The sequence below is a fragment of the Rosa rugosa genome, chromosome 7 (assembly GCF_958449725.1).
Source record: "Rosa rugosa chromosome 7, drRosRugo1.1, whole genome shotgun sequence".
Taxonomy (NCBI): Eukaryota; Viridiplantae; Streptophyta; class Magnoliopsida; order Rosales; family Rosaceae; genus Rosa; species Rosa rugosa.
The window spans coordinates 23,415,375-23,553,593 of record NC_084826.1 but is presented as its reverse complement, the minus strand read 5'-3'; the positions used below and the strand labels follow the sequence as shown (position 1 = coordinate 23,553,593).

Here is a 138,219-nt window from a genome sequence, read left to right as displayed (position 1 = left end):
CCCACATCTTTTTAGCCATAAAACACTCCCACAAACTTTGTATAACTTATTCCTGCGAATCGCGACATCTACCACACCTAGTGTGAGGAGTAATTTTGTGTTTGAACAAACACTCAGCCATAGAACACTCCCACAAACCATATGTCTTGAGTTCATTGTATTCAATTTAATCAGTTTCATGATTTGTATTTTTGGTCTAAAATGTGTTATGATCAGTATATATGTGAAATTACTTGTGTAGGGACTCTTTCCATCACACTTTTGAATAAAGAGTTACTGTAAAACCCTTATAAATGAATAATGTTGGCACTACAAAAAATTATTACTTTAGAGGGGTTATTATATTATCGATGAATGAATAATTTATTCATTTATCGATAAATGATTATTTGTTACTTTAGAGAGAGTTCTATGTTATTCCTAGTTAAAATATATAACATAGTCTAATTCGATTAGGTTGTTTATCAAAGATAGTTAAGATCCATATGACAATTATGCTATACCAAATGTTTCTTCGAATGAGACATTTCAAGCAATGATAGTTTTGAATAACTACTTGCTACAAAATGAAAAATAATATACCAAATATGGTGCATGCATTGCAATGAATTCAAGATGAAGTTCAATTCGGTTAAGACACAAGGAAAAAGCAAAGGACTATAAAATGATATTTTGAGAACTAGTTAAATTGAGAAAATATAAATGGGTCCATGACCCAAAGCACCAAAATTGGCCAAACTTATCCCATTTACCCCAGCAACAAATTTTTATTCCCAGTTACCCCGTTTCAAGCAAAATGACAGTTTTTCCCTTAATATAATTAATAAACTACATTTTATGCCACTCATCTCTCTCTCTCTCTCTCTCTCTCTACAGACGCTGTTGGTGTCGAAAAATTCCGTTGAGGAGTTTGACTCACCAATGAATGCGGACTGGAGCGGGAGCTGCCCGGGAACAATCGAGAAGCTTCCCTCGAGCGTTGACTCGAAGTTTGACCGTCGGCTCGAGGAGGAGGGGGGGTACCTGCAGAAAACTCTCCTATGCCTAAGTCAGTATGTTTCTTAGTAGTGGAGTAGAGTGAATTGGAATTCGATGCATTACCTTGATGTCGAGCAGCTTATTTATAGGCGATGACTTACTTAGGGAGCAAGCCGTCATTATTCCGGCTTTTATGGCTGTATTTATTTACACACTTTATGATGACAATTATTGCTGCACTAATAACAGTTAATCATTGCGTACTTACGACCGTCATTCATTGCGTATTTATGATAGCCATTCATTGCGCACTTATAATCATAATCATTGTGCGTAGTTATTGTCGTAATAATCGCCGCATTCATGACTGAAATTTAACGTCATACTAACTACGGAGTTAATCGCTTTAATTGCGGGCCCAGCAGAATTTGATCACTCCCACAATGCCCCCAAATTTTCTCTTTGGACACTCGTCCTAAGAGGAAATTTCCATTCTCTGGCTGTTTCGAATCTTGCCTCGATTATTTCCTCGAGCCCTGGCCATCCCGATTCTTTCCTCGAGCCCTGGCCGCCCCGAATCTTTCCTCGGGCCTTGGCCGCCCTGAATCTTTCCTCGGGCCCTGGCCGCCTCGATTCTTTCCTCGGGCCCTAGCCGCCTCGATTCTTTCCTCAAGGCGAAGATTCATTTTCAGCATGAGATATGGAATTGCCCCCATTTCCCTTTGAATCTGATCAACAACATTTTATTCTCCTTGGCCACCGGCCTTGGGTATTTACTCTGGCCACCAGTCTTACACATACATTTCAACAACACTAACCACAAATATACTTTGAATGCAAAAAGAAGCGAAAATCAAAAAAATGATTACTAAAGGAAAGAACACTAGACAACGTTACCCAGACTTTTTGTCTCTTTGGGGCTTATATTCCATCACTCCCAGTCCTTAGTGACGGAAATGAAATTTCTTACCCAGACTTTTATCACTTCGTGGCTTGTAGTCCATCACTCCCAGTCCTTAGTGACAGAAATGAGATTTCTAATGGTGCAGCTCCCGCCATCACTTTTTAGGGAAAAGTACTTCCCACAGACTGCGCCACTTGTTGGTGCAGAAAAATTCCGTAGAGGAGTTTGACTCACCAATGAATGCGGACTGGAGCGGGAGCTGACCGGGAACGATCGAGAAGCTTCCCTCGAGCGTTGACTTGAAGTTTGACCGTCGACTCGAGGAGGAGGGGGGGTACCTGCAGAAAACTCTCTGATGCCTAAGTCAGTATGTTTCTTAGTAGTGGAGTAGAGTGAATTGGAATTCGATGCATTACCTTGATGTCGAGCAGCTTATTTATAGGCGATGACTTACTTAGGGAGCAAGCCGTCATTATTCCGGATTTTATGGCTGTATTTATTTACACACTTTATGATGACAATTATTGCTGCACTAATAACAGTTAATCATTGCGTACTTACGACCGTCATTCATTGCGTATTTATGATAGTCATTCATTGCGCACTTATAATCATAATCATTGTGCGTAGTTATTGTCGTAATAATCGCCGCATTCATGACTGAAATTTAACGTCATACTAACTACGGAGTGAATCGCTTTAATTGCGGGCCCAGCAGAATTTGACCACTCCCACAGACGCCAGCTCACATTATCATTGAGAATAGACTAGGTAACAAATCCGCGCGATGCTGCGGGAAGAAGTTTTTTATATTAGTAAAAGTTAACCAAAGATGTTATTGTTTTACATATTACGTTTTGTAGAATTGTGAAAAAAGTCTTATTCATGAAAATCAAACCATCGTATTTCATTAGTCCATACGCAATCTCCACTTTCATTTTGATAAACAATTGAATAGTGAATTCTGGCATATATACACATTTCATAAGATAGAAGTTTTGAGCAGGAGCGGGTGTTTTGACCAAGCTTGTCTATTTACTTTTTTAGAGTTTAAAAAATAAATAAATAAAATTACTTGTCAGCTGTGAATTGTTAGTAAGTTATAATCTAACATTGTAAAAGTCATGTGCTCGATTCTCACTAACATATGTAAGAGTGAGATCGGCCAAGAGTTTTTTTTTTTTTTTTTTTTTTTTTAAAAATTGCAATCAGTGACAAAAGGGTCAAAGAGTGAAGAAAAGTGGGAGCAAAATGGGAAGCACACTATTGAATGAACAGTAGCCATCTTCATTTTCCTTTAGTAGTTTAGTATATATACTAGCAAATTGACCCGCGCGATGCTACGAGTTTGTTTTTGTTTGTTTTTTTTTATAGAAAAATTCAGCTACCGTCCCTAAACTATGCTGCCAAGGCCAATTTGATACCCGAACTCTCAAAAGTATCAATGTGATACCCAAAGACGTATTTTGACATCAACGTGATACTTCCGTCAAAAATCTCTGACGACGCCGTCTGTTTGCTGACGTGGCAAGCAAGTGGGTCCCATGTGATATTTTTATCAATGGTAAAATTGTCTTTCTCTACTAATTAATTTTATAAAAAATAAAAAATAATAATAATTAAAACAAATCTCTCTCTCTCTCTCTGAATCCACCGCATTGGCTCTCGCCTCTCTCCTCTCTCCTCCTCCTCTTCTTCTTCGCCGGAACCTGCTTCGCATTGCCGGAATATCCTCAGAAGCCCTCCTCCTCATCCTCCTCGGCGTCCACCGCTTAGATCAACTCCAACTCTGTCCTGGTCGCCCTTCTCGACTCGCATTACTCCGATCTGGCCAAGCTCGTTGAGAAGGCCCTGCTCTTGCAGACACTCGAAGAGGCCGTCGGCCGCCACAACATCACCATTTTCGCTCCCTGAAACGACGCCATCGACCGTGACCTCAGTGATTTTAGATTTTTGTTGAGCCGGTCTCCGTTTTGCCCCCACAATCAATACCCAAATACCTGTTCTTCTTCTTCCTCCTCCTTCCTCCGATCTAATTCCCTCTGAAAGCTCAAAGCTTAAGCTGTCTCTAGACGGTCCTCCATCTTGGTTAATCGGAAACCCAAGCTTTGAGACTTGGTTAGGTGGTTCTTTCACAGTTTTCAATCACTCTACCCAATGGAAAATTGTTGGGTGGGTTACTATCATGTTTAATGTTGATGTATTTGCTGCTTCTCTTACTATTCTGTTAACCTTGGGTTTCGCAAGCTTGGTTTTGGCGTGGAATATGGCTAAGGATGAGAATGCACACCACATGTTCGACTTAATTCCCAAGAGAGAGGTTTAGGCCCCTTTTTTGGAGGTTTCCTCTTGTTTCATATGGCTAAGGATCAATATCCAAATAGTAGCCTTGCTGCTACTGCAGATTGCAGAATGGTACTATTTGCAGCTTTGCTGCTACTGCTAGGAACCGAAAACCCGGAATTTTTTTTGCCCCCATTTATATACCTTCCTGCCTCCGCCCCTGATTGTGAGGTGAAAACCCAAGAACCCATCTATTTTGGATTTTGATTTTAAGAGAAATTGGGTTCTGATTGTTCTTAATAATTTCATTGCTGGTGACGACGATGCCGGACTAGATTGCGTACGTTCCCTTGTTCGTGGGCTTTGCGGCAGAAGACCCAGACCTCTCTAAGTTGTAAGGTATACGTCTGGGAAACTATCTGGTGTTTAAGCTTGATTGTTAAAGAAATGAGAATGCGAATGTGTGTGTGTGTGTGTTTTAGATTTTGATTTAGCTGAGCAATACCCGTCGGAGTCGGTGAGAGGATGATGCCGAATTGGAGAGGATGATGGCAGTATTGGTGATGGTTTGGGCAGAGGAGAAGGAGAGGAGAGAGAGAAGAAGAAGAAGAAGACTGAGGTTGAAGAAGAAGCAAAAGCCATTTTTCTTTGATTTCTTGGGCGGAGGAGAAGGAGCGGAGCTTGCGGCGGTTTGGCTAGAACAAAATCCCAGAAGAACAAGAAGAAAAAGAAATGAAAAAAAAATGAATTAACAAAAAAAAAGGGTAAATTGGTCATTTTACTTTTTTTTGGGGCCCACATGTTTGCCACGTCAGCAAACAGACGGCGCCGTTAAATATTTTTGACGGAAGTATCACGTTGATTCCAATATAGGTCTTTAGGTATCACATTGATACTTTTGAGAGTTCGGGTATCAAATTGGCCTTGGCAGCATAGTTTGGGGACGTGGGCTGAAATTTTATCTTTTTTTTTTCTTCCAAGTTTCATATGTAATAGATGAATACTCACAATCTAAAAGACATCGGCGCTACTTAGAATATGATTTGTTTTATTGTTAATAATAGATTAGCAACAAATGAGATACAACAAAAAATAATTATTTTTTATGATTTGTAGAAATTTACAAATATAACAGTTGTTCTCCCTTAAAAAAAAAGGATATGGCAGAATTGTAAAAAAAAAAAAAAAAAAAAATGAAAGGATATAGCAGGATTGTAATTTCAGACAAAAGATGGGGGCAAAACCATCTTTTTGGGTGAATAGTGATGAACAGTTGGGAATGACAAACAGTAAATCACGAAAAACAAAGGGAAAAATCGTATTTTCCCTCCCTTATGAACAGTGCTAGGAGCTGTAGTATATGTATAATGTGTGCCAAGGAGGTTGTAGCTCCCGGCAATATTGAACTTCTGCTAATTAAGGATAGTGTGCAACCAATAGTGTTATTATCACACCCCAAAATTTGGAGGTGAAAACTCTACTTTTATTAAGTGAAAAGGATATAAAGAAAAGCTTCAAGATACACTTTAGTTAATTTGAGAATAAAAACTTCAATAAAAAAAAAAAAAGGTAACGGAAGCTCCATTCTAAAATTTAGAACAATCTTAAATAAGAAACTTGAACTTTTATTCTAGGGGACGCCGACACAACCACTAGCTGCTACCAAGTCTTCTAAGCATTCAATTCATCTTCAGTACCTGGAACAACAACAAATTACTAATGAGATATAAACTTAGTAAGCAACTATAACACACCACGTATAACAAATAGGAAGGCATTCCATACATATGTACAGTATAGTAAAATGCATAGTATATGTGGTGCACTCAAAACAAATCAAACTGAATTTTCTAGGTCCCTCTAGACACACCATACCAGTGAGACCCAAATTTATCAGAGGTGGGAGACAGACGTCACCCGTCGATGACGAACCCACTATGTGGGCCATATAACAGACAATGTAGAACCTGCAAAGACAAAACAGTGCACTTACAGAACAGATTTCTCCCCAAACAGCCTACTGGTATTGATATGCCAAGAGAGTACCTAGGAGAAATCTCTTTCAAAACTTATCAAATTTTGCATGATGCACATGTACTAGTATAAGACAAAGCATTCACAACGGAAACAAAAATGGTGCACTCAAAATCGTAAGTGTATAATAATATATATAGTAACGTATCATCAATAATATATTTATCATGGTTCCAGAGCAAACAAAAGTTACTTACCTCCACTAACCAAGCTATACAAGCAACTGGTACAGCGTCCTAAGTTGCGGTTTCTCAGCCTAAAGCAAACAAAAACTCAAAATGAGACACGAACTAGAACCTTATAACCTGGGGTAAAAGCAATCTGGCAGGGCCTATGTCCGAAGGAAAAAACTCGCTTACTACAGTCTTTAATAAAATCCCTTGAAAATTTACAGTATTAAACTAGACATTCTCAAGTATCTACTGTAAAAATATCAAGTCAAAAGAATACTAAAAATTTGTCCAAATAATTTTCCAAAACTGACATCTGTTGCTTCCAGGAAACGAAACCTTCACCAACAATGACTTTTCCAAAAATTCCATGGGATTCAATATGAACTTAAACTTGTTGAAATTTGGCAAGTCGATCTATTTAAGGCTCAATATTTAGCATATGATAAAAATTTGGGAGCGAAATCAGTTTTTCTAGAACCCCAAAAGCTGTCTTCAAAACAGAACCCAAAATAAGCCTCTTCACCTAAACAGTTTGGTTCAGATAGTTCACCTAAACAGTTAACGAATTTTATAAAAATAACTACGAAACATAAATTCATTAAACTTTTACCCCAGAAAGTAGACATAAAGAGAAACATTCCAGAAAAATTTGACGACCAAAACAAAGCATTTGGCTCTCCAAACAATGACTGTCACACGTTCCTAATTTCTGTCAGCAGAAAACCCGTTTCCTCTATGTCAACTTTGAAAAATCACCATAAATTCGATTCTTAATATTTTTCTGTGAAATCAATGCTAAAAAAAACCCTTGATAATTATAATTTCAAATAATGAAAGAACTATAATCGTTTAAATAAAAATACCTGGTCGAAATTGTAACAAAAACACCTGATCTCAGACTTGATACTTCGTCTCAATCCTCTGTGGTCAGCGCAGCTTAACCTATTTTCTCATTTCTCTATCCTTGCATGCAGATGTTGTTCTCTCTTCTTTTTCTACCTTAAACACGTCTAAAACACTTTTCTTCTCTCCCAAAACTCATAGGTTCAGTTAAATTATTGGAAAATATCTAATAAGTTTCAAACTTCTAAGTAACACAACCTCTTTGTAACAACTAGTTTAAAATTTCTATTTTTCTTTTTACTAAAACAACTAATTAACCTTAAAACTAAATGTACAAAAAAATAAAATAAAGTCTCATAAAAATATAACATGATCCAACAACAAAATATTTCACAATACCAAAACAAATAAGGTCTGCAAACAACAAGGCCAAAAACAAACTAAGTAAATTGGTGGATATCACAGTTATTACACTCAAGATGACTCTTAGGAGAAGGTATGTATGTTCTTTTTCGGTCTGATCGGTGGCTTGAAATTTCTCTTCTTAATAAGTTGCAGGCCAATTGTTTTCCTAAGCCTTTAACAATTAATGTAGCTTCTTTTATTTTGGTCAGCAATGGAGTTTGCCACACTGTTTCTGTACTTTATTTCCAGTTTTGGTTTATGAGATTCATAGTTTACCCCTTCCTATTGTCCCTGAAGATGATCTTTTACTCTGGGAGGATTCGAGTAATGGGTTTTCTTCTTTTCTGAGGGATATAATCTTCTACGTTCACACTTTGCTTCTAATGGCCTACAAGCTCAAATTTGGAGACATTTTCTTCCACCACGGTTCTCTATATATACTTGTTTTGCGCCTTCTCCATAACAAGTTACCACCAATGACCAACTTCAACGACGGATATCCCATTGGTTTCGGAATGTCAGCCTTGCTCTTTTTGCACTGTTGAGGATTCAACTAATTTATTTGTTTCTTGTTCCTTCGCTCAACATATTTGGCAATGATTGTCATGTTGTTTTGATACTTCTTTACCAACTCATAGCTCAATTGGTGACTTATGGATTATATATAATTGTTGGTAAACCGTTTTCTTCTCAACTAAAAAATTTATGGCTTGCGGTCGGGTTGTTTGTTTGCTTCATGGCTATTTGAAAAACATGTAATAAACTTTGTTTTAATAATAAGAGGTCTTCTCTTATTGTTGAGAGACTTGTACTAAGACATCTACTAATATTTAATCAGAAAAGAAATGTCTTATCATTAAATCAAATTATTTGACAAGTAACTAGCAAGTTAGAACCTGCAAAAATCTTCTTTTTTTTTTTTCATATTTTTTGTAGGTGCTAATCAGAATAATACAAAGTTACAAACCATTCACTAAATTTTTATGTACCCATAACATTTTTTTTTCCTTTTCTTTTCTTATGATGCAAGACATGCAATTATTGTATAAGTGACGCAAAACGGTTTGAAAATGCACTCAGGCCACCAATTAATACCATAAATTAAGAATATCCAGTGCATTGTTGCATTGCCACGTACACTAATGAAATTAACAACTAGCTACTCCTTTTTTTTTTTTTTAACTTTGTCAAGAGGAACCCAAAGGCTTCCTAGGCCCAAGATAAACCCCTTCGGCGCATGTGAAATGCTCCAACTGTGCATTGCAGCACAGTGTCTGGCCACTTTGACAGCTTCGAGGTTCGAACCTAGGTTGGGGAACACACCCAACTAAGCAAGAACCACTACTCCTTGTTAAGGCCTAACTAATGTGTCCAATATAGCTCAACTAGTTAATATCTCCACTATAGCTCGAAGTTTCCTCCATTATTGTATAAGTGACGCAGAACAGTTGAAAATGCACTCAGGCCACCAATTAATACCACAAATTAAGAATATCCAGTGCATTATTGCATTGCCACAGTAATGAAATTAACAACTAGCTACTCCTTGCGGTAAGGCCACTATAGCTCAACTAATTAATATCTCCACTATAGCTCGAAGTTTCCTCTTCGGTTTGGTTTTGATTCAACACATGGTTTGCACTCATATATGAAATATCCAATAATATCTACAAAACTAGAACACCTTGATCTCACTCCCCACTGTTTATCTTTCCTTAGGCACTCGATCGAACAATTTCAATTCATTTCTATGATAGCACTACTATTGTAAAGCAACAAGACCCTTCGATTTCAAGTTAAAGAAACTACAAATAACCCACACACCTGTCACGAGGTAAACAAACACCATCAATACCTATGGGGTAGATAGATATTAGATACGGGTAGATATTAGATATATAGATGTATATATAGAACCATCACGTTTCTATTACTTCTGGGCTCAAGCTTTAAATGGCTTCAAAGCATTCCATATCTTAAACGATTTTTATATTAGTTTCTTGCTAAGTATGTAAAACTTGTGTGCGAGCCAAACAACTCTATATATACAGATAAATATTTAGAAAAAGAACAATCCAAAAATGGGTATGTTGGGGCTTGTTATCCGAGTAAACTGTCTATTCTTGTTATCGTTCTTGGTGTGTTCTACCCCTCCGGAGGACCCCATCAAGTGTTCATCGTCAAATAACACAAACTGCACCATCACAAACTCCTACGGCATCTTCCCCGATCGAACTGTCTGTAAAGCGACTAGCGTATCATACCCTAGTACGGAGGAAGAACTCGTTAAGGTCGTGGCTGATGCAACCAAGAACAAGAAGAGCATGAAGGTGGCGACTCGTTACTCCCACAGCATTCCCAAGCTGGTTTGCCCGCGCGGCGAAGACGGGCTGATCATAAGCACCAACAACCTCAACCGTGTGGTGAAGGTCGACGTTGAAGGGATGAAGATGACGGTGGAGAGCGGCGTGACGCTTAGGCAGGTGATCAGTGAGGCTGCGAAGGTTGACTTGGCGTTGCCTTACGCACCATATTGGTGGGGGCTAACTGTCGGTGGGTTGCTAGGGACTGGTGCACATGGAAGCACATTATGGGGTAAGGGAAGCTCTGTTCATGATTATGTGGTGGGACTTAGGATTGTGAGTCCAGGAGGGCCTGAAGTTGGTTATGTCAAGGTGAGAAGTCTCGGTCAAGGTGATAAAGATCTTAATGCAGCTAAGGTTTCACTTGGAGTCTTAGGAGTAATATCACAGGCAAGTACATTTTCTTCTTCATTTATATATTTTGATGTTTTGGGCAGTCTTTGAGCAACGTATTGCATATCTAGAAAGGATATAAGAATGTGTCTATATGATCGATACAAAATTTTTAGGTGGATAAAAGAATGTCCTTAACTTATAAGCTAAACCTTAAATTCTAGAGATTAAAAAAATAGTCTAGCTCATAAGAATTTAGATTAAACAATTTTATTACAGTTTAGAATCTCAAAACTTATGAAATTTGTTCAAATAGAAAAAGCATGATGTATTTTTGAAAACTCGAGAAGTAATTATAAAAGAAATGTACCCAACATATTGGAACACTTTACAGAAGAAAATAATGTACCACATATATATGAATGATGCATTTTGACAATACGAGTGATGCATTATAGGAGATAATTATTGTGCCCAATAGAAACTTACAGCAACCTTTGCAAAAGAAATATAAATAAATAAAATAAAAAACTGACAACAACCAAAATTATTATTCTTTTTCGATGAATAATCTTTGCACCGATATATGAATAATGAAAAAAAGACTGTACCTCTATAATTATGAGAAAAGGTATCATACAAGTTTTGGTACAAAATTTAAACAGCAAAAAAAGGTACCAAAATTTATTATTACTATTACAATCATTAATTTATTTTTGTATATATGCCTGCTAATGAAGACAAACAAGTCTAAGAGACAAAAACTTTGGCAGGTTACTCTAAACCTTCAACCCATGTTCAAGAGGTCCATCACATATTTGAGCAAGAGCGATTCTGACTTGGGAGATCAAGTGCTTAAGTTTGGCAAGCAGCATGAGTTTGCGGACATAATATGGTATCCTAGCCAGCACAAGGCAGTTTATCGAGTAGATGATCGTATCTCCTCAAACACATCCGGAAATGGTTTATATGATTTCCTTCCTTTTCGAGCAACGCCTTCAGTTGCACTGGCAGTTATAAGAACGGCAGGTAATTTTCTTAGTTCATGCAGTTCAAACTAAAGCAACATCAAGAACAGTTAAGTTTTGAATAGCGAGGGTGGTGAAGATGTTTCTCTTCTGAAATAAGAAATGATCTCTTGGCAAATATAAATGCAGCTCACATGTTGTTCATCCCACAGTTTACGTTGCTACATTGTGATTATGGTTTCACGCATAAATTGGTGGTTTTAAATCATAATTTAAAAAGATATATCAGTCTCTGAAGAGAAAATCTTTGCAAATAATTAATGCTCATTTCTGCATCATGCCACCATGACAAGTAACATTTTTAATAATCCTATTTTTTCATTTGTTCTTGTATTATAATAGAAGAGAACCAAGAATCAAAAAGCGATGCTGATGGGAAATGCTCTGGGGCAAAGTTGGTCACATCTGGGCTTTTATCCGATGCTTATGGTTTGACAAACAATGGTATGCATAGACATTTGATCATCTTGTATAGCTCTTCAAAGTACTCATCTTTCATGTTTTTGCCAAATCATTTGGAACTTCAGTTCTAATGTGCTTTTCCATATGTCAAAATTACTGAATTTTGGGAGCATACAATTCGATTAATAGGTATAATCTTTACTGGATATCCTGTGATTGGATATCAGAACCGGCTTCAAGCATCTGGAACTTGCCTTGATAGTCATCAAGATTCAAGAATCACGGCATGCGCATGGGACCCAAGGATCAAGGGCGAGTTTTTTCATCAAACAACCTTCAGCATCAGCTTGTCCGTGGCCAAAAGCTTCATTCAAGACGTGCAGAAGCTAGTTGAGATTGAACCCAAATCCCTCTGTGGAGTAGAAATCTACAATGGAATCCTAATGCGCTATGTCACCGCATCAACTGCTTACCTTGGCAAACAAGTAGATGCAATTGACTTCGACTTCACTTATTACCGAAGCAAGGACCCCATGACGCCTAGGCTCCATGAAGGCATACTTGAAGAAATAGAGCAATTGGCACTGTTTAAGTACGGAGCATTGCCACATTGGGGAAAGAATAGGAACATAGCCTTTGATGGGGTGATGAAGAAGTACATACATGGTAAGGAGTTCTTGAGGGTTAAGGAAGTGTATGACCCAATGGGGCTATTCTCAAGTGAATGGAGTGACCAGGTCCTTGGAATTAAGGGTGAGGTTAACTTAGTCAAGGAAGGGTGCGCCCTAGAAGGGTTGTGCATTTGCTCACAAGACATTCATTGTGCCCCAAGCGAGGGCTACTTCTGTAGACCGGGGAAAGTATTTAGGGATGCAAGGATCTGTACTCCGATCCATAATTAGACAAGAACCACAAGTAACTAGCTAGACTCTCTGTTGGCGAAATTACAATAAAATATTATAATTTCTCTTGAGAGACTCGTTGACAAAAGGCTGAGGCGCGGGTATCTCGCTCTCTTTAAGGAGATTCAAGCCCTCTGCGGAACAATGCCGGTGCACCAGAAATCTCTTGACTTGTCCCCTCCAGGATACAATAGCCCAACAACAAGTTGTATGGCTCACACCAATCTGCACAAATTGGAGGAACCCAAAGCTCCACCAAAAGAACACCTTTCTCTGGCCAAAAAAACACACAAGACTCTTTTGGGGGATTTTGGAAAGAAGGTTGATGGGTGAATAGTTGAGTAAAAGTTTAATGTATTTTAGCATGCAACAAATGGTGCTATTTATAGGCTCTTAGGACACTCCCTACAATTAATAGGGTAGTAACCAAATGCCATAGGTTACAAAAATTAAAACCCAAAATAAATCAAAATAAAACACCATGAGTTACAAAATAAAATTCAAAATAAATTCAGAATTTAAACACACAAATAAATTCAGAATTTAAACACAAAATAAATTCACCCAAATTTAATTTCAATAATAAACAAAATATTAAAATGTTACAACACTCTCTAGTCTAGTAATGCCAATAGTGTAATTTGATTTAGAAGCTTTGCTTGAAGACTAGGGCGCATGCAGTTGCAGCAGATTGCATGCATGGCTAGTTTCGATCTGTTGGAATAAACAAGCAACATACGAATAAGGTAGTACTTTTGCCAGTTTAATTAATATGTACATAAGGGCTGCCTAGGTTGCAGAAACAAATATTAAGGAAACTAAAAGAAGATTTTCTAGTGCTCTCTTCATCTTTTGAAGAGAGAACAGTGGGGAGAAACTCTTAAACTCTAAACACATGTGGAACTCGTTCCTTAAGATTCATTCTCGTGCATCCGTTATCCTACAAATCTTCTATTATGTACTTCCATCTAGTGCATCTCCCTCCTCATCGGAGTCGATGTCAACCGGCCAGCTTCCTCCCGTCATTTGTACCCCACGCCAACAAGCTAGACCTCTCGGATCTCCGGCTTATCAAGACGACGACCTCAGGCTGCTCTGAATCGAATTCTGGCAAGCTCCGTTCGTTTCCGCCGGTGAAGGAATAGTAGCCAGATCCGAAGACGTGCTTTATAGAATCAACACCGAAGAGTCCAGGCATCGTGGCTCTGGTGCGACTCAAAGTCCAGCTTATTCTCTACCACCGACCTCGTCAAGCTTGGCTCCGGAGTGAGATTTCCAGATATGAGCAACGCCGATATCTAGGGTTTGCTGTGATTTGGTGCCCAGAGTATTTTCTGGGTGCCCAAATCAGATTTTTTGTTTTTTTTTTTTAAGTAAGGGTGGTTCTAGTTGGACCTCCAAATTTGCTATCTGGACCTCCCATACTCAGTACACCTTTAATTTACTTTTTGTAAAAGTAAAATGGAATTGGAATTGGTCTACTCATTTCATTTCATAGTCCCTTTATATAGGGAGAGAATTACAACGGAAATATCAATTACAATGATGACATTAAATGCTGATTGATCTGTAATCCTTGCTGATTGATGGTAATCGCTAATTCCTTGATTTCTTCTTCGTCAATCACTTTGACGAAGGCACATAATGTGTTTTTCCTTTAACACTTTTTAAAATACTTGAAAAACTAAATAGACCTTCTTATTTTTACCAAAAAGCCCTTGAACATGAGATACAACAATCTGTTACTCTATTTTTATCTCTATCTTCAACCACGAGAAGAAGAATGAATCAAAATCACATGACATTGCTCTCTTATGAGTAGCTCTCTCCTCCACCAAAATTAATCAGAGGGTTGGTTCTCGATCTTGATATGTTGTTGGAACCCCTATGAATTTGCTAAAAGAAGGATTTTGAGGGTTTTGGGTTTGAAGATCGAGTAATAGCTATATCATAATATTCAATTAATTTAGTTTAAGAAAATTCCAAATCAGATTGTTTTGAATTTATTTTTGTAATAAATGATGGACCGTATATAGAAATTATTATTATTTTTACTTAATTGTTTTAGGTAAATTATAAAACTATATAGGCAATATAAGGAAATATCGGAAAGAAAAAAAACAATTTAATTGAATGTTATATTTGGTTGGAGGAGGTAAGAAGAGTATTTATTTATTTACTTATTTTTTCATTTTTCTCTCTTTGTCCTTATTTGACTTTTCATATAAGTTGACAAAGTCTATTAATAATTGAAAAAAGTTGGAGGTCCAAATATCAAATTTGGAGGTCCAACTAGAACCACCCTTTAAGTAATGGGGCAGAATGAAAAAAAAAACTTGAATGTCTATTGGGGGGCAATAGACGTCTATTGGGGGGCAATAGACGTCTATTGGAGGGCAATAGACGATTGATATAATTTTTTTTTTTTCTTTAATCAAAGTTTTATCTGCCTAAATTTAGGGAGATTAGTTCTCATTCTGGCAACTGAAAAGTCCTATTGGGGGGTTATAGACGTCTATTGGGGGCAATAAACCTTTCCGGTGAGGTTTTCAAGAAAGGTCTGGTGGGCTGCGGCCGGTGACGGGATTCCGGTGACCGGGCTCCGGCTAAGTCTCTTATGGTTTCTCTCTCTTCCATTCTCTCTCTCTCTCTCTCTCTACGTACTAAAGGGGTGAGGGTAAAATGGTATTAAAAAAAATAAAAAACAAAAAAAAATCTTTAAAAAACCTCCTTAGAGTGTTTTGGGTAAGAGGGAATTAAAAAAACCTAATGGGGGTAAGTGGGAAAAAAATCTCTAGAAATGGAGTAAATGAACAAAAACCCAATATAAATTGTTAAAAGTTCTTTAATCAATATGTATTTTGACTAGCAGAGTGAAGGTGTTCTGAGAAGTAAAAGCAAGCGGCGCGTGAGGTGGCCTGAGTCTATATGGCGTTCCGGGTTCTAGCCTGGAATTGTCGTGGTATTGTGGGGAATTGTAGACGTAGAGTGCTGGTGGATCTGATAAGGCAGGAGAAGCCACGTATCTTATTTCTCTCGGAAACTCTATGTGATGCAAAGCAGATGGATACACTGCGCATAAAGGTAGGTTTTGACAATTGTCTTTGTGAAAAGAGCAATGACTGGGGTCTCCCGATGAATGGAGATTGACTGGTATATATGGCTATGCACAGACCGGGGATAGAAGAGAGACATGGGCACTGATGTGTCGGCTTGCTGCTCAAGTATCGTTGCCATGGCTGATTTGTGGGGATTTTAATGAAATCCTTGAACGCTCAGAGAAATCTGGTGGTGGGGAGAGGAGACTAGTGCAAATGCAAGCATTTCGTGAATGTGTGATGGATTGTTCGCTGATTGATATGGGGTATAGAGGGAGCCCTTACACTTGGTCCGATTATCAAACAAAAGAACGATTAGATCGTTCATTTTGGAATGCTGGTTTACGTCGGCTATTTGGAGATTCCACGACAACTCACTTGCATCCCAGCTCCTCGGACCATAGTCCCTTGCTGATTGATATATGCAATGCTCCTTTGCTGCAGTCGGGCAGGAAAAGACGGATTTTCCTCTTTGAACAGTTCTGGGCACAACATCGAGAGTGTAAGGGAGTGGTTCGCACTGGATGGCAAAATGGTGGGGACGGAGATCCAATGAATCGAGTCTGCCCGAAAATTAAAGCAACTAGTAGTGGCCTTAATGCTTGGCAGCGGAACACGTTCCAGTTTCGACAGACGGAGATGCGAGCAGTTAGGGCTCGTCTGAATGAGTTGTTGGAAGCTCCCTTTGATCTGGCCATGAACCAGGAAAAGCATGATTTAAATGTCCGGCTTCAGGAATTGTTGACACAGGAGGAAACCATATGGAGCCAATGATCAAAGGAGATGTGGTTAAAAGAGGGGGATAGAAACACCGCTTATTTTCATCGAAGGGCATCCAACAGGAGGCAACGAAACAATATTAAAGGGCTGAATGATGAGTCTGGTAACTGGATGACAGAACCAACTCAGATTGAGAAAGTTGTCAGTGACTACTATCGGAAAATCTTTTCCACTGAAGGCACAAATGAGACTGCCATGAATTTGATTTTACAAACAGTATCACGGCGGGTATCTCCTACAATGAATCAAGAACTGTTAGCCCCATACACTGACTAGGAAATCAGGGTGGCGACTTTTCAGATGCATCCCTCAAAGTCTCCTGGACCTGATGGTATGTCACCTTTTTTCTATCAGAAATTTTGGAGTACAGTTGGAAAAGATGTGTGTGATGCGGTACGTTCGTTTTTAACCTCTGGTAATCTTCTTCGGGAGGTGAATTTTACTCATATTACTCTTATTCCAAAAGTGAAGGAGCCGAAGAATATGACAGAGTTACGCCCCATTGCTCTATGTAATGTCCTGTACCGAATTTGTTCTAAAGTTTTGGCTAACAGATTGAAAGTGTTATTGGGAAAGGTTATTTCTCCATTACAAAGTGCGTTTGTGCCGGGCCGGTTAATCTCTGATAATACTTTGGTTGCAACGGAGGTAGCTCACTTCTTACATAATGAGAGGAGGCCTGATGCGGAACACTTTTCTTTGAAGTTAGATATCAGCAAGGCCTACGACAGGCTTGAATGGAGTTTTCTAAAAAGTATGCTTCTGAGATTGGGTTTTGTTGAGGCATGGGTGGAAGTGGTAATGGCTAGTATTCAGACAGTCAGCTACTCTTTTCTAGTGAATGGACGAGTTGATAAACATGATAGATACCTTGGTTTACCAACTCATGTGGGGCGGAAGAAATCAGCAGCTTTCAGTTATTTGAAGGAGAAGCTTACTAAGAAGGTTGTGAGTTGGAGAGCAAAGTTGTTAAGTGGTGCAGGTAAATAAATTTTAATTAAGGCAGTGGGACAAGCAGTGCCAATGTATGTCATGAATTGTTACAAGCTACCGTTGAATCTATGTGATGACTTGCATCAGCTGTGTGCGGGCTTCTGGTGGGGTGACTCGGACGAAAAGACCAAGATTCATTGGCGGTCTTGGGAACGGCTGTGTGTTCCGAAACAGGATGGCAGTATGGGGTTCAAGAATTTGCATTGGTTTAATTTGGCAATGCTAGCGAAACAGAGTTGGAGATTGTTTCAGCAGCCTCACTCTTTGATAGCTAGACTTTATAAGGCAATATATCACCCCATGATGAGTATTGTAATGCAGAGATGGGACTTGCCCCGTCATTCTCTTGGCGCAGCATATTGGAGGCTCGACAAGTACTCATACAAGGATTAAGATGGCGAGTAGGTATAGGTTCCCAGATTGATATTTGGAATCATAATTGGATTCCAGATGTCTATCCGAGGTGCCCAGTATCTCCCCCTGCTCACGATGCACCTAAGTTTGTTATGGAGCTTATTGATCCGCATACAAGGAGCTGGAATTTGATACTTCTCCAAAGATATTTTTGTCCAGCTGATATTGATTTAATTTTGAGCATTCCATTGAGTCGCTCAGCTAGGCCGGACAAACAGATTCGGCATTTTAATAAGCAGGGAGTATTCACCACCAACAATGCCTATTTCGTGGCAAGGGATGTGGCATTAGGCATGGTTTTAACTCCCAAGCCACCTGTTGACCCGCTAAGAGGAGTTTGGAGGACTATCTGGAACGCAAAAGTACCTGGTAAAGTAGCACTCAATGCTTGGAGAATTGCTAGTCAGATATTGCCAACACAAGCTAGCTTGAGCACCAAAGGGTATAATGGTGAGTTAGGTTGCGTTTTCTGTGATCATACGCACGAAGACAGTTTGCATTTATTTGTGACTTGCCCTTATGCTCAGGAGGTTTGGAGTCGGGCTGGGATGAATTGGCAGAGTATCACAGCTACATCTATCCAAGAATGGTTTCTAGCGGTCGCTTCACAGGTTAACAAGGAGGCTATTGATAGGTTCATAATTTCATATATTTTTATACCCTTAAATGTAGGATTCTAGGCTTAGTTCTTATCATTTTTGAGTCATTTACTTTGTGTTTGTGTTTTGTAGGTTAAATTGGAGAAAAGAATGATTTGGAGCCTAGAGTCACGCAGGATTGAAAGGATGCTGGCCATCCTGATTTTCCAGAATTGTCTCTGTTTTGCGTCAACTTCAAGTATTAAACTGTACCTTCTCACAAGGAACTAGCATTCGAGTCTTATACCATTGGAAAGATACGGATGTTAGCTTTCTGAGGAATTTTACGGAAGTGGATTCGTATTCTTGTAGAGGAAGTTATGATGATTTAAGTGAACCTAGTTCAGGAAGGCAGATTCTGACGGATTTTGCATATCTTTTCAGAATCTGATTTGTGAAGCCCAAGTCCATTGCTCTTAGCACTTTGACAGGATAAGACTGAACGTGTCTAGCATGTTTGGAGTAATTCCTTGCGTTGACTATAGTAGCCTTGTGTTTTCTTTGGAGAGAAGGAATCTATTCCAAGTTGGACTAGAAGACCTAAGAAGCCCAAGTCAAGTAGGATTTGGAAAGAGAGATACAAGGCAGAAAACCTAGCACGTCTAGAAACACAAGAGACAGCAGATTACGCAGAGAACAAGGAGAAGAGAAGCTCTCACCATCGCTGGACCCGAGTTCCTCAATTCTTCCATTGTTTGTTTCATGATTTCTTTAATTCTAGTCATGCTTTTCATAGTTATGGATTGCTAAACTTCTAAGCTAGGGCTGAGATGAAGCCCCTAGTATGACTATTCTATTTGTTTAGTTGGTTTGCTATTGAATTTCTGGATTTCTATGTTAAACTCTTAATCACCGTTTCATTTGAACTTTTATTCAAAATCTTTGCTCGGGATCAATAAGACCTAGGTTTTGTTTATGAGTTATTTGGTTGGAGAACATGATGCTTGATCAATGAGTAGATGTTTTCTAGGGTGCCAAAAGATAATTCAATCTTGTGATTAAAGAGTTGTGAATTGAGAATACAAGTGCTTGATCATAGTCGATATTCTTGTTTGCATGATTTCCTAGTTCTTTTGTGCTTAATGGATCGAGTTGAACATGTTTGCTTGAACCTGATCATTAAGTGGAATGAATTATAGTTTGGCTACGTGAGTTCTAAACAGGATCAATAAGTTGGAATTCATAGGTTAGAAGAACTTTGGCATATGTCTGGGATCAATAAAGCTTATGTACGGAAATCTTTAGCATGATATCTAGGGAATTCAATTGTTATCAACTAGAGAATAGGATAGAAGTATTAGGTGGTGGATTCAATGCTTTAGCATCTTCATAATCTGTTCTTAAACTCTAAAGAATCTCATTGCTCATTCTTGTCTTTAATTTTAGTTTATCTTTCTTTAATTTTCTGTTTAAAACTCAATCACATCATAAAAATCAGTTTGTCTCACATAAGTATAGCACATTTGTCACAACAAAATTGTCTCAATCAGTCCTTGAGGGAATGACCTCGTGCTTGCACCTCTATTCTACAATTGATTCGTGCACTTGCGAGTACTAAATTAAAATTGACAGCAGCTATGAACAAGGTGATCATGCTTATGTGGGGCATTTGGAAGAATAGAAATGCACAGGTCTGGGACCAAAAAAGCAAGCATGCTTCCGAGGCTTATCTACTTACGATGGGGTGGTATGAGGATTTCAAGAAAAGTAATGCACGGCCTCCACAACAATCTAGGGAGGCTATTCGATGGCAACCACCTACAGAGAGAGTCTTAAAGATGAATTGTGACGGTGCATATCAGCCCGCTTCAAGACACGGTGGTGTAGGGTGCGTGTTGCGGAATAGTGATGGCATCTTCCTTGCTTGTCAAGTGCGCCCATATGCCTTGCTTACGTCCCCCTTTCATGCTGAGCTTGCAGCGCTCAAAGATGGGATAATCATGGCTCAAACCATGCAACACTCCGAGGTAATCTTTGAAAGTGATTGTGCTGTGTTGGTCCAAGCCATCCAGATGGTCTCACATGATCTCTCTACTATGAATGTTTTGATTGAAGAGGTTAGATCTTTATTACGAGATAATCCTGGATTTAGCATTATACATGTCAAAAGAGAAGCTAACAAGGTTGCACATCTGTTGGCTTCTCATGCTATTAGGAATAATGTAAGCCAACTTTGGTTGGTAACAGCTCCCGAATTTATAAGGGATGTCATTCGAAACGATGTAATCGTTATCTGATTCAATGAAATCACAATTTCAAAAAAATATGTATTTTGAATTTTTATATACTATTTATTTTAATTTTATGTATTTCATCAATTGTTAATATTTTTTACGATATCTCTTTCATTTCTTTCATCAATTATTACTTTATATATTCACTGGGTCTTTAAGGATGTGTATAAAAATTATTATCTTATGTATTTAGTGAGGTTCTTAGTAATATACACTGGTCCCGAGTCGGGGCTGGAGAAATTTATTATTTAATTGAGGTTATTAATTTATCAAACATTCATTTATCGAGATTTTACTGTATGAATAATTTCACTCATTATGAATATAACAATGTTTTTCACTGAAAAAAATAAAAATAAAAACAATGTTTTTCACTGAAAAAAATAAAAATAAAAATGGCTAAATACTGTTTAGTACCCTGTGGTTTGGGTCCAAAATCAATTCAATCCCTGAACTTTCAATTTCATCAAAAACACCCTCACACTATCATTTCTCATCCAATAGATCCCTCCGTCATGATTCCGTCAAATGGAGCCTTTAAGTAGCTGATGTGGCATGCCAACTTGGCACTGGTGGGGCCCACATGGTAGGCAAAATTCCAAAATTCTAAAATAAAAATTTCAGAAAATTGTGATAACACATTTGACTATCTCTCTCTCAAAAAAGGGTTGGCCCTTTTCTTTCATTTAATATGTGTTTTACACACTGTTGCTTCCTGGCCTTCACAATGAATTGCTCTTTGCTCATTCTCTCTCTTCACCTTCCTCTCACATTCCTCTGCCCTCTTCACCTTCATCCATCAAAAACTTCTCATTTCTCTTTTTCCCCTCTATAATGTATCTCTTTTGCACACAATGCATATGCTTCAAAACCAGACAAAAGTGACTAGTTCCGGGACAAACCCAGAAGCCTGAATAATGTAAAACAAACCAGCAAATCTGGGTTTTGTTTCTTTGTGGGTTTTAAGTTACGGTTCGGTGTCTCAGATTCTGGAAAATTAAAAATTGCAAAAACTCATAAATTTTTTTGTTTGTTGCAAGCTATGGCTTGTGGAGTCACCAACAAGAATTTTGGAATGATGGATTAAAAATCGATTCTCATCGATTCCCAAATCCTCTAGTGTTTCCCAAAATCGATCCTCGTCGGTTAAATATGGATTACATCCAGATCGACGCCGATGAAGTCCCGATGACTCTCGAGAATACCCAAACTCAAGATTCCGATTCCGATTCCGATTGCGATAGCCTCCACTCTGAATCGAATTCCTGCTATTCTAAAGAAATGCGGCGGAAAGACTAAATTTGCATGTATAAAACAAGACCAAATTTGCGGCACACTAACAATGAATTTCTGTAATTGAATTCAACATTCTAGCCTAATCAAGAAGGCTCAATTCAAACACAAAACAAGACCATAAAAAGTCAAAGTATCAATTTCGGAACCTCAACAAGATCAAGTAGCAAGTAAGTGCCATTGAGAGCAAATCACATACATCAACAACTTCCTAATTCATCGAAAAGAACAGCGAAAAAATGATACTTTTGATACACTGCTGGGTGCTGTTTGAGTTTGGAGAGCTTATCTGCAAGTTAGATGCAAGTGACGTAGATGCAGATTTGGAAGGAGATGCAGATCGAGGAAGCGGGTCGAGGCGGAAGAAAAGTGGATCGAGAAACCGGGCCGAGGCTGAGGTAGAGGGGGATCGACTGACCGAGATTTTCCTGGAGTGAGCTGAGGCAGCGATTCTACAAATAGAGAGGGAGGAGAGAGAGAGAGAGAGAGAGATGCAGTTGACGGCGATGGTAGTTGAGGTCAATGGCGGCGAGAACCGACGCCTGTTCGTTGAGGTTCCAGCCCATAGTAGCTTGGGCCTGGGCGAGCCAGTTGCTGGTGACGACGCCGTGGTGGGCAGCCTAAGTCTGGTAGTAGCGGAGTTGACATTGGGGCTTTGCAGGGCAAAGAGAGAGGAGAGAGAGAGAAAGAGATAGATAGAGAGAGAGAGAATCAAATGTGTTATTTTAATTTTCTAAAATTTTATTTTTGTTAAAGGAAAAACATATTATGTGCCTTTGTCAAAGCGACTGACGGAGAGGGAATCAAGGAATCAGCGATTACCATCAATCAGTACGATTATGGATCAATCAGCATTTAATGTCATCATTGTAATTGATATTTCCGTTGTAATTCTCTCCCTATATAAAGGGGCTATGAAATGAAATGAGTAGACCAATTCTCATCCTCGATTTACTTTTACACGCTATCAGCACGCTCAGAGCAAATAGCTAAGAGATAAAAAACCCTCGCTTTGAAAAAAAAACCTAGAAGAAAAAAAACTATTCTTTTCTGCCGCCACCATACAAAAAAAAAAAAAAAATTCCTCATGCAGCCGGCCAGACCGGCCTCACCATTGTCCACACACAGCAGCACCCTGCCTTCAGTTCCCGGCATCGCTGCCTCTAGCCCAGCGCCACCGGCCTCCAGCCCACAGGCCACACCTAAGCCCAGCCCCCGCGCTGCCGCAACCCGATCTGCATCAGCCTATCCCTTCCGCGCGTCAGCCCGCAAGCCAGGCCACCTTCCAGCGCTGCATCATCGCGGCCTCACCTAGCCTTCAGCGTTGCCGTCTGCAACACACAGCCATCCTCACGCCCAGCAGCCCTTTGCAGCAGCACGCCCCGCCCCAGCCCTTCACCGGCCACAGATCCTAGCGCGCGCCTGGCCGCTGCCTAGCCTCGTACAGCCCCTACCCACCTCGCCTTGCCGCTGCCCATCTGTAAACCAGAAAAAAGAACGCAGCAGAAATCCAGAGGAAGAAGACGCGAAAAAGAAGAAAAAGAGAGGAAGAAGAGAGAAAAAGAACAGAGAGAGAGAAAAAAAAAAGAAAAATGAGATGACCAGGCCCAAAGAAAAAGCCGGCCCAATTCAAAAAAAATGGGCAGCAGGCCTGCGGCCCAAAGAAAAAAAAAAGAAAAAAAAGGGCTGATCCGGGCCAAAAGAAAAAAACAAAAACAAAAACAGGCCCTGTGGCCCAGAAAGAAAAAAAGGGAAAAGAAAAAGAAAAAAAAAGCATAGCCCACTGCTGAAAAGAAAGAGGTAGCGGCCCAGTTTTTCTCAAAGCCCAAAAACATCGCTACACACGCGTGTGCGCTAGGATTGTTTTATTTTCTCAAAATCAAGTATGTTTTCTTTATTTTATTTTATGATTTTAGCCAAGCATGTGAATTTTATTTATATTTTCTATTTTTAAGCATGCTTTATATCTTATTGTTTATGCCTTTATTATATTTTGTTATTGAGCATGTTTAGTTAGATAATTTTGATCATTTCAAGCATGCCTTGTTATTTATGTTTTATATGATTATCTTTAAGCATGATTTATAATTATGTTTAAGCATGCTTTATATTTTATTGCTTATGTTTTTATTATGAAATTTTAAGCATGTTTCGTGATTTTTATTTTACGCACGATATATTATTGCTATCATTATGTGTAGCATATATTTTGTTGTATATTTGTGAAATTTGAGCATGCCATGTAATTTATTTTTATATATGCTATGTTTTATTCTTTAGTATGTGCTATGATTATTACTTATTTAGAATGCTATACAAAAAGAATTGCGTTTTGTGATGATAATGAAAATTCATGCGCATTATAAACACATAATTACCGTGATAAAGCATGTTCACGTAGCATCGAAAAAATGTGACCATTACGAATCTTAGTTTTGAAATCTAATTCATATTTTTTGAAAATAATTTACGTGGATGTCTTTATGACTGCGTAATTTATATCTTCTCTCTTGTTTATGTAAATGGCTGATCCAACTCGACCAGAATTTGACATTTTGGACTCAGAATGACTTGACTACCACCGTTGGGTTTCATATGTAGAAACTGCTTTTGTAGCAAAATACTACACTGCCACCATTACCGACCCCAAAGACGATGAACCGTCTAATTATAAGGTGAAAGCAAATGCCTTAATGTTTCTGAGGCGACATATTGATCCTAGTCTACGCTGGGAGTACCTTCAGTTGAAGACACCCAAAGAACTATGAGATGCCCTTAAGAGACGTTTTGGGAACATTCATGACATCTTGCTCCCAGAACTGACCATTCAGTGGAATGAAATCCGCTTGCTTGACTACAAAAAGGTCAATGGCTTCAACAAGGACATGTTGCACCTAAAGACACGTCTAAATTTTTGTGGAAAGGAACTCACAGAAGATGATATGATCCAGAAAACTCTTTCTACTTTTCCTACTTCAGCAATTATACTAGCGAACCAGTATAGGTTGAAGTATGACAACATAAGAATCACAACCTTCAATAAGCTGATCAACCTACTGCAAGTGGCTGAGAGACATAATGAGGTTCTCTTGAACAACAATGCCAGGCCCACTGGGACAAAGAAAATTCCCTAGGCTAATTATGGAAAAATGAAAGGTGGAAAGAACCCCAATGCATAGGGGTTTGGACGTGCTGATCCCTACCCACGTGGCAAAAATGCACCACGTGGCAAGGGACGTGGGGGGTCGTGGTATGGGACTATGGGCCGTGGAGGCCCTCCCAATGTATGGCGCAGAGATGGTGGTGCTGGCCCTAGTGGTCATGGAAACAAGGTGCAAAGGGCACCGATGAACCCTTCAGTCAAACAGGAAAGACTTGATAAATTAGATTTCTGAACAAAACCTTGATTTGATTACCGTTGACTTGTTAATAAATTTCGGATCTTATTCTGAAGCAATGAATTCGTCCGACTTTTATTTACTACACATATTTACATGGTTCGAAATAGCACTATAAAGATGTAAAGCAATACATCTAGCAAAAGAAAAAAATTATTTAAATGAAAAGATTATCATTCTACCTAAAATAGAAATACTCTAAAGAATATGAGATATATTTAATGTCACAGACGCTCTATATGCACCAAGAGCTAATCGAAACTTGTTAAGTTTTAAATATATTCGTTCCAACGGTTATCATGTAAAAACACACTGTGATAATGGAACTAAATACCTTTATATTACCTCTAATAAATGTGGAAGGAAACACATTTTAGAGAAACTTATGAGTCAATCTAGTGGACGGTACCTCACTACGATTCGGATCATTGAATCCTATGCTGTCACCAACAATGAAATGTGGGACACTGACTCATACAGGCTTTGGCATGACCGCCTAGGGCACCCTGGTCGTGACATGATGATCCGTACTTTAAAGAACTCACATGGACATCCCTTCTTTCAAGTGAAAAATAAAATGGGAGAAAAATCCGCCACATTGCAAGGTGTCGGTCCTAGTACTGCTCAAATGCAGTCATTGCCTTCTGAAGTACCAGAAGCACTACCTCCCTCACATTATGCCTCATTGACTATTTCAAAGGCACATCATTCGTTTTGCAAAGCCTGCTCTTTAGCAAAAACAGGATCGAGACCTTCCTATGTTAAAGATACAAAACAAAACATTCCATTCTTACAAAGGATACAAGGAGATATCTGTGGACCTATCCATCCAGAATGCAGACCATTCAAGTACTTTATGGTTCTGGTGGATGCCTCGACACGCTGGTCACATGTCGCTTTATTGTCTACAAGAAATGCTGCATTTGCAAACTCCTAGCACAGATTGTACGTTTAAGGGCTCACCAACCTGATCACCCTATCAAGTCTATAAGGCTTGATAACGCTGGAGAGTTTACATCAAAAGCATTTGATGAATATTGCATGTCTATTGGGATCGATGTAGAGCATCCTGTACCCCATGTGCATACACAAAATGGTCTCGCAGAAGCCACCATCAAAAGGCTACAGATGGTGGCTAGGGCATTGGTTATGCGCACCAACCTGCCTATATCTGCATGGGGTTATGCAATATTGCACGCAGCTTTACTTATTCGTTTCAGACCCACTGCTAGCCAACCATTTTCTGCGTACCAGTTGGTAACTGGATATGAGCCTGACATTTCACACTTACGCATATTTGGTTGCGCAGTATATGTGCCTATTGCGCCCCCACAGCGCACCAAAATGGGTCCTCAGAGATGATTAAGTATTTATGTTGGATACGAATCCCCAACAATTATCCGCTATTTGGAACCCTTGAGAGGCGATCTTTTTACCGCTAGATTTGCGGATTGTCACTTTGATGAGACAGTCTTCCCGTCATTAGGGGGAGATAGGAAAAATGATTTTCCAAGGGAACGACAGGAATTGTCGTGGTTTGTCCCCACTCTGTCTCATTTTGATCCCCGCACTTCACAATGTGAAAGTGAAGTGAAAAGAATAATCGATCTTCAGAACGTAGCAGATTCGATGCCTGATGCGTTTACTGATATCGCAAAAATGACGAGATCACATATACCAACTGCAAATGTGCCTGCAAGGTTAGAAGTCCCCAACAAGGGGCACGGTGCGGCAGATAGAGGCACTGCAACCACACTTAGTGGAGGTGTGGTTAAGGTCGTGGCTCCCCAAAGGAAGAGGGGATGCCACTTGGTTCGATTGACACTCACCCAAGGAAGAAGAGGGCGAGTAAGGCACAAACCGATCCATTAATCATCAATGTAGAGAATCCCTCTCATGAGATTGTCTCTTATTACAGTTATGTCCATGAATCAATACTGGATGACGCTCCGATGTTTGAAATGATTCTAGAGAACAAAGAAATCTCAAAGGATTATAAGAGTGCGTATGAGTTGATAGAAAGATCTTTCATACACATTGATGATGTATTTGCATACACTGTTGCTCAAGAAATCATAGAGCACGATGATATCGAACCACGCTCTGTTGTAGAATGTCAACAAAGAGCAGATTGGCCTAAATGGAAAGAAGCAATCCAGGCAGAATTAGATTCTCTGACAAAGAGACAGGTATTTGGTCCGGTAGTGCTAACCCCACCAAGTGTAAAGCTTGTAGGACATAAATGGGTCTTTGTCAGAAAGCGTAATGAGAAGAATGAAGTCCTGAGGTATAAGGCTTGCCTTGTGGCGCAAGGTTTCTCACAACGCCTTGGAATTGACTACGAGGAGACATACTCTCCCATAATGGACGTTATAACGTTCCGCTACTTAGTTAGCTTAGTAGTTTCCGAATGACTGGAAATGCAGCTCATGGATGTGGTTACTGCATATCTCTATTGGGATCTAGATTCAGAGATATATATGAATATGCCTGATGGCCTTACATTACGCAAGTCAAGTGACTCTAAACCACGAAGTGCATTTGCAATTAGGTTGAAACGCTCACTTTACGGATTGAAACAATCCGAGCGGATGTGGTATACCCGTCTAAGTGACTACTTGATTGGAAAGGGATATAAGAAAAATGAATTATGCCCCTGCGTATTCATAAAGAAAACAAGTTCCGGATTTGCAATTGTAGCTGTATATGTCGATGATATGAACATAATAGGTACTCTTGATAAAATAAGAGAAACCGCAAGCTACTTGAAATCCGAATTTGAGATGAAGGATCTTGGGAAAACTCGATTCTGTTTAGGCCTTGAACTAGAACACCGAGTTTGTCGAATACTAATCCACCAGTCTGCATATGTCCAAAAGTCAGGCGATTTAACATAGACAAAGCGCATCCGGCTAGCACTCCCATGATCGGTCGAAGTTTGGATGCAAGGAAAGATCCATTTCGTCCAAATGAAGATGACGAAGAGGTGTTGGGAGCTGAAATTCCCTATCTAAGTGCAATAGGCGCATTATTGTACTTAGCCCAATGTACTCGACCAGACATTGCATTCTCAGTGAACTTGTTAGCTAGATTTAGCTCAGCGCTAACGCAGCGTCACTGGAATGGTATCAAGAACATTTTCTGATACCTAAAAGGAACCATTGATTTGGGACTGTTCTTTTCCTACAGAGAGACAAGAGGGACCGCAGATGGAACTGCAATCCCTAAAGGCAATGTTGATGGCGAAAGCGCCACTCACTACACCGAAACGCCAAATGACATTTTGGTTGGTTTTGCTGATGCTGGGTACCTCTCTGACCCACATAAAGGTCGTTCCCAAACTGATTATGTATTTACCATTGGGAACACGGTGATATCTTGGAGATCAACCAAGCAAACCCTTGTGGCTACCTCCTCGAACCACTCAGAGATCATTGCTCTACATGAGGTGGTTCGTGAGTGTATATGGTTAAGAGCTATCATTACACATATTCGAGGGACTAGTGGTTTGAGTTCTACCACTGGAGAGCCTACTTGCATTTATGAAGATAATGCAGCTTGCATCGAATAGATGTAGCTAGGATATATCAAGGGTGATAATACGAAACACATATTGCCAAAGTTTTTCTACAATCAGCAACAACAAGCTCTCCTCAAAATTCAAGTGAATCAAGTAAGGTTTGAGGAGAATGTGGCAGATTTGTTCACCAAATCATTACCTAATGCCATATTTGAGAAACATGTGAAAAACATAGGAATGTGAAGACTTTCCAAGCTCCTTGATTAATGTAAGGATCAGGGAGAGGTGTAGACGTCAGGGGGAGTCTAACACACACATGTCATCCTCAAATGTAAAAGGTGCATTGTGCTCTTTTCCTTCGACCAATGTGTATTTTTTGTCCCACAGGGTTTTTATTGTTACTTGGCAAGGTTTTTAGTGAGACAACAACTCATGCACCATTTCGTCTCTGACTTGGTACAAGGGGGAGTGTTAAAGGAAAAACATATTATGTGTCTTCGTCAAAGCGACTGACGGAGAGGGAATCAAGGAATCAGCGATTACCATCAATCAGCACAATTACGGATCAATCAGCATTTAATGTCATTATTGTAATTGATCTTTCTGTTATAATTCTCTCCATATATAAAGGGGCTATGAAATGAAATGAGTAGACCAATTTCAATCCTCGATTTACTTTTACAATTTTAGAATTTTGGAATTTTGCCTGCCATGTGGGCCCCACCAGTGCCAAGTTGGCATGCTACATCAGCTACTTAACGGCTCCATTTGACGGAAGGATCTATTGGATTAAAAATGATAGCGTGAGAGTGTTTTTAATGAAATTGAAAGTCTAAGGACTGAATTGATTTTGGACCCAAATCACAGGGTACAAAACAATATTTAGCCCAATTGTAAGTGACATTATTTTTTATTAGGTCACCTGATATTTTTATTTTTTAGATTTATATTTTTGTTTGTTTATAAAAACAATTTTTATAGTGATTTGCGAAACTTTATGTAACCACAGCTCTGATGGAACCAACCTACTACTTTAATATGAAAGACAAACATATTCTTTCATCAAGATCTGTTTGTGATATTCTGCCCTCAAACCAACCTAGTCTTCCATGCTGGTGTGTTCTTGACTTCTTGGTCTTTGGTGGCGCCATCGCGGTGGCATTTCCTTCCCTCGGCTTCCAACCTGCTACTGTTTGGGTGGTTTACTTGTGGGCCTTCCTGGTTTGGGCTCATTTCTTTTATTTTTTTTTGTTTCTTAGCCCAGCTTGTTGGGTCAGTTTGTGATTCTTGTTGTACTTTTTATTTGTTATACTTTAGCCCTTAATGTTATGTGTGTTTCTTTGCTAAAAAATAAAAACTAAAAGCCAAAAAACAAAATCGAGAGGCTCATAGTTGAACAACCCAAACGTACAGTTTCCTACATGACGCACCTCATCCATATATTGCTTTCCCATTTACTTCGTTCAATCCAAAAACCCAGAATTTTCTGGAGAAAGACTAGTTGGTCTCGATTGTATATCTTTGTTGGATGCATGGGTAGACTAGCAGTTGAGAGTCCATTTCTCTGATTCTCTCCATGCCGACAATGTGCTCCCGTCTGTGCTCTACTTACTTCCCGCGCGCCTAATAAATTTGGTGGCCAATTCATGAAGTTTTCTTTAGTATATCTGCTTCTTTTTCCTTTTATGACGAGGGGCCATAGATACTTCATTTCTAAAGGTCTCAAACTATTCTTGTCCCTCTCATGATTCATGATCCAGAATCAGTGGCTTAAAAAATGTGCGTGAAACTTTTCCCTTAAGATAAACCCAATTTGTTTCATTATTGTTAATAATCTCATAATTAAAGCAAAACACAGATCCAAGAAGATGCAAAGGAATCCATATATAAGGTTTTCAAATAACAAATTATTGAGATACCATTTCACATTGCTCGCTTTTGAAGTCATTGATTTGATTTATATATTCTGCTGCATGTGAGGAGTGCAGAAGCACCAAGGTAGCTAGCCAGCTACTTTCCCTAATGTGAATGTGTTTATGCAAATTTAGATTCTTTTTTTCTCCTCTGGGCAATCCTATTGGCTTGTGGTGAATAATTTTTTTGTTTGAGTTTTGTGGTGAATAATTTGAAATCCCTGAAAACGAAAGTTTTTACTATCTATATGCTCATGTAATGCATGCTGAATACTAGTGTATAGTAGAACAACATCGTGACATAGAAAATGTTCAACAAAAAATATCTGGTATCATCTAATAACATTAGATTTTTTTCCTAATTGAAAACTACTGAGTGCTACTCAGAAACAAGTAGTTTTTTTGTATTCTCATATTCTCAATTGTTATGTGATAAAAAAATAAATTAATTAATTAAAAAAAACACACACACACACACAAAAACAACAAAAAATTATCTACAAATGGGATAGTAATTTTTTTTAGAGGAAAGAGAATTGCATACTATTAAGCAAATGATGGAGATGCATACAACAAATATAATTAAGTACATTGCATAGCCTATGAGGTCTATGAGTCTATCCAATTTTTTTCTTCTTTGAAAACGGGCGAGGTCTATTAAAAAAAAAATGCAGAAAACGAAAGGTCCATTAAATCTTAAAATGCAGAAAATGAAAACGCAATTTTAACTAATACGTAAATATATGTGTTGACTAAAATTGAGCTATAATGTTTTTTGTAATTCAATATTTTCTTTTTTTATTTTGGGAAACACATTCTTGAATCCATTTCTTTTTTTCTTTGGGTCAATGAAGGTATGGGAGGGAATATCAACTTCTGTTAATAGGCCAATTCTTAGGTGCGGATAGCCGCACCACGTGTACGGTGCGGCTGTCCAATCAAATTTAAGAACTTTTTGTCTTTGTTTCGAAATTGTCCCTGATTTTTAAATGTGAAATACCCAAAATACCCCCCTGTTAGGGGAATGATTGGCCTGCCGCACCACGTGGCGGTGCGGCTGCCCCACGCAAGAATCACTCCTGTTAATAAGTTGTTTAATAGTGGTCAACCATTTGTAATTTTGTATGATATAGTTGCACAAAGCACGATGGCGAGTTCAATCATCAGCCATGAAAGTTGAAGCCATGTGGAGGTTTGGCAACTCTATTTGAAAACAACGTATCAAAAAAAAATCTCTATTTGAAAACAAATAAAGACCTAGCAAACTGGCAACTGTTCAAATTTAATTTGGTAATCACTTGTCCTGTTGTCCACAGCCTTCTACATCGCCCCTCCTTTCAAATTTAATTTTCTTTTTCATTAAAAAATACTAGACCAAAACACACATTCTGTGTGTGGGTTTAATTTTCAAAAGAAAAAAAAAAACAAAAATAATCATTGGAGAAACATGGGGATTTTTGGAAGATTTTTGGAACCGTGGAAGTGGGAAGTTATAGAGAGAGATTTTAGGGAGAAATAAATTAAAATTTTATTATGTTATTTTGTTTATTACGATTATGACCTCCATTTATTAAAAGATATTTTTAGATATTTTTAGATAATCTATAGTCTAAGGATTAAGTCGTCTTTTCGCGTCCACTTTGGCTAATAAAACCTCTTCTCTTAATAATAGTATAGATTAGAATCGGAGCAAAACTTGCGAAATTGTTTCTTTTTCATGAGAACGTTGTGGAATTATTTGAAAAAAAAATGTAGAATCGCTGTAAATCTGTATGTAATTAGGTTTTTATTTAATTAGGATATCCTGTAATTATGGAAAGATTGTTTCCTATTAGAGTTAGACTACTCCTTTGTACTTGTATATATACCCTCATTGTGGGATGAATAGAATTATCGAATTAACCCTGAATTGAAGTATTCTTTTCTACTTGGTATCAGAGCAGGTTCAATCCTTTGAACTTGCGCTGCATCCTTTGAATCCTGACTCCTGAATCCCGAAGAACACCACAAACCGCTGCGTACCACCACCGTTGAAATCAAACCATCCTGAATTTCAAACCACCATCACCCTACCTTTTTTCGAAAAAAAAAAAAAAAAAAAAAAAAAAAAAAATTCAAAAACATTTGTATCCATCTTGAAACCCTTGAAAATCCAATCCTGCGAAAATCATGAATTCCTCAATGATGCAATCAGAGAAACAGGCTATGGGGAATTCGGTGACTACCGAATTTTCTGTTATGGCTCAACGCAAACAGGGTCCTCCAGGCTTCTCAAGACCTTCTCCACACCGTAAACCAAATCCATATGCAAACAAAAGGTGCATTATCTGTGGGGAGTTAGGTCATAGCAAGGAGCGGTGCTATGAAGTGATTGGTTACCCTGATTGGTGGGACTTCACCAAGAAACCGCGAAAGAATCTGGGCAAGGCCGCTGTTGCTACTAAAGAGGAAGTTTACCTAGACAATGCCTCCGCTAATGTAGCGCAGTCAGGTATGAAGGGTAAGGTTACTTTTAATAGTACATGGATAATTGATACAGGTGCATCTGACCATATGACCAATGACCCAAGTCTTGTGAAAAACTTTAGACGTTCCCCTCAAGACGTTGTCTCTACTGCTGATGGTACTCCAACTCCGGTCACCGGAGAAGGTTCTATTGCTTTATCTGATACCTTAACCCTTGAATCTGTCTTAGTTGTTCCATCACTAGCTTATAATCTCCTGTCTGTTGGTCAAGTTATTTTAGCTCTTGCATGTATTGTGACCTTCTATCCGTCTTTCTGTGTGTTTCAGGACATTCTGACTCGACGGATTCTTGGTTATGGTGTTAGAAGGGGGAAATTATACTATCTGGATCTGACAGAGACTGGAAAGAAACAGAAGCATCTTTTGGGACAAGCTAATCAGATCAACGGGGTAGAGAATGCGAAGGAAGCTGTATGGTTATGGCATCGCCGTTTAGGTCATCTATCCTTTCGTTATCTTAAGAAGCTACAACCTCAATTGTTTTCAGTTGTTAGTGATTTGGATTTCCACTGTGACATCTGTGAACTGGCCAAGAGTCACCGTATTTCATATTCACCAAGTCTTAATAAAAGTCCTGTTCCTTTTATGAAGATTCACTCCGATGTCTGGGGTCCTGCGAAAATTCCTTCTCTTTCTGGAGCTCGGTATTTTGTAACGTTTATTGATGATTGCACTCGCATGACATGGGTGTCATTACTGAAGAATAAGAGTGATGTATTTGGAATGTTTACCGAATTTCACAAAATGGTTGTAACTCAGTATCAACAATCCATCAGAGTGTTTCAGTCTGACAATGGTGGAGAGTATGTGAATGGCCCTATGATTGAGTTTTGCCGGTCACATGGAATTCGTCATCAAACCTCCAATTCTTATACTCCTCAACAGAATGGTTTAGCAGAACGGAAGAACAGGCAGTTGATGGAAGTTGTTCGTGCTTCCTTATTTGGCATGAATGTACCTCGGTCCTATTGGGGAGAAGCAATAAAATCAGCAGCATATCTTATCAACCGTACTTCTTCACGGGTGATTGAGTTTCAGAATCCTCATCAGACGCTTCATACACTTTTAACCATCCCTTCTATGCCTAATTTGGAGCCCCGGGTGTTTGGGTGCACAGCCTATGTTCGTATTCCCAAGCCTCAACGCAGCAAGCTTGATCCCCGTGCCCGTAAGTGTATCTTTGTTGGTTATGCTGACTTCCAGAAGGGTTATCGATGTTATGATCCCCTCACTGGCACTATACATGTCTCTCTTGATGTTGCTTTTCGTGAATCCGAGCCTTATTACTCAGGGGGAGCTTCTCAGTCTTCCCTTCAGGGGGAGAGAGGTTGTGAAGGGAATCCTCGTTCTATTATTGATTTTGATGTCTTTGAAGACTTGGAAAATTTGGAGGATAGATTTGAAGGTAGAAATTCGGAAACAGAAAATGCAGTTGCCGAACAGAGCATTGTAAATTCCAAAATAGACAATGCGACTGCCGAACGAAGTGTTGCGAATTCCGAAACAGAAAATGCGACTGCCGAACGAAGTGTCGTGAATTCCGAAATAGGAAATGTAACTGCCGAACAGAGTGTTGTGAATTCCGAGACAGAAGAGACAACTTTTCTGGATAGTTTGAATCAAAATCAAGACATATCTGAAGCTCACACACAAGATATTTCCCCTTCTGCATCACCAACTGAAGATCCCGGTCAGAATGATCCACCTCAGGTACCCCTAAACTGTAATGAGTCTTCTGGGTTAGAAAGTGTCGAACCTAGGAAATCAGAAAGGGTTACCAAGGGAATTCCTAAGAAACAATATGAACCAGATATCAAAGCCAAAGCTAAATACCCTATAGCTAATTTTATGTCTAACCATAGGATTTCTGGGTCACATGCACTTGTTGTTGATCAATTATCTACTGTATCTATTCCTAGTAACGTGCAGGATGCATTGACGGATCCAAAATGGACAAAGGCGATGAATGAAGAATTGGAAGCTCTTCAAAAGAATGCAACATGGGAGCTAGTACCTATGCCGGTTGGAAAGAAGACTGTAGGATGTCGTTGGGTATTTACTGTGAAGCTTAATGCAGATGGAACTATTAATAGATACAATGCGAGGTTGGTTGCCAAAGGATATACACAACGCTATGGGATTGATTATGAGGAGACTTTTGCACCTGTGGCAAAGATTAATATTGTTCGGATTCTAATCTCACTTGCAGCAAACAAAGATTGGCCCTTGCACCAGTTTGATGTGAAGAATGCGTTTCTTAATGGGAATTTGGAAGAAGAAGTGTACATGGATGTGCCCCCAGGTGTTAAGAATTACCCAAGTGACGTTAGCAAGGTGTGTAAATTGAAGAAGTCTTTATATGGCCTGAAGCAGTCTCCAAGAGCTTGGTTTGGAAGATTTTCAAAGTCCATGAAAGCCTTTGAATACAGACAGAGCAATTCTGACCATACCTTGTTCATCAAGCGCAAGAGTGGTAAGATTACAGCTCTTATTGTGTATGTTGATGACATGATTGTTACAGGGGATGATCCGAAAGAGATAAATGAATTGCAAAAGTATTTGTCAAAGGAGTTTGAAATGAAGGATCTGGGACAACTGAAGTATTTTTTGGGTATTGAAGTTGCAAGGTCTAAGAAGGGGATTTCACTTTCACAGAGGAAATATGTTCTTGATTTACTTGCTGAAACGGGGATGCTGGACTGCAGACCCATCGAGACACCCATTAAGATGAATCACGGACTTGCTATCTATCCTGATCAAGTTCCAACTGATAAAGGGAGGTATCAACGTCTTGTAGGAAGGTTGATTTATCTTTCACATACTAGACCTGATATTGCTTATGCTGTAAGTGTTGTTAGTCAATTTATGCATTGTCCTAGTGAAGAGCATATGGATGCAGTCTTTCGTATTTTGAAGTACTTGAAGATGGCGCCAGGTAAAGGGTTACTGTTTCAGAAAAAAGATGAATTGGAAGTTGTTGGGTACACAGATGCAGATTGGGCTGGTGATAAAACTGACAGACGTTCTACATCTGGGTACTTCACTTTTGTTGGAAGGAACCTTGTCACTTGGCGTAGCAAAAAGCAGAAAGTTGTTGCCAGATCAAGTGCAGAAGCTGAGTTCCGAGGTATGGCACACGGAGTCTGTGAAATGTTGTGGATTCGTAATGTCTTGAAAGACCTGGGATACAAGCTTAAAAATCCTATGGATTTGCATTGTGATAATACAGCTGCCATTGAGATTGCACATAACCCAGTTCAGCATGATAGAACAAAGCATGTGGAGGTTGACCGTCATTTTATTAAAGAAAATCTTGACAGAAAGGTTATTCGCTTTCCATTTGTAAACTCAGAGGAGCAATTAGCTGATGTTCTTACTAAATGAGTGTCCAGGAAGGTATTTGACAGCTCAGTTGACAAGTTGGGCATGATAGATATCTATGCACCAACTTGAGGGGGAGTGTAGAATCGCTGTAAATCTGTATGTAATTAGGTTTTTATTTAATTAGGATATCCTGTAATTATGGAAAGATTGTTTCCTATTAGAGTTAGACTACTCCTTTGTACTTGTATATATACCCTCATTGTGGGATGAATAGAATTATCGAATTAACCCTGAATTGAAGTATTCTTTTCTACTAAAAAACAGATCAAATAATGCTTGATGATAAAGAATAGGGTACCTCGTAAGTCATATATTTTCTTTAACTACTTTAAGGCCGGGGACTGCTTGTAGGAAGTCGATCTTTCACTTATGAAAACTTTTAGTGAAAATTGAAAACTGTTAATATATTAAACTAGATCAAATCGATGGATAAATTAAATCTGTCAAACCTAAAATGATAAAATTGAACCATAGATTTACTCAAATATAATTTTAAAAAAAAAGGTAAGTCTCACAAGCGATTCATTTTTTTTTTTTTAAATGATCAAATGATTTCACTCATATCTTCATGTAATTCGACTCACAAGCGATTCTTTAAACTAACAAAAAAAAAAAGTCTCTGAAAACCACGATGCCCTTGTAATCAAAGACCTTCTTGTAAATATAATCAAAAGATAGTTTCGTCAGTAACAATGTTTTATGATCCATGTATATAATCAAATTTTAATAGAATGTTCATTCTCTTTTCAGCTTTGTAGTACTTCTCTTTGAATGAGATAGTTATAAACCTAGTAAACGTAGGTAGATGGCAAATTTTTTTTATACTTTTAATGAATGCTTCTCTTTGAAAATTTTATAATGTTTTAAAATCGGGAGTGATTAGATTAGTAATTGTTTGTGATGTATTCCAAATAAATCATTCAACCACTCTAATTATACTCCGAAGTTTTGAAACATGTGTTAACGAATACCTTGTTTAGTTTGGTAGTGTGTATGGGAGTGTTGGTAATCGATCTCATCGAAAGACCAAAGGTATGTTGGTTAATGTTTTACTTTTTTTTTTTTTTTCAAAAGAAAAGATATGATGATATTAGTAATGAAATTATATTCGATACGCAGATTGACAACAAATATTAACTATGTTATCTAGCAGCCTAGGTAAAACTCATTATTGGAAATACCATTCATTACGGTGAAACTTGACGCTCGCAACGCAAGTCTATAAACTAGACAAAAACACCTCACTCTAAAAAATAGAAAATCGTCAATTGAATTAGGACTATTTGCTTGAACATTTTCAACACATCTGAAGTATCCCTTTTTTTTTTTTTTTTAAGAATGTGAAATATCCGTTTGAAGCCTACCATATCTCATATATACAAGGAACAAATTACTTTACCCATGTATCTTTATTGACCACGCTTTTGAAACCTCGATTGCAAATTTGCAACGCATGCACAACATCCCATAGTAATATGGGCACAAGGAATTTTTTTTTTTTTGAAAGGTGGGCACAAGGAATTAGAAACTCAAGGTCTATTAACCAATATTCTTAACCACTACGTTTTAAAGGTTCCACTTGTATGAGTCCTGAACTATCATGTTCCTTCAGAAGTAGAAAGTTTGATTTCATGATCAGGGAAAGTTCGTTTCTTTTTCACATGAGAATGTTTGTTTCTTTTTTTGAAATGCACATGAGAAAGTTTGTTTTTTTTTTCTTTCTTTCTTTTTTTTTTGCTATTTCCTTTGTAACTATTTTATTGGCAACTGTTTCAGATAGCATATGAGTATGAGAACAAATTCTTATATCCTCCTATAAAAACCGGGCCACCACACCCAATCTACCAATTACGACTTCACAAAAAGAAAGAACAAGGGAAACTTCATCTCTATCGCGCTTTGAAAAGTCACTTCAACTCTCTCTCTCTCCCCATAGACCAAAATCCCAGGAACAGTTCAAAGATTAATAGTAGTCTTGTGGTTGGTGATTGCGTGGGGGTTGAGTTTGTCTATTTGGGTTTGCTCAGATTCAACCGTGTAGGTTTGTATATTCTTGTTCAAGAGGAGGTTCATCAAATGCTTCAGCTGATATTCGCGGTGGCTTTCTCGGCGGTGCCTCTGACGCTTTACGTGCCGCCGATCCGAAGCCTGAGCTTGTTCGTGGAGACCATCGAAGACATCGTCCGGCAAAGCCTGAATTACACGGGCAGTGTTTACCCTCGTGTTCGCGTCGCCTGGTCTCGTTTCTTCAACAACCTCCTGCGCTTTTCCAGGTAGATACACACTTCCATTACCACCGGATCCCAAACCCATAATTCGTCTTCTTTTTTCTTTTTCTTTTTCTGTATAACTATTTCATTGAGGAGGGGGGTTTCGGGTTTGTGGGGTTGTAATTTGTTGGAGGTGTTGTTGTTATTCATGAAATCATGATCTGGTTGGGAGATTAGATTAGTTCATTTTTGGGATTTAATCTTTTAGATGGTTTTGTTTTTGTACGCTGATTCTTGAGCTGTACCATATTATTATTATTATCTACAGAAATTAACTCCATATTCAATAATATCATATCAATTCGGATCATATTAATTGGGTTTGTATGGATGTATTAATGAAGACAGTCTTAGAAGCGGCTGCCGTGTCATGTGCTAAGATGTAATGTAATGTTCTAGTAAAATACTTATATGGATTCATGTAATGTTCTAGTAAAGTCTGAAAATTTCGGTCACTCACTCTTTGATAGAAGCTGCTGGAGATTGATGGGATTCATTCTTTTCAAAACTTTTATGATTTGAGTTGATTGGAGTATCGGACCCCTCTTTCCCCTTGTAGACAATTTTTGTAGTTATTGTTTTTGCCTTCTTCTGGATGAAAAGGGAACAATTGAAACTTTCACTATATTTGCCTAAAAGGTAGATCAGCTCTGCCTCAATATAGCAGCTATTGCCTTAGCAAAACAACTTTTTTTTTTTTTTTTTGGTTATTTTAACAAACATTGTCTTCTTTTTAGTAAAAAAAAACAAAGAACAATCATTGTTTTGGAACCTTAATAAACACATAGAAGTAGAACTACATGCTTCTTCAACTAGTGCACAAGCCTTTCTTTGGTTGGCAAAGTGAGAGACCAAATTGACTAGTAGACAGAAAAGAAACGCACAGAAAATTGACTAGGACAATTGCTCGCACTTGTTACCCGTTTGGATCGGCCCCCCAATAATCTGTAATATTTGCATATAATTTGAGTATGCAATTTTCGTCTAGCTCCTGACAGTTATGATAATGTGATTTTTGCATAATGCAATCTCTAGAGGGCTCCTGGTAGTTATGATAATGTCCAAAATTATGTACAATAACAATAAATAATTTTGTAAAAAAAAATGACATTTTCACCCCAATATGGCATTTTTGTAAATGTAATCCTCAACATAAGAAAGTAGAAATACAGGTGATCCCAATTATTGACCAAAAGAAAGAAAGATTGGTCGTCGTATTGCTAGTATGTAATACTTTGACAACATTGTTGTCCCTAATATATAGCATTAGCATCACTTATTAAAGATCAACTATTTAGTGGTGCGACTCTAAAGCATGTATAACTTGGAAGCTTGATTTTGGACATGGATTTTTTTCTTAGAAAATTACACACAAGTAACAGACCAAAGATATAAACACAGAAAACCCACTTTCAATTAGATTTATACAAATAAGGACACGAGCCCAGGCCCAAAAACCAAATGATAGAAAATGATGCAGGCCTGACTCCAAATTTTAATATAAAATGACCAAAATACTCAGTTTTTATCAAAATTTACGCACATTGCCATTGATTAAGAATAAAACGCTAGCCCCTGTTCAAATAACCGCCGAGCAAATCCTCCAACTGAGATTGCGTCAGCTCTGAGACAAATTCTGGTCCGGCGGCCATAATGTTCTTCACAAGCGAATCAGGAATCGTCGAAGGCGTGACAGAATCAGGCAATTTCGCAGCGGGAACGACGGCGGCGTATCCCTTGTCGAATCCGAAGAGGAAATCGGGGTTGGTGGAGGAGGCAAAGACCGGAGCGGTGGGAGAGGAGCCTTCCGGGGACTGGATCTGAAAGGGCCAAGGCGTCGATGAACCACCGGCGCTCGGACTTGGACTCGTTGGAGCCTGAAACGCGCGGGCTTAGCGGAGGCGCGATAGAGGCGGTCGTACTCGATCATCATATGGTTAAGGTCCTCATCGTTGGTGACGGAGATGAAGGCGTCGAGATCCTCGCCGGGGAGCTGGTTCTTGAAGCAGACGGCGGCGTCAGGGAGAGTGATTGGGTTGGTGATTTGGAATTTGGTTGTGGATTTTGTATGATGTGATTGGTGATTGGTCGTTTTTTTTTTTTTTTTTTTTGATGACTTGGTGATTGGTTGTTTTATAGATTGATTATGTGTTCTGTTTTTGCTTGTTGAGCTTTCGGTTTGATTTGTGGTTACAATGCTCATAATCAATCACTGTGTGTAATGTAATGTAGCATTGCTTTCAAGGATTACCAAAGATGTGTTTTGCCGCCTTTAGGATTCAGAAATTCTTCCTTAAGTTCTTGTTTTTACCTTTTAACAAGTGCAGTAGCAGAACATGAGTACTAGGGCAGTAGCAGGATTGGACGAGTATGAGTGCAGTAGCAGGATTGGATTGGACGAGTACAGTAGCAGGATTAGGCGATGATGAGTGCAGTAGCAAAACACGAGTACGAAGGCAGTAGCAGGATTGGACGAGTACAGTAGCAGGATTAGGCGATGATGAGTGCAGTAGCAAAACACGAGTACGAAGGCAGTAGCAGGATTGGACGAGTACAGTAGCAGGATTAGGCGATGATGAGTGCAGTAGCAAAACACGAGTACGAAGGCAGTAGCAAAACTGGATGAGTATGAATGCAGCGAGTGCAGTAGCAGGATTAGGCGATGACAAGTGCAGTAGCAGAACTAGACGAATATGAGTTCAGCGAGTGCAGTAGCAAGATTGGACGAGTGCAGTAGCAGAACTGGACGAGTATGAGTTCAGCGAGTGCAGTAGCAGAATTGGACGAGCATGAGTACAGTAGCAGGATTAGGCAATGACGAGTGCAATAGCAGAACAGGAGTACAAGTGCAGTAGCAGAACTGGACGAGTATGAGTGCAGTAGCAGGATTAGACTAGTGCAAAAAAAAAAAAAAAAAGTAACATAAATGGATTATTCTCAAAGAAAAAAAAAAGTAACATAAAATGATTACTCTCATAAGAGAAAAAAAAAAGTAACATAAACAGATTATTCTCAGAAAAAAAAAAAAAAAAGTAACATAAAGGGATTAGAAGTCAAAATAAATAGTTAAGGAGAAAAAAGTAAATTAACTTATGACATGTGGCAAGTGAAGAGCAGATTGTCCTTATTTGTAAGATTTAATACTTTTAAAGGGATTAGAAGTCAAAAGAAGTAGTTAAGGGTAAAAAAGTAAATAAACTCATGACATGTGGCAAGTGGAGAGCATATTGTCCTTATTTGTAAGATTTAGTCCTTATATGTTTAATTCAATCTTTAAAGGATGTACTTGTTAAGTCATCTTTTGTCAATAATTTATATGTAATTTGTTATTTTTTTTTTTCTATGAGAACACGATGATATATTTACAGGATGTCATACGCTTTTTAGGGCACCATAATAACAGATAATATAATATCTAAGTAACTTCAACTACTTTGTAACGCAATCCTTTTTAGAAGGCCCTAGAACTAACATTGAAAAATCATAAACTCAAGCTTGGAGCTTTACGTGCAATAAAAGCAAATGCACCCAATGGAGTGATGTGAGTGCCAATTGCCAATTTTGTGTAAAAAAATCAATGTAGCAATTGGTACTAGTATGACTAATTTATAGGGCTCACCCGATACAAAATTGGCAAACCAATTAGCCTAACCAATTCATGGTCCTCACTATCACGTTAGACCACAACACTAACCCATTTTTTTCCGAAACAAATTTAGTTGTTGGATCTATATTCGATTCAATTTCAAATGTTGGAATTGACAATTGCTCATTAATTTATTTATTTTTAGGGGCCGTAACCACTTATCCAATTTCAGATTAAAAATTGCCCACTTACTTCACTAAGAGTTTTTTAACCCCATTTACCCAATCCAACAACTATTGACAGTTTTGCCCCCATTAATCAAATTGAAACTCATCGTCTCTCTCCTCTCATAATCTCTCTCTCTCTCTCTCTCTCTCTCTCTCTCTCTCTCTCTCTCTCCAACCGGACGGCCAGATGCCGAGCAACGACGCCAAGGTGCCACAGGTTGCAGGCGGTCCGGGTCTGATTTCGTCCGGCGTGTAGGTCGTCGCTGAGAATACCGGAGGTTGTCGCTGAGATCGTCGGTGATCTGAGGAGGTCCCTTGATGAGCAGAACAGGAATCCCATGAAGCTTAGGCAGTGTTTGGGCACTGGATTCATATTCACTGCGCTCTTTGTCTGTTATGTCAGCTTGCGATAAAGCATCTGGGTTTATCTCTAAGACTCCTCTGAGGTCTTGATTGAGCTTGTGGATTTGGTTCAGGTAGAACTGAACGACTTGCCTTGAAGTCAGAAGCTTTTGCTTGAAAGCGAGTTGGAGATCATCAACTGTGGCTTCTTCCATTAGGCTTCTGGGTGTAATGGATTCAGACCCGTTTGATAGTGTGCTTTGAAGAATTAGAAGGAGAACCCAGAAGAGAGAACACGAATTGGTAGCCATAGATAGATGGAGTTATTTCTGAAGTTATTTTATGTTCTTTCAAGAACTCCAGTTGTTTATTCTGCAGACGCCACCAGACTCTACCTATTATTTTTCTAAGGTTATGTAATTTGCTTTTTGGGTTGACCAATATTTGATCACTAGTTTATAAATTGAAACCTATTGGCTTGTTTTTTACCACCAACTTCTGAAACCTACTAAAACATTCAAAATTAAAAACATCTTCATTTTTCACTAATTATTGAACGACTTGTCTGTGAATAAATTTGGAATAAATTGAAGCGGTGTTAGTGTTTGGATCAACGAGGTTTGCTTTTTGTTGGTATTTGCATGCTTAATTGAGGGGCAATAATGTTTCTACTGGGGCAATAATCACATTATTGGGTGGCAATAATCATATTATTAGGGGACAGTAATGTTTTTATTGGGAAGGCAATAATAAGATTATTTATTTGGATAAACCTACTAAAACATTCAAAATTAAAAACATTTTCATTTTTCACTGATTATTGATCCCCAATAAACTTGTTATTGAGGAGCAATAATATGTTTATTGGGGGGCAATAATATGTTTATTGGGAGACAATAATATGATTACTGGGTATTATTGGGGGGTAATAAAATCAGACGTTGGAATCCGGTTAGGCCTCGTCAACGGGCCGGGCCTAATTACATTTTTAAATAGTCACTGGCCGGGCCGGGCTCCATTGTAAATCAACGGATCCAAGCCTGTCCATATAAGGCGGGCCTTGCGGGCTTTTACGGGCCGGGCCGGGTAGCCCACCTTTTTACGGGCCGGGCCGGGCTTTTCTATAATGCAAGTCTCAGACCATTTTATTGTGCAATATTTAGCCTCGTCCACAACAACTACTTTTACTCAACCTCATTCAACTAATTGATAAGGTCTTGAGCTGAAATGGATACATCTCATATTAAGGATGCTATTTTTTTCTTTTTAAGGGGTTTGGAACCTAGCCGAACTAGGAGGCTCATCCCCACGCCCGTTTTAAACTTTTAATGTACTGAAATAAAAAGACAGAATACAAAGTGTCCCAATTTACAACTTAGAACGAAAGCAAATTATTAATACAATTTCTATGAGTTTATCTAATTAGGCATATTGTCTTCCATTCAGACTTGGTATCAATGACGCTCACAGCCTCACACTTAGAATCTGCCTGCAGCCCTGCATAATTGGTACAGCCCTGCAAAAAATTCTTGAAATGAGCCACTTATTTGTAATGCACGGACTACACAAAATAACCAAAACTCCAGTTTTATTTCTACTTGGGCATAAAGTTGAACATGCTTATTCCAAATATCTAATCTGCAGATTGGTTGAAAAAGCAAGCAACTCACAGTTTCAAATGAACCAATTCAAGCTTTAAAACTACCCACTATAGTCTAACTTTAGATAAAGTTTGTATGTAAAAGCATCCTAAGAATTGTTAAGGATCCAATTACTATTTTCCACATAAACTGCAAGTCTGCAAACTCTTTATTCATAAGTGCATCACTTTTATTATCAGGCACAGAGTAAAAACAAATTGCACAATCAAATTCTTTATTCATAAGTGCATCACTTTTATTCATAAGTGCATCACTTTTATTTTTTTGTGGTATATATCAGACCCAGCTGCATCAAGAACTGGTAACTTCACACATATAACTCCTTATAATCTTAACAACACAAAACAAAAACCACTTCAAAGAAAGAATCAGGTTGCACGCATGTGAAACAAAACCAGAGACCAAAGACATCAACAAAACCAGTACCTGCTCGATCAAATTTTTGCTCTCAGATTATCCCCTCTTGCAGCCCGTGAGATGAGAAGGAGAAGAGCTCGCCGTGACCGGCTTTACAACATGACCAGATCCAACTCACCGTGAAGCCGCCGTGTTCAAATCGTTGGTGGATATCCAGCCGGAGTGGAACACGCTAGATCAGATCCCGTTCTCGACCTTCTCCAATCTCTCTTTCACTGTCCCTGAGTCGTGGCTGAGAAAGTGAGTCGATGGAGCTATGGAGGTTTAGGTCGAGATCTGATACTCTGAGTCGTCAAGAGGAGGCTGAGGAGGTATGGAGGTTTAGATCAAGAGGAGGCTGATCAGGTATGGAGGTTTAGGTCGAGAGGAGGCTGATCAGGGATGGAGGTTTAGGTCGAGTCGTCGAGAGGAGGCTGAGGAGGTATGGAGGTTTAGGTCGAGAGGAGGCTGATCAGGTATGGAGGTTTAGGTCGTTTAGATCTGAGAGGCTGAGGAGCTATGGAGGTCGTTTAGGTCGTTTAGATGAAGATCTGAGAGACTGAGACTCTGAGTCGTCGAGAGGACTCAGAGGAGGCTGAGGCTTGACTGCTTGAGAAATGAGAAACAGAGAAAGTGATCAATTTTAGGACTCAAGTTTAGGTTTAGGTCATTGTCTCACAGCTGGTATCCAACGGTAGGATTAGAAAACGGACGGATCCAACGGTAGGATTAGAAAACGGTAACTTCACAGTTTTCTAAAAACATATATATAATTTTACATAATTTAAATATAAATCTATATTTATATATCATACACTCCAAGAGCAACCCCTATCAATTCAAAGAAAATGAAAAAACCGATCGTTGGATGAGTTTATTACAATAAATTATGAGTGTGGTAAAAAATTTAGCCAATTTCACCATATTTTCGAATCCGATCGGATTGGTCAACCGTAGTCACTTATATGTTTTCTTGGTTGACCGATGGCGTAACAACCGCGAAACGTGCTTATTTTTTCACATCACGTTTATATATATTCCATCGATGGATGTGCGTGGACATAAGATAAAAAAAATTAATTTTAATTACAAACACATTGGCCTATACCAATTTTTTTCCTAAAGTTGTATGACTTCTACATTACATTTAAATTGTTTAGGTTCATTCTAAAGCAACCATGAAGTGGAAAATGAATTCGGAGAAACCAACCGCTCGATGGAGAGATTGTAATGTTTTATGGTGGTTGTAGAAAATCCAGCCAATTTGGTTCTCGTTTCGAATTCGATCAACTAGGTCAAACGTAGTTACTCTTATAAACCTATATTTATATAGAGTTAAATATTGTTTACTCCCTATACTTATAGGGTTTCATCGTTTCAGTCCCTGACCTTCGAATTTCACCTAAAAAGTCTCTGAACTCTCAATTTCCTCCCAATTGGTCCTTCCCGTCAAAGACTCCTTTATTTTGCTGACGTGGCGGTCGTTTTCCCCCTAAAAAGTCTATTATACCCTCACTTATTATTATTATTTTTTTAATTAATTTTATTCTCTCTCTCTCTCTTTTTTTTTTTTTTTTTTTTTTTTACCTCTTCTTCCACATAGAGCGTCTTCTTCTCCTTCCAAAAACAAACCCAAACTCCAACCTTAGGCCTGAACAACTACAAGAAGAAGAAGAAGAGCCCCAAAACGACGAAGATGCCCCTTTTCTCTCTACCTTCTTCTTCTTCACACCCAAATTAATCACCATAACCACCACTGAGCTCTCTCTCCATACCCAACCACCAATCCCATTACAATCAACACTAAGCCTAAATGCCTTCATATCTTCATGAAATTACCCTTTACATTCTCAGGAAACCCACTTCATCACTTCAGATTTACTAGGCCTGATCTGGAAATACATAGTGGAGAATGAACAACTCTTTCATTCTTACGAAACTCTGCTCGTCAGCTAACTTCGGCGGCTAAAATCTCCATCTTCTGTTGCTCAGATAGTCACGACTTCTTCATAAAAGTTGTTCAAAATCGAGTCTTCTAAACTGTATTCAAATTTCATGAAAATCCAACGGTTGAATTTTCCAAAATCAAGGTAAAACCAATGACTGTTCATACAAAATTCTGTTTTGAGATGAAATGATGAATTGACTCCAATTCGTATTTACATGTCCTATTTCCTTTCAAATCCAGTCCCTCTTCGAAATGGGTCCAGTTCTTCTCTTGAGATTGAATTCAATTCATGAAGTACTCATTTCAATCTTGAGCAAGTTGAAGCCATCAAGGAGAGAGAGGCAAAAGGAGAACATATGCAATCTGGGTACCTCGCCCAGCCCAACACCAACGCCGCCCAAGCTGCCCAGCGCCCGCCTAAACCCGCCTATCTGTTCTGGGTATTTGAGTTTTTGGTAAGGTCTTGCTGGGTGAAGTGTTTTGATTCAAAATCTCATTTGGGTATTTGAGTTTTTGTGAGGTTTTCTATCAAGATCGAATTTTTGGGTTTATGTTAGTTTTGGGGCACACATTTTGATTGGAATTGGGTCCAGTGTGGTTTGGAATGAAGAAAGTGATGGGACTGTACTCGATTGAGCTCACTAAGTTGTGAATGAATCGAAAAAATTGAATTGAATTAGGTGAGGTTGGTATTTGGTATTTGTTGATGTAATGAAAGTTGCATGCAAGTAATTATAGTTCTTAATCATCGAACATGGTTTTGCAGCAGTTAACGAAATCCGGGATCTAGTGATGATTCTGGTCATGGGTATGCATATTCTCGATCCAGTGAGAAGATGCTGGAGGATGAGAGCTTCCGGATAATAGAGGGTCTTTAAACAGACGGAGATAAACAGAGGAGAGGAGAGATGTGGAAGGAGAAGAGGTAAAAAGCAAAAAGAATAAAATTAATTTTTTAAAAAAAGAGTGAGTGAGGGTATAATAGACTTTTTAGGGGGGAAACGACCGCCACATCAGCAGGATAACGGAGTTTTTGACGGTAGGGACTAATTGGGAGGAAATTGGGAGTTCAGGGATTTTTTAGGTGAAATTCGAAGGTCAGGGACTGAAACGATGAAACTTTATAAGTATAGGGAGTAAATAGTATTTAACTCATTTATATATCATACACTCCAAAGAGCAACCCCTATCAATTAAAAGAAAATGAAAAAACCGATCGTTGGATGAGTGTATTACAATAAATTATGAGTGTGGTAAAAAATTTAGCCAATTTCACCATATTTTCGAATCCGATCGGATTGGTCAACCGTAGTCACTTATATGTTTTCTTGATTGATCAATGGCGTGACAACCGCGAAACGTGCTTATTTTTTCATATCACCTTTGTATATATTTCATCGATGGATGTGCGTGGACATAAGATAAAAAAAATTAATTTTAATTACAAACACATTGGCCTATACCAATTTTCTTCCTAAAGTTGTATGACTTGTACATTGCATTTAAATTGTTTAGGTTCATTCTAAAGCAACCATGAAGTGGGAAATGAATTCGGAGAAACCAACCGCTCGATGGAGAGATTGTAATGTTTTATGGTGTTTGTAGAAAATCTAGCCAATTTGGTTATCGTTTCGAATTCGATCAACTAGGTCAAACGTAGTTACTCTTATAAACCTATATTTATATATCGTACACTCCAAAGAGTTGCCCTATCAATTCAAAGAAAATGGAAAAACCGACCGTTGGATGAGTTTATTACAATAAATTATGAGTGTGGTAAAAAATTTAGTCAATTTCATCATATTTTCGAATCCGATCGAATTGGTCAACCGATATTTAGAATATATATTTATGCACATATTTCATATAGAGGTATAATAGTATAAGAACTTCCACACACACACATATATATATATATAAACACACACACACACACACACATATATATATATATATATATATATATATATTTATAAACACACACACAAATATAGATATATCTATATATATAACACACACACACACATATATATATAAAAACACACACACACACACACACACACATATATATAATATTTTGCGGGCCGGGCCGGGTTTTTGCGGGCTTTTTGACGGGCCGGGCCGGGCCAAAAGCCCTGCGGGCCGGCGGGCCTCCATCGGCCCACTTGATCCGCGGGCTTTTTGATGAGGCCTAAATCCGGTCACCGGTCCGGTAGTCGGATTCTGGATTCCGGTCACCGGTCGCCGAATTCCGTCACCGGAGTCCGCGGCCGGCCACTAGTCACCGGAGTCCGGCAAGGTCTCCTATCACTTCTCTCTCTAAGTGACAAAGAAGGAATGGGCAAAATTGTCCCAAAAATAAATAAAAAAGAATAAAAAAATACTTAATTGGGTAATAGGAAAATAATCTCTTAGAGTGTTTGGGTAAGTGAGCAATCTCTTAGAGTGTTTGGGTAAGTGGACAATTTTTAAGCTAAAATTGGGTAAATGATCATTTCCCCTTATTTTTATTCTTTTAATACTTGTTTTCACACAATCTATTCCGGAAAGTTAAAAAATAGATCTCCATATTTTTTCTGAAAAATTATATAAAACACACACTCACTTTTCTTCATTTCCGATACCAACTATAGATTCTATAAATACACAACCTATATCATATATTTATTGATATTATCATATCTTTTTTTTTTTGAAATAAAGGGCTGGTGCCGCTGCCCTCAAGCCTTGATTAATGAAACTACCAAATACAAGGGGGGGGACATTGAGCCTAAACCCCGGATTACAATAAGCATCTAGAGAACGTCCCAAAATAATATCAGGAGTCTCTATAAAATATATGTATTCTAGCATGCACCAACTAGCAAAGAGTGCTCTACCAGCTACTCCATTTGCTTTGAAATAGCGGTGACATAACAGAAAGATAACTCGATTACAACGAAGCATAATTACCAATTTCACAGCTTTCCTACTATGTTGCCGCCGGAAAATAAATCCGACGACACTTAGTTTCATTCTGTCACTAGGAGGTTGCGCCCATTTAATCAAAATGGATCGTCGCCTCGCTAGGTCAGAGGCACTTAGAGTGCATACACAGGTATTTAGCCCGACTAAGCCTACAAAAAACTTGTAGGAGCTTATTACTCGCCAAAGGCGAGACAACATTAAACTATAAAAGTAAATAAAACTAATAAAAGTGAGAAAGAGAGCAGCCCAGGCAGAGCCCAAAAATTGGGCCCAAACCCAAGCATGTACCAAGGAGACAGTAAGACCATTGACGATCGACCAAGCTTGGCCCCAACCCGGCATGACCACCTCCGACCAGCCACTCTGCCGGACCGCCGCCCCCATCAAACCACCATCACAGTTAGACTGAGGAGCGCCACAAATTCCAATCCACCCGCTCCCCACATCGAAATCAGTAGACCCCGACCCGATCGGGTCATTCCAATCAGATCGGACAACAACCAATCCTAGCCTTGCCATCTGCAGCACTTCGCCACCAGCCCGCCTCAGACCTCGCAACACCCATCCAATCCACCAACCCGGCCAGTGAGGAGCGATCCAAGACTGCCTAGCCGTCGCAACCTTCCTGTCCCTCAACTCCCTACCAGCCACTGCACTCTCCCCAATCAGATCGAGATCGCAATCTCCCCAATCCGATTGAGACTGCAACACTCGAGGACCCTACGCCAAACGACAAACCCAATCTGGGTCTAAAACGGCCCGTCCGACGACAGCGCCGTAAGGGCGCGCCGCGGGACAAGAATAGGAACAGTGGTTTTAGGTCAAGCGCGTGTAGGCGCGTTCTCCTCTACTGATTATGTTTTACGATTATATGATTGATATTATCATATCTTAACTTTATATAGTCTATTGGCAACAAAATTGCCTTTGATTGCTGTAAATCGAAGACAATTGTCAATTTGTATGAACAGTAAAGTAAATTGACAAGGTTAACAAATTGACATCAAAATATGGGTGCATTTGCTACATTATGAATGAGTGTGCTTCTTGATAGTTCATCCCAATCTTGGAAACTAGTTATCTTCAAATTGTAAAATGGAGTATGGTACTCTCTTTTCCTGCATCACAGAGATAAAATTTTGTCGAAACAACTATATGCCAATATCATTAAAAAAGAAAATAGAAAAAAATACATTACAAGTTTTGCTACTTTGAAAATGGGGGGTGTGATTACCCCAACCGGCCCAGTCCCTCTTCAACCGGCCTTATAATTTAAACTTTTTGTATTGGGGGTCTCACTTTCACGCCATTTCAAGCTTGTTCTACTGCAGCCTCCTCTAGTCCTCTCTCAATGGAGGACATGAGTGAGGACCAGAAAGCCATTGCTTGGCTTTGGGTCGTTGAAGGCCTCGCCACCATGAAACAAGTTGATGTTTCTCTCTTAACGGGTACTTGATATCTACTTCAATCTCGATTTTGCTATTTATGATGATTTTACTTTGAACAGTGAGTAAAGGTTAGGGCTTTTTTGTGTCAGATTTGTTGGGTGAGATGGGTTCAGCATTACCTGATCATATGTCAAAAAATGCAAGGGAAAGGGTTGCTCTTAGATGTTTGGAGGAATTATTTGGCTCTAGTAATAATGGGATGAATAGTCATGTTCCATCTGCCCACAATTCTAAAGTCAGCTTTGATTTATCCCAAAGTTGCGAGACTGTCCTCAAACGCATTACCGATGAGGTAAAGTTTTGATCTTTGTCCTCAAACGCATTACAGATGAGGTAAAGTTTTGATCTTTGTACCTTTTACAATTACTATCTAAAAGAGGTGAAAATTTGAAGCCATGTTCTGATTGTACTTGATTTTTTTTTTTTTTTTTGAGGAGTTGTTGGAGGTGGAGAATATGCTCAAATGATAAAATGAAATGTCTTTTGTTTGTCAGACACCGGAATTTGATTTGCGAAACCCTGGACCGGGGCTGTTGAAATGGGATATTCACTCCTTTATTGTGCACAAAAAGGCTGCTTTGCCTAAATGTGCTTTGAAACAGGTACATTGCCTATTTTGATGTTCTCTTTGCATATTTCTTGATTAGTCAATTTTTCTTTAGTTGGCTAGAAATGGATTGTGTCTTTTCTTTATGAACAGTTGGAAGAGTCGATTCTTGATGGCTCCCATCCGCATGCTGATGTTTTGAGAGGAAAGAGCGGTTTAACAATGACAAGTGATGCTGATAGAGTTTCTGCGAATGAAAGTAATCAAAGTCTAAATAAGAGCTGCTATAGTGCTCAAAACATGGGAGTAGAAGGGAACTCAGAGAATGAAAATCTATTGCTTTCCGAAAGGGGTGGGATTGGATCCGATAATGAAAAGCGTGAAAGGGTAAATGATTCTGATGATTGGCATATTGAAGCGAAAAAGATGAAGTGGGATGCCTCATATGTTTCACAGTCCATAGAAGTAAAGCAGAACCAAATTTCTTTAGATGGAAGAGAATGCTTGCAAGATACATCTGAAAGACATGTTCCAGTTTCTGTGAGTGAAAGGTGTGACGTGGCAGAAAATCAGATGGCAATGGAGCAAAACAGGGTAGAAGATGGTCACAGTGATTATGCTGCGTCAAAGAGATATGGACAGAGCAGTGATGATGCAATCCATAAGGATCAGAGAGAAAATCATTCTAATCCGACTTCAGTACCTCGGGATACATTTCAGGATAAAGTCCACCAATATACTTGTGTTGCTGAAGCCAAAGATGATGGTGGACTTCATTGCAAACTAAGAGTATCAAATGTTGCTCCTCTAGGTGAAACCCAGCATAAGATTTCTACTAAAGGATTCAGTTGTAATAGTGAGCATGATGCTCATATCAGAGTACCGCTTCTTTCATCCACAGATGAATCTCAAAAACTAAGCAATGCTGATGAAGGCAATGGCCGGGATCCTGGAAATATGGCTGGTGAAAACCTTAAAAGGGTAAATTGCTCTAATGATTTCCATATAAGAGCCAAAAGGAGGGAGTGGGATGCCTATTATGTTTTACAGTCTATAGAACAGAATCAACTTCCTTTATATTCAGAAGATTCATCCGAAAGAGATGTTCCAGTTTCTGAGAGTTTAAGGTGTGACTTGGCTGAAAATCAGATGGAAATGATGGAGGAAATCAGGGCCTTAGAGGATGGTCATGATGATTATACCGAGTCAAAGAGGAATGGACAAAGCACTTATGATGCAACCCATCAGAGTCGGTTGGAGAATTGTTGTAATGCCGCTTCAATGCCTCAAGACACAATTCAGGATGAAGCCCGTCAACATACATGTGTTAATCAAACCAAAGATGATGATGGGCTTCAGCTTGAACTAAGAGCATCAGGTGTTGCTGCTCCAGAGGAATCCCAGCATACAGTGTCTGCTAAAGTATTCAGTGATAACACTGCTAATGATTTTCATATTAAAGTGCTACACCCTGCAACCACAGATGGACCGCAATGGAAGAGCCTTGCTAATAGACACAAAGACGATTATGAGCATTGTTCGAAACCAAGTTCATCAGGTGTTGCTTCTCTAAATGAAACCCAGCAGAAGAATTCTACTCAACAATCTGATTGTGTCAGTGAACGTGATTCTCATATTAAAGTATCATACCCTGCATATATAGATGGATCCCAGCAGAAGAACATTGCTGATAAATCCAAAGAGCTCATGGATTTTCTTTGTGAGTCAGAGACATCAAATGAAAGTGATGGTTTTCATGATAAAAAGATTGATGCTGCCATGAAGAAGCATGCTTTCTTGAGATCTCAATGCACGTCTAGTCATGATTCCTTAGTGACAACAGTCACAGAGAAAAATCGTTCCCTGTACTCTAATGAAGGTGGTCAATTATTGACTTGTAAAACAAGTAATTGCCCTGTGGTGGTTCATGAGAACTGGCTACGTTCCTCAGCCATTTCTTTTGAGAAGGGTAACTTTTATTGCCCCTTCTGTTCATATGCTCTTGCCCTTACTGATTACCTTGAAGCTAGGAAACAAACTTCCCTGTTAAAGACAGGACTAAATGCATTTGTTCATGCTAATTTGGAAAACCGACCGATGGAACCTGTTGGAACAGTACATAGCAAAGTGAATAATTGCTCTAGGCATTTTGAGGATAATCTTCTTGGGAAACCTTATCAGAATAGGCATCTGGAAGAGCGTGAAGAAAATCAGGGAAATCAATGTGAAGAACATGTAAATGAAGTTGATGATGTCCAGTTTCACAATATTATTTATGATAAGCAACAAGGACCACCTTCTTCATCATGCACTGACATCAAGTCTATGCGTGGAAAAGTTCATGTACCAGCTGGTGAGAAAGAAGGGGAAGAAAAGTTAGTCCATGAGTGTGTGTCAGCAGGCCTTGATAGATTTCAGAACCAAGTACTGGAAGGTGATCATTTGTCCAGTAAAAACACACAGAGCCTCCTTGTTGACCAAGGACAAGCTGGTGCAGTAGAAGTCGTGCAGCAGCACATTACTGATTACTCCTTAAGAAAAAGGAGCAAATCTCCTTGGTAAGTTAATTGTATTTCCAAGTGTTTGCATTTATACTTTAGTACTTTTTAATTGTCCCGTCCTGTCTATTCAAAATGTGAAATATTCTGCATATGGTCAAATAATGTCTGAAAAAGTTGGTGTTAATGTTACCAGGAGTTTTAAAATTAGCCTGTATTCTCCCCAGTTGACCCACAAAATTAACTGTTTGTTTATAAAACAGTGATTTCATTAGACTAACAGTTGTTTTAACCCTAGGGTTTGTGAAAATTGTTAATTGAGAAAAATATACCTTTTTTCTGTTTTGTAGCACCTGCACCCAGCTGGCAACAACTCAGTCAAGGAAAAAAAAGGTTCCATGGACAGTTGAGGAAGAAGAGATGCTCAAGGTTCTTGGTTTTCTTTTTCAATGAATCTTTATAGCGATATGATTATGTCATAGTAGCGTTTCATCTCATATACCTGGCTGCCGTTAAATAATTGCATATAAATCGTGTGTTCCATAATTACATAAGAGACTGTAAGAGTTAGTGCAAAATACTTGGTCCTTAAAGTGCCTTGTTCAACTTGGTTCTTATTAGAAAGGACCAACAAAGTCTGCATTTTTCTTTTTGTTTTGTTCTGTCTTCTGTGCTATACTTTTTGGAGTATGCTTACAGTTTCGGATATGTTATGACATCTTTAATACTGTTGCAGAAGGGAGTGCAGGAATTTCAATGCAATGATGAAACAAGAATGCCATGGAAGCAAATATTTGAATTTGGTTCTGATGTGTTTCTGTCAGGCCGTACCCCAACAGACCTTAAGGACAAATGGAGGAACATATGCAAAGGAAGTCCAAAGTCGAAATGAAGTGGTCATTTGCTTGTAGGTAATGCTCTCTTTTGGGGTATTTTTGTAATTTCACTTGTCACTACCAATTATGAATATTAACTATGTGTTATGAGCTATACTGCTATAGTGTGGGAAACTTCTTGGACCAGGCAACGAGTTTCATTTATGAACAATTTCAGTATCTTGTATTCTTTTCATCCTCAAACATGAATTGACGCAACAGCAGGGGCTAATCATCGGCAGTCATGTCAAATGATTGCATGTGGCATTTGGCGACTCGAAAACAAATTCATCTTTTATAAGAGGAGCTATTTCAACACCAATGGTACTTAGTGAAGGAACCCTTTTCAAGCTGAATATCATACCTGGGTCATGACCTGAGACCTAAAGTAGTTCCTAATAGCTAATATGATTTGCCACTTAGTTCATGTCTGGTTCAGTATCCAGGTTCTTAGTAGGTTGAGTTTTCAGTTGCTGGACATTCAGCTTAGTTTTAAGGACATTGAATGCAGTCTTTGGGCCAATTTGACCCGGAGTTTTTAGTTGGTCTGTAACGAGGAGACCGCATATACAACAGTGCATCTCAGGTTTAATGGCAAAAGGTTTCTCAAATATAGTTCTGATTGCAAATCAAAGCTTTAAACTACATAGCATAATGTCATTTGTCAAATAAACCCATAATTAGAACTTACCCATGTGTTTCGAATAAAGCTGAGGTATTACTTCAAATTGCCACAGAAACTGAGAATCCTTGTAAAAGAGTTTGTTTGCTCATTCACTTGATGATCTGATAGTTTGTTTTCTTCCTGTGTGCAGATTAGTTTATTAATAGCTCTCCGTATTATTAGATTTGACTCCCATGGCAAAATTGTCCTCACAGTTTTGAAGCAGGCAGCAATGGGGCTGTAAACTATGGAAGAGAATCATAATTTTGAGATTGAGATTCTTGGCTTCAGCAATATAGTTACCAAGTGCAGAAAGAACTAGAGTTTTGAGTTTACTCAGTTGGATAGAGTATGTGGATAATCTGGAAGTTGGAGTGCAGCTGGTCATTCTCAACCATTGATGTTATTTCTACCGGACTCGTATGTTATTTTGGGCGTGTTGACTCTTGCAAATCATTCTCAACATGCCATTGTGTTATCACCTGCACCTGCACCTGCACAATCTGTAACCACAGTATGTACATATATGCAAAAACTTTGTACATAAATCATTATGAAAAACAGGAGTAATTTATCTTGTTCTTCCGACACCCAAAATTTCATCTTCCTCTATATCACTCATTGATTCCACTACCGGTACTTGGTAACCTTCACATTCAATCCGATTCACTGCTTATGTGCCTCTAATGTCCAGCTTTTAGTTCGTTTATTTAGAAGACTTTGCAGATTGTTATCCGAAAACTATTGTTTACATTGCACAATTTTTAGAAAAAGAAAAGAAACAAGGATGGTGACCAGTCATGCATGGTGGTTGTAGCTGTCGAAATGTCATCAGCATCATCATCATACACAACAGACTGATGAACATGAAGCCAAACTTCACACCTGTGAAATAGAAGAGAGGACAAGCATGGGATAAAGGTGAGGAGAGTCCCGGGCATCAGGTTGGGATTGGCAGGAAAACATGTGAAATAGAAGAGCTCGTGAAAATGAAAAATGTTGTGAGGTGGGTATTACTCTCTCTTTCTTGATCTCATTCTCATAGAATTTAAGCCATTAAAACAGTCTACTGAAGAAGCAACTCGTATGAAATGGAATCCAAGGGAGAGTGTCAAGACTTCATTCAAAGAATTCAGCTTGACACTACTCATAAGTCAAAAGCAGATTGGCTAGATAGAGCTAGATCTCCAGTCACCACCACCACATTTAAAGCTCCCAGTACCTTGCAAAGTTGCTATATGTACTATATTTGCTTTTTATTTTTTTTACTTTTCTATCTTTTAAAATCACTTGTTTCATTTGGGGATTGTACCCTCTTCTTTTCTTCCATTTTCATTTTTACACTAATTACTTTTTATTTTTATGTCTTATCCGGTAGTATTTCATTATTAATAAATAAAGTTATAATCGTGTAAGCATATCGTGATGCAAGATTAAAAGATAATACCAATGACACAGACGGACTATATATGCCACTCCCATTTAAACCATATAGACGAAGGCAGCCAAGATTCAATCTATTTCTGACTATGGTGATTCTATTTGATGATTTGTTTGAGTACTAATGGGGATATATTCCCATGTGATCGAAGTCAGAATTGCACATTTTATATGCAGCCAAGATTCAATCTATTTCAGAGTATTTCTGACTATGGTTATTCTATTTGATGATTTGTTTTGAGTACTAATGGGGATATATTCCCATGAGAAGTCAGAATGCACATAGGAACATTGTGACTACGAAAGGTTGGAATGAGAATAACCACGGTAAAATTAAATTTGCAAGCCCTCTGATGAATCATTCCTAGATCACATATAGTCACTATTTTTATTCCTCCAACACTGAATGCCAACCCGTACTCTGTGATTTGTATATATTCTTGATCAGAGACTTTGCTACATCAACTGAGAAGACGGAATAAAAGTAAGAAGTATTTGGTCTTACCGGTAGTTTTATTAATAACTGAGTGGAGAATGATATCTGAGGATTTGATAATATCTCTCATATACAATATTTAAAGAGTTATGTTATTAAATTGTCAATTTAGCGGAAGTTGGATTCTCGTTTTAGCGTCACGTATCCCATTACTACTCATCCATGATCCATCCCATGACAAGAAAAGCTGAGATGTCAGAAACAAATTGAAAAGGAGAAAATTAGAATGTAGCTCACTTACTAATGGCGCTCTGGACTGATCAGCTGTCACATGCATGGACTTTGCCCAACGTGACTACATTTAAACCAAACTGCACCCTCATTCACTACATATCCCGCGCCCTTTCCACACATGTATGCACTACCAAGCTTCCAGACTCACTCTCACTCTCACTCTCACTCCCACTCCCACTCACTCTCTGAGTTTCTTCCAAGTCCCTACATGGAAAACTGCAGAAAATCTCCATTGAAGCCATGGAAGAAAGGCCCTACAAGAGGCAAAGGCGGGCCTCAGAACGCCTCGTGTGAATATCGAGGCGTTCGACAAAGAACTTGGGGCAAATGGGTTGCCGAAATCAGAGAGCCAAAGAAGAGAACCAGGCTCTGGTTGGGCTCATTCGCCACGGCCGAAGAAGCTGCCATGGCTTATGATGAGGCTGCCAGGAGACTCTACGGCCCTGATGCTTTTCTCAATCTTCCTCACCTGCAACCCAACTCCTCCAATCCTTCACTCAAATCACAAAAGTTCAAATGGTTCCCTTCCCAGAATTTCATTTCCATGTTTCCTCCTTGTGGAATGCTCAATATTAATGCTCAACCAAGTGTTCATGTCATTCATCAGAGGCTCCAAGAGCTTAAGCAAAATGGGGTTTATGGTCAAACTACTCCCTCCTCTAGTTCATCTTCCTGTGATTCAAAACCCGAGGCTCACACCACAATGGACAAAACCCCGAAAGAAAATGTAGCAGAGAATAAGGAGAAAGATGTAGAAATTACGTTGGAGAAAGTTGTGGGAGGAAAGGAGGAGAAGCCACAGATTGATCTCAATGAGTTTCTTCAGCAGTTGGGTGTGCTCAAGAAAGAGAGACGATCAGAAGAATCCGACACCACAACAAGTTTTGCAGCTCCCGAATCTTCGATTACAGAAACCAGTGACGAATTCGGACCCTTTGCTGACAAGAATTTCAACTGGGATGCATTGATTGAGATGCATGGAATGGAAGACCAAGGAGCAGAAGCTGGTACCTTTCAAGTTTATGATGTGAACGAAGAGCTGTATTTCCCCACTTCTATTTGGAACTTCTGAAATAATAAAGTTTGTTTTTGTAGTTTCTACTGAGGAGAAGAAACTTGATAGATTTTGGAACTTGTTAGTCGCATAAAAATAGACTAGCTTAGTGGGATTCGAGGCAACTGCTACTTCATAACTCCTCGGCCACATTTCTGATCATGTATGAGCTGGTTGAGACCAGTTTACTCCTCTTTTATCAGTTATAGTGGCTTCAGGTTCTTCCCTCAGTAGTTGGAGAAGAAATCGTGTGATTCGCCTTACAATGAATCAAAATATCTTTTTGCTTCATGTTTGCTTGGTTCTGAGTTGACATGTAAGAAACTTGTAGAAGGAAGTGAGGAACAATCTAAACGCCAATGACAAGGCAATTTTATTCTCTGCGTGGCCCCTAAACGGATAGCATATCAAAATTAGAGAACAGAAAATAAAAGCTAAAGTAAACAAGTTTCAAACAGGTAATATCAGGCTAAAAAAATTTCAATAGGTACAAATATGAATTAAGAATAGAATCTGTTCAATTGGAATACAAATTTTCCTCCGCTGCAGAATCAGTGGGAGGTCTCAGAGCTATGCCACCAAAAACAGCAAATTTGTAGATGCCGAGGTACTGTTGCTCATTCATTACTATACTCTGAGGCACTTAGATACTCACCATGCTCCTCAAAGTACTCTATCAATCGCTTCAAGAATGCATCATTACTCACTGTCTCAGTGTCACAGACAAGACAACATTGCCTTCTTGCTCGTGTTACAGCCACGTTCATTCGCCTGTGATCGCTCAGAAACCCAACCTGAGTATTTTGAAAAAAATTCCCAAATTCAGTTCGTTTAGGTTATAGAATTCAGTTATGAATTGAGACATCTACCATCTAACCTTTTTTATGCAATAGCAATGGAACCAGAGACATAAGTATACCTCTTTCTTTGAGTTTGATCGAACCATTGAAATAATGATGGCTTCCTTTTCCCGGCCCTGGAAGCCATCGACTGTCGAGATTTCCAAATCCTTTAGCTTTTCTTCATTGCTTTTCAACTTCTTCAGTATGAAAACCTGCAATACTAGATCAGATATAGTAAAGAGAAGAGAAACATCTATTCTACTATAGTATTTGCATAATGTAAACGCCCCGGAGCTATTGCAAGTCTTCACTGTATTCAGTAGTATTTGATACCTGTGCAGCATAAGGGGTGATAATTCCAATATCAGAAGCCTGGACACCACTTTGAATGAGTCTCTTTGCATGGGCAATAGCAACATCAGCTTCACCCTCATTCATAGTGCTTTCCTCTTCATCCTTCTTTTCTTCCATGTCACACCTGAAGCAGATCAGTGCTAAAAAGTCATATATATTATGAATAAAGCACTTCTTGTTTAGTACATATTAAGAAGCTCTCTGAAACCATGTGGGCATAATTCACTCATTTTGTTCCTCAAGACATTCAAAACGACTTTTTTATTAGCAATAAATGCCAACACTTACTAAGATTATTCATAAAACATCATCTGTTGTTAGTAGGGGTGACAATTTGAAAACTTGGTGATAACGTTATACTATGCCATAGGCATGAGATTCCAATACAAGAAGCAAATTTGGTGTCATGTTCGTATCTTTTTTCAGCTTTCAGACATTTTTTTTCCTCTCATTTGATAACCAATAAATGATAAAATAACCCTTTCAGAATAAAAGTACATGTATAACTCATGTTCTGATGTTTTAATAAATAGGTTGTGCTCATCTCAGATATCAGCTATCATCTCATGCCATGTCTGTGTCTTCAGTTGTGTCTGTATGCAGCACTATTTGAGGGTAAAAAAAAAAGAAGTCGAATTGCCACCCTGCTGCCTCAAGACATAGGTATTAAAGGGTTTGTTCTTATAAAATACAGTACAGTCAGTATATGACAACAATGAACTGCATACCCAGCTATATCAATTAGAAGAAGGGTTGATTCTGTTGAAGAGGTCTTCTTTACATCCTCGAGATCCAAAAGCATATGTGCAGCAACACTTGGATGCGCTTTAACCTGCAGAGACGCCAAAGCATATAATGCAGTCAAATCTAATGATTTTTTTTTTATTTTTTTTCCAACCATGGTAGAAGTTCATTGTCGGTGATTTGACTATAAATTTACTCAGAAAGCCAACATCCAGACATGGTCTCAGCACCTTACTATTGTAAAGCTCCTTTGACGACCAATCCATGATACGCTCATGCATGCGGTACTGAACAGTCAGCATCGATACCACTTCATTTCCATATATGTCCGCAAGGCGTTCAAAAAGGGTTCTTCCTAAACCTTTCTTCTCAGCTTCAGCACTCTGGATGGTTGGAGGAAGCTGAAGATGGTCGCCTGCAAGTATACATCTTGAACCCTAAAACAATGAACTCAGATATATTTAAGTGAGTTTTGGAGTGCGAGTAAAAGCTCTACATGCCTAAACCTACAATTTGACTTTGTTGGTATGAAATTTTCACTAAAAATTATACATATATACTTCTTGCAACTGTAGGATACGCAGATTGATTTAATACTGCAGTGATTCAAGTCTTATACATCTGCTTGTCCGGAAATCTTTTGTCCTCAATTAATCAACATGCTAAAAGAACACCAAATGTTTCTTTTAAGACCACAAAGGCTAACACATGCATTAGTTCTTTGCATGCATATGTCATGAACTGCCGTTTTATGGAAATGAATATGCAAGGTTTGGTGTTTATGTATATGCCTGTGGACAAGTCCATTACCTTTAGCAGTGCTATCCAGCATGCTATCTCAAGTGCCTGAGCAGCTTCATCAATAATTACCAAGTCAAATGATGTGTGGTCCAGCTTGCGAGACGATGCCCCAGTCAAAGTTGCCAACACCACATCTGCATTTTTTATTACATCTGTCACAGCAAGCTGCTGCCTTTTACGCTCTTCCTTGGAAAGAATCCTAAGCTCTTTCTGGATTTCCCTCCTAGTGTTTTTGTCTTTGGTTCTTAACAGCTTTCCATTCAATGCCTGCAATGTGGAAGTTCATTCACAAGTAAGGTATCTCATACCAATGTTAGTTTCATAAAGTACGATGATAAAAAAAGAACTTTTAACTTTTTTGGAAACTGCATATGCATACTCATTTAGGCTTTTAGTTATCAAAAATTACCTTCATTTCCTTTCGAATGTCATTCGCCAGAGCACTGTTATCTCCTCGCAAGACCTGAGAGCAAAGTAAGCAAGTAATTAGATGAAAGTATGCCCCCTCATTTAAAGAAGATCCACCCTGATCCAGTGACCTAAAACCGTCCAATTTTACACATTTTAGCACATGACTTGTCAGTTATCAGAACATAATATTTGATTTTCTATTCGATGACATTTATGGGACTGAATGGTTTTTGGTTGAACTTTTACAGGAATCATGCTTTAAGGGGTACTAAACAAAATGGATGGTTCAGATCAACTGCGCGTCCAAGTTAATTTCATTAGTAGTAGTAAAAGACATCACAGAAAGGTGTAATGGAATTAAGAATAGCAGAATCAATGTCTTTTAAGTATCTTGTTAGACGCACCAAAGGGAACCAAATTCCCGATAACCAGGAAGCATAAGTTCATACATATACGTGTTCTATTGTACATATAGAATCCACTTTTCAAACAAGATCCAGTGCTGCAAGATCTTTCCATTCGAGCTAGTTGAGGCCACTCAAGTGGCCCTTCTCTCCACCCAAGGCTCCTTCAGCAACCTTTGTTTTTCACTCTTCTAGGGATTAAGGCCTAGATTTTAGCTCTACGATTATGGAGGGCAGTTCTACATCCTTAAGTAATAAACCCTCCCTCCCTCCCTCTGTGTGTGTAAACGCATGTGTACTATAATGAGGTGCAAATGAAGACTGTGAAACTTCATATGCTTATACAAATGTCCATGGCACGTAGAGTAAAGAAAACAGTAATGATGCAGAATGCACGAATATAGACATGAAATAATCGTGCTAATGGGATGAAATTATAGAAGTTCGATTTCACAAAGACCAGAATTTTTCCAACATAGTTACATAATTCACATACCTGTGCATCCAGTGCACTTTCCAGTACTTGAGGTAGTAAACGTGCAGGATGTCCCAATCTCACTAACTTTACTCTGTAAATAGTAATAAGTAATGAGTGCCTTTACTGAATTATTATCTACTTGAAGAGAAAACAGATAAGAACAAACCAAATATGAGAGAGCATCCTCCATAGCAAACTTGAATTATTAGTAGATAGCACAAGTTAATCCGATGATCACAATACAATTTGGTACAATTGGCAGGACCATTACTACTCATCAGCTGACTATTCAGATTGTGCCATTTTATTTACATTAACATGGCAGGTTAGAGAACAATACAAGCTGAAAGTTCACATCAGCTACAAACTATATCATTGGTCGACTCAGCTGTAACAATTATAGGAAGTTCAAAGTATTCAATGCACAGTTATTTGTTTAAGTTTTGTTATTAAAAATTAAAAAAGAAAGTTCTTCAAAGCCCATAAACCTACTAGTCTATTTATTTCAACTCACCTAACCTAGTGGCACCAACCACAATCTGGATGAGGGGCAAGAAGCCTCCCTGACTATCTGACTATACTTCAACAACCATCTCAACAATATATATATATTTTTTTTCAAAATAAAAAAGAAAAGGGATGCTAAAAATGGTTTCTAATCCAAAAGAACTATAACAACAGTAAGATACTACAAAACGGGGTGCTATAAAGTGGCCTATATCAAAATCAAACTTGGTTCCTTATTACAAATAAAAACCTGAACTTTGAAGTTAGTATGCAGTATCCGAAACTAACAATAGAGAAACACTGAAAAAAATGTGAACAAATAAACGAAAGGAAGTGAAGGCCAGCGAAAGGATTACATAGTGCTCTGATTTAGCACCTTATATTTGTTTTGATAGAGCTCAAATTTTGATAGAAGAGGAATTCCTCGATTATATAGGCAGTGAAATACCTTTGGCGTGCCAGTCGCTCAACAATGTTGTCAACAGCAATATTAGAAGCAGCACATGCAAGGATCTTTGATCCACGTTTAACTTCTTGCAATATAATTTCCACCACAGTTGTGGTTTTGCCTGTTCCAGGAGGCCCATGCAGCAAAAATACATTCTTGGATGACAGAGCCTTTGAAATGGCATCTTTCTGTGGAGAAGAGATAAGAAAAGATCAAAGGAAAAGAAAAAGGAAAGGCGCTTTAGAGAAACAAGAATTAAGATTAACCCTGTGGTATACATATATGATAAAGCAATATGGATTCAGATGCTCTTACAAAAAATTGGCAGACACATACACAGAACAACAAAAATAGATATGATACTATATTGATCAACTAATATTCAAAAGTACGCAACCAAAAACAATTTAATCTTTTAGAGTAATCGCACCTACAATATCCAAGGGGGATTTTATTTAACAGAAATGATATCAGAACTTTATAATAACAATTCATGTATTTCGAGACCCTCATTGTTAATAGTACATGAAAAACTGATATAATATCCCAAAGTCCTCAGATAAAGTTACTTATCTGTCATAGTAATAAATTTTAAAAATTATTTATCAGTATATCTGTATGTTTGTTCATTTATTTAATTGCACCAATAAATGAGTAACTTCAAAGAACCATAGGTACGTAATGTGTATTTGTATTTGTTGTTCATTTTATAAAGCTGAAGATTTAGAGGAATTACATTAGCAGAATGTATTCCAATCAACTTAAAATTACGCATGATGACATCATAAGTGGCATCTTGAAAACTCCTAAAACAAGACACAAGGAAATAGAAATATTAGGCTTAAGGACCTGAGAGTGATCAAGGTTTTTGTTAAATGGGGAGAATGTGACTTCCTTCTTGGCCACTGTTGGTGCCCTCTCTCCAAACAAGACAGGAATTAAATCAGAAGCAGGACCCTTGTGCACACCTTTACTCAATTGTATCAAGGCGTCCTTCATCCTACGATATGTCACCTGAGACAACACAAATATTACTAGAATTCTTTACCAAAGAATATAATCTTGGACGATGGCATAAGAAAGAGATGATTGAAAAACAATGCATACACCATGGACCAAAGAGAGCATTACTAGTGGTAGAATATAACTTTCAAATCATATTTACATCAATGACCAATATAATGAAATTACGGCCTTCAAAAAAAAAATTTGATGCTTCAAAAACTCTGGAAAAGAAAATCGATCAAGAAACTCAAAAATTTAAAAATTCGAGATTTGAGATATCATACTTCATTTGTGAGTTTCTCTAGCCGTAGGGGACTGTTTAATCCGTCTTCGGGAACGTCATCAAAAGCAACCGTGATTGATGAGTCCTGTTCAATCAAACCCAGTAAAAATGTCAGGACCAAAAACGGAAAAAAATCTCCAACTTCACATTCCATAGTTAGAATTTACCTTTAACCGGTAAACTACGCCTTGTCCAAGAGCAGGTGAGCCCAAATCAGCCTTATTTGGTCTTAGAACAACCACATCATGAGTGCCAAACTTCAATGTACAATGAAACAGGGAAGTTAGTATTTCACAAGAAGTGAAGAAACACAAACTGCGGTTGTAAGTGGGGAGACACAGAATGTTCTCACCTTGTGAGGAGGAAGAGGAAGAGCATTACTGTTTTCTGTTTTGGTAGACTGGAACTCAAGAAGAGTCTTGCCCATGAGTCCTGTCTGTAGTCAGAAGAAGCCAAAAAGGGTAATCAAGAAAAGCATGTGTTGGGGGCATCGAAAGTGGTGGAAACAAGAGTAGAGGGGGAACCTGAGCATCGACGCACTTCAAATTGAGAATGGCGGAGCCCTTCTTTTGAGCGGTATCCAAGTTCCTGGACGCGCCGCTAGTGATGGAGGCAGATATCTCGGCTTCCTGAATGCCCGACGCAAGTCCAGGAGTCAAATTGAGAGCAAGCAAAGAAAAGAAAGGCAGAGTGTTAGAGAGGGGGGAACCTTTTCCAAGTCGATGAGAGGGGAAGTGATGGAGATGAACTGTTCGAGAGTGATGGACTGGGATTGCGGCTTTGTCTTCCCTCCATCCATTGCTGCTCTTTCACCGTTGATGCTGCTCTCTGCTTCTTTCGATTACAAGAATTTGGAGACCAGCAACCCAGACTCTGAGCCTCCGACGCTGCGTTTAGGAAACAATTATTATTATTATTATTTTTTAATATATATTTTTTTAAATGAGTACCCCAATCTTTTCACTACTCCATAATTTTTTTTCTTTTTATTTTTTATTTTATCTATAAATGGTTAGTCAATATAGTATGGAAAATACTTGTATCCAAGCCAGTAACAATTGATGTAACTTTATTTTTTTTTTAATCAAGCAAAATAATTTTCACTCAACTCAAGCCAGAATGGCACGGATACATACATTCTCTTGTCATCTATATGCACAAGTCTAGGACGTGGCATGCTAGCACGACTCATTAGACAATCAGTGCTCACATATTAAAAGCAAGCCTATAAATATGAAAACTCTAAAACACAGTACATAGGCATAGTCCAACAAACGACTAAAATATCTCATTGCCATCCAAGTTAGGGCTAGGAGGTTTGGCCGGGTCCAGCCTCCTGCATCCCAAATTCGAAACCCTATAGAACCAAAGCCCAAAACTTTGAGCTCCAAATCAGGGTTTAATTTTTGCGCCCAACTTCGTTTGGCCACCCAAAAGAAACTGGACATCCTAACATAATTGGGCCTCCAATGTGATTTGGGCCACAAGACTGATCTGCGCACCCAACCCAAATTGGGCTCGCCTTTTTTTTTGCGCCAGTTACTCTCAACGTCAACGTCGTCGTCTTTGCACGTATAGGAATGGAGCACTCAAATTGCTTCGTTGCCACTCCTTGAGACCGCTGACTCCAATCGCAGTTACAAAGCGGTGGAAGCCTCTATCGCGCCAATCCATATCCGGCACCTAGTCGTTGAGCCACTGCTAGCCTGCAAAACCACCGGTCCACTTCAAGCCCAACACCAAGCCGAAATCTTGGTTCTTCAATGATTGATTCACCGTCTGCCTCCAGACGAAACCCGCAGAGGCTGGCAGACGCTCCATGCGGTTCATCGCTACAAATACCAGGTTGCGCCATAGGCAACTACTCCATGAATCACCGCCCACGGCCGGCCCAGATTTGAGTTGAGCTCTGCACGGCCACATCTGCCACGGCCATTCACGCACCCACCCAGCTTTGAGTCTGAACGAATCAGACCACCTATCATTCTCACTTACATTATCAAAACCACCCTAACGAGACACAAAATTGGTAATGAAGGTTTTGGGTAAAGTTGGGTGATCGTCACACAAGATGGCTTAGAGAGGAGGCCAATGCTGGCCGCCATTAATTGCTGAAGTGCAAAGCTTTAGGGGCTAGGGTTTGGGTAGAGGCGAGCCATTTTTTAATAGTACAATTGATGTAACTTTTGAACGGTTAAATTATGAATATAGATTGCTGACTGTATGTAAATAAGAGATAATTTGGATACTCACATACATATTGATTTGGAACTTTGGATGCAAGTATTTTCCATATTGTTGTTTTAATTTTTGTTAGATTTGCATAAGTGAACCATATTTAGTCGGGTAAAATTGTCAGTCAATTTATGCTTGTTAGCATACCGAACATGAATTCCCTGCTTGGATTTATCATGTTTGGAGATTTTGATCTCGGTCACTTATTACACAACTAATGGTGTGTGGACAAACAAAAATGCGATCATATATTTTTTAAGTGTTCTCTCATATCTATCAGATTTGCAATAAAGAAGACAGATTGATCCAAGTACCAAATATCCAAGCCGAGAATCCAAATTATAACATACCACAGCGATCTGGCATCTCTCCCCTTAAAAAATATTTAAAAATTATAAAAAAATAAAAACAAAAACTCCAATTTCCCTCATCAACCCCCATTGGCTGTTTGATCACAGTAGGGGCCGATCGATTTCGATCTGTTCATCTCGGATAGTGGGCGAGAGCAGGCGAGGAGCGGCGGGGTATGGCGTGCCGGCGGTGGGTTCTGGAGTCGCCATTGCTTTCGAGATCTGGGCAGTGGCTGGAACTGCGTGGTTTAGGGGAGGCGTGGAGGAGGCGTGGTGATGCTGAAGCAGATGGGTGGCCGATTTCGGGTTGGTTTCGATCTAACCGATCTAACTTTCTCGAGTTAGGGGTTAGCGCAGAAGGAGTGATGATGGGGTTTGGTTGACGGCGCTGTTCTATTGGTGGCGGGCATGGCGGTCTGTTTCGTCGCTGCTTCTTGCGGGGAAGTATGGAGGTTGGGCCGGGCCATAGGTCTTTGGCCCATGCTGGCTTTTGAGCTTTTGCTTGGTGTTTGGTCTTTAGTCTTTTCTTTGCCTTTAGTTTTGGATCTGTTTGTCAATCTCAAATAAGTTCTTGAATTAAGGTTGTCGTCATGGTTTTCGTTAGATGGTGTGGTAGATTTTAGCTGTTGGGTCGAGTGCACTGCAGGTTGTGGCAGAGACAATCATCACTTTGGTCTTCCTGAGGATCGTTCCTGTCTGGTTTTGGGTCAGCGAAAAAGTCTGGATGTGGCTTAGACGAGCATTTTTGGCCTTCTAGTAGGTCGTTCCTGTCAGGTTTTGGGTCGGAGGTGATGGTGATTTGGAGCAGTAGTGAGCTGACGGTGTTGACATTAGCTTAGTGTTCTTCTTGGCTGGACGAGAGGTGAGACGTCAAGGATTCACTGCTCCAGCGCATGTTGTCACTGCCACGTAGTTGTTGTGCAAGTTTTCTCTTAGTCTTTTTTGAGTCTGTAGTTGGGGCCTTTTAGGCTCCTTTAGTCAGTTATTATAGAGTTCCAGTGCGAAGTCTAGGGGCCATTTCTATTTCTGTGTAAGAAATGTTGCCCAAAATTCGTTGTAAGCAGTTCATTATTAATGAAGTTCATTCTTGATCAAAAAAAAAAAAACCCCTCAATTGAGTCAATAGAGATGGCCCAAAAAGCACCTCACTCAGCTCCTCTCCAGTTCATAATCAATTTTGCTCTGTATGGTCTTTAATTTGTTATCCTTTTCACGATCAACGATAAATTTGTACTCATCTCTTCTTGCTCTACTACTGGACCTCTTGTTTGCCCACAATTTCGGCTTGGATATAGTTCCATGCACGCTATGCTCACCTAACTTTCTGATTCTCAATCGCTGAATTAACTTCCTTTCTTGCTCTTCTTTTTTTCATGTCTCAACTCGACTAATTACGGCTTGAAAATTTTGGTTGTCATCCTTGAACTCTGATCCAACCCCCTTATCCCTGATAATTTTATAATGAATTAATCTTAGGGAATTTCTGTAATTAAGGATCAACCATAATGCTCAATACCATACCATGCAAGGCAATGGGAATGATAACGAACATTATGAACTAGTTCTAGATAAGGTGGAGCCATCTACTTCAGCTACCCCTAAGTTCTATAGCCAAGCAAGCCTGGAACATAAGTTTTGAATGATTTTATTAATGAACCTACATTTTCTACAAATTCCAAGAGGCAAATCCTTATGAGGAGGTACTAGCAATAGAGTGATCCAAGTTATCAACATGAATATTAGTAAGATTACAAAAGATAGATGCAGAAACTGCATCATAAATGAAAAATGCGACAATAAAAGATTGAAAATAAATCCTAGAATAGCTATAACTGGATGCAGTAATGCATCTGAAGACACACTGGATGTAATTCGGGCTATTTAAATAATTACTAATGGTATGACAGACCATAAGAGGCCAATCTTCCATCAAAGTAATCGGTGATATGACTAGCCAAGCATATTCCTTGTTTCTCGTATGCTGAAAAGAGAACAATCTTCCACCTATGTTACCGCTAGTATGACCGACCATAAAAGAGCAACCTTCTAACAGTGTAACTGGTGACATGACCATACATGCATCTTCCACGTAAAAAATACGCCAAATAGAGGATAATCTTCCACCTGAAAAATAGTACCACAACTCAATGACCCATATCCAAGCAATATAGGCCCAACCCAAACCCAGAGACCTAGTCCAAAACGAGGCCCGACCTGGATCCTAAGGACAAGCCTAGATCCAAACCCGACCCTCGAATCCCAGATCCAGACCCGACCCCATTCTCCAAGCCCATCTTGCCAACCCACGACGCAAACCAGAATCCAGGCCCAGTAATGAACCTGGATCCTAGCCCAAACCCCCCTCCAGACGCACCACCGCTTCCTCAGTCCAAGCTTTGTCACCGAACGCAGCCATACTCGCCTACATCCAATTCTAGCCAAGATCTGCGGTTGGTGCCTGCGCTTGCATAGCTCAGATAGGACCGAAGACCCTCTTAATCTGCAGCCACACTGTGCCGCCACATCCATCGTGCCACTTCTTTTCACCACCAAATTCGAAGGGTGCTTCCCCAAAACTCCTATGGCCGCGAAACTTGGAGCCCTGCCGCAGAAGATCTGGTCCCTCCCTCGCGATGCAGGCCTCCCAGGGCCTTCATATTCATGGAGGAAGATTCAGAGACGGACGAATCTACCCTAGCAGAGCGCTAGGTTTTTTTCCACAGATTTTTCAGTAGGGTATGAGTAAAGTACAACTAAACCTAACCCAAATAGTCTTATATATTTAAATATATGGTATACATAATAAATACTGGTCTCTTAATATATGCTCTCGCATGTATCAAATTTTTTTAAATAATAATGTTAACGTTAGTGACCGAGGGGGTCTCTAGTTAGCTTTAAATAGAGAGAGAGAGAGAGAGAGAGAACGACACAAGCGAAGTATAGTGGTTCGTTTCCCGCCTTAGCGGGAAACTACGTCCACTTGAATGTTGCACTATGTGTGTTTGGGCCTTGCGACCCAAGGGGATTACAAAAGATGTAATGGGATGTTGAGTAAGTGGGAAGGAATCTCCTTTTATAGGGAAAGGAGGCTCCCTCATTTACATTTTCTTAGATGTGGGACTCAAAGTTACTATCCTAGTCTAAAAAAGCATATTGTGGAGGCAACTTGGCAAGGCCGGAAATGTGGCTTCCCGGCGACGGATTTGTGACTTCCGGATACCGTAGCGTAGCTTGAACATAGGGCTACAAGATGCAAGTAGCGGTTGGGCCTCACCATGGCTTGTGGGTGTCCCAAAGAGGGTGTTACTTATGCTTGGTGAGATAGCAAATACTCCATATTGTTGGAGGTATGTACAAGTCCCCGAAGTCCCCGAGTAAGAGGAGCTTCTTGGTTGGGGAGTTATAAACATGAAGTTACCAAGCATAAGTAAGCGGGCGGCACGGAGCCCCTACAAGTCCCCGAACTCCGTAAGCAAGAAGGGACCCGTTTAATCCTGCACAATGAGATAAAAAAAAAGAAAACACGCATATGTAGAATGCTTGTTGTATTGGTTATTGTTCGTATTAATGGAATGCGAAAAGAATTCGATTAGTAGCGAACAACAAATGATAGAAGAATTCAATATTCCATTAATGTGTGTGAACATGTAAAATATTGGTAGTTGTATATGTGGATCTTATGGCCATATAACACGCACAATAGATAGTGGCAAGTGTAATGGGTGTCCATATAAAATTGTGGGAGTAGTCCCGATGACATCGTATGAAGCGTTTGTGAACTTGGGGCTTAAGTAAAACATGTTGGACATGATCGAGCAAGTTGGGTTGTTCGAGCAAGTTGGGTGTAGTTGAGTGTGTAGGCGTTGTGCGAGCATGCGAGGCGTGGCCCAAGTGCAAGTCATGGCCATACTCGATACCCATGCGAGTCGTAACCCGAGCAAATCGTTTATCCGAGCATGTTTTAATTAAGTCGTAAGTATCACAAGCTTCTAGATGCATGTCACATGAAAGTGCATTTAAGCATGTATGTGTGTAGCATGTACTTGTAGTAAAGTTGCCAATAACATTTTGTAGGCATGCTTAAGGGTCATGGAGACATGTATAGTCATGGCAAATGCTCTAATTGCAAGAGCGTAAGAGATAAGATATAGTGACTTATCTTATGCCGATTTGGAGCGAGTTGGAGTTTCGAATTGATATAAGTACCCAAATCAAGTTGGAGTTGTCCAAGCATGACACTCCACGTGATCGACTAATGATCGTCAATAATTTTCTCTGCCTCGTTTACATAAGAAGGTGTTCGGTTCGAGTGGTCGGGCCTCCTCAAAACAGAAATAAATATTAGCCCATAGTGTAATTAATAGAGAAGATATAATTGTAAGGAGTGTAAGGCTTAGATGGAGCAAATGGTAATTTGCTAAAGCTTCCCATCAATTTGATTATAACATGTAAATTTCATGATGTAGTTGATACAGTCATGATGCACAGGGACTAATATATGTGCTTAATTGAAGAGATTATGTCGTCATGCTCAATAATTTGTAGAAGACTTGGGGCCGTGGAACCGGAACAGGCTTCTATGTATATAAGTAAGCTGTTGATGGATACTAGTTGTATATGTGTGAATAATCAGTGTGTACTAATTGCATGTTACAAATCAAAGTTGTGTTTGACAAGGATTCACTCCAAGTGACCTAAATTACATGTATACCTCCACATGTATACATCACGTAATAATGAATAGCCAATCATGTAAGTTGTTATGAGGTCGGCGAAATGAAATGTGCATGAGCTAGCAGCCAAATTGTGTCATGTTGATACGTGGTACCATAGTAAACTAGCAACTCATTCACGACTAGGGATAAGCACAGGGCTTAGTATTATATAAAATAAGTTTCATGCATGCATGCTTTTGAGCTAAAAGAAATCAAGGCATATATAAATAACATATGGATGGGTACAGCCACTTGCAACTTAATTATGCCTCTTATTGCAGCATACCATGATGTGCAGCGGGATAAGTGTTTATGGAAAGTGCACAGGTAGACCAAGTGTCAAGTATGTCATGCCATTTGATAGGTGGCACTAGAGGCCTAGAGCTATGTATTATATTCACAAATATGGCTGTGTAGAATAGAGGCATGTGTTGTGCACAATTCTACGTGTATATATATCAATAGCAGATAGATTAAGAACAGAAGTATGCAGTGCTTGCATCAGTATGAAATATCAGTAAATGGGGAAGTAGAGATGGAGGGGAACTTAGCTTTAAAGTTGATGCTCGAATCAGGTGAGATTTGTTGATGAAATCTCTGTTCTCGGTGAAGAACACAAGCCTGGGTTTCTCGGAGAAAAGCTAGTGCTTAGTATTAATGGATGATGGAAGCATATATACCATGGAGTTTATACATGCTTCTGGGATGAGGGACTTCATCTATATATGGGTGTCCGGTTTAGCATCTGTCTGCGTTTACTGGCAATGTGTCTGGGCTCGGTGATTCCTCGATACCATGGTCTAGTTTGGGAGCATAAGCTTCAGATAATTGAATGGGTGTTTGTGGGAGAGCAAATATGGTGCCCAGAGAAGATAGACTGAACTTGGGTGCCCAGAGTAGATGATGATCGATGGTGGTGGCCGGCTTTCAGCAAAGTGAGAGAGATGGCCCAAGACTTGGTAGCGGTGTATTTCCAGGAGTGCTTGGCCAGCGGTGTTTTGGAACTCAGCGGTACTGCCCAGCGGAGCCTTGGCAGCGGTAGTGAGGCTGGCGGAGCGGAGCCTTTGACCGGCGGAGAGGAGCATTGGGCCGGCGGAGAGGAGCCTTTGGTCGGCGGTGCTTAAAGAACATGGGTTCTTGGCGGAGGTTTTGTTTAGTGGTTTCCGCTGATGGCACTTAGCAGAAGAAGCCCGGCGGTGCTGGGTTGCCGCTGATGTTGCTTTGTTGGAAAAAGCTTGGCGGTGCTGGGTTACCGCTGATGCTGCGTTTGACGCTAGCGGTTGGCGGGTACTTGCTCAACGGTGGTTGGTTGAGATTTGGCCAGCGAAGCTCGGCGGAGCTTTGGCCAATGGTGAAAGTAGGGGTGAAGCTCAGCGGTGATAATGGATTTCAGCGGAGTTCTGGAACTCAGCGGGCTTGGCATTCAGCGGAGTTCAACGGAGGGGGAGTTCGGCGGAGGAGGAGTTCGGCGGAGCGTAACTCAGCTAGCGGAGCCCGTTTGTGATGTCGACACGCTGCTTGTTAGCGGTGGCCTTTGGTTGGTCCGCCGGAGGGTTGGAGTGCAGCGGAGGAGGTCCGCTGACGGATATTGGCGGAAGGAGTGGAAGAATATGCCGCTGGATGTGCTTAGCGGAGGATTTCCTGGCGGAAGCTGTTGTCGGACTTGGCGGAGCTGCCAGGCCTGGCGGTGTCTACCCCAAGCGGTGAAACTCAGCGGAGAAGCTCGGCGGAGGTTGCCCAGCGGAAGATTTTCTCCGGCGAAGCCGCTGCTGCTGGCGGTACTCTGCTAGCGGAAGATGGTCTCGAGTCCTTGACGAAGTGCCGATGATGAAGGTTGGCGGTGCAAGACCTTCTGATCTTGTGGAGCTCGGCGGTGATGAAGGTTGCTGACAGAGAGCTGATGGTGACGAAGAGTTGGGTGCCCATAGTGAAGTTCTGGGTGTCCACAGTAAATAGGCACACCAATTTTTTTTTTGTCAGCGTTGACTTTTTTTGAGTTGGGCGTTGACCAGCCTTGACTGGCGTTGACCGACTTCGCCGGGCGTTGACCAAGCCCTAATTTGATGTTTACCGAAGTTCATGGTACGTGACGAAGCCATTGTGTTGGCTTCCCACAGACGGCGCCAATGTTAACGTTAGTGACCGAGGGGGTCTCTAGTTAGCTTTAAATAGAGAGAGAGAGAGAGAGAGAGAGAGAGAGAGAGAGAGAGAGAGAGAGAGAGAGAGAGAGAGAGAGAGAGAGAGAGAGAGAGAGAGAGAGAGAGCGAGAGAGAGAGAGAGAGAGAGCGACACAAGCGAAGTATAGTGGTTCGTTTCCCGCCTTAGCGGGAAACTACGTCCACTTGAATGTTGCACTATGTGTGTTTGGGCCTTGCGACCCAAGGGGATTACAAAAGATGTAATGGGATGTTGAGTAAGTGGGAAGAAGTCTTCTTTTATTGGGAAAGGAGGCTCCCTCATTTACATTTTCTTAGATGTGGGACTCAAAGTTACTATTCTAGTCTACAAAAGCATATTGTGGAGGCAACTTGGCAAGGCGGCGATGGATTTATGACTTCCGGATACCGTAGCGTAGCTTGAACATAGGGCTACAAGATGCAAGTAGCGGTTGGGCCTCACCATGGCTTGTGGGTGTCCCAAAGAGGGTGTTACTTATGCTTGGTGAGATAGCAAATACTCCATATTGTTGGAGGTATGTACAAATAATAAGGACCAATGACATATAATGTGCCACTTTTACTAATTATATTTATCTTTGGGCCATCTAATCTTTTTATCCCTCATAAAGTCACCAAAATAAAAGAAATATTATAAAAATGCCACCACATTTTTAATTTTCATTATTTATGAAAATGCCACTGTCAAAACAGCTAATGGCATCAATTGAAAAACTACCACCAACGAAAAAAAGAGCTACGGTCGAATAACCAAAAAGCTACTATTGACGAATCAAAAAGCTACTGTCATTTTCAGAAAAGCTATTGTCATTCGTTGACACTTAATGATAAAAAATTGTGACTTAATTGATAATATAAATATTAAAAAAAACATTTATAAGTAATTTGCTATAGTTAGCTTTAAGGTTCGTCCATAATAGTTTTCGAAAAATGGCAATAACTTTTCGGTGTGGGGCAGTAACTTTTTGAATAATGGTATTGACTTCTCCAACGAATGATTTTAGCAGTAACTGAGTCAACCTGATCCATTAGCAAGAAGTCCAAGCCCTAAGACCAAAGAAGCACACAAGTGAAGAGCCAAACCCATTTGTATTACAAATTTCAAATTTCAAATTTCAAATTTCAAATTTCAAATTTCAAATTTCAAATTTCAAATTTCAAATTTCAAATTTCAAATTTCAAATTTCAAATTCAAAATGGATATAATGACAATAATAATTAGTGGACCACACACCTCACACACATCACACATGTGGATGGAGATACTTATTTGTTTTCACACTCACTTACACTTTTACCCTATAGTTTTTTGTATATTTTCCAATATGTTTTCTAAATAACTTCTAATTCTCTACATTTTTATTAGATTGTTTCAGTTTTTTCATTTTATCCATTTTCTCCTTGTTTTTGAACCCTTGGATCTAGGGTATAAGTCCAATTTTGACCCTATAACCCAAGGGGGTATTTAAGCACATTTGCACACACATTTCACAAGCTTAAGACCCATTTTCACCACCCTAGGCCTTTTGGCCGAATTTGGGAGCTCTCTCCCTTCTCACCTCGTCTTCTATTCCTTATCCCCCATTCCATGTGAGCTTGCACAAGGAGGAGGCTCACAGATCTATGGTATCTAGGCCACTATCTCTACACCATGGCTTCATATGGGTAGCAAGAGAGGCCATGAAATTATTGCAATAGCTAGTGACAAGCTTTGCCTTGACTTTCATGGATTTCTCCTCTCTTTCTCTCTCTTATTTCTTGCTTATGGTGTTGTTTGATGTGTATTGATATAGAGTTTATGTGTCCTTTCATGGTTTTAGGGTCCAGTTTAGTTTTGTATGGTTTTAATGAGGAATTAATAAAATTGATGTTTATTCATATGTTTTGTGTACTCTTGCTTTAATTTCTTCACTCTAGATGTATGGTTTAGGTTTCCCCTTCTTAGTCTATGTTTGGTGTGTTGGAATTGGAACATTGAATTGGGGAATTTATATTTCAATTTAAATTATGGCATGAGTATGGTGGAATTTCCCCATTGCATAGCTCTATTTCCATTTGGATTTCTTTAAATTGTGGTTCTCCAATCACCCAATTTTGAGTATTATTACCCTTGATTGTCGGAATAATATTTGAAATTGTTGGGTAGGGTAATTGTTATCACAAGTACTCTTTTCGACCTTATTATTTGTGGTAATAGTTGCTAGAGTGTGTTACAATCGATTGTCAAAATGTAAAGCATTTAGTTTTGAGAACTTATGGCTCTAACAAGGCATAGGGTTTGAAACTAGTATAGGGTAGCCAAGACCTAAGTATTCTCTCCTCTTATTCTTTTTGCTTAGGGTTTGACTACTATTTTATGACAATCAATTTAGTTTTTTTCGACCTCTTAAGGCTAAATGGAAATACGACAAAACATTTGAAGCATATTTTGAATTAATCGTCATCATTCCATATGATTTTAAATTTGTGTGGAGGACCTTGAATTCCATGGTGACCCTTGATGTGATGCATCCCATCATTTTATCTATCTTATTTATATGTCGTAGTTAGTTAGTTTATTTATCAATTTTGAAAAATCCAAAAATATCCTGACATTCCCACTACCATTCATTTGTAAATCCATGTGGGCATGAGCATTACAACCTTTTTTTTGTGTTAATTTCATGGCCCTATCTAGGCCTTGCTTGGTGCAAGGCCGTCTATGTGACTTTGTGTGATGCAAAGTTGAGCTTAAATGAGGCTCGGTACCTTGTTTAACCATTTTTTATTTTTCTATTTTTACTTGTTTGCGCAAGTGATTTTGGGCGACCTAGAACCATATGATTCTTAGCTAGCTTGTAATTCCCGAGGTACAATAAACCGAGACGTAAATACTTCCCATCTTTGATGACCGTGTTGATTGTTACGCGATAGGCGAATGAAAAACGCTCAAATCAGGGCTTTAGTCATCTACTTGGCTCGTTTGTTTCTTTTGAATAAGCAAGCTAAACTTATTTACAATGAAGGGTTCTAGTCAGTTTGTTCAGTAGCTTTGTTCATATGTACTTGGTCCAAGAAAAAAAAAATGATGTATGGCGATTTGGTTATAGATAAGTAATTAAATTATCTATTATTCTGAAAAAAAAAAATATTACCGAATATATAATAGAAAAGTACGACTCATGACTCACGTTAACCGCACTTATTTAGAATAAGACAATTCTTTTTACTCATATTACAAGGATAGGCTCATAGGCCCCATATAAATCATCAAAATTCAATGTAGTATGATATTTTATTTTAGTCTGAATTATTGTAGTATGATATTGATACCTTCAAAGCCTTGCATTTTGGAGCTGTTGCTTCAGCACAGGCTGGATGTATTCATGATACCCATCAGGTACAACAGAGTCATTGAGCGGATCTTTCCATGCTTCCTCATAGAGCTTTGGATACACATTACCGTCATAGCGCCCAAGAACTGAGCCAAGGAAATGATCTGTGTAATTAAATGCATCAACAAGGGCAATAACATTGGGACGAAGCTTGGAATACAGACTCCTGAGTTGATCACTGGCAAGTGAAGCTTGCTTGGGACTGATGCTTCCAGTGGACAGAAAATCACCCAGATGTTTGTGAATAAGATTGAAACAGTAAATGTTGCAGAGGGTCTCCAACTGTTGTTTCACTCCAATTCCTTCAATGTTTTGCTGCAGTTTCTCAATGAACTTGGAAACCACAATTAGTTGGCAATGAGCAACTGCAGCTTCAACTAAATCAGGTGAGAGTTCTGAAAAGCCTTGTAATGGAGTGGCAAACTTGGTGAGATTTTCGGCACAAGCAACCGACAATCTTATAGCCCTTGCTTCAAATGCCTCAAGTATTACACTGGGGTTCAACCAATCCTCAGCTTTTTGAACCTTACAGTGACATTGGATCAAATGCTCCACATGTTCCATATAAGCTGTTGTTCCAATAGGCTTTTTCCCAGTCTGCAACTGAGAAATGGTCTTCATGAGAAACCTTGAAACCTGTAGAAGCAGTACAATGTTATCTCCTTCGTAAGTACAAGCAGGGACAAAAGCAGCATATAACTCAGGAAGTCCACTGCTAGACAAGTAACCATGGCCACCACATAGCTTCCGACATTCTTCAATGCCATCAGCAGCAGCAGAAGTAGTCAAGGACTTCAAACCAGCAGTGCAGGCATGTGCCTCGGGGAGTGTAGAGAAATCGTTTGCTTCCAACTTTTGGATCAAATCTGTGTATAGCCATTTCAACCACTCGCCAACAAATCTGAAAGCATAGGCAGAAGCCAGCAAAGGGAAGAGTCTACTTTGCTGAGTCTTGTAATCAATGACCTGTGTCTCAACACCATTACCATTTTGATCCTTATGTGGAGGACCAAATTGTCGACGAACAGCACTGTACCTGGTAGCAATACATACTGCTCTTGACAAAGCAATGGAAGCATCAGCTACAATGATTTGTCTGACATAAACCATAGCTCCATAAAGCAGCTGCTTCGGAACGTTGGATTCTACATACTTTCCTTGTCTTGTGACCCTTGAGACCTTCATCAACATTTGATTCCTTGGAATGCGCACACGATCGAATCTAACGACACCATTGTCAATGGAATTGAATGCTCCACTTCCAAACTTCATCCCAATATCTCCAACTGTAACACCTGGAAGAGGAAAGTGATCATCCAAGCTCCGAATTTGGACTAGGAAACCATGAACACCATACTCTTGGCCATCAGTAATAAGCCGAGCATAAACAACAGCATGTGTAGCAACCTTTCCCAATCCACCAGGCCACCATTTGCTTGAGGTCAGTGTAGGACTATGGATGATGAACTCATCTGTCTCCGGATCAAAAGTCGCAGTTGTCTCTAGGCCTCGAACATTGGAGCCATGACCAAGTTCAGTTTGTGCATAAGTACCGATTATCTGCATCTTGTTTGCCAAAGGTAACCACTTTTGTTGCTGCTCCTCAGTAGCAGACCCTTTAATAGCAGGCACAAACATTCCCCAATGAACATAAGCATATGCTAATTCATCAACATAGAACCTCAACCATGATGCCTCTTCTTCAGAAAGTGCAAGCTCATTGATCCTTTTCCACACATAAGCTGCTTTTCTCAGAGCACTTTTAAACAACTCCTTCCTGCTTAGCACAGCTCTATTGTCCTTTCTAAAGCCTGGATCGCTGGCCACGAGTCGAGCGATCCGATCAGAGACTTGGAAGGCGTGGAGAGAACCAGCCCAGATGACCTTCATCTCCTCGACACTGAACTGTGCCTTGCTCCTCTCATGCGCCAAATGATCCATTATGCCTTCCATATTTTTCAGACTCAACACAAAACCTTTGCAAATTAATGAACTAAAGGTACTTTAGGAAACCTTTTGCAATAAGGGTAAAAGACCCAGTAATATTAATTAATTAAACACCTTTGATGCAAGTTTCATGGGGTCAATTAGTAGAAGCGCTCACTGAAGAAAGCACCAGCGGAGATAGATTCTTCTTCTGGGACTCCTCTTATTTTCTGGTCCCATTTTAGTAGGTATAATCCAGAAGCTAACCCTCCCAGTCCCCTAATCCCACAACAACCGTCAAAGAAGATACCCTAGGACATGGCTGTAATGGCACAACTGGCTAAATATCTTGTACTATAACGTACCCAGGACAACACCTACCACAAATGATTCATTAGAAGAAGATACCCTAGGACATGGCTGTCATGGCACAACTGGCTAAATATCTTGTACTATAACGTACCTGGGACAACACCAACCACAAATGATTCACACGCCATACACAATAATAAGATAGTATGTACAGTACATATCTTTGCCTCTAGCGCTCTGCTGATAAGATGGATAGTATGTACAGTATATATCTTTGCCTCTAGCGCTCTGCTGATAAGATGGTTAACTAGTCAACTAGTCGAGTAGTTGCCCTTGGGTTGCTCAAGTGGTAATAAGAGAGAGTGAGGAATTATGTTAGGAGTCGGCTAGCTAGTTAAGTCACACTCACTGTTAACAGTAAATAAGAACAATTAATAAAAAGAAAAACTGAGGTCATCATTTCATTTGAACAAATACTCCATGCCTAAAGTTCAAAGCTTTGGTTTACAAAATTGGCAGAGGTGTAGTATACTTTCATATATCTGGCTTTCAAATCCTATCTGACTGTTGAGGTTCTCGTTTCAACACAACTGTTTATTAGCTTTGCTTTCTGTTACCTGGTGGCCCTTGTGATGCAGCTATATCTTTCAACTTGGTTTAGCAGTAAAACACATTTGTTCAGTTCCTGTTGATCAAACACTCTCGAGGTAACCCGAACTCCTTTTTTACATGAACATGTTGCCTCCAAGGGTCATTATGTAACTTGTAATGCAAAACCTGATTAAGGTGAATGAAAACAAGTAAGTGATAAGCAGGTTTACTGTTTACATCTTATGGTCACATAGTTCAATTCTTATTATGATCACATAATGCTAAACTTCTACTTAAAGTTTGAATTTTCCCTGAACTTCCATATGCTCAATGAGTCAATGTCGATCATGGTCACATAATTTAACCTTTGCAGCAGGCAAAGACATCATATTTTAAAATTTATGTCCTACTTTTAAATTAGATTTTCCTGGTTAAAAGAAAGAATAAGGCTTCCTTGCTAAGCTTATTGCCAGAATATCTTTCTTTTTTTTTCATGAGCAAAAACATGTACTTGTGTATTTTTCAACCAAAAGATGGAAACCAATTCATGCCACCTTCTATATAAATTCAACCTTGCAACAATGCTAGCATTGTAGTATATTTTTTTTTTTTGGTAATGAAAAAAAAAAATTTCTGTTGAGCAATACATGCAATAATTTTCATCCAATCCAGCACTGCTTAACAAAAGATGAATTGTGAAATGGAAATAAAATTGAAGATGAAACATCTGTAACAGGAAGATATTTACCTGTACAAATGTTTGAAAGACATCATCTTCAATTAATTGTGAGAACTGAACTGCCCAATCATCCATATGGCCAAAACCAGTTTTTTGCCTCTCTGCTTCGAGCAAAATAGAATCACGATACAAAAACCTCTGCCAGATTTTCTGCACATTTGCTAGCCTGAACTTTATTTCAGTCTCATTAAATGCCTACAGGAATTACAATTCCAAAATTCAGTCTTCTAAAATGCTAGCAACTTCCAATCAAAAGCTTCTACATACCAGTTAAAAAAAAAAAAAACAGTAATTACCCGAAGAATATTTATAAGGTTTGGAATTTCATCTTCACGTATCCGAACAGCAAAACTCTCATAGTTGAGAACATTTTCATATGGCAAGAAAATCCCATCCTAGACATGAGGAAACAGTAGAGAAAACATGAATAGAATTTATAGTAATTTGATGGTTTGGAAGCATCCCAGTTAAATGAAATGGAATGAGGAAAGCTCAACTACCTTTATAACTATGAGAATTTAAAGAATAAAATTGCATATGCAATCTCATTACAAGATGTCAACAGTGACTGATTGGCAAGCATCTTGCGATTAATGACAAATGTTTCAAGGCTCTGATAAGATAGTGAAGAAAGAAGATATGAATCACAGTACCTGAATGACAACAGGAATGCATCCTTGCAAAATACTGTCTTCCATACGACCACTCCAACCATCTCCAGGAAATACCCCGCAGAAAGTGGAACTGGCTAAATCCTCATGATAATTTTCAGACCGTAGTGGAGTAACAATCACATCTTCTGCGTGTTGTTTTCCAAGTTTCCCTTCCTTGTTAGGGCTTGACCCAAATTCTTCTGCTAATTTTTGTCTAATACCCATGCTATAGCTACATAAAGAAATCGGTTAGTCTGATTATATGTAGATTGTGCAATACATAAATCTGTATCAGTAGCTGCCCAGGAAACTGAATTTCTATTACTGCCACAGATTTCTATTACAGAAAACGGGAAGGAATGGAAGATACATGGTACATTCTTGCCACACACACAAAAAAAAAAAAAAAAAGAATAATAATAATAATAATAAATAATAATAATAATAATAAGTAACCCACCACAAACAGGATTTCATACTCTTTAGTTAACTTACGAAGTTTCGGGCCTTCCCTTTGGGTAAGCTGGTCCCAGATTTCCATTGAAGTAGAACAGGGTTTTCCGCATCTCATGAGGCCTGAAAAGAAAGTAATGAACAGTTCCATTTTGTTCTGTGGATTAGGGCATATCGATTAAAGAAACAGCATTACAAAACAGAACAAAAAAGGTATTATTGAATGCTCATGATCGGATATCTACCTGGCCCAAAGTTTTGAGCTGAAAGAGTTGACATCGGGGCTTTTCCACGCAGGAAGCACAAGATCTTTATCAGGGTCAAAGCAGGGATGGTTGCCCCTCTTATTAGAAGAAATGTCATTCCAGTTGTCAGCCCAATAGGCTGTTGTTGAGTGCTTATGTTTCGAGTTTGTGTTACCCCAGTGAACCAACATCATGCTGTTCCATATCTCCTTTGGAGCATAGCAAGCACCTTCATCCCATGAAAAAAACTGCCTTCAGATATAGAGGCGGACATCATTAGCAGATATATTTTACAAAGCAATCTAACCAGGAAAAGACAAGAAACTCTTATTTTGTTCAATTTTTGACACTCTAAGTGATTCTCTCATTCACATTACCCAAATATGGTCTCTTCCAGATGAGCGGTTCCAGAATGGGTACTGTTCAACAATGTGATCATAAGCCTTCCTATAATATTCCAGAGTGAGAGAGCTCCTCAATCCCTTATGTTCCTATGAGTTTCAAACACCGAATACATAATTCAACAAAGCCCATTGGAAAGGGCAATGAATTGAAAAACAAATGTAAAACTGCAATATCTCAAATATTTTAAAAGTCACTAAGCATACCTGCATACTCAAGTGAGGAGCATCATCAGCCCGAGTTATAATGCATGAATCAAGAACAGGAACAAAGAAGAAATCTGCTTCTTCACCATTTAATGTACGATATGGACTAGCTAACATACTTTCATAGAGTGCCATCTGCAAAGAAGCAACAAGCTCAATAAATAATCCTAAGCATCTTCCAGTTTAACAAGATGACTACCAGATTTTCTTTTGTCAGATGTTAACTATAAGTTTGAATTCAAATAATACCTGGGCACCATAGAGCATATCTGTCCACACGGTGGAATTTAGGTCATTATAGATTCTGTTTACACACTCGAACTTAAAGTGACGCCCCTAGAACAATAAAGTGAGAAAATAAGAAACTTTTTCTTAGAATTAATCACATAATCCCGACTGAAGCTAATCCTGACCTCAAGAAGTAGGCTGTTGAAATCTGGGGGTAAATCATAGACATAGATAAGAGGCCTCTTTTTTTTAACCGCAGCATTGAGGTTGACAACTTTCCCTGTCAGCTGTGAACTATCGGGAATGTCAACCTGAGCAGGCCGAAGCCACTGAGGCCACTCTCGAACAGAAGACGCCACAGATGGAATACTGCAATCTATTCCATACCAGCCATTGTTACACTGGAAATAAAAGTCATTTCAGGCAGTAGATATTGACAAAGAAACCAAATTTTTCTACCAAATAAATCTTGGATAGAAAGACAAACAGACGGATATATGTTTCAATAAAGGTACATTATATAAAACAGGAACTTACATATCAAACAAGAAAACTAGCCTAACACTAAAAGTATTATGACAGTACCTGGTTGATCATGAACTATATTTGTAATCTATCTAAAAGGATTTCAGGCAAAAGAATGAATCGATGCACTAAAGGATATAACTTTATTCAGGATTTTCACTATGGAAAAGAGATGGTTTATGTAAAATTATTAGCCAAGCCATTTTCTTAAATCTCCAATAAAATTTTGATATACCAAAATAAATATAATTAGTTTATGCTTTGTCTTAGTGCTTGTTTTCTACATTCCAGTCACATCTTCCTACGCCTCTCAACAACTGAATCAACTTTTCCTATGTTTAGAATCACTCCCTGAAGATGTTTTGGAATTCTGTTTGTTAGAAACTTAGAATTCTTATGATTTAGTATGTTGATGGCATCTTTCTCCTGAAATGGCTGAACCTCAACAGCTATGAATAAGTGATAACATGATGACAAGAATTTTCCTCCTTAAAACGTAAACCAAGGAAACATTCATGAAAAAGGACCAACTCTATTACCTGACAAAATCCACCATGGCAATATCCGTGTCCGGAGCACTGATTAATGCAAGTACATAGCACAGGCACTTCACAGAACCGCCCTGAGAGACAATCATATTTGCAATCGCATTCCTGTTTGAATTGAACCTTGAGAGCATATGCTTCAGCAGGATCGACATTGCACCATCCGGGTTTGCTACTATTTGTTGTAAGAACATTATCCAGGTCATCTTTTGCCCAGTCAGTCAGCTTAGGTGCGCCAGGTTCAGAGGGTGGCCTAAAACATATGTTAGAGGTTTGCGGAGTACTTTAATAATTTATTTATTGTTGATGAAACCCTATTTAGTATCTGATGAACTTACTTCACTTGAAAGCCACATGCCTCTGCCACAGGTCGATTTGGGTATTTTGTGCCTTCCCCACAGAAGCACATTGCTCTTTTTGTGTCACAATGAGCTGAGCAAATTGAGACAACCCATCTCCCATATGGTTGCTCCGGAGATCCAGGGTAGTTGCATTCTAGCTGCAGTGTCTCAGAGCATCCTTCCCCTGTAAAATTAACACATTTTGTATTTAGAGAATATGTTTCATCAGACAACAGCTACTTTATTTGGTTTTCTGCAGTAAAAGAACAGACATGTTTAGAAACAAATCGAAGAAGCCATACCCTTTAGAGCATGTAGTAACTCTATGAAAGTGATGCAATGACAAAAGGTTTCTTTCATTGTGATGCAATATGACCCAATAACTCCAGCCAAACAACATGAATGTCTATGAGCCTATGACACCTAATTACTCTCCAGAATATAAAGCTATACTTTTAAACACTCAGTAGAGGGGGCAAAAGTAATAATTAAAAAATTAAAAACAACTTAAGTAAAGGTATCAGAAAATTTCACGACAAAAAAGAAAAAGAAAGATATCAAACTTTCCTAATAGATACTAAACCATGCAAACCATGTGCTCAACATACGACTGCTTGCTACTGCTGTACTCGTCATATTATAATGCAAACCAAGTTTCTCACTATGCCTGCTACCTGCTGTGGTAGTATGGTTACAAAATATAACCAAGGAGAAGCTAGAAAGATTGGCGAGTAGCTGACATATTAGTTGGCTGTTTATAAAAGTACATAGCAGAAACTAATACCATTATGGTATAAACTCGGTTTGTTTCCAGAGATGACTAATTGGGCATCATACCCACTTCTGATTGCTCCTAATTATTTGAAGTTTTGTATTAATTTAATTACACCGAAAGAAAGAAGATGAAATTTTACTGACCACTATATCCATGAAAGCACCGACATTGTCCCAATTCACGATTACAAACACCTCGACCACTGCAGTCATTTTTGCAGCCACTCCCACCTATTAACTGCCAACAGAACAATTAGTTAACATGAATACTCTTCCCGTAAAAATTGATATTCACCTCACATATCTCCAAGGGCTTATAAAAATAGAAGAATAATAATAACATTTTTGTGTCATCTGGTTTCACAGATTAACTGAGTAAACACCCATTCACCCCCACTTCTCTTCCCACCTCCTGATTCAAACTTGCAAGGTATTCATCTCTATGTTTCTAATTTTCTTTATTCCTTCTGTACATGAATTAACTCCATTATAAGAAATCTACTTCACTCATTCAGAAAAAAGGTTGTTCTTATTACCTCCACAATGTTGACTTCATTAGAAATTGAGCCACAACCAGCAAGCCACCGGCCAATCTCTGCCTTCCATGGTGCTCCACGAAAAACAACTGCCTTGTGCAAGTCAGCTGGAAATTGATTTTCTAAGTCAATAGGAGGTTCTAAATTTCCCCTAAAATGATCCGTAATTGCTTCAGTGGAAGCATTGATTGGGACACAAGAGTTCTGAGTTTGACTAAAGTACTCGAAAGAAGGAACTAATGGAAAGAAGAACAGATGGACTATTGAAGCCAACATTAGTGAAACCAATCCCACAATAGAAGCAATCGCCGCTATCATAGACCATGAGCATTTCCATTTCAGAATAGAAAACATTATCTCAGAAGACTCTTCAGAGAGAAACCCACAACTATATCTCCATCTTCTTGACCCTGAGCCCCTCTATATGCACCTGAAAGATTAACACTTCAGTCTATGACAAAGCCATATAACATAAATCAAAGAGAACCTACGCAAATGAATCATATCAAGCACCATTCCTTTTACCTTCTCCTTTTTGATAATCATATCAACCACCATTCTTTAAAGGATAAGATAAATTATAATCAAACAACTTTCTTTAGAATTCTATCATCAAACTACTAAGATAATGTGTGCAGAAAATTAACATATGTAAATCAATTGGAGTAAACAATCTTTACAGGGAATACTACTAAGTCACTATAAGTCCAGTGGTATTTCTCATCCATTATGTTCGACAAGGTCCCAAGTTCAAATCCCCACTCCCCCGCAACATCAAAAAAGAATGTATGATACAAGAATTAGCAGGAAAACCTTACTAAACAAAGAGCAGCAAAGAAAGCAAATAGCAAACAAGTTTAAACTCCACACAGAACTAGGAAAAAGTTTCACCTGGAAACCCACCGATCACACAAAATTAACAAAAACCACCACTAGTTTGTAATAAAAACAATTCAGAAAACACCTTCAAACTTCTAATGCGTTGCTGTGGTAAATCTCAACAACAGTTCCCAAGTATGTAAACACCAAAATTCTATCAGCTCTACACTGATCAAACATTTTCTGCTTCCCACAAAATGACATTACCTCAGTAAAATGAGTTCCAGCAATCAGAGAGCATTGACTGACCCTCTTTACCAGATCTGAAATGTCAAATTCTGCAAAGAAAGAACCAGGAATCATGAAACAGAGTATTAACAGTAGAACCAAGAGAGTGAACCCACAGAAGAATAATTCAATGGGAAAGCTGAGATTTTGAAAGAGACAAGTACCCAAATTGAAGCAGCAGCTGTTGCTCTTCTGGGGTTCCAGCTAAACCCAGAATATAAAAATCACTTCTTGAATAATTTTCAAGATTTGGAATCTATATATATATATATATATACAGATACAAAATTTGGAAGAGACGTGGGTCAGTGTCAATGCAAAAGCCGCCAAGGGGTACTGATGGGGATTGATTTGAACCAACAGAACAGCTTTTGGCATCAATTCTGTTAAATTGACTGTAACTGCCCTTTTCATTTTCTTTTCCAGAGGGAATGTATTGAGCTGAGAGTGGGTAGTTCTGTCATTTTATACATTTGTATTTGTCTTTTTTATTGATAAAAAATGACTTTCATTGAAAAAGAATAAAGTAGAAATGTGTTCTTGTTTTTTACGATGAGGAATATGTTCTAGAAAAGGGTGAAAAAAAGGGTGATTCGTTGATTGTGTATTAAAGCTCCAAGTGTAAAGCTTAGTTATTTTTTGGGAGGACCAGATAATTTGGCACCAAATTTAATGTATATTGTTGAATTAGGTAATGAGGACCGTGATATAATAATTGCAAGGCGTAATTTCATTTCCGTAAATTAAACGAGATCTATTAAATTTATAGTTACATTTTTACTCATGTATACTTTTGTATATAGAAGTTTTAACTTGGAACGGTACATAGAGAATCTGATATTTGTATTGTTAATTTCATAAAAATTGATGTCCTTACCACCATGTTCATCCAATTGAAGCTACTGGGTTTATAGAGCAACTCATTGATGTGAAAACTAACGAGGGTAAGTAGTGGATGGCATATCTGTGGGTGTTTATGCCATTTTAGAAATCTTGGGTTTCACCAATTAGGAAGGTGATCTAGAAAAAGAAAAAGATGAGAATCAATTTAGTTTGTAATGCTAAAAGTATGTGACTTTTCAGTTTTCACCAAATCTGTGGATGTACAGATAGCATTGCATTTAAAAAAATTATGATTTGCTTATTTTGAGCTAATAGAAGAATATCAGTCAACATAAGGATGAGATCTGAACTGAAAAGGATATGTATTATATTGATGATGATCTGCACCAGCAACATGGAAACCAAGTAAACAAGCCATTAATTAATACAATTTGTTAACAAATCTGCCTCGTTGTGTATTGTAAGTCAACTAGAAAAGACAACCGCGCGATGCCGCGGGAATCGGATTTGTTAGTTGTTAACAATTTTTTATGTAGTGCTTAGTTGTTAAACAATTCTTTTTGTAATTCTGATAAAAAATGTAATAGATCATAGTTACATAAGTTTGAGAAGTATAATTTTAGATTGTAGCTTAAGCAGATTATGACCGATTCATAAACAAAGTCTCTATAGTGCCAGTTTTAATAAGCTACTTGAACAGATTACACATTTGCGAGAACTACAATTACAAAAATATGATTAATGGAACTCTTTCATTTTTAAGATTAAAAAAAAAAAAAAAAAAAAAAAAACCTACTTTAGGTATCATTTGTAAAAATTTACAAATACAAAACAGAATTATTCTCCTATAAATATATATATATATATATATATATATATATATATATAAATTTAAAAAAAAAAAACTGAAAAGATATGGCAAAATTGAAAAAAAAAAAAACAAAACAAAAAAAGACAGATTGTAATTTTAGTTACATGAACAGTGATAAACAGTGGATATGCTGGGAGGCAGATGGAGGAAAATAGAGGTAAAAATGACAGTGGCAGAGTCGTAAAAAAATTCAAATGAGGGCAAAATTGTCTTTTTATTCATGAATAAACAATGATTAATGGCAGCTTCGTATTTTTCCATAAATGCAAGAATAAAATAGACTGTTCATTGTACTTAGCAATGCTGCGGGATAAAAGTAATAAGGTGTGCGAAATAAAGTTGATCAAAAAACGGCTTACATTGTATCATCGTGTACAAATCATCATCGCATCAAAAAATAGTTGATATGATTGCCATGTAAGGAAAAAAAAAAAAAAATCCTATAGCTTCATAGCACTTCCATTTACATTGTTCAAATGTGTACAAATCATTGTTTCATCAAAAAATGGCTGGAATCATTCCAGCACATGAGATTGTCATGTAGGAAGCAGAAAAATATCTTCATGGCTTGCTTGGTCCTTATATTTTTAATCTTGGTTGGCATGGGACTGATGTGGTTTTGATGTGCCTTTGTCTATCGTCGTGTGTAAAGCAAAGACAATATCATCATTGTTATGGAAGTAACCGATTTATCTATGAAAAATTTCTGCTTTGAAGACATTATCCTTGACTTGAGCTAGAAGCATCTTAGTATTTCCATCAATAAACTAAAAACCATCAACAAATGACTCGATGCATCAAACAATACGTTTGTTCGGAAACTATACAATTCAAGACAACTAAAAAATGATCCAAAGAGCTCATAATGTGAAGATCAAATAGTACAAAGAAGATGAACTTTTATCTTGCATTCATAGTCAGAAAAGTTTGCTCCATTTGGCGACATTAACACATTGTGCATTTCAATGGAGCACAACTGAAGGAATCACTCTAACCAATTCTCTAAACTTTCACCTACCTGGACTGTATATGCTTAAATTCCTTGCTTAACGTTCTCTGCAATTTATCATAGCCTGTCTCATAAGGCAGTGCTTAAACATTGACTTGTACCTGACAAAAATACAAAATAAACTGATGTGATTACAAAAAACAACATTGAGTAGAAGTAGCTAAGAATAGTTAATAGAGTTAGTAAATGTACCACTAAATAAAAGCAGAACATTAGTGTGAAAAAAATTTTTGGGGCACAAACCATTGCTGGTGCAAGCTTCAGTTGGAGAAGGAAAAATGGTTACTGTGTATTGCAACTTCCTATTATGAACTTCCTGCAAAGCACACAATTGACAATATCAAGCATTCAAAATGGAAAACACTACCTTAACTAAACCCCATCCTATTTCACATATTATGCTCCAAAACAGTAACTACACTCTCATGATCACCATCCTCTTTATTTAGTAATGCTTATCTGCTCAAATTCAATAATAAAAAAAGTATGAGAAGCTAGTTGATTTTAAAATGCTACTAATCGCTAAATAGGGGCTCCTAGTTGTTCACATAGATTCTTTTAGGCTCAAAATCCCCTTGGGAGATATTAAGCAAATTTCATTCCTTCCAAACCTTGCACATGTCTGTATATGTATGAACAAACATACAATAAATGAATCTCAAACCTCAATGAAAAACAGGATCATGTATTTGTTAACCATTTGCCACTCAGGTATTTGCCACTCATCATGTTTGTATCTGTATTAGAAAAAAAAAAAAAAAGTTGAAACCAAGTGCAATTGATAAAAATTGAATTAGCTAGCTTAGCTGAAGTAACTCTAGGGCTATTATTGTATATCGGAGTAGCATATGCAGTTAGTATGATTTATTTTCATGATGTGAGACCTGTGATGATAATGATGATGGAGTTATGTTAGTTATATCAGACTTGCACTTTACTGAAAGCATGATTGCTTGTAATAACTGAACGCAGGAAAATTATTGAGTATAGTCAAACTGGTTTATAACAGTTTGGTGGAAAATAGCTATAACCAAAAACAATTTTAATCACTTTTAATCATTTTTAAATCAGTTCCAAACTCTTAATTTTTAAGTGAGTTGCAGATTCTTAAATCACTTTTAACCTAAAATAAATACTGCAGAAAAAAGTGTAACCATGCTAGATATCAGTAATTGATCTATCATGCCAGAAAATGTATCTCCTGTGATTTTTTTTACCTGCATTAGCTACAATACTCATCTTTCCTTGTCTGTGTTGAAGAGTTACCCGCTTTCTCTGCTTACTAAATTACCTTGATGATTTGATTTTCCACAGTCGACCTGCCAAAAAAAAAAAAAAAGAAGTAAAAAACAGCACTAAAATCAAGTAACAATAACTACATTGAAATCAATTAAAAGCATCGCGCTTACTGTTTGAACAAATATTTAGTAAAGTTTTCTTGCTGCTACAATAAACTACTGCTGAAAAAAAAAAAATAACCTGCATACTAATCATTCATCACTTCTAAATAGTGAAATCCACTTGCTATTGTACCAGAAAACTGTATCAGAAGCATATACTCACTCCCTCAGTTCATTAGATGAAGCAAGATCAAGACAACTATTCGAAATCTTGTGGGCTTTGCAAGAAAAACGAATCCAGAAAAAAAATGCAAGCGAACATGAAGCTATGTAATGTTAGTTTACATTAGACTCAATCAAAACGCAAATCTCTGGATACAAAACAAAAACGAAGCAAACACCGATTATAACCACTACAAAACTGAAAAACACACATAACAAATTCAAGCTCAATTCCTCATTGTTATCCAAATTCATCATTGTTATTAATCAAAAGAAAGATTAATAACAATGAATACCAACTAATCTGATCAAAAATCACAAAATAAATCCATGAAATCAGGTAAGTCAAACTTGAATTCAATTGAGATAAGAGGCCAAAATTTATCAGATCTGTGATTCAAGAAAAAAAAAAGTGAAACATAGTGATTGATGATACTAACCCAGTTTCTATGGAGCTTGATGTCGGGTTAGATAGAGACTTCCCGGAGCAACAACTTGGCTATAAGATCCTCCAACTGTTCCTGCAAAACCGATAGAAAATAATATTGTGGACTGGAATGCGAAATAAATATGCAAACCAAATGAATTTCCACAAAGAAAGTGCAGTCTTTTTCTGCACTGGAATGCCTCCCCCCGTTCACAAAGAAACTGTGGGTTGCGACTGGATTGGAATGTGAAATAAACCAAAAGAAAGAAATATTAAAAAAAAGCTCCACCTTTTATTTTAAACTCTGCAGCTTTGACACTTCAGCTGCTATTCTGTTTTAAACCTGCACAAAAGCAGTTGGTCAAAAAAAAAAAAAAAAAAAAAAAAAAAAAACAGAGCATATAGAACCAAAAAAATTATAAAAAAAAAGAAAAAGCAAGAAGGTGAAGCATTACCAATTTACCATATCGGTAGTAGTTAAGCAAATTCATTAAGAAATTCAATACTAACATCCAAAATTGCATTAGATCAGCTTTATCACAAACACCCTTTAAATCATATTCAGTCCTTCATAAATCTTCCAAGCTAACCATGGAGTTTAGAATCAGGAAACCAGACCAAAAGTCTCTCAAGATCTACTTTAGGAAAAAGAAAAAGAAAGAACTTTTTCCTGATAAAGAAGAGAAAGAAAAAAAGAAAAAAGAAAAAAAAAAGGGAACATTCTCATAGTTTAATTAACCTATGCATAAGAGAAAAAAGGTTTAAATTAATAAAGTGCAAGCAAAGTTCTTTCTTTTTCAGGAAACAAAAAGCAAAACACTTTTGATCAATTCCATACAATAATCCAACAGATGATTATAAGTTTATAACCTACCTACCTTATTCCATACAAACATATATATTGGTATAAACAAATCAACCCAAACCTACCTTCAAATCTCTGAACCTAGAAATGAACAAAGACACAGCTGCTTATGATTCTTAAGCAAATCCGCGTTCCTTCCTACATGCAACATCATCATGATTACAGTGAAAAAAATGTAAACCAAAGATATTAAGTGAATTAATCAGTCCACATCCATATTATGGCCAATAAGAGCAGGAGACTGTAATAACAGTAAACGATGCACAGAGGAACAGCAGCAGAAATAATGCAACTTCTACACCAAGATGTGGTTCACAGATCTTATCCTATTTCATTTTCAAGGTATATAAATGAACATGCATAGAGAAAAGCTGCAGTTTTAATTTTTGAATGAAGAACAGTAAATAAGAAGCTATAGCAGTTTAGATGTATAATAAAAGGAGAGATTGTTGGAAAACAAACAATATGGAAAGTACTTATTCAAGAATTGTTTCTAAAATGAAAAGAGTAATGTGTGTCGTGTAAAACATATACAATGTTAACAGAAATTCTCAAAGACCTTTAATATTACCCAAAAAAACAAAAGATTAAAAGATTTAAGTTTCACCTGTGAAATTGGAGACAAAACTGATTTGCCTTGTTCTCTTTTCTATTGCAGTGCTTGAGGCTTTACAAAGACTGCAAATTATGGAAAATTAATTTCAGATGAATTGATTTTTAAAAGGTATGTTTGTGACAGAAAACTAAGTCAAAGGAGTTTCACGAATTTTTTTTCCCCTCTGCTACCCATTTTTAGCTAGAATATCTAGGGTCAAAGGCACACCCATTTTTAGCTATCGTTGTGATCCGGGTTGAATTTTACTTTCATTCTCAATCTTTCAATAGTTGCAACATTCAAAAGAGCACCACACTCTTGTAATGTTATTGTCCAGTTTCCCTTCACTTCAATTCTACATAGGCAGAGAGAAAAAAAAATTTACTCACGACGCATTCATAGATACAGATCTATATGTATGAAATTTGGTAATCCTTCAACAAAAGATACAATCTGAGAGACAAAACCCATGCTAGAGAAATTTTACAGAACTCTTAATCAAACAATCCCCAAAAACCGTACCCAACAAAATTTACCGACAAATTAACATCAAGAACTCACCCTTTACGCAACAGCTTCCCGTCCGTCTTTTGTCCTCCTCTTCCTTCGTTCTCGTTCTCTTCTCCCTCTCTTTTTATTTTTCGTCTCGCCACTTTTCTCTGTATTCGATGACCAAAAAGATCTCCTCAAATTTTCCCTGCAAAACCAATATAAGAAAAAAACACGAATCAGAAACCCAACATAGACTGAAATCCAATTCACCTCGTACTCAGATCGTACTATAAATAAGATCAACTCAAAACCCAATTCACCTCGTACTCAGATCGTAAGGTGAAAATTTTCCTTCAATCCGTCTATCAATTCGCACAAACCAAACAAACACACATTCTCCTCCTCTCTCTCAGTCGTTCTTCTTGACCACTGATCTCTCTATACATTTTCCCCCCTTTTCTTGAATACACCGATCTCTCTAGATTATAAATCAAATCTCACTCCAAAGCTCTCTCCCTCCCTCCCTCCCTCACAACAGATCAAATCTCTCTCCGATGATTCCATGTCTATCACTATACCTATCACACAGAACACCGACAACAGAATTGTGATTCAAACCCGCACCCACTGACTTCAACTCATCTTTAGTATAACCTTGACTCACCACCCGAACTCAGTTTTAACAAATGATCTCCCCAGAAACCCCCACAGCACTTTTGTGACTCCCCAAAAACACCTACAGCAATATTGTGATTCCAACCCAAACCCAGAGACAGCTCCGTCATCTCAGAACGCGGATGAACAATTGAAAACAGTATCCCCAACCCATCTTTTAGTATAACCTTGACTCACCACCCGAACTCAGTTTTAACAACTGATCTTTAGCTCCCAATTGCTCTATCATGTTATTTGCCCAATTGCCCATGATCAATTCCCACAATCTTTCTAAGAAAAGCGATCATATCAATTGAACGCAGAAGAAAAGAAGGATCCCAAATAATTGAACCCAGAATCAAACATCAAAGCAAACATCAAATACAGATTGACTTCAATTCTAAAACAAATAGAAATTTTGGAGGATCAAAGATTGAAGAAAGAGTACCAGGTGCTCTCGATCGAATGGAATACCTATCAGCAATCCCTAAATAATTGAGATCGATCTCAAAACAAACCCAGACGGATGCAGATCGTCCTCCAAAACGCAGGCCTTCTTCCTCTCTCTGGCTTTCTCTCGTTCTCTCTCTCTCTCTCTGGCTTTCTTTCGCTCTGTCTCTCTCTCTTTTTTGCGCATCAATTTTTATCAATTGCACTTGGTTTCAATTTTTATTGTGTAGATGAGAGGAATCAAGAACTTAATTTGATCAGCCTATATTCTCTTCCTCACAATGAGACGAAAAACCAAAGCAACTAATTTCGAAACAGAAAGATTGATTTCAACTTGATGTACACAATAATGAGATATATTCCAGAAAACTGAGCAACTCGATTTATCAATTTCCATTTAGTGCAAAAGAAATCAAATTCTATACGAAATCCCACAGCTTGTCAGCTACAACAAAACGCAAATAAATATAGAGAAATTACACTTACACTTGTTTTGGGGCAACCGACTTTTAAAGCTGAAGCCAGTCTCCAAAATTGCCAAGTTTTAAGCTTCACAACAACTTTAACTTCTCAGACCACAAAAAAAAAACACAACTTTAACTTCATCGCCATCTTCTTCTTATTCTGCTTCAGTTGCATCGCCCGGAATAACATCAACATCGCCCTCTTCTTCATTGTCCTCCTCCTCTTCCTCATCTTCACCTCTCTCGTTGTACGAATCAAAATAGCAAAGCCTTTACGATTGGGTGGAGAGTAGATGAGGGTCGGAAAGAGAAGGACTTTGATTCGATTGGGTTAAGGTTTTGGATAATTGGAAACTGGGATCCCAAGCTTTTTCCGTTGTTGATGTCGGTGGCTCACTCTGACTGTAAACAGAGGCTTCCAGACCAGACCTCATGGTTATGCTTATCCACACACCAATGGCAGCCTGAAATTGCGAGAACAATCCAAGGGCAAAATCGGCATTCCACTGTACTTAGAACAGTGTAACAGTGCATCGACGCTTTATATATGTATAATGACTACCTCCATGGATTCTGTTTTGTTATCAATAGTCTTCTCCTTCTGCTTGTGGGGGGAGCTATATGTATTCATTTGTATATCGAAAATTCTTCAATACACGGCGGTGGAACTACACATACAGCCTGAGAGACACGTGGTGCAATCCAAGCCGTCTATTACGTGGGGTCAGAAATCAACTCATCTGGGCCATCAATTGAAACAAACTTTCTTTTGACAGTCAACGTACGCCGTGAAGCAAAAACAGATACCGTTCTCTATAGGTGAAAATTTTAGATGGTAAAAAACAAATAGCTGGAGGGAAGGCGGACAAGGATTTGGGGGTTTTGCACTTCAAAAATCGTGATGCTGAGACCGCAGAAGAAGCTAAAGCCGTCAGCCGATCTATCGCCGCCGCTAAGGATCGATGATTTCGGAAAGAACCACGATCAATGCTGAGACAGCAGAAGAAGCTGAAGCCGTTGCCAGATCTATCGCCGTCGCTAAGGATCGACGACCCCGGGAAGAACCACGATCATTCTCCGAGTCGAAGATGGGAGGAGTTAGACGTGGACTGTTTGGCAAATGTGTCTGCCAAAGTCTGAAACTCGGAATGGTTGTTGTACCTCTTGGTCCTCCGTGGTTTTAGAAATCTTTGAAGGCCTTTTGGGAGATTGAGCAATTATCTAGTGAGTGCTTCAGATTTTCTGACATGGAGATAGAGAGAGAAAGAGATCAGTACCCGACAGGAGTCCGTCCAGATCAACCGCTTTGGTTTGGTTCTGCTCGTCCTTTATTGAGTGAGTGAGTCGGCTGCATACAAACTTTAAACGCCCTTTTCTAATCGCCCTTTTCTTATAATTTGGGCAAATTTGGTTTGCTTAAGTTTACGTTTTTTCATGGATTGTATAGCGCATTATTTCAATGTGAAATGATAGTGCCAGTGGTATTCGTAAGGATGAGAGCAAAGTTTGGACTTTTGATAGACAGATAGCTTGTGTTTATTTGTCTGATGGTGTTGCATTTAGTAATTTGTCTATTTAGCATTTAAAATCCTGCACGGATTTTAGAAGTCATTGATTGAAACATGTAGTGGTAGTCTTGGGTATGAACACAAATTTTCTTATATAGTTTCGCTGTTTTAACCTCACAGTCTCTGTTCAGCAAGCTTTCTGTAGAGAAGTTACATAACTCAGTTTGTCTTTTTATTGATTTTAGTTTTGGGTCTGGCCGTCTGGGTAGAAATTGTGTAGGGGGAAGGACGGTGTTGCTCGCCCTGTTGAAGCGACGTCTTTTTATTGATTTTTCTTTGTTGAGTTATACAAAGAAAAATATGAGAATTGAAAATATTTTTTTTTAAGAATTAAGTAAATAAAATTAAGTCTAAATTTTATTAATTCAAATTTATCTTTTACATAATTAAAATTCTAACAGATAAAAAAAAATTCTACAAATAAATGATTAAGAGTGTTATTGCATAGCTATTTTTAAAAACATAATAATATATCACAAGTGTAAATATTTTCAAACATCCTTGTTTCGATACAATGCTAATCAACTAACTAGCACACTATTCTACAATAATTTAAGAGACACCATGAGAAACCCTAGTCTCTCCCAAGCGGCGCTCCTCTTTGCGCTCATCCTAACGCAACTTGATTGCGACGGCGACAAAAACAGCGGCTCCGGCTGCATTGAACCACCAAGAAATCTCTCTCTAGCCCTTCTAGAGGTGGATGGCCCTCTCTACCTCAAGGATAAACCTCCTTACTTCTCCCAATCTTTTGATCGAATCGGTGTCGGTGGAGCTCTCTCTCTCGAAACCATAAGGCTGCATCACTTCGTGGACGGCTCCACTCTCGGAGACTCTTCCATTCATGGTGGGCACTTGCGGCGACGAGGCTGGCGATTTTGGTATGGTCTGGTGAGGGCGTCTTGGTCCGCTGCGCGGGGAATCGAGGTCATCTCCCCATCTGGGAATGGCCACTTTGATGGCAATGAATGGGATCCAAATCGGATTGATGATTTGGTACAGCCAGGAGGTCAGACTGGCTGGGTGGCGCCGATTTGGCTGGGGCTCACTTCTTCTGTGGCGGCGCTGGGCTGTCGATTGGGCTTGGTTTCCATGCAAAGGTCACGACGCTTGGTGGTGAAGCACAGAGAGCGACACAAACTTTCGGAAGCCGATGATTTGGAGGCGGTATTGGAGTTTGTCGGCGTCACTGCGATGGTGCTTCGGAGCGGTGACAGCAGGAATCCGATTCGGACTTGGATGCCCAAATCATTATGGGTGGCGATGCCTTGGGGTTGTAGTTGGACCCAAGTTCAATTTTGGTTCTTGATAACGTCGAGGGCAGGATTGTTCTCGGTGTGGTGGTTGTCTGATCAGCCAAATTTGTTGGCGGCGGCGTTGACGCGGTGGCCAACAACGAAACTCATTTCGAGCCTTAAGCTTGTTGGGCCTCTCTCTGGGCTGGGTGCCCTATTCGGTTTTGGACTTGGTTTGTTGGGGTCCAGAATCCTTAATGAGCTTCTTGGGCTGCGGGCTGAGCTTAGAGAAGACATATTTTGGGCCTGGCTTTATTGGGTTCAAAATGACGGTTGGGTTTTATACCCACTTTCTAGTTAGTTGTTTATGTGAACTTGCCTATTACTATGCGTACTGTTTCATAGTTAATAGGCTCGCTTTGAATAAGTGAGCATGAAATGTCGAATGAATGGTCCTACCCTATGTATCAACGTGGTGTGAACTGCATCACAACTTCTTGTCTATCTGTACATGGTAGCGGAAGGATATGTAATGGTCATTCTGGCCTTACCGTATTAATGAAATCTATATGATTCTTTGTCAAAAAAAAAAAAGTGTAAATATTTTCATGTTCATTAACATTTAATTCAATGTTTCAATGATTAAAATCATTTTCTCAAATTTTTTTTTTTTTTTTTGCATCATTGATATAGCTTAAGCGAACGAGTATGAGAGTGCGGGATCGAACAAAGCATCAACAAGAGGGGCGGGTTAATATTTTGAGTAATTCTATTAATGTGTATGAGGATCGAAGTCAGAATAAAGATGACGATGACTAATATTTTTAGTGCACTTCACTTCTATATTATCTCATCCAAATCCAATGGTCGGACTAATAAATTTATATGTCCACCCACTACGTTGATCAATTATTAATTTAAAACACACTAGTGGGAATATCAAATTTTTTGCATAACAAAAAAAAAAGAGAAATGAAAAATGAAAAATGAAAAATGAAAAATGAAAAATGGAAGATTTGACATTATATGTATAAGTACGTTGTAAATATGCTACATGTGAAGCCCCATATATTAGTAGTTTCGGCCTTGATAAAGGCGTCAACATTCAAGACTAAATTTTTTTGTAGGTTGCAGAATAATGACAAGTTATTCTTCCCAATTTTTCTTACATGGATTGACAGAGGCGAATGACTTGCTAATTGGAATTGTGAGAAAATGGTTACGAGCATTTTAGTTTAATAGATATTTAGGGTTTATGGTTGATCACGTTGTTCGAGGTCCAAATGATGACAAAAATAGCTAAAATTTTTACTGTGGTCTTTTCTTCTTTTCATGAGAAAATCCAACGGTCGAATCGGCCAAATTGTATTTCACCCACTTTATAGGTTTCCCCCACCTTATAGGTTTTTGAAGGTATACTTTTTCTAACCAATAAACAAATTAAACCATATTAGTAGACATATAAGAAATTTGTGCAATCAAAAAAATTGAAATTGAAAATCGATATATTTGATATTACCCATGTATTTATAACAAATTAGTATGTACTATATAAAAAAATTAACTCGTTTCGTCATTGTTTTGACATCGGTCAAAGCAGTCAATCTCATATACGCTTATACTTCCCTATAAGGGGAGCCGAATCACGAGGATATAAATGTCCTGAATTTTTTACATGCGTTGACATAGCTCATCCCCACAAGAGTGTGAGCGCTGACGGATTGAGAAAAGAAGTTGTGAATAAGTGGTTAAGAGCATTTTAGTTTGATGGATATTTAGGGTTTATGATTTACCATGTAAATCAATGACCATATGATGACGAATATAGGTAAATTTTTTACCATGAATTTCTCTTCTTGTCATGAGAACATCCATTAGCAAGCATATAAGGATTTTGTGTGATCCGAAAAATCAAAATTCAAAATTGATAAATTTGACATTACACATGTACTTTCCGCACATTAATAGGTACTATGTAAAAAAATTAACTTGGTATGCCATCGCTTTAAATCGGTCAAAGCGGTCATATTTATTATCAGGTTTAGGGTTCACATTGTGGATTGAGATTGAGATGGTGACGAAAACAAGTAAATTTTTTACCATAACCATATTTCTCCGCTATGATCACATTCAACGGTCGAATTGGCTAAATTATATTTCCTCCACCTTGTTGGTTTTTAAAGATATATTTTTTCACATATTCAATAAACAAGTTAACCCGCTTTAATAAGTATATAAAGATTACGTGCAGTCCCAAAAATAAATATTGAAAAATTGATATATTTGACATTACTCATGTATTTATCACGTTGTAATGTGTAATGTGTAAAAAAGTTAGCCCAATCTGTCGTTGTTTTCAACAACGGTCAAAGCTGTCAACCATATACACGCTTATACTCTCCTAAGGGGAGCATAATCACGAGAAGATAAATCTCCTAAAATTTTCAAATGGCTTGACATAACTCATACCCTTGAGGGTGTATAGTGCTGAAGGCTAAAAAAAAAAAAAAAAAAAAAAAAAGAAGTTGAAAAGGAGTGGCTACGAGTGTCTTAGTTTGATGTGTATTTAGAGTTTAGGGTGGATCACGTAAATTGAGACTCAAATGACGACGTAAATAGTTAAAATTTTGAACACAGTCATTTATTCTCATCATCATGAAAACATCCAACGGTTGAATTGGTTAAATTATATTCCCATCCACATTGTTGGTTGTGAAAGATATATTTTTTTTCATATAACCAATAATGTTAGACCGCATTATAGATTTCGTGCAATAAAAAAAATTGAAACTAAAAGTCAATAAATTTGACATTAATTACACATGTATTTAGTGCTTAGTATTTGGTATTAGGGAAAATTCTGCCATGCTCCAAAGTCCAAACATGGCTCCAAAGAAATGCACGGATCCCACTATATAAAAGACAAGGTGAAAAAAATTATTAGTGTATAGCCAAAAAGATCTATAGTTCTATACCCAAAAAGACAAGGTGAAAAAAATTAATGTGCCTACTAGTTGTTGATGCTAAAAAATTCAGCTATCAGGCCCAATTCATTTCTCGAGCCCAATAAGCAAATCATACTGACAATCATCATGCCACACATGTGGACCCCAGCCATATTCACGCATTTGGGGCTTGCAAGAACGGGTGTGGCGTGGAAGGTAACGGAAATGCATGATGCCCATTATTAGTTTTAGGCTTGTTGGTAATTTCAGACTTGGGGATCGAAATTCAAGCCCAACAGCCCAATTCTAATTATGGGCAAGTAAAGAAGAAAGAACCCAAAAACCTTTAAATTACAACAATGTACACTCCTCTTTACCCAACGTGTAATTATTTTCCTTAAAACTACACATTTCAAGTACTGTATCACATTCTTCCACACAAAGTCAATTCTCTACCTTTGACTTCCCTTTTTCCAGCAGCAAATCTTGGAACCACTATTATGGGGATCACAGCAGCGGGAATCCTGGAATCACAGCAACAGGATTCCTGGGATTACAACAGTAAGATTCCTGGGAACAGCAGCAGACCTAAGCCACCACCACCCTATAAATCGATGGTTATAGCTGCTGTGATGGGGGGCACAAGCTAACTACAAAACAGCCTAAGCAACTCTCCCATTAGAATGACAAAAACCTTTCCCAAACCCAGAAACTCCTTTACCTCCATGTATATTCAAACTTATCATGCTTGATTGTATAAAGATCTTCTCTGCCGTGCTTCTTCTCTCCCAAATCCATCATTAGTCCTCTACCATCCCAAACCCATATCCTTTATACCTAATACTTTAACCAATCTACCAATCACCGTCGGAATCTCTTCTTCTGAAACTCATGCTTTTCTAGCTCCCACGCCACGCACATCTTGCCAAGTCTTTACTAAAGTTGCACACTAATTCACTGCTGTGAACATGGAGAAGAGCTGCCGGGAGTAACACAACAGCAAGCTTCCTAGGATTTTCTGGTCCTTCGAAGTTTACTGGGCCTAGTCTTCGCTAACTCATATAAAGGGGATAAGATTTTGGGGTCGTCTATGGTAATTTCACTGTTGTACAACCCTGATCAAAAGTGTCTCTACACTAGTATTGTCTTCCATATTCATTAGTTATAAAGAAATGTATACCTTCTAAAACCTACATTGATGATGAAGAACAAATTTAGTAAACTGATGTTGGATAAAATGATTGAAATATCTTACACTTGTGGTAAGAACATTAGTCATTTTCGTCTTTATGTAGTCAACCGCAATAACCATAATATTCTTAATTCCTTATAACCAAAACACTCGTACCGATGGTGCTGCAAATCTTGTCATAGACAAGGTGTACGCTTTTGCTTTTGTACGTGGAATCGATATATGTCTACTTGTATAGAAAAATTGAAGTAGAAGATTCATTGTGGCTGCATGGTATAAAACGAAAATTCATTCTAATTTGATTTTAAATGAAATTTTGGTATAAAACGAATAACACGTTCCCAACAATAAATTCATAAAATGCTCATATTATTGCCGTTACAAGCCTAGTATAGTGTGCAAAGAAAATAACTATATCTTTTAACTCATCATCAATTTCCATATAGCTCTAAAAGGATACTCCAAATAAAATTCCCGCCCATCATGGCGGCAAAATTTTCAGCTCAACTTAAAATTCCCGCCCTCTTTACTATCATATTTCCCCTCATCGATTCAATGATAATAATAGCTTCCTCTATTGCTTAATTACTCTCTCTCTCTGTTCTTCCCGTCCTGCTTATCGAAGGAGCCGCAATCCAAAGTCTGAGCAAAGCAAATTCGCTCAGCACGAGTGGGTGATCCTTCTCTCCATTTCAATTTGGGGTTTCTTTTAGATATGAGGATAAACACGCACCAAGTATTCAAGAGGCGAGCCCATCACCTGCGGTCGTATTAGTAGTCATCGTAATCGACAGTGGTGGAGGAGTCAGAGTCATTGGGATGCAGAGCAAGGTCCAGAGGCAAAAAGCGAGGCGACCCAATTCCAGGTATACGCAGACACTTTCGGTTTCACTTTGTCATTTGTGTTTTTCCAGTTCTCCCTTTTCTTCTTCTTCATCGTGAGAGAGAATCTAACCTGGTCTACATTCTGTTCTGGCCGGACCGATCCTATCCCGGTCGAACTCCTCCTCGATCATCAAACTGCTGCTTTAAGTTTGCATCTGATGCAGTCCGTCCTTTTTCTAATATTAAAATTTTAATCTAGATCCGTATTGATTTGTGTATTTGTGTTTAATTTTTATTCAATTTTTGTTGAAATTCTGTTTTTTTTTTTAATCCATTTTAGTCTTCGTGATTAGTGGAATCAGAAGGATTAGTCCTTTAATGTTTAAGCTAATCTAGTTGATGGTGGTTTGCCTTATGAGCATTGCTTACCTGGGATTGTGGTTTGAGGTTATTGGTTCAGCTAGACCTTGGTGTACGATCTTGATGTGCTGTTGGCTTTTTTGCTAAATATAGCTGGTTCGACCGAAAGTGCTGATTGTTAGTTTGTGTCTAGAATTGTAGAGGTTGTATGTATTCCAAATTTTGAGTATTGCATATCATTTACTCTCTTGAAATGTTCTCTTCTGCCTGCAGTGATTACTTGTTTAAGCTTTGCTGATTGGAGACTCTGGGGTTGGAAAGTCGTGTCTTCCTAGAAGTTGTTGATATTCTGGCCATTTAATCTCTGCAGCATTTTCTTCCTTTATACTGCTGTAGCTTGGCTTGCATAAATGGGAACTCATATGGTATTGTTGGTAGAAGCAAGGGTAGAAGCTCGGGAGGCTGTGCTATAACTAGAGGTTTATAATACATATAGGTATAAGTAGTTGTTGCCTGCTGTTCTTGATTTTAAACTTAGATTATAATACACTGGGAATTTGAGTAGGCTGTTGTTGGCTAAAGTTTGCACTATTTTGCTTTCAGAAGTCGAAGGCAGCAGTGCATGTGAGAGTTCAAGCATGGTTTATTTGCACTATTTTGCTTTCAGAACTCGAAGGCAGCAGTCCATGTGAGAGTTCAAGCACGGTTTATATCAACAAACTGCAGGAGTTGCCTTTGACTATTTGCCACTTAAATAAGAAGGTTGAGTCAAGTAGCACTTGTTCATGTTCTACTATTTCAACTTTGGACTTGGGCAATGGTTTTGTTTTATGATAATTGCTTCTAAAGTATTAATCTCTTTTACTTGGAAACATTGTGTTTTGAACACGTCATCTTCAATGCACCATGCTATATTTAAAGGCACTAGTCTAATGTGCTTTTGATCTACTGCACATACATCATTTGAAGAAGTTATCAACAAAAGAAATATGGTTTCATGAAAGGAACAATGAGTCGGTCGTATCATTCATGTAGTATAAAGATTTTCAGCATGCTTGGGGTAAAGTTAGTCTCTCTTTCCTATTCTCTATGATCAAGATTGCATTGTGATTAGAATACTAGATAAACTCTAATTAAGTTGTGTATGTTTTCTTGGTATATACTTTAATTGATTTATCAATTTCCATATGGATGTTTCATGTCTGACCATTTTTGCTTATGATCAGACTACAAATGGAGAGCGTTGATCCAGCTCAATATGATAACAGACTTTTAATTGACATGAGCAAATGGTTATTATTTTTATGGAGATGTCACATTGTTTTTGTTCTAGAAGAGTAACTTATTTTGTTAGTGACAAAATTGAAAGATGCAATGAGGTCTCATGAAATCTTTTACACTTACCAATTGTAATTTCATCTCTGTTTCATAATTGGAGTTGAATGCGATGATGATTTAATGAAATGTTTCTTTTCCATTTGGTTTGTTGTACTTTAATTTTTTTAACTAAGATGGTTGCATGATTTTCTAATTATCGAGTGTGTACAATAGCCATCAAAGCAAAATGAAATATAGGATTTCATAGCTTCAAACAAGAAAAGAAAATGCAATCAAGCTGTGAAGCAAGTGGGAGCTCTTTTTGCTACTTGGTAACACAATGATGCAAACTGATAAAGCAAAAGCAATGAACCAAGCTGCTGCTGCTGCAATTTCAAAGAGGGAAAACTAATTTACATTTGACAACTACAATCTGTAAAAATGAAATTAATGAAGTGAAACTAAAATTGATTCCAAACATATATACAGTTGTGAAAGAATGTTAACAACCCATAAATTAAGAAATCCAGGCGTTTCTTAAGTAGAAAATGCCATTATAAGAAAAAAGGAGTTCAATTGGAGAGGAATAAAAGTTATCGTCTGCATCTGCTGTTCAATTACTCTGTTGTGAAAGTATTGGAGAGTGAAACCTTCACTTATTTCCCATTAACAGTTGCTTATCTCAATGTCACTCATATTCAACTCTTGAGGGATCAGATAACCTTCATCGCCCCGCTCAACTACAAATTCGACGTCCACGAGTTTTCTTCGATCTAAGGATTCTTCAAATTGGGTAAACGGAGATGAACACAAGATATACTGGTGTTCCACTGCCGCGCACACCCATAACACGCTGGAAGTCACCCCCATTGATCCATAAAGACCTCCCATGAATCTTAATGGAGCAGCTTTCCACGTCAAAGTTGTCGACAAGCATTTGACATTTCTCACGGTTAAGCTTGCTGCACCCTCGTCTCTGCAATGGGCCAAATCCCATTTCATTAATTGCAATTGTCTTTGCATTTGACAAACCAAAAACTGTTTCTTTGAAATTTTTCGGATTGCAGCCGGTTCTTATAGCCAGCCTACCCTGTTCTGCCACATTATGGGAACTTTCACCCTTCACACCAACACTCACTATAAACTTAGACAACATGGTTGATTATTATGCAACATGACAAATTAGAATATTTTGGTACCTTCAATGTATCAGAAATTTGCAGAATTGAGCATCTTGATTATAACAGTTGTCATTGTATTACCAAGAATGAATCTATGATGTTTAATTCGGATTCCACATAACTTGTATCAAGGATATAACTTTCCAATGAATGAGCACATTAAAGGAAGATCATAGATGAGAAAATACCTTCCGTCCATCATTATTTGGAGTCCATGCCAAGATCAGGGGCAACTATGGCCTTCTCAATAGACTTTAAGCTGAAAAAAGGGGATATGCCTATCAGATAGAAAGATAACTAAAAAATCCAGTTAGTGCCAAATACACTCCCGCAATAGAAGACACCATCTCCTGACAGCTCAGAACATTAAGGTCACTGGAAACGTCTTTGTTTAATTGTTGTTCTCGAATGCACTTACAGCAGTAGTGAGAAAATTTTAAACCCATCCTTATCAGTGAAATATGTTGCCAAATAGCTAGCTACCTAGCTAGTGTTACGTTGTGCCTTCCCTCCTTTCATGTTGGAAGATTAAGTAAATAAGTAGTTACTAGCATAGCAGATGTGTATTATATGAGTGTGAAATCAACATGATGCACTGATCTTCTACTTTCCGTACTAGATTAATGCCTTTAGCTTATGAAATACCTGGATTTGTCGTATGGCGAAATCAATAGGGAAGTTCCATCAGGAGAACTAATTTGAGCAAGGCTCTTCAAGCCAACTGGACTTCCATAATAGTCAACCTAGAAAAGTATACCTCTTTTAAGAAAAAATAAAAGGTCGAAATTGAATGAACTATGAAAGGGGCTAGACAAACCCTAAATTAATTCTTACCTCAATCTTGCCCAGCATGGCTGGGCTTGCCCTCCCTGTCCTAATAGAATTGAAATTGGATCGTGTTTCAATAGTCTTTTCCATCCTGCCTTTCTGAAATATAACAGACATTTTTCAACACAAATGAGCTCTTCCTGACACCATCAGAAAAACTCAAAGAGCCTTAAATACAGTTTACCCAAGCACACACACTACATGTTATTATCCGAGACCATATAGAAAAACTTACAGCATCTTTTTTGATCACAGACTTCTCCACTCCTATTTCTTCAATAGTAGCAACCCTTACAGTTCCAGCTCTGGATATTTCATCAAAATAAATATCAGAAAGCGAATCAGTCTACACACAACCACTGACTTGGAGAAATTCCATTAACTATAGTGGCAACTCTACACACCCCAAGTCCCCATTGCATTTCAGACATAGAATCATCTTACATGGCTGTCACATGCTAAACCAACATATGCATTTATAACCCAATTTCAAGTCCATTACAACATCAACAACAATTCTGCAACAGCCGAGAGTACAATTCCGCGGCAATAATAACTTGCCTCTTTTGCAACAATTGCTCCTTCACGACAATGGGATTGCCAGAAAACTTAGCAACACCACCAGGAGGTGTCACATAACTAGCAGCTGAGCTCCACGAGCACATATTAACAGCACTGGGCTGGCATTTCTTCTAAACCCGTGCACCGCCATAAGAATCTGTGAAAAAAAAATGAAAATGTACAGCATTTAGTATCTGAAACAACAACACCCACCAATCCAAAACGAAGCCACAAAACGATTACAACACTGAACTCCAAAAGGGTCCCACCGAGATTGAACCAATAGCATAAAAATCGTAACTTTCTAGTATAAGAATGCAATAAATCTACAAAATGGGTAATGGGTTATGTACCTCGAATGGAGAGGAGGGCTTTGGGAGGGTTTAGCTTCGGTTGGAGGATGGATCGTGCAGGAGAGAAATGGGTCGCCATGAAAGGCGAAGACTTGCGCTATTCTGAGTGGATACTTAAGTAGTGAGCGACATAAATGATCGAAACAACCAATTTCGAATTAAATTGTAAAATTGAATACAAATTAACACCAGGAACTTAGAACCGAGATGCGCGAGAAGTGGAGAGGCGAGGGGCGCCGCTAAGAGCGCTTGAGGAAGCAGGAGCGGGAGAGAGTGTCGAAGGCGAATGACTGTTCTTCTAGGGCAGAGAGGGTCCAGATCGAATTCGAAGGTGTATGGTAAAACTTTGTTTTACTGCGTTCTCAATTTTTGGTCTTCCGCATTTTTCTTGTTCACTAACCCCAATTCACTAACGCCGTTCCTCAACTTTGATATCACGTGCCCAGCACATGCGCCGTGTACATACACGGCCGTGTACTGAAGACTCTCCGATTTGTATATTCAAATCAAATGGAGAGAAAATCTATTCAGATTCAAATCAGTATTGGGACTATTACAAAGAGAATCTTTCTTTAAGAATGGACAGTAGATGGCTCCTCTCCTAAGTAACGCCAACCTAGAGCCAAGACAAAGCATCAAAAGAAAGGGAAAGAAATGAAAGAGCACGTACGAGTACCCAAGCCAAGGTCCAAGCCCAATCCTCTTCCTTTCTCCTCCCCTAATTTAACACTGTCAATATGTGACCGGCCCAGTCCAAGTGCTCGTGCGGCAACAACTCGCCGCACCAACTCGCATCACCGAGGTACGATATACAAACACGCTCTATTTTCTAGAAAAATAATATTTTGCTTATCTTCAATCAAGCTTTTTTTTTTTTTTTTTGGAAGGAATCAATTAGGGCAACTCCAACAATCAAGTCTCATTTGAGGGTGCTATCCTCATTTTAGCACCCCCTTGTTACGCTATTCATATAGGACTCAATTCTCATCTCCAACCATGAGGTGTTATATGGCGGTACTATTTTCACTATTCTTAATTAAAATATAATATGCGTATAATGTTTATGAATATTATATCAAAAATATATTAATTTAATTAAATAAGGTAAAAATTTACATTTTGTTGTAGGGAATCAGAAATTGAGAGAAATTCGTTGTGTATTCTCATTGATAATAGGGACCTCTTTATATAGAGGATTACAATGCATAGAATCTCAATCATACAAGGAAAGTAATCTTACATTGAATAGGAATCTAGATCCTTCTAATTTAACCCTATTACCACTAGGTCAAGTAACCTAGAGTTTGGGCCAAACACAAATTAGGGTTTACTTGAACACTCCCCCTTGTGTTGCCCAAACGCGGTGCTTCTCTCGTTGCCTCGTTAAAAACCTTGCCGAGTAACAAAAACCCAGTGGGACAAAAATAACCTCGGTCGAAGGGGAAAAAGAGCACAACACAACCTTCACGTTTTGAGACCATACATGTAGACATCTCCCCCTGATGTCTGCATCTCCCCCTGATGACTGCATCTCCCCCTGATGTCTGCGGTCATGGGAGTTCGGATAACTTCCGCAAACGATGCTACCAACATGTTTCTCGAAAGTGGAATTTAGGCAATGACTTAGTGAGCAAGTCTGCCATACTGACCTCAGATTGAACCTAGTTCACTTTGATCTTGAGGAGAGTCTGTTGTTGCTGATTATCCTTGGTGTTGTCGCTTTTGATGTAGCCTTTGCTTCAAACCAAGCAGCATTATCCTATATGCTCGTAGGCTCATCTGTGGTAGACTTCAAACCACAATTGTTCGAACATGCGTAACTATGGATCCAATCCATATACATTCACGAACCACTTCGTGAAGAGCAATAATCTCTACATTGTTCGAAGATATAGCGACTAGAGTCTGCTCTGTAGATCTCCAAGATATCACGGTCTTTACCCATGGTGAACACTTAACCAGTTTGGGAATGACCTTTGTGTGGGTCAGAGACATACCCAACATCAGCAAAACCTTCCAAAACACATGTCGTTTTGGGATGGGGATAGAGGACGCAGGCCAGTGTTGGCGGCGTTCCTGGTGTGTGATGGGTCTGAATCCATCATCTCTCTGTAGGGATAAAGCATGCCCATATCAGTCGTACATCTAGTATCGAAAGATATCTTTTACACCAATCCAATGGTGTCGCGTTGGCGCAGAGTTATACCTTAGCTAACAAGTTCATGGCAAATGAGATGTCCGGTCTTGTGCATTGAGCTAAGTACAATAATGCGCCTATTGTACTAAGTAAGGCACTCCTGCCTCTATCACATCTTCATCATCATCCTTTGGACGAAGAGGATCCTTTTCAGGATCAAGACTATGGACGATCATGGGGGTGCTTGAAGGTTTGACATTGTCAAAATGCCTAAGCATCTATCGACACGATGCTCAAGTTCCAAACCGAGTCATAATCGTGTTCTCCCAAAATCCTTCATCTCAAACTCGAATTTCAAGTGTTCAGCGGTTTCTCTTAACTCTTTAAGGGCTTCTAATGAAGATCATGTCCAACATGAACCGCGATAGAATCCGAAACTTGTTATGGAAACGCGTGGGCATATCCCTTCCCAATCAAGTAGTCACTTTAGTGAGTGTTTCAACCTTATTGCAAACGCGCTCCGTGGTCTAGAGCCACTTGACTTGGGTAAATGAAGTTCACCATGAACCTTCATGTATATTCTGTATCTAGATCCCCATAGAGATACGTAAGGACCACATTTGTAAGCTGCATGTTCAGTTATTTGGAAACTACCAAACTGACAAGGTAGTGGAGTGCAATGACATCCATTACGAGAGAATACGTCTCATCGTAGTCGATTCCAGGGCGTTTTTGTGAGATGTCTTGCGCCATAAGGCGAGATTGCCATCTCTTTTTCTCATCACGCTTTCTAACGAAGACCCATTAGTCAATAGGTTTTATGTTAGGAGGTGTTGGCATCACTGGCTCGAGAACCTTCCTCTTTGTTAGAGAATCCAACTTAAACCTGGATCGCATCTTTCCATTTAGGCCAAATCTCTCTACGTTGGCATTCATTCATCAACGAAGTGTGGTTCGATATCATCTGACTCAACAAACTCATGCGCAACAAAATGCGCAACTACATCATCAATTATGATGGAGTTTCTATCCCACGTCTCATGTACACTAGTGTAAGTTTCATAGAGCTCTATATTCTCAGGAATAGGTTCTGACGTTGAGGCGTCCCCCAATGATAACCATAATCCGGAAGATTCTCATGAGACGGATTTTGAGTCTTGATGATCAAAGGATTGGAATGTGCCAAAGTATCCTTCGAACGCACGGACCTCCCACGCATCCTAGCTGGGGGCCATGGCCTGTAACTCCAAAGTGCCACTCTCTATGGCGTTGGCGCCATGCCTACCTCTGTGTAGGGTGGCGCTACGTCCTCTCGTAGGGACGTCCATCCTTGCAGGCATGTTTGCAGCATATTTGTGTGATCTCGTCACTTTAACAGGGATCGAGATGAGACATAGTGGGGACAGACTACGACAATTCTTGTCGTTCCTGTTGAACATTCGTGTTCTTATCTCCCCCTAACGACGGGAAGACTGTCTCATCAAAGTGACATCCGCAAATCTAGCGGTAAGGAGATCACCTAGCAAGGGCATTTAAGTGGCAGACGATTGTTGGAATCTCAAATCCAACGTAGTTGCCCATTCGTCTGTAAGGACCCATCATAGAGCGCTGTGGCGGTGCAATTGGCACATAAATGGCACACTCAAATATGCGTAAGTACAAGACTTGTACTCAGTCACTAGCTGTAACGCAGAGGTTCATTGAGTGGCGGTGGGTCGTAGACGAATTAGCATAGCTGCATGCGATATTGCATCACCCAAAACGGATATAAGGAGATTGGTGCGCATTACCAATGTCCGGACTACCATCGTAGTCGTTTCCGCGAGACCATTTGGGTGTGCTCATGGGAATATGATGTCCAACATCAGTCCCAAATGCAATAACCATCGAAAGTCTTCGATGTAAACTCACTAGCATAGTCAAATCCAATTGACTGAATAAGATGATTCGGGGAGTGAACCCGTTGTCATATGATGTGTGCTAGGAGTGTTTCATAAGCAGCATTACAAGTGGACAATGGCACAACACGTGACCAGCGTGTTTGCATGTCAACCAACATCATGAGATATTTAAACGTCTGCAAGTTGGTTGAATCAGTCCAGAGAATCCCTACGGATTCTATGTAAGAACATAATGAGTATTTTCATATCCTTTGCATAGGACGGTCTCAGTCCTAGTTTCCCTAAGGAACGGGCATTGTAAAACGAGCGAGAGGCTTTAGAAGCAACCAATGAGAATTTTGGTTAGGCCTGAGCGTCTGAAACGCTATTTGAAGCAAGTTGGTGATTGCAGCATCACCTAGGGCGCCATCACCATGATGGACGCCATCCATGGCGTCATGGATAGGGACTACGCCAGCCCTAGGCTGGTGGTGGACTGAGGCGGTGCCCTAGGCAGCAGCGTCGGTCACACTTAGTCCAGGAATCAACTTTTGATTCATGCTTCATTTCGCTCGAGAGAAAAGATGTCCATGTGAAGTCTTTAGTAGACGGATCATCATATCATGACCAGGATGACCTATCCTGTCGTGACAAAGCCAGTATGTGTCTAAATCTAAGAGATCTTCTCTCATAACTTTATTGGATTTAATAGCTCAAATAGTGACATAGAGTCCACTAGAGAGACACATAAACTTCTCTAAGATGTGCCTTTGTTCGCAATCATTAGAGGTATTGCAAAAGAACTCATTTTCGTTCTCTACATGCGTTTTCGCATGGAATCCGTTGGCTATTCATAGGTGCGATTTTCCCTAAGAGCGTAGAGAGTTTTTGCGACAGTAATCAAGGTGCCTTTTGGCAAGGGGAACTTGGGCTATTCCATGTCCTTGAATTAATACTGATGGCCCAGCCATCGTAGTCACAAAGTAATATGCTTAGAATCAAAATTGAGTCATAATGAAAAGAACTCGAAATTTTATTCATAAGCCAACGGAGTACATCATTGTCTCTTAACCATTAGGAGAATCTAACCCAAATGCTAGCGAATGCAAAACAAAGTTAGTCGTTTGACTTCTTTCGGTAACTCCAAATAAATATGACCAGATGAGTAGAGAGATGTCGGTGGAGCAAAGCTCGCTTAAGTACCACTTATCTCAAAACCTTCCTAGACATCACACTTACTTTGGGTGAGCCTACTTTGAAGAAAGACCAAACCATTGGCATTTACTACAAAAATATATGGCAATTGCCTATTACATCTCTTGGAAAAATAAAGACTTAAACATAATTGCCGATCTATTGATCACAGCCAGATTTGTAGTCTTCAACCCTTCACTCTAGATCATCTTCTTGATCTTCTTGTTCCACATAGTGAGCTTCTCTTGCTTCACAATATGCTTTGTAGGCGGTGACAAGTTCTTCACGAGCTCTACAAATGTGTGTCCAATGATCAGACACTCCACATCGAGAACATACATCTCTTTGCTCAAACTTCATTGATTGAGGCGCTTTGAAAGCGTCATTTAGATGGCTCTTAGTGTTGGTGGCGCCACCAACATGGCCAGAGGCATTGCCTCCCTCTCTCTTTCCACGTTGATCTCTTCGGTTCCGTGTTCGCTATTTTGGCGATTACCTTCCCAAGTAGAGCGATTATATGGACCATAACGTCCTGAGGTATCCCTAAGGTTAGGGTTTCGCTCATGGCGCGACTATAATTGGATTCCGGAAACACAAGGGTGGACATCCACCTATGAGGAGAAACACAAGGTCGAGTATACCATGCTTGCAAGGAATATAGGAGAAGAAGAAGTCCACCAACCCTTGCCACTTTCAACCTTGGCTTCCAGCTTCTACACCAACCGGAGCCTGGACTCTCATTGTTCGAATATACAAATCTTTGTCCACATGTCTCCATTTGACGAAAGATAGCCCATTCCTGAGCATGATGTTGTCGTATGTGTACTCCCCTGACATGCCACTGACGAAGAGACCAATGGTGACTATCGTTGCAAAGACGGACACTTCGAAGATTTGGCGAACGCGAAGCAACCATCACCACCCAAGGTTGATGAACGCAATTGATCCTCTTATCACCTTTGCTAATGATTATCATCACAGGAGGGTGACGACCTCATTATCATCATTGGAGCACTACCACTAGAATTCAAGCTGGGAAACGTGATCAAACAAACTCGGTAGATTTGATGAATGGTGTAGTCAAGAGATTCACACAAAGATCACGCACGCTACCTAACAAGGAGAATCTCTCTACTAGAAGTCCAGCAGTGGCCCTACCTTTAACGTTCAGGTCGCTAGATTACGACCCATATTGACGCGTGGGGACCTCTGATGCATGTTCAATGACGAGCCACTTCAATTCTCGTGACATTGTGCGACCACCACACAATGAAGTAGTAGCCTTAGATCGAGCTAAGGACCCTCAACGCCTAGCAGCCCTAGAACTGGCCCAATGGGAGAGATCTATGATAGCTTTACAAGTCTCTAGGAAGAGCGAAAAATTTACCGCTAGATGCTTGAAGACAAGACCATTCATTCCACCAAAGACGAAGGACTCAAATCCACTCATGCTAGAAGTCATTTACCGTTGTTGTCATAAGAAGTATCAAGATGCATGATAGGCGACGTCTCGCTATCCACAATCCACTACTCTGATTGACGTTGGTATTCAACAAGCTTGGAGCTCCATCGCCGATCGCCACCATCATACGAAGGTGGGAGAGACTTTAGCTCACAGTTGTAACATGTAGCTAAAGGATGCACACGACCAATGCTTCATCAATGCTGATATGCTTGAACCACGATGCTCGCATGCCACGGAGATTCAATTTACTCTTAAGAACAGACGTGACTTAGCCTCACCCTCTACCTTCATTGGCAACTCAGCATCAACTCAGCATCTACCGCCTGATCATGTTTCAATGCTCGGATAATCTTGAAATTTGGAGTTGCTGGAGCACTGCCGCATGAGTCGAATTCATAGACGGGTTTACGAGTCTTGCATGCTTGGCGACAATACCCATTCACCAATATGGCGAAAAATCAGTGGCTAGGAGAGCCAACCCCAGAAGAAGAAGGAGCTTTCAACCCATCATCTTACTGCCTTTAGACCTGTACTCCTACCAAAGAGGTCTTGACGTGCCAATACTCAGCCCCCAAAGACCTACATTAAGAAAATGGCCACATGGAGACACCGTCCTCAACAGGTCACATTCAAAGGAACAAGCTACGCCTCAAAACGGTACACCCTACTCTAAATTACTTATTTGTCTTATCATAAAGTATGATCACATGCACCCTCTATCCTTTTTAAGAATTTATTTGATATGCCAAGAGTGATGAATCTTCGAGCACCAATAGGAATACGTTAGCCTTGGAGAGCCGAGGGCTCAATTCTATTACGTTTTGATTTTTATATCTTGTATGGCGTTCTATGTATCTACCATATGTGTCTCTATACTAAATTGCATGCTATGAATCATGTTGAGATCAGAATTTGCACAAACAAATTAGCTTGAAAATATATCCACCTATTCAAGAATTCGGCAAAGACCCCCGTGCTAAGCATATGACTACTAAACTCTGGTTACGTCAGCTCATTATTGATGAACCTGTGTCAATGCCCAGACGCGGACCAAGTGGGGTACCAGTTCCAAAAATATATCTATATATATAAACTCCTAGAAGTTTATTGGAACACAAAGGTATAGCTATCTCAATAGAAGTCCATCTAAGATAAAGATAGTAGTAGTTTGTATAATAGACATCCTTGGTATTCCAACACCCCAAGGAATTGAGCAACCAGATGAAAGAGTCTCGCTACCAGAGAACCAATTCACAGAGTGCCCTCAATGTCCAACCCACTTGAGACACCAATGAAAGAGTCTCGCTAGCCGAGAACCAATTCACATAGTGCACTCGAGGTCCAACTCACTTGAGTCACCAGGTGAGAGAGTCTCAATGGCCGACACTCGCAACGAACACTCGAGGTTGGTCGACTCCCAATCACCACCACCAGTTATGAGACTTTTAGACCGAACAATAGTTAGAGGTCTTACACTCCCTTATAAATTAGGTTAATAGGACAATGCACTTAGGTGCTAAATTAGAGCCAATAGTTAAAGCTCAAAGGGAAACAAAAGGAAGTCATTTAACATATCCTCACCTTTGTCAAGGATGTCACCCTTCTTTCTATTGGAGATTAGTCACCAACGACTTCAGTCTCCTATCATGGACCTTCAACATTCAAGGTTATCATCCCTTCTAGTCGAGGATGTCGTCCTCATCCACTCAGGACCTCCGTAGTTCGACCTTCAAACTACCATAGTGATGGCCTATCACATATAGAAACTCACACCTATCCAACAAGGTTAACTTTTTTCACATTCACTCTTGGCCTTTCACTAAGGACCACCTAGTCGAGCTTAATTCACCAAATTCTTCCTCATATTGAGTTCCCTACCCAACATAGGCCTTGGCTGGCCAGGGAACTGGGGGCTTGTTGATGTCATAATTTGGTTCGCCAAATACTTTTGACTTTTCAACCCACTCCACGTAGGACGCGTTGAAATGTCAAAGAGTCCACGATAGGACTCTGACCTTTCAACGCACTTAAACCTTTCGTCGAGAAAGAAAAGATAATCCTAAGACGGAAATAACCACAGCTAGTGAGATGCCTCACTTTGGTACTCCAAGTCTTCAACCTTGGATCTCCACCTCTTAAGTCTTGGACGGTCACCATATGATTGATTCACCAACTTGGATGGCAAGACAAAAGCATATCATGACCTCACTATCAGGGCAACATAATCCAAAGGAATCAAGAGCCTCAACCCCCAAGAACAAGAGTTCGACCTCTAAGCTTAAAACCCTCGACCTCTAAGGATCATGGCCACGAGCTCCAAGGCTAAAGCCTGGACTATCAACTCACTCTCAGACAAAGTCATTGCAATGGGACATAGTTAGCTGAAATCAAGGGCTAACTCTCACCTACTAGGCCAGGTGTCGTGCTCTGATGATGAGTATGGTCTGTGGCATGGCCCAAGAGTGACGTGAAAGGAAGAGACCACAGAATTATGACACCTATCACCAACTCTGTCAGATGGAGTGTCAGGAAGCGGAAATTACGGGCTGACACCCCGATTTTAGGGAAGAATCCATACTTTTCCCTTTCCACCTCAACCACTCTTCTCCTATAAATACCAATCCTTTACAAGCAGAAAGGGACGACTTCAAGTCTCTCTTCTCTCCCAACGCTATGCCAAAATGCATAATCTATTCTCTCTCTCTCTCTCTCTATTGACATGTCAACTTCATTCTTATGTCAAAATGCTCAAGCATCATTCTTTCTTCTCCAATCTCCATAAATGTTCAAACACACCTATCTAACTTAGGCATCGGAGTGTGTTTGGCCGGCCTTAGGCTGGTCCTCCGATAACCTTCCATCACTACTAGAAAACTGATCATTAATTTACGACGCACATTTTACGGCGTGCATTTAATGTGCGCCGTAAATGAGTATCAGTTACGACGCACTTCTATGCGGGCCGTAAATGATGTATGAATTTGTTCTTTTACGGCATGCTTTTGGTGCACGCTGTAAATGTCTTTGTTCATTCACGGCTTGCACAATATGCAGGCCTTAAATGAGTAATTTAGATTCTTTTACGACTTGTTTATGAAACGCTGTAAAAGAGGCCATATACTTTATGATTAGCGCCAAAGTTTTTAGCTTTCCCTCCTTTCAGTTTTCCCAATTCTCCCAATTGCTAACACGATAAGAGAAACATGTTTCTAAAAAAAGAAAAGAAAAAGAACTCAGAAAAGGCGAGAACGGGCGGCGGAAGACGGTTTGCAGAAGATTGCTCAAGAACAACGGTGAATCTAGGGTTTTGTAGAAGGATACTCGATATCGATCCACTGCTAGTTCCAGGTGAACTCTCGGCGAGATTGCACAATTTCAAGAACTCCCACCGCTTATTTCTGGGTATGATTCTTTTTCATGTTCTTCCTAGCGATAATTGGCAATTTTTGTTCTCGTGGCCTTTCTTTTCTATTCCGTCAAATCTCTTGGTTTGATAAGCCTTACAGATCTACTTTCTGTTTTACGAATCTCATCGATATAGATCTGTTTTTCTCCGTTGGGATTGTGATAATTGTACATTCAAATCATAAATTGCTCAGTGGTAATTTTTTTTCTTTCGATTTTTGTGTTCAAATGGGGATTGCAAAAACAAGTATTGGGTTACTATAATCCTTAAGAAATGGAACTTCATGTGGGTTATACAGGGTTTTCATTCTTTTCTCAGTTTCATGTAGTTTCATACTAAGTTCACAGGGGAATTGAAAAGGGAAATTCGATGTAATTTTATTGTTATTTCAGTGTGTACCGTATTATTTGTGAGCATATTGTTTTCGGTTGTCATATTCAAATTATCATGTAGTTTCTGTGATTAGTGCCTTATCTTTCTATTATCGATGCTGCTATTATTTTTTCTTTTATTTTTCTAAACCATTGAGATGATTGTGGGTCTGATGCCTTGATTCCTGATTTGCTATACAGACAAAGAGAACCAAGAAGGCTGGTATTGTCGGGAAGTATGGTGAAGAAGGATTTTCTGTAACTTTGTGTTTGGGGACTGCATATTGTATAGGAGTGGAGCCGAAAGACAGTTTTGTAAATTGTTGCGAAAAGAATCTTGAACCCAGAATAAGATTCTCTATTTCATATCACTTGTGTTCAAGACTCGAAGCATATCGTGTCAGGCCGACAACAACAACAACAAGAGTGACCTGCATCCGCTGCTTTGGTAAGTCCCTCTTCCAATTTAATTCTCCAACGCTTAATTATATGGTTGAATCTGTATGAATATGTGGTGATTTATTTTGTATGGGAACAAAATTGTGTAACTGTATGAAAATTTGGTTGTGTAAGCTTCAGTTTTGTTTTTGGTTGTGATAATTTGTGATATTTTGATTAGATGTGTCATGTATGAGGCTGAAGTTTGGGGATTTGGGTAGCAATTTGGGGTTTCTTTGCTAATTGGAGATGGCTAAGCTTTTATCTGATGATTGCATGTCTTTAGATTGACAGAGAAACTAGGGCTATTGAAGTTCTTGTTATTACTAAGTTTTGGTATGTTTGGATTTCTTGAATGAATTGCTATGTTGCATTTATCTTAAACTAGTCTGAGAAGTGAATATCTGTGTGTGGATATATACACATGCTTTCAAAGGCCAGATTTTGTGCCACCAGGTTGTTATAAGCTTGTCTTTCTTTCGAAATACTCATTTGGCAACAGGTCACCTATTTGGCAGGTAGCTCTTTTATTTTCTGAGAAAGCTGTCGATCTGTTAACATTGAGCCATGTGTTTCCCTACTTACTTATATCCAAATGTCGTGAAATTTTGATATGTTTTGTCCTGCTAGTTAACAAAGGATCTGGAAAGTTTCATCTTATTTCAATGTGTGCTGAATTTTCGGTGATTTTTCTTTTATGTCTGGTCTGTTTTTGGCAAAGTTCCAGAATTTTTAGTGTACCCTCTGACTTTCTGCTGAGATTTGAACTTCTATTTGAATAATTTAATCTCTGGTTTTTGTATATAGTGAAACTAGACATTCCAATAGTTGTTTCAAAATTGATGGATTGTCAATTGGTCTTAAAATGAATTTTTGGTGGATTTTCTAAGTTGACTTTGCTGCTGCTACATTTTTTTTAAAACCTGACAGTTCAGTCTATTTACATCCATCTTTTCCCTTACTTCTCGAACTCCGATTAGCTTGAAATTTTAGTATGTTGTACATTGATATGTCAGCTTTCATTCTGGAGAATTTCAAGTTCATGTTTGGGGTGTGACACGTGGAGTATATGGATGTCAATTTGGAAAAAAGAATTAGAGTGATTGATACTGAAGCTTGCTAGTACTTTGAATTATTGCGGTGAATCTCACAGTAGATTCCCTTTAGAACCAAACCTTAGACAAAACTGAGTTCATATTTAAAAGCTTTGTATAACTTTTAGAGAAAAATGAAGAAGACGGTACAGAGAGAGAAGACATGTTTTACTAATTTAGAAGTAGAAAATATGGGGGCTATTGTATTTGGTCCTTTAATTGAGAAGTATCAATTAATCAACCATTATTTAAGGTACTAATCTTCTTTCTTTTCCATTTTTCCTTTCCTATCTAGAGAACTAGTCATAGCAATTGGTCAGTTTTTCCAAACCATAGGGAGGATCTAAGCAGGGAAGACATCCAGACTTCAAATAGAGGCAGTGAGGAGACTTTGTACTGTAAGTGACTTTACATTTTTCCTATATGTCTTGTTGTTTTAAATATTAGTGATAGCATTGATGTCTTTAGCACTAGTCCTAGCAATTGCATGTTCTATTTATATCCTTGACCTATAGTGATATTTTCCCTTCCGCTTAATGGCAGCTTCCTTTGTTGAGGCCATAATATCAAAATAACAGTCATAATTAATATGTGCTTCCTTATTCCATAGAAGCAACAAAGTGAAACGCCGGATGCAATATCAAGGCCTGATGTTTGGCTTCGTGCGTATGAAGCAAAGCAAAAGCAAGGGTCAACTGAGGAAGCTGTGGATTCAGAAATAGTGGTAATTAACAAGCATCTATAGTTAAATATTTTTGTTCAATATCTTAGCCTTTGAATTACATAAATCTTCTAGCACTCTATGCTTATATATTTAGTTATGGATTCTTTATATATGTAGAAACAAGTGAAAAAGTACAAGGAAGAAGAAGAAACAGTTTCTGGACCATCTTCTATAAAGAATGATGCTGTTGTGAAAGTACTTGGTCCAGATCCACGAGGACGAGTAAGAGGGTATGGGTTCGGTGCGCTAACTTCAAAAGTTGATGCTCAATCACATGTAAGTAACAAGGTCACAATGTTAGAGAATGCTCTTGCTGCTCAAACACAAGTGGTAGACAACTTGCAAGAGATGATGAGAGGCCTTTGTGCTCGGCTAGACCAAGGAGGAATTAACAATGTAAGTTTTCACTTACATTAGTTGATGCTAATACAGTACATATCTTACCTCTTTTTGATACATTTAGTTAGATTATTGACTGCTTTTTTTTTTTTTTTTTTCACTAAAGGAACACACTAGTGCACAACAATCTGCTACTGAGATTGGAAATAGAAAACGTAAAGAAAATCCATGTGTTAGAAGTACTGGTAGTGATATAGCACAGAGCAAACAGAAAGATGCAAGTGTTAGAAGTTCTTATAATGAGATAGAAAATGGCAGCCCAATTCAGCAAAGTTTTAATGGAAAGAAGCAACTTTCTAGACAAGATAACCCAAAAAAGGTCCAGAAGACAGATTTGGGGAAACAAGTGCAGTTGTTAAGTTGGTTTGCTAAAGAAGTAGTTGTTGCAAGTGCTAGTATTATATCAAAAGATCCACAAGTTGAGGTGCATCATGTGCCTCTTGGCCATGATTGTTGGAAAGTATCGGTGCATGAAGTTTTTCATGATATAGCCTTGTATCGCTCCCCAAGTGAGTTTAGTAAACTTTATGCATCCACAAGAAGTATGATTGCATGGCCTATCAAGTACATCAAAGTGAATTAGGCATTTTGGAGGTAATTGCTTCTATTTGCTTATGATACATTAATTGCTGAATTAGAATTTTAGCTGCATGTGTTTTCCTTGAATGAAAAACAAATATGACAGGCTACATTTCATTGCTCTTTTTGTGTTTGTTTTGGTTATGCAGGTAAAATTGGCATCATGCATGGTATGAAGATGTTTAAAAGGCCATGGATCACTATAGATTTATCTTTTGCAATTAACAAAGACGATTCTAATCTAAGATGCTCTCTGGTAATCTAGAATGTTTTCTATTTTGGCATGCATTGTGATGATAAATTGTTGGTATTAAGTTGTTTCTATACAGTACTGAATTTGCTATTGGCAAATTAATTTACATTTAGTAATTTCATACTTGCAGTTTATTATCTACATTCTTATCTCAAAAGCTTGTGTAGTTTTATTTAGATTTTGAAATGGTATTGCAAAATTTACAGGAAAAAAATTAGGCGCAAATATTACTCGCCACAAATTTTCAAAAACATTTTTGTAAACACGACCACATTTACGGCCTGCTTATTGAGCAATCACGACGTGCTTGCTAGTCAATCACGACATGCTTGCTAGTCAATCACGGCGTGCTTTTGAGATCAGTTACGGCGTGCTTCTGATGTCAATTACGGCGTACTTTTATATTTCAAAATCGAAATAAATAATTTATAGAACCCTTTTACGGCGCACCATTTTGTCTTTTACAGCGTGCTTCTGAGATCAATCACGGCGTGCTTCTGAGATCAGTTACAGCGCACTTTTTTGGTCAGTTACGGCGCGCTTTTATATTTCAAAATCGAAATTCAAAATCTCTAAAACTCTTTTACGGCGCTCTTATATGTCTTTCACGGCGTGTAGGCGGGATCTTTTACGGCGTTCTCTAAACAGGCCGTAAAAGAGTTTTGTCTTTTACGGCATGCCCATTTACAGCGCATTTTTGTGTGCCGTAATTTGTCTTTTACGGCGTTCAATGTGGGCCGTAAAAGACCATTTTTCTGGTAGTGCATCTTTTCACATTTGCAGGTCTTTTCCATGGAGCTCCGCCAACTCGAGGAGCTGGATGCCCAGCGTCAGGTGAATGAAGTCCGAGAAGAGACTATCAGTTTCACCCAACAAGGAGCTTGGAGGCCCAGCATCAGGTGAAGGAAGTCCGAGAAGAGACTATCAGTTTCACCCAACAAGGAGCTTGGAGGCCCAACATCAGGTGAAGGAAGTCCGAGACGAGACTATCATTTATAAGAGGTGGACGACCAAGGCCACAATCATATCGATCTAATCGAAGGAAAAGATAGGCCCACTTGAATAAAACAACCCCACCACTTTACACTTGGATTTCAACAGATCTTCCGTTGACTCGTTGATGCCGAAATTGGCACCAACACACAGCAAAGTCGATAAGTTCTTCTGCAGTATCCGAAGCGTTAAAGTTCTTGTTATAAAACAACACACTGCTCAGGTAAACACTGTTGCACTTTTGAAAAATTATCAAGTTCATGAATTTTGTTTTCTTTGATTTCTTTACATTTTTATCTTTTGCAGAAGCTGATGGAGGAAGGCTTCATGCATTTTCTGGAATCATTCTATAATGTTCGGAATTTGGGTGTTCGTATTAGCTCAGATTTGGATGACAAGATGATTCCATCAATAGTCTCTCTTCTCAGAGCAGTGCCTAATTTCACTTTGGATATAAGATCGCCTCGCGATAAAGTCTTTTTTTCCGGTGGACCTGTTGTAAGTGATGGTTTTATACTTTTATTAGTTGTCCTTCCTTAATTTGTGACTTTTTAATTGAGTTGGGTTTCTTGTTTGTCAAACTTTTCCAGGAATCATCATTCGATAGTGGTCATTGGCAACTGCAAGAACTCGACTTCATCAATCGAATTAAGGAGGTAACAATAGAGATTACTGATGGGTCTAATGGAATTGAGTTTGCAAAGTATATATGTGCTGGAGAATTCTCCTAGTTTGAAGAAAATGTTCATCATATGTGCACCCACTCAAAAATCAAGCTTGATGGAAGGGTTTAGGAGAAGTAGGGTTATAAACCCTATCATGATTGTCTTTCTGGCTCAAGACAACAAGAATAAAGTAATAATTACTTAATTAGTGCTCATTAGGGGCACATGTATTTGCTTCATAGTTCATATATAAATAGTACTTTCTCATGGCTGGACTGGACCTATCTTGGTTTTGTATTATTAATTAATGATTCTAGGTACGTAACAATATTAGAATCATATATATGTTCTGGATTTGCAGTGTTCTGTTCTTGAATTTGTCCTTGCTACTATCTAAATCTGTAGAATGTAGGAGGGATCATACAAGTTTATTCAAGTGGTCATGACCTGACATATTTAACATCTGCAAATTTATGAATACTGAATGTAGAATTACATTAACCATGTAAATCATACCTTGACCAAGATTTTGGTAAGACTCAATAGCATAATTTAAATACATAAGGATTTTTCTTTCTTGGTGCAAATGTGATTAAATCAATGACAAAATGTTAGAAACACCTGATTGGTACTTTAATAGTCACCTTCTCTAACAATTAGAGGCATTCTCTCCCTTACTTTCTCCTTCAAGCAACTATTCTCTAATGTCTGTTTTCTTGAACACCTTTTGGTCAAATTCTTCATATCGGTACAGAATTCGGTGATTTGATTCAAAATTTCCCGTCCCTTGAGCAAATTACTGGCTGAGAATGTACTCTTCAGCTTCGGTTTCACACCGTGTTTTGATGAATCTTGAGACGACTCATCCCCTTGTTTCTTCTTCTCATTACATGGAGTCATTGATGCCTTTCTTGATTTGGACTTGCAAGGCGCAATTGGAAGTGGGGCAGCCATATTAGGATTCTTGTTCTCATTTTCGTCATTGACACTGCACACATAATTTGAACTTTTGGTCTTCATATTACGTAGCTTTGCAGCTGAGGGTGGTTTGGTTTCTACTCCTTTTAGCTTCACATCCCTGATAAAGAGACAATAGAATTAAACACTCATATATTCTTTTATATTTACAAAAATCTGAGCATTAATTTCATTCGTTTCCTGAACTTTCTATGAAACCAACTCATGGAGATTTCTAACATACCTTTGACTCTTTCCCCTAAAAGGTAATATTTCAGAAACTGATAAAGACCTCAGAAGCTTCCCCTGAAAGAAAGAGACTAGATAAATCAGCAAATTTGCAGAAGTTGATTATTACTGGAAAAGAAATTAAATATTTTGTTTTTGTAGTTTCAAAAGAAAATCATATGAATACTACCTTTAGACTACGTGCTGATTTGTGGAAATCTTCGGCCGACTTAGGATGCTTGCAATCTGCAACCCACAAAAGTAAGATATAAACATATTTTTCCTAATTCGAGAAGAGATTAAATTTTGAACTTTCTTTCCCTTTGGTTCCTGAGCAACCAAATGAGTCCTTACCAGGATTGCAGAACCAGGCTTCATCATCAATGAGCTCATCTGGGGCTGAAAGGTCGACCCATTTGGGCGCTTTGAAGTTCTCGTAAGTTTCATCTTCGACGAATATGGATTCTATGTTGCTCCAATCAATGATTTCTGGTTTCATCTTTCTTCTTGAGGTACCTACAAATTCATAAACAGGAAAGTGTGACAAATCTAATCTGAAAAGTAGTCTTTGAATCAAAGAGTGTAAAGAGAATGAAGATTTAGATAAAATGAGTAAGCTTTATCCAGATTCTAAGACATTCCACGAAGGTTTTGAATGGAATAGTGAAAAGTTAACACTTGAGAGAGAGAGAGAAGAGAGGGATTATGAAGAGATTTAGAACAGTGTGCTGTGAAGGAGCTGTGCGGATTCGTAACGTCAGAAAACAGAGGGCAGTAAATTCGAAGGTTTAAATTAGTCTTCGACCGTTGGGAGCTTTTTTTTCCTGAGATCAATTTTTCTTTTCTTTGACTGCGATGATGGTAGCCCCAACCCATTAAAGTCGGGTTGTGAGCCGGCCTGGTTCAATATACCAACCCAGAATCTAAATTTTCATAATGATCCTTTTGATGAGTAGAATCAAATTTGATACTAATTAAAGATATTTGTAACAAGATGGATGTTTTTTTTCAAGAATTTCTCATCCACCTCGTTAAGGTTACCAAAATATCTTAATAACATAATTCACAATGAGACAAATGACAAATTACAAAGCATAACAAAATTTAATGAGATTTGCAATATCTTTGCTTACCTCTTGGACTCTTTCAAATACGTACTTGTGTTTCAATATGAGAATACTACCAACAATAGTTAAATTACCATGACTCAATAATCCCACTAACTCCTACACCCACTCTCACAGATTTTCAAGAACACACCGTAGCCCAAGAGATATACTTGCTCTGTTTAGTACCCCTTATATAACCTAATTGTCCATAGGAAACCAATCCTTCTCATACAAGAAGTTAAAAAGATCCTAACACGGGAAGGAATAAAATTTAGACACTTACATTATGTCCAACAAGAAGGTTTAACGAAGTCGAATTAGGATTCGTTTTTCCTATTTTATTTTGAAACGTAAATTCTTTCTCACTATAATTAATTGCATTGCACGTTGCCACAAGAGGAGATCTGAAGCCAGTCATGTTCATCTTCCATGGTTGACACTAGAATTTCTTTTAATAACAAGAGATTCTCCTAGGTCAAGCGTTAGTAACTCCACCCTAATCATTCCCTATGTCCAAATATCGGCATGCATTCGAGGATGATCTCTAGAGGTGGAGGTGTTCCCTTGATCTTATCGGAACTTTATTCTAAATCTTTTAATTTTTATTGAAGTTTTGGTATATAGATTAAGGTCTGAATTTTTTAGGGCACCTGAGAATTTGTAGGAAGGAAGAAGTCTGCTACTTTCCCAATTCTAAATCTAAATTTGTAGGAATGTCATCCAAATTTGTAGGAAGGAAGAAGTCTGTTACGAGCAACTATTCTAAATCTCATGAAAAATATTTAGGTCTTCCAACCTATGTAGGAAGGAAGAAGTCTGCTACTTTCCAGTATATTAAGGAGAATTTGGCCAAGAAATTGAAAAATTGGCAGGGTAAGTTCTTGAGTGGTGCTGGCAAGGATATTCTTATCAGAGTCGTGGCACAATCTTTACCAACCTATGCCATGAGTGTTTTTCAACTCACCAAAGGGTTCTGTGAAGACATGGAACAATTGTGTGCACGTTTTTGGTGGGGCAGTAGTGATGATAAGCGAAAGATTCATTGGAGGTCTTGGGATTTCTTGTGTAATTCTAAGGAAGAGGGTGGTCTGGGTTTTCGAAGCTTGGAAGAATTTAATTCTGCTATGTTAGCAAAACAGGCATGGCGGATCATTAATCATCCCAATTCCCTAATTGCACGGATTTATGCGGCCAGATATTTCCCTTCGGGTTCGTTTTGGACGGCAGGGATGCATGCGTCTCCTTCTTACTCTTGGAGAAGCATATTGTCTACAAGGGAATTAATTGCTGATGGTTTATATTGGCAAATTGGTAATGGTAAGAGGGTGAAAGCTTGGTGTGATCCTTGGATACCGGGACTTCCATCTTTTAAACCGGAACTGCAAGCTAACAGTAGGGACATTACACTCAAGGTTAGTGATCTTTTTCTTACAGAGCATTCTTGGGATGAAAGGAAAATTCAGAATTTATTTTCCGCCAATACAGCAGAAGCTATCTTATGTCTTCCTCTAAGCTCTAGAAAAGCTGAGGACAGGTGTGCTTGGAGGTTAGAAGGAGATGGAAAATTCTCGGTAAAATCAGCCTATAGATTGGCTTTCTTACAGTCCTCATCACATAGACCTAGTACGGTGGCAGTCACGATCAAGTTTTGGATAATATTCCCACCTCGGCAAAAATGCATATTTGGAGGATTTGTAATTGTCACGCCCCGAATTTTGAATAATCAATTCAAAGTCCGAAACATGAATAATAACAATTACAAATAAACGTCCTGAATTTTTTTCTCACAAACAACCACACTTCACACCTCTCAATAATACAATAAACCAAATTCTCAAGTTATTTATTACAGCACACTCTCACCAAATCAAATTGTAAGGCTCAAATGAGCTTAACTCACCTCACTATTACAATTGCTATAAAACTATAACAAATACTCTAACCCGCACGATCACCGCCCTGATTCTCCTGACCTGCAGGATTACCCGCTACACAATTTGAATAGTGTACCGGGATTGCAACAACACCAAACCCGGTAAGCTTTTGACAGCTCGTATGAGTAAACAAGAAATGAACGGTTGATTTATTAAATCATATTTCTTTTAACTCAAGCAAAACAACCAACAATCACAACATCCACGAAGCAATCCTCAATCCCCAAAATCAGTCACTAAAATCACCACTCTAAATCACCAAAGATTTATACGGAATCTAAACTCACATCTTTCTTCTCAAAACCCCGAAAGCGTATTTATACAAATACGGTGACTGACAGACTAGAGCTCTAACTGAATCGTAGCCCATCACCTGGCCTAGGTTATGGCATCCGACATGATTATCAATATCGTAGTTCATCAACATAGGTTAGAACATCCGATACACATACTCAACTTAGCCCATCACCCAATAAGGGTTGGGGCGTCTCTTACACTCGACCAATCGTAGCTCATCATCCACCTAGTATTAGAGCATCCGATTCCCCCATACTGGTCACTATGTTGACCCTAAACTCAACCAATCGTAGCCCATCATCCACCTAGTATTAGAGCATCTGATTCCCCCATACTGGTCACTATGTTGACCCTAAAACCAAAATCGAGTACAATAATATTCTTTCACACAATAGGATCAATAATACCATGATACGTACTATTATTGTGTATATATATGTACTCAAAATACAACTCCAAAAATCACCAATCCATACTCAATCATATCATCACTCAATACCACGTCATCCATAAATTTCCAATATAATTTCACCAATCACTATCATCATAAATGAATATGGTAAATCACGTTTGCGATTTCACATCACTTAAATCATTATAAAATCACACATCTCCATGTCACACCAATCCATATATAACCACGTAAATATATATATATACGTAATTATCCGCTCAGGGATAATCACTAATACCAACTATAGTTCAAGCATAAAAATCGTGAAATTCATTTTGTATAATTAAATCATTTTACTTACCTATGGACCGTAGTTGATCAAGCCCATATGATTTAAAACAAATATTTATTTCATAAATATTTTCACACAATTACGACAAAATAAAGTAATTAAATTTATTTGGTTCGTAATATGAACCACGTGAGGTTTACTCACCTCGATATTCCCGCTGCGTCTTCAATTTAACACAATACACACCGAAACCGCTCACCCAAGGAAGACCGTCAATCACCAAATCAAACATGACCTTAACTTAGCAATCATTCATAAACTACACATATACGGAAATCCAACGGTCGGATTCTAAATTAATGATGATCCAACGGTCGGATTCTAATTTAATGATGATCCAACGGTCAGATCAAAATTATATGATGATCCAACGGTCGGATCCTCACGGATCGCCCTTAGGATCATCCTCCAAAATTATCACGAAGATCCAACGGTCAGATCTTCTTGAATCGTCCTTACTAACATCTTCACAAATTTATACGAAAATCCGACGGACGGATTCTCACGAATCGCCTCCCTAATCACTGTTTTGCATTTATACGAAGATCCAATGGTCGGATCTTCGCCCATGACCACACACAGCCACTGGGACAGTCATAAGATCATCATATCAAAACTACAAGTCCATCTGACGGTCCTAACTTCACAGATCACAAATCTAACGATCGAAATCGATCGAAACTTAAGAATTCATAACTTAATCATACGATATCCAAAAATTGCGTATAATATATCAAAATGATCGTATTGAAATATAGAATCTGAAAATGTACAGAAACCATATTTTTGATCCCCGGAGGTGGCCGGAAAGGGCCGCCGGAGTTAGTGGCAGAGTCGCCGCCGACCACCACCAATGGTGTCGGGGACGGGCTGCTCTTCTTCCTCTCATCATGCTTATCAACTTTCATAACTACCATGTAAGCTGAAAATGACCGGAAGTGGTTGAAATTACGTAAAACAGTCGAGGTGGCCGGAAAATTTCTAGAATCCGGCGAAAATTTGCAGAATCCGGCGAGCTTGAATTCCGACGTAAAAACTGCAATTTCTCGCTTCGATCCCTTCATGAAAGTTGTTCAGAACTTCAATCTGAGTTCACCAGCTCAAGAATCACAAGAAATGATGGTCTGTAGCTCGAGATATCCGGATCGATTCGCTCGTTTTTTTCGATTTTGATCGGGGCTGGCTTCCAGCTGCCACCACGCGCAGCCCCGCCGTGCAAGGACACTTCTGGGAGTTTCAGGAGGTTGAGGCGAAGCTATAGGAAGTGTTCTGGTCTTGATTGGTGGCCGGTGGAGTGAGAGAGAGTTTGGAGAAGTTTTGCTCTGTTTTGGGTGGTTTCGGACGAGAAAGAGAGAGTGTGAGAACTGCAGTTCCTTCCACCGACACTCCTCACTATAGCAGCACCCAGCTTTTCCCTTTGTTGCTCAAAATCCGGAACCCACTACTCTTTGTTACACTTTAACAAAAAGGTGGTTATTACAGTAATGATATTCTTCCATCTTTGGAGCGATTGGCTTCGAAACAGGTGCTATTGGAGGCTCAAGATTGTGTTCTATGTACTGGTGAATTGGAGACGACACTACATCTGAGTCGGAACTGCTCCTTCTCCAGGCAGGTACTTAATTCACATAGAGATGTGCGTCATGTCTGTTTTGATGCACAAACTGATAGTGCTACGGTGGTTGAATGGCTCAATCATTGTGCTGGGAAGCTTTCGAAACATTCATTTGAGGAGCTACTTGTTCTACTCTGGAATATCTGGAAGGAAAGGAACAAGAGGGTCTGGGAGCAAAAGAGTACCGAAGCAAATGATGTGGTGATTCGTACGAGTACTAGCCTTGCTGAGTACCGCCGTCACAATGTCCAAACTAGGAAAATGGGAATTGGGGGTAATGCAGCTCGATGGAGGTGTCCTTCCATAGGGGTTTTGAAAGTCAATATTGATGGCTCGTTTCATGTCGGCACGAAGCTGGGCGGTTTGGGATTCATCATCCGAGATAATCAGGGGGTGGTGATTGCAGGTGGTGTATGGCCTCTTTGTCATCTATTCTCGGCTGAACATGCAGAAGCATTAGCATGCTTGGAAGCAGTCAAGTTTGTCCTGGAGCATAATTTGAACCCGGTTACTATTGAGACAGATTCTCAGGTTGTTCAGCAACAAGTTTCTCTGTCAAATGTGGCAAACTCTTCTGTTATAGGTAGAGTTTATGAGGATATTATAGAGCTGTTTTCCAATTCTCCAAATATGAAGATCATTCATACTAAGAGAGAGGCCAATCAGGTGGCGCATAGGCTAGCAGCTCATGCAACAACTCTTCAGCAAGCAAGCATTTTCTTTTCTCCTCCTAGCTTTCTTATGGCTGCACTTGCAGCTGATTCCATTATAATGTAATACTATCAGTTTTCAATAAAGGGATGACATCATTTTACTAAAAAAAAAAAGGTCTGAATTTTTTTTTTTTTAACTTCAAAGTGTCCACTTGAGATCAAATTCTGACTCCATCACTGTTCTCTATAAATAAACAAGACTATTGTTTCAAAGAAAAAAAAATTGAGGGCAATACTCCTACGTACTCTTTCACTTTAAAAGTGAACATACAAATATCGTTGAGAGTCTAATAACGCTGTAACTGAACCAATTATTATTATTATTATTAAAAGAGAAATAGCTAGGTACCAAAAACAACTGCTGGAGGGGTTTTCTTTAATCTTTGATAGAGAGAGTTGATAAGTTCTCTGAAGATTTCCTCCTCCAATGGTTCAAAACCGTTTCAAATACTGTGAAGCCATTACAGCTTGAGCTAACCCAAATATTATTATTATTATTATTATTATGTTCAAGTAAATCCAGAATTGGGTCAGTGTCTGACCCAAACTCTAGGTTACTTGACCTAGTTGTAATAGGGTTTTGAATTAGAGAGTTTCTCGGGCATATTCATAGATATCCGATTAATTGTACGATTATCTGTCATTGTACAAACTCAGATTTTATGCATTGTAATCCTCTATATAAAGAGGGTCCTATTATCAATGAAAGCACAACTCAATTCTCTCCCACACTACAAGAAAATGACTCTTTTACCGCGCACATTTTACGGCGTGCATTAATGCATGCCGTAATAGGCACACATTTATGGCGCATTTTCACGCAAGCCGTTAATACCCTTTCTGATATGGTCTTTTACGGCGTGCATCTAATGCGTGCCGTAATAGACACACATTTACGGCGCATTTTCACGCAGGCCGTTAATACCCTTTCTGATATAGTCTTTTACGGCGTGCATGTAATGCATGCCGTTAATGTCATTGTTCATTTAGTCTTTTATGGCATGCATTGATGTGTGCCGTAAAATTAAAAGGCCAAAAATTTTCACTAAAGTTTTTATTTCCCTCCATCTTTTCCCTCTACACTTTTCATTTTTATTTTTTTCATTTCATAACACAGCCTCTAGCCCTCGTTTCTCACTGCCTCACTTCCAGTCCACGACCCTATCTCATTTCAGTTTCTCTCTCTTCCTTTCGCTCTCTCTTTCTTCACTGGCCTCTCAGTTTTCTCTTCGTCATCGACAATTCGAGATCGCCAAGGAGATCGCCAAGGACTGGGTTAAGCTCTTCGTTTTCTCTACCTTCTTCCTTCACACATCTCTCAGCCGGAGCTTCCTCCTTTCCCTCCAGGTCCATCTCTGCTGTTACTCTTTTCTTTAATCTTGTTTTCGTCGGTTTGTTTTGACTTAATCTTGCTCAGTTATCATCGTTGTCTTTTATTCTTCTTAATTTCATATCCAGTTATGATTAGATCTTTTGTAAAGATCCAATATTGGGGCCGCTAAGTTTGTGAAGGAGATGGGGCTCAATTATCGAGCTGCACTTAGCAATATCACCAATTTCAAAAGAGAGGCTTTTGGGTATGTGACTTTTTCTTAGAATCTGAATCTATTTCTGGGTTTTCGTTCTGCCATAGACCCATTACAAAGTTGGAACTGACTCATATTTGATCTCCATTTTTGGTTAATCCACTAGCTCCGTCAGATTTGTTGTCATTCTCGTCCTTATTATTTTTTTTTTTGTAAGTTGAATCATGGATTTTTATTCTTGTTGTGCTGTTTTGATTGTCAAATTTGAAGTGTCAGTCTAAATTTTTGGTTTAATTCCTCTCCTCATTTGTGGTCTTCTAAATGTGCCTTTTGCAAAGGCACTTCAGAAGTGTCAGTCCCAGTTCATGATGGCACAAGATGAGAGGCTTAGAGCCACTTCTGAGATCCTAAACAGTATGAAGATCATTAAGTTACAATCCTGGGAAGAGAAATTCAAAAACTCGGTCAATTCCCTTCGAGAAAGAGAATTCAAATGGTTGTCTGAGGGACAATTTAGGAAGGCTTATGGAACTTTACTCTACTGGATGTCACCAACCATGATCTCTTCTGTTGTTTTTCTAGGGTGTATCCTTTTCAAAAGTGTCCCTCTGAATGCAAGTACTATATTCACAGTTTTAGCTTCACTAAGGAGCATGGGAGAACCTGTGAGAATGATACCAGAGGCTCTTTCAGTAATGATCCAAGTCAAGGTCTCATTTGATCGGCTAAATGCTTTTTTGCTTGATGATGAGTTGAAAGATGATGAGATAAGGAAGCTCCCATCACCAAATTCAGATGAGAGCTTGAGAATACAAAAAGGCATTTTCAGTTGGTATCCTGAATCAGCAATTCAAACTCTGAAAGAAGTGAACCTAGAAGCAAAATGTGAGCAGAAAATTGCAGTTTGTGGACCAGTTGGAGCTGGAAAATCATCACTTTTATTTGCTATACTTGGAGAGATGCCCAAAATTTCAGGAGCTGTAAGTCTAAAAACAGATGATAAATTTTATTTGCCATGCACTAGGTTTGTGTTTGTGGTTTCATTTGCTTACTTGTTTTATGCTTACAGGTCGATGTATTTGGAACCATAGCCTATGTTTCTCAAACTTCTTGGATACAAAGTGGGATAGTTCGTGATAACATACTCTATGGGAAGCCAATTAATGGACAAGAACAAATATGAGAAGATCATAAAAGCTTGTGCTTTGGTAAGGACATAAATAGTTTTGATCATGGTGATCTTACTGAAATAGGCCAGAGGGGAATTAACATGAGTGGAGGGCAAAAGCAAAGGATTCAGCTGGCTCGAGCTGTCTATAGTGATGCTGATATCTACCTCCTAGATGACCCATTCAGTGCAGTAGATGCACACACTGCAGCAATTCTGTTTCATGTAAGAAAGATGTAGTCAGCGATATTTTGAGGCATAGTCTTATTGTAAAACAGGTCACATAATATGAATGGCTTATGCAGGATTGTGTCATGGATGCTCTAGCAAAGAAGACTGTGATTCTTGTGACTCATCAAGTAGAATTTCTGTCAGAAGTTGACAAAATTCTGGTATGCTTTGGCTTTTGTTAGAGATTAATGAAGACTTGACTTGTATTATTTATGAAATCACATGAATATTTTGTTAGAAAAATAAAAGACAAATGAACATTTTCCATGTATAATTTCATTTCCAGGTAATGGAGAGCGGACAAGTTACTCAATCCGGAATCATCGATTTATATGGAACAAAAATCTTTTGGATGAACTTATCAAGTTCAAGGTAAGATTTTCCTACTGTAAGGTACGATTAGTTCAAGGTCCAAATTATGTCGTTTCAGTTCCTTTAGTGTACGAGACACTTTACAGGTATGTTTTTTTTTTTTTTTTCCTCCCTCTTCCTTTTGGTGCTACTGCAGCTGTGCTTTTTATTGATGAAAAGGATTTCTATTGCATTTAGTTAAGTCATTTGGAATATTAAGTAACAGTATCTAGCTTATCTAGATTCTGAACGACATACCTAACTTTTCATTAATTTTTTTGTATTATTGATCTGTTTCTCACTTGTATGACTGGTTTTCAATTCTGAAACTTTATACTGTAATAGTAGCAATAAGTGATGAACCCTGCTTGTGTTTGTTTATCCAGATCTTTAAGTGTTGCACTATTATCCACCCCGAGCTCTTCTCTCTCTCTCCTTTTTTTTTTGGTTTAAATTATTTATTTTCTCTTGCACGGGGATCCAGAAACAGATTTCTACAAGTTCTAAAGCTCGTAAGCTTATTGCACTTTCATTCCTAAGGATCAGTTTGGCATACATGGAGTTTAAGAGAATTTATGAGGTTGAATTACTATGCATTTTTGTGTTGTTTAAATCAAGCTATTTTCTATTCTCACGGGTGATCTTAAGCACATAAAACTAAAACCATAAAAATATTTGGATATGTGCTCGTGCTGCGTTGAACAATTCTCACTTTGAGTCTTGTGCTTTTTTATGATATTCACTCGGTTAATGCTTGCGTACTTTGTATCCTCTTGCCAAACTATTTTGTCTATTTCACAAGAAACAGCTGGTTTCCCACCCAAACTTATTGCATTGGATGATTTCAATGTGGTTCACAGGGGACATATTTGACAAGGAACTAGAAGCAGCCTTGATATTGTGCTTCACTAGTTGATTGGATGGGGGCAAGGATTGTTGCTGCAATATTATGGCCTTTGCATGTGTTGGGAACAAAACTAGTCTATAGTAAAATTCACTCTGCTATTGGAATATCAAAGGTTATTTCTCTTACTTTTTGGACTGACAAGTAGGGTTATTTCAGTTCTTTGTGTCATCTTCTTTTCATAGGATTTGACTCCTATAATGTGTTTGAGAAAATCTAAAAATGGAATAAGTTCCTACAATGAATACTGTTTTTGTCAAGCTAAAATCTTGTATGTCTTTTGCAAATGCTTTAAGCCATACTGTTTCTTTTGTGTAATTGCATTTACTTAATCCGGACAGATTGCCCACCTCAAATTTATATTCCAGTTTTCCGCACCACAGAGTTAAAGATCACAAGTTTTACTGAAGCCCAGATCTCCAAATGAAGAACCCTGGTTCTGCATTTGATATTATTTATGAACACTGCAGAGTCATGTTCCGTGGCATTGGTGTTCTGAAGTTTGCTGCTTTGTTAGGTAAAATCCATCTTCACTACTTATAATTCAGTGTTGCTTTTTATCTCAGAATTGAAGAAAATACCATTATTTGGGAAATAACAGCTAGCTGGTATGTAATATAATAAGAAGAGTTAAAGTACTAAACTTTTATTTACTAAATCAAGTTGGGTTGTGTGATTCGATGTGTTGTGTGTGTCTGCAAAATCTGTGTAGGGTAGTTGCATTTGTTAAAATGTATGTGCATTGTGACAGAAAATCATTTATTTAATTAAAGCAGAAATTTTCACTATATACCTTGAGAGGCTTAAGCAAGTCCCAAAATTTATAAGTTGTATTAGACATGAAGTTTTTTAGGATTTAGTTTGGCTTTCAGTAAGTTGGTGCTCTGTTTTGGCTTTGCTTATGTGTTTGGATTGCTGGTGCAGTACACATAATGGATTGAGAGGTATGTTTGATTTATACTTTTGATTTGCTTTCTGGTGATGATGAAGGTTATACATGTTGGTTTTGTGGTCGTAGTGGAGGACTAGACCTCACATTAATAGTTTTCTTACTTTATTCTCTAGGCAAGCCCAAACTAAACCATTTGATTTGTGCAGAACAAGAACTTTGAATTGATTAAAAAAAAAAAAAATCTATATCAGTATGTGTATTGTGTAGATATGCATTTTAATTGGCTTTTAGTCTTTCTGGATTTGCTTCTGCAATGTCTATCATTTCTTCTGTTTTGCACTTGTGAAAGAACGAAACACTCACTTCTCAATGCATGTTGCGGTTACTATTCTATGTATGGACATTTCAAGAAGCTGGATGAAGAGATTAAAAGGGGAGCTGCATCTTTGGAAGCAGAAGCCCAACTATCTCAGGTTTGCAATTGTCGATCACTTCAAAGTGGGACAGTTCGTGATAACATACTCTACTTGATTGATGTAATGACTACTGCTACTTGTACATTTTAATTGTCATTTTGTAAATGAAATTACTTATAACGATAATCTGATTGAAATGTTTCTCTTACATCTAATTTGTCATATGGATATGGTGATACAAATGTCAAATTGGTAAAAATATAAATTTTTTTTTTTTATTAAAAAAAAAACCTTATTTACGGCGTGCAAGCTGCGCCTTAAATAGGAACTCAATCACTCTTTTACGGCACACATTATACGCCTTAAATAGAAAGTCTTTTACGGCATGCAACATGTGTCGTAAATAACATGAGTGACATTTCCGATATCACTTTGACGGCGTTCTTGGATGCACTTTAATGGCGCATTTTAGTGTGCCGTAAATGTGGTACGTCTTTTACGGCTCCGGCATTTACAGCCTGCTTTTGTGCGCCGTAAATGCCCTTTTACGGCACACATTGTGGGCAGTAAAAGACCGTTTTTGGTGTAGTAGTGCCAATTTCAGTTTTCCTTAAACATATTATTATTATTAACTATTGTATCAATGTCTTCATCAATTAGTTAGTATTTTAGTTATCATACATATGCTCGTCAAATCTTCCCAAAAGAATATATTTTATAATCTCCTTAGG

General features: G+C 38.7%; 10 protein-coding genes, 2 long non-coding RNA genes and 1 pseudogene across 42 annotated transcripts; 7 read left to right on the top strand and 6 right to left on the bottom strand.

Moving 5' to 3' along the window:
* The first annotated feature begins 9,342 nt into the window (after positions 1 to 9,342).
* Positions 9,343 to 13,172, top strand: LOC133722010 (probable L-gulonolactone oxidase 6). Its single transcript, XM_062148796.1, has 4 exons — positions 9,343 to 10,373; positions 11,090 to 11,345; positions 11,687 to 11,788; positions 11,936 to 13,172. Exons 1-4 carry the CDS (start codon positions 9,702 to 9,704, stop codon positions 12,646 to 12,648), a joined length of 1,743 nt encoding a protein of 580 aa, XP_062004780.1. The 5' UTR covers positions 9,343 to 9,701; the 3' UTR covers positions 12,649 to 13,172.
* A 38,359-nt stretch (positions 13,173 to 51,531) lies between these two features.
* On the top strand, positions 51,532 to 56,853 carry LOC133723544 (uncharacterized). Of its 5 annotated transcripts, none has more exons than XM_062150392.1 (7): positions 51,532 to 51,684; positions 51,774 to 51,976; positions 52,179 to 52,286; positions 52,385 to 54,789; positions 55,080 to 55,158; positions 55,466 to 55,636; positions 56,420 to 56,853. In XM_062150392.1, exons 1-6 carry the CDS (start codon positions 51,588 to 51,590, stop codon positions 55,619 to 55,621), a joined length of 3,048 nt encoding a protein of 1,015 aa, XP_062006376.1. In that variant the 5' UTR covers positions 51,532 to 51,587; the 3' UTR covers positions 55,622 to 55,636; positions 56,420 to 56,853. The 5 variants fall into 5 exon arrangements, with proteins under 5 accessions (XP_062006376.1, XP_062006375.1, XP_062006374.1 ...); XM_062150391.1 differs by having other exon boundaries at positions 55,466 to 55,640; positions 56,484 to 56,853; XM_062150390.1 differs by having other exon boundaries at positions 55,466 to 55,640.
* A 1,391-nt stretch (positions 56,854 to 58,244) lies between these two features.
* LOC133722127 (dehydration-responsive element-binding protein 2F) lies at positions 58,245 to 59,804 on the top strand. The gene has a single exon (XM_062148948.1). The coding sequence runs from the start codon at positions 58,557 to 58,559 to the stop codon at positions 59,508 to 59,510; it is 954 nt and encodes a 317-aa protein (XP_062004932.1). The 5' UTR covers positions 58,245 to 58,556; the 3' UTR covers positions 59,511 to 59,804.
* A 116-nt stretch (positions 59,805 to 59,920) lies between these two features.
* On the bottom strand, positions 59,921 to 66,659 carry LOC133722126 (uncharacterized). Of its 2 annotated transcripts, none has more exons than XM_062148947.1 (15): positions 66,479 to 66,659; positions 66,294 to 66,398; positions 66,122 to 66,205; positions 65,937 to 66,026; positions 65,771 to 65,854; positions 65,331 to 65,495; positions 64,482 to 64,669; positions 63,545 to 63,617; positions 62,643 to 62,696; positions 62,243 to 62,500; positions 61,663 to 61,869; positions 61,417 to 61,520; positions 60,668 to 60,812; positions 60,412 to 60,546; positions 59,921 to 60,286 (listed from the first exon to the last, which is right to left on the bottom strand). In XM_062148947.1, the coding sequence occupies exons 1-15, from the start codon at positions 66,566 to 66,568 to the stop codon at positions 60,110 to 60,112; spliced, it is 1,959 nt and encodes a 652-aa protein (XP_062004931.1). In that variant the 5' UTR covers positions 66,569 to 66,659; the 3' UTR covers positions 59,921 to 60,109. The 2 variants fall into 2 exon arrangements, 1 of the variants encoding a protein (XP_062004931.1); XR_009852482.1 differs by having other exon boundaries at positions 60,149 to 60,286; positions 60,412 to 60,554.
* Positions 66,660 to 78,391: 11,732 nt separating this feature from the next.
* LOC133720415 (peroxisomal acyl-coenzyme A oxidase 1-like) lies at positions 78,392 to 81,178 on the bottom strand. Its single transcript, XM_062146700.1, has one exon. It carries the CDS (start codon positions 80,574 to 80,576, stop codon positions 78,564 to 78,566), a length of 2,013 nt encoding a protein of 670 aa, XP_062002684.1. The 5' UTR covers positions 80,577 to 81,178; the 3' UTR covers positions 78,392 to 78,563.
* A 118-nt stretch (positions 81,179 to 81,296) lies between these two features.
* Positions 81,297 to 88,467, bottom strand: LOC133720414 (uncharacterized). Of its 2 annotated transcripts, none has more exons than XM_062146699.1 (16): positions 88,371 to 88,467; positions 88,186 to 88,256; positions 87,100 to 87,529; positions 86,708 to 86,801; positions 85,787 to 85,973; positions 85,443 to 85,701; positions 84,564 to 84,779; positions 84,400 to 84,486; positions 84,151 to 84,285; positions 83,920 to 84,033; positions 83,543 to 83,790; positions 83,340 to 83,420; positions 82,845 to 83,070; positions 82,488 to 82,586; positions 82,201 to 82,386; positions 81,297 to 81,638 (listed from the first exon to the last, which is right to left on the bottom strand). In XM_062146699.1, the coding sequence occupies exons 3-16, from the start codon at positions 87,451 to 87,453 to the stop codon at positions 81,540 to 81,542; spliced, it is 2,385 nt and encodes a 794-aa protein (XP_062002683.1). In that variant the 5' UTR covers positions 87,454 to 87,529; positions 88,186 to 88,256; positions 88,371 to 88,467; the 3' UTR covers positions 81,297 to 81,539. The 2 variants fall into 2 exon arrangements, with proteins under 2 accessions (XP_062002683.1, XP_062002682.1); XM_062146698.1 differs by having other exon boundaries at positions 82,845 to 83,076; positions 88,371 to 88,465.
* Positions 88,468 to 90,646: 2,179 nt separating this feature from the next.
* On the bottom strand, positions 90,647 to 96,887 carry LOC133722398 (uncharacterized). Of its 8 annotated transcripts, none has more exons than XR_009852692.1 (11): positions 96,461 to 96,887; positions 94,940 to 95,075; positions 94,607 to 94,733; positions 94,391 to 94,461; positions 93,849 to 93,921; positions 93,208 to 93,261; positions 92,932 to 93,012; positions 92,147 to 92,248; positions 91,594 to 91,666; positions 91,122 to 91,245; positions 90,647 to 91,030 (listed from the first exon to the last, which is right to left on the bottom strand). It is a non-coding gene; the product is annotated as an uncharacterized LOC133722398 (long non-coding RNA). The 8 variants fall into 8 exon arrangements; XR_009852694.1 differs by lacking the exons at positions 94,607 to 94,733; positions 96,461 to 96,887 and adding exons at positions 95,191 to 95,815; positions 95,973 to 96,439 and having other exon boundaries at positions 94,940 to 95,140; XR_009852690.1 differs by lacking the exon at positions 94,607 to 94,733 and having other exon boundaries at positions 96,461 to 96,885.
* A 7,051-nt stretch (positions 96,888 to 103,938) lies between these two features.
* Positions 103,939 to 106,006, top strand: LOC133723629 (uncharacterized). 3 transcript variants are annotated; one of them, XR_009853155.1, is made up of 4 exons: positions 103,939 to 104,244; positions 104,837 to 105,059; positions 105,167 to 105,325; positions 105,790 to 106,006. It is a non-coding gene; the product is annotated as an uncharacterized LOC133723629 (long non-coding RNA). The 3 variants fall into 3 exon arrangements; XR_009853156.1 differs by having other exon boundaries at positions 103,940 to 104,048; positions 104,092 to 104,244; positions 105,167 to 106,006; XR_009853154.1 differs by having other exon boundaries at positions 103,940 to 104,244; positions 105,167 to 106,006.
* A 658-nt stretch (positions 106,007 to 106,664) lies between these two features.
* Positions 106,665 to 109,291, bottom strand: LOC133723078 (ribosome-recycling factor, chloroplastic-like; annotated as a pseudogene).
* An 11,688-nt stretch (positions 109,292 to 120,979) lies between these two features.
* Positions 120,980 to 122,564, top strand: LOC133723076 (uncharacterized). The gene is made up of 5 exons (XM_062149907.1): positions 120,980 to 120,998; positions 121,140 to 121,186; positions 121,399 to 121,512; positions 121,630 to 121,908; positions 122,018 to 122,564. Exons 1-5 carry the CDS (start codon positions 120,980 to 120,982, stop codon positions 122,492 to 122,494), a joined length of 936 nt encoding a protein of 311 aa, XP_062005891.1. The 3' UTR covers positions 122,495 to 122,564.
* A 566-nt stretch (positions 122,565 to 123,130) lies between these two features.
* LOC133720105 (uncharacterized) lies at positions 123,131 to 124,661 on the top strand. Its single transcript, XM_062146290.1, has 3 exons — positions 123,131 to 123,959; positions 124,043 to 124,234; positions 124,327 to 124,661. The coding sequence occupies exons 1-3, from the start codon at positions 123,864 to 123,866 to the stop codon at positions 124,465 to 124,467; spliced, it is 429 nt and encodes a 142-aa protein (XP_062002274.1). The 5' UTR covers positions 123,131 to 123,863; the 3' UTR covers positions 124,468 to 124,661.
* Positions 124,662 to 124,973: 312 nt separating this feature from the next.
* LOC133719962 (uncharacterized) lies at positions 124,974 to 126,849 on the bottom strand. 2 transcript variants are annotated; one of them, XM_062146160.1, is made up of 5 exons: positions 126,720 to 126,849; positions 125,941 to 126,102; positions 125,777 to 125,832; positions 125,603 to 125,664; positions 124,974 to 125,479 (listed from the first exon to the last, which is right to left on the bottom strand). In XM_062146160.1, exons 2-5 carry the CDS (start codon positions 126,083 to 126,085, stop codon positions 125,035 to 125,037), a joined length of 708 nt encoding a protein of 235 aa, XP_062002144.1. In that variant the 5' UTR covers positions 126,086 to 126,102; positions 126,720 to 126,849; the 3' UTR covers positions 124,974 to 125,034. The 2 variants fall into 2 exon arrangements, with proteins under 2 accessions (XP_062002144.1, XP_062002143.1); XM_062146159.1 differs by lacking the exon at positions 126,720 to 126,849 and having other exon boundaries at positions 125,941 to 126,299.
* A 6,203-nt stretch (positions 126,850 to 133,052) lies between these two features.
* Positions 133,053 to 137,696, top strand: LOC133721606 (ABC transporter C family member 8-like). 15 transcript variants are annotated; one of them, XR_009852248.1, is made up of 8 exons: positions 133,073 to 133,347; positions 133,469 to 133,577; positions 133,874 to 134,506; positions 134,596 to 134,919; positions 135,000 to 135,086; positions 135,212 to 135,297; positions 136,137 to 136,295; positions 136,522 to 137,696. XR_009852248.1 is itself a non-coding variant. In XM_062148265.1 (3 exons), the coding sequence occupies exons 2-3, from the start codon at positions 133,892 to 133,894 to the stop codon at positions 134,707 to 134,709; spliced, it is 729 nt and encodes a 242-aa protein (XP_062004249.1). In that variant the 5' UTR covers positions 133,071 to 133,347; positions 133,459 to 133,891; the 3' UTR covers positions 134,710 to 134,800. The 15 variants fall into 15 exon arrangements, 1 of the variants encoding a protein (XP_062004249.1); XR_009852245.1 differs by having other exon boundaries at positions 133,074 to 133,347; positions 133,865 to 134,506; XR_009852242.1 differs by having other exon boundaries at positions 133,075 to 133,347; positions 133,459 to 133,577.
* Positions 137,697 to 138,219: the final 523 nt, after the last annotated feature.

What these genes read in the sequence shown, in the direction of transcription:
- LOC133720415 (XM_062146700.1), bottom strand. Translation starts at nt 80,576, where the DNA reads ATGGAAGGCATAATGGATCATTTGGCGCATGAGAGGAGCAAGGCACAG.
- LOC133723076 (XM_062149907.1), top strand. An exon ending in CAGTGAGGAGACTTTGTACT is followed by an intron (nt 121,187 to 121,398) that starts GTAAGTGACTTT and finishes CTTATTCCATAG; the next exon opens with AAGCAACAAAGTGAAACGCC. An exon ending in CTGTGGATTCAGAAATAGTG is followed by an intron (nt 121,513 to 121,629) that starts GTAATTAACAAG and finishes TTATATATGTAG; the next exon opens with AAACAAGTGAAAAAGTACAA.
- LOC133721606 (XM_062148265.1), top strand. Translation starts at nt 133,892, where the DNA reads ATGATGGCACAAGATGAGAGGCTTAGAGCCACTTCTGAGATCCTAAAC. An exon ending in TGCCCAAAATTTCAGGAGCT is followed by an intron (nt 134,507 to 134,595) that starts GTAAGTCTAAAA and finishes TTATGCTTACAG; the next exon opens with GTCGATGTATTTGGAACCAT.
- LOC133722126 (XM_062148947.1), bottom strand. Translation starts at nt 66,568, where the DNA reads ATGGATGGAGGGAAGACAAAGCCGCAATCCCAGTCCATCACTCTCGAA. An exon ending in GAGCGACTGGCACGCCAAAG is followed by an intron (nt 63,618 to 64,481) that starts GTATTTCACTGC and finishes TACTATTTACAG; the next exon opens with AGTAAAGTTAGTGAGATTGG. An exon ending in TCACCCCTTATGCTGCACAG is followed by an intron (nt 60,547 to 60,667) that starts GTATCAAATACT and finishes CTAGTATTGCAG; the next exon opens with GTTTTCATACTGAAGAAGTT.
- LOC133722010 (XM_062148796.1), top strand. Translation starts at nt 9,702, where the DNA reads ATGGGTATGTTGGGGCTTGTTATCCGAGTAAACTGTCTATTCTTGTTA. An exon ending in TCTTAGGAGTAATATCACAG is followed by an intron (nt 10,374 to 11,089) that starts GCAAGTACATTT and finishes AAACTTTGGCAG; the next exon opens with GTTACTCTAAACCTTCAACC. An exon ending in TTATGGTTTGACAAACAATG is followed by an intron (nt 11,789 to 11,935) that starts GTATGCATAGAC and finishes TTCGATTAATAG; the next exon opens with GTATAATCTTTACTGGATAT.
- LOC133723544 (XM_062150392.1), top strand. Translation starts at nt 51,588, where the DNA reads ATGGAGGACATGAGTGAGGACCAGAAAGCCATTGCTTGGCTTTGGGTC. An exon ending in TCAAACGCATTACCGATGAG is followed by an intron (nt 51,977 to 52,178) that starts GTAAAGTTTTGA and finishes TTTGTTTGTCAG; the next exon opens with ACACCGGAATTTGATTTGCG. An exon ending in CTAAATGTGCTTTGAAACAG is followed by an intron (nt 52,287 to 52,384) that starts GTACATTGCCTA and finishes CTTTATGAACAG; the next exon opens with TTGGAAGAGTCGATTCTTGA.
- LOC133720414 (XM_062146698.1), bottom strand. Translation starts at nt 87,453, where the DNA reads ATGTTTTCTATTCTGAAATGGAAATGCTCATGGTCTATGATAGCGGCG. An exon ending in ATATGCTCTATGGTGCCCAG is followed by an intron (nt 84,286 to 84,399) that starts GTATTATTTGAA and finishes GCTTCTTTGCAG; the next exon opens with ATGGCACTCTATGAAAGTAT. An exon ending in GCATTCCTGTTGTCATTCAG is followed by an intron (nt 82,587 to 82,844) that starts GTACTGTGATTC and finishes CCTCATGTCTAG; the next exon opens with GATGGGATTTTCTTGCCATA.
- LOC133722127 (XM_062148948.1), top strand. Translation starts at nt 58,557, where the DNA reads ATGTATGCACTACCAAGCTTCCAGACTCACTCTCACTCTCACTCTCAC.
- LOC133720105 (XM_062146290.1), top strand. Translation starts at nt 123,864, where the DNA reads ATGCCGAAATTGGCACCAACACACAGCAAAGTCGATAAGTTCTTCTGC. An exon ending in TAAAACAACACACTGCTCAG is followed by an intron (nt 123,960 to 124,042) that starts GTAAACACTGTT and finishes TATCTTTTGCAG; the next exon opens with AAGCTGATGGAGGAAGGCTT. An exon ending in TTTTTTCCGGTGGACCTGTT is followed by an intron (nt 124,235 to 124,326) that starts GTAAGTGATGGT and finishes AAACTTTTCCAG; the next exon opens with GAATCATCATTCGATAGTGG.
- LOC133719962 (XM_062146160.1), bottom strand. Translation starts at nt 126,085, where the DNA reads ATGAAACCAGAAATCATTGATTGGAGCAACATAGAATCCATATTCGTC. An exon ending in AGCCTGGTTCTGCAATCCTG is followed by an intron (nt 125,833 to 125,940) that starts GTAAGGACTCAT and finishes TGTGGGTTGCAG; the next exon opens with ATTGCAAGCATCCTAAGTCG. An exon ending in AATCAGCACGTAGTCTAAAG is followed by an intron (nt 125,665 to 125,776) that starts GTAGTATTCATA and finishes TCTTTCTTTCAG; the next exon opens with GGGAAGCTTCTGAGGTCTTT.